Here is a 141765-nt window from a genome sequence, read left to right on the forward strand (position 1 = left end):
TGCTGCAACAGGAAATCTCTTCATTCTAAATGGAGGAACTGAATAGATAGTGCCCAGGAAAAGACCAAGTGAGTAAAGCGATGTGATAAATGGGCCAAAGTTGTATCCAACAATCAGAAGGCCAGTCACTGCAAAAAATATCACCAAGAACCATGCTGATTGAACTGAGAGATCCCCTGCAGCTATGGGTAAGTAGGGTTTATTTACCCTGCAAATTGGAGAAAAAAAAAGGTTATTTAAATTCTCAGCACTTTAAGTCACTAGTAAATCCCCCATAATAAAATCTTGAAATCTCAAATTTTCTTTAAGAAGCTATGCACTTGTACAGTTACCTACATGATCTACAAACCAAGACTGAAACTATAACACAGCTATACAATAAAAAAGCATTCTCAAAAATTCAAAAAGAACTTGTTACAGGTGCCTTTGTGGGCAAGACAAGAAGTCAAAAGCGCCAAAGATGGGAAGAAGATAAATCACTTTACTTTAGTAATATTAACATCTATGTGCCAACTACAAATATTTATTCTAAGGTTAGGAGCTCCCAGTGACGAGTTTCGTATAGGTTATTCTTGTGGTAGAATCACAATAAGAGGAAGGTTTCATCAAATGAAGCAGACTTTACCATGAATAGTCCAGTGACTTTATCCATAACCCATGACCTTAACAGAAAAAGAACATGTTCAATAATAAAAATCTATCCATGTTAGATGAAAAAGAACTGGGTGTTTTCTAAGTAATGATCCAGTCTAGATAACAGCCTCTCTTTCTGCTGAATATTACGGCACATAAATGTGCATTACAGTAGTTGTGTTACTTGGCACCTCAGATTTAAATTTCAAGGATGTTAAATAAGTCGCTACCTACACTTCCACTTGAGCTCTAAATTATTTTTACCAATACGTGATACATACTTGTCAATGCCAATATCATAGATCTGATTGATGCCAACTATATAACCATTTCCACATATTAGAGCTATAAGACCGGAGAATGCCTTCAGCACCAGGGACCACTTGATCAAATTTGAGTTCTCAATTAATGCTCTTCCCACCAAAGCACTGTCAACAGAATTGACAACAAATTTCACTTAAAGTAAACCTGAACACAATTATTTAACTAACCATATTAAATCATTGTTTCAGCCATAAATTCTTACGCTGATCCTAGGGCCGTTCCACGTATAGTATGGGGCCTTAAAAACCTCCAGCACGCATCTCTGAAAGACGAAATCTTGTTCAGCATTGGATCAGACCCAGCAGCACCAACTTGACTGCAAGCCTGGTATAAGCCACATTCACATCACAATAATGCCACATACCACATGTAGACTCATTGATTCTCACCAGGTCATAGTTAACATGAATAAATATGAAATAATTGTTTCATTAAGTATGGTACGGGGAGGGGTGAATTGCCAAACAGTCCTAACTGTATAGACCTTGTTAAATTGACAAGCTGTTTTGAGCTTGCAAGCTCAAGACTTGTACTATTGGATCACTAGCCAATCAAAAAGGGTTCTAAATCTTGTAAAAGAAAGCCATTAACAGCATCAACGGACTTGAAACAAAAATTCTCAGTCTGAATGAAATTAGACATAATATGGATGATGCTTTACCACTTGCTTTTTGTATACAAAAGCAAAAACTAAAAGATGTGTTTGAAACAAAAACAAACAAACAAACAAACAAACAAAGCATTTATTTCAAAAATAAAGATTTTTGAATTTCAATTTCAATCAATTATCAGTTTGCTTTGGATTCACATTTAACTGGAAAACCTATAGCAAGTTTATTCTCCAAGATAAATTGATAACTCCAAGAAGTTCAAGTCTTCAAAAAGAACCTAAATCCATATTAACATTCAAATTTTGGATTCTCAATTGCAGATTCGCAAGCATAACCTACAGAAACCCAAAAAACAAAAAGAAGTTGAACTAGGAGTTTGAGATAACAAGACATACCCGGATTGAATTACGCTTGAATTTCCTAGATGGAACATGTTTTGAGCAACTTGAATAATCGTAAAGCCCAACTGAAACACCATATTTGGAGCATTTCAAAGACAAATCAAAATGCTTGGCATTGAGCTTACTGGGTATTGCCTTGGGGTGACAAGATGAGGCCTTGCAATGAGGATTTACAGCTGAAATTCCAAGGAAAGAACAGTGGGAGAGTGAGAGCTCCATACAGTAGAACCCAAATAAAGAAAGCTGTAGAGACAGGGAAGAAAGGGGGGAAAAAAGTCTGGAGTTCGGACAACCAAGAATCAAATTTCTGGTCTTCAAAGGTTCATGATTTTGCAGTTGTGCCCTTTGTTAGTTTTCCACTTATTTTCTTTCCTAACCATCAAAGTTTTGTAATTTACACTTATCAGCAATAGATTATATAATTTTTGCAACCATATGCTTTCGAAATAGTTAAAAGGAAAAACTGCTCCTTCGGAGCAAAGTTACAGCTAGTAGTGCTTGAAGGTTTGCACCTCCTTTCCGTATTATTTTCAAATTTTGAGGCATATTATGCGAAAGTTCAATATAAATTGGTGCTCTGGGCATTGGCATGAAACGATGTGATGGACCTTCACTAAACTGAAATGAATATTATCTTCTGAAAAAAAAAAGTGAAATGTATTTTTTATAAATCAAAATATCTATTGCAGATAGCAGTAATTATTCTGTTTATCGCGAGTATTTTTCGAAGAAGTAAAGCCGACTATGAAATGTGCTTTGTGGAAACTAAAATGTTTATTATCTTTGATAGCTCATCGTCCTCGTAGAGATTGAAGGGATGAATTAAAAACTAAAAAGTAAATTATATCATTAGTCACTAAATTATGGGTAAGTTTTTGTTTTAGTTACTTAATTAAAAAAAGCTACAAGTTGGTTACTGAATTATTCGAAAGTTTTTATTTAAGTCATCGAATTGTTAAAAACTTAAAATAGATGTTATATTGCTCCCACTGACTGTTTGCATTAATCGAAAGTTCTTTTTTCCTTCTCTTATACAATTCATTTTTTTCAAGAAATAGCTTCGGACATAACGAATTTGCAAACCAAAATTTAAATAGCTTTTTTCCCCGATCTCCGACACCGATTGTCAAAACGACTTGGATATGTTCTTTTACCCATTGATGGGTATTGATCCACTATACCAATTATCAAATTATTGCTTAGCGCTAGCTAATGAAAGTTTAAAAAAAAAACTTAACAGCCCGGTGGCTTAAATAAAAGCTTTTGAATAATTTATTTACTTAAATTAAAACTTTCAAATAGCTTAGTAACCAAATTGTAACTTTTTTTAGTTAAGTGACAAAAACAAATAGTTTACCCAAAACTAAATTACTTCAAAAAAATTTGTATTCTTACCTTGTTGGCTTAATTCATGATTCGATTTTAAAGTATACTTGTTTTTTGCTATTAACGTTTTTTTATTCTTTAAGATAAATAATATTATATTCCAATAAATTATGCTTCAAAGCGCAAAACAAGTAGCTTCGCCATTTCACTTAGTATCTCTTCTAGAGTAACAACTCTTGTTTAAAATAGTTTAAATATTTAGGACAATACTTTAAATAGAACAACTCTAACAGCCTGGTTTTTTGTGATGTCGAAAAAAAGGGTTTTGGAATCCCATTTTCGTAAACTACCGAAACTGAGTCTGTAAATATTAAATATGAATATTTATGGAGTTGGTATAAAAAAGTATTTAAGTTTGGTCTAGTAATTTTGTCAATTAAATGATTAATTTAAGTTCAAGGACTAAATTACAAAAGACCATTCGCTAGAAGTTTGTAATTGATAAAAGACTTGAAGATTTAAATTGCAATTAACCAAATATCTAAAATGGTAAATAAACCATTTTCAAGAGGTGGTAGTGGACGATAAGGTTAAAATTTACTAAGCTTCATTAATGTTAAGTTTAGTTAATTAATTAAATTAACCTTAATACAAGTATATATATATATAAATGGATGGTGGAATGAAAAGAGAAATTCTTCTCTCCTCTTCAACAAGAACCATCCATCATAAGTGAAGGAAGAAAGCTCTTAAAGGTTCCAACTTCCGACTACCAATTAGGTATTGTAATTAAGGGTCTGTTTGATAGCCAGTAAAATATTTTCCGTAAAATGATTTACGGAAAATGTTTTACTTTTTCGTAAAATGATTTCTTGGAAAATATTTTACGGTGTTTGATTGAATCATGTAAAATATTTTTCATTGCATTTGGTGATTCACGAAAATATTTTACGAAAAAGTTGTTTTACATATATTAATATATATTAATAAATTTTATATTTTAAATTATTTTTACATATATTGCAATGATTTATTTATAATAATACTCAATTATTAAGCTACAATATTAATCGTTATAAATTGAAAAAAACTAATATCAAATAAATTATTTGTAATTGTGTTAAAAAACAAGTATTGAATAATTAAAAAAATAAGTTACTGGAAAATCGATAAATAGAAGCAATTTTCTACCGGAAATGAAGGAAGGAATGAAGGAGGCGATAAAGAGGAGAGCACGGAAAATGTCTTACGGAAATTAAAAGGGTAAGACATTTTCCCTAAAATGTAACTCATTTTCCCTTGTTTTGGAGTTCATTTTCCAAATGGAAAATGTTTTCCGCCAATCAAACGCTGGAAAAGTTGGAAATGATTTTTCGGAAAATCAATTCCGTCAATCAAACAGACCCTAAGTCTTTTTCTTGTAATTTTTATGTTTTTAAGGTCATGGGAGTTTGATTTAGCTAGCCCATGTATCAATTTGTAAAAATATTAAAGTTTTTGAAAGTTGTCATCGTTGATTTCTTAAAGAAATTGGTGTTAAATTGATAGATTTTAAGTTTAGATAATGAAAGAGGACTAGATTGTAAAATTTAATTATTAGTTTTGCACATAAATATTAAAGTGAATAAAATGTAAAAATTGTTGAGGAATTTTGGTATAAATAAATAGTAGAGGGTCTCTAAAGAGTGTAATTGAAGTCGATTTTTAAATTGAGTCTCAAATTTGAAAGATATTATTATTTCAATTCAGGAACCTGAATTGAATAAAATGAAAAAATTTTAAGGGTATTAAAATGAAAATTTACATGTTCGTTCATGTCATGGCATAATGTATAAACTTTTGGTATTGATAGATTAAATGGAATAATTGTATAGATCAAGAATTGGATCAAACTAGAGGTAATCGAGAAAAGTTAACATTGTCTATTAGTCCCTGAAGATTTAACTTATTTGATGTTTTGATCAGGTAAGTTCATATGAAATTTATTTATTTAGGTTGTTATGCATTTGATTTGAGTATAAGTGTTTGAGGATGAATTGATTGTGAATCGAAACTAAAGGTTATAATTAGGTTTTTATTATTCCCACCGCGTTGTAGCTGATGGATTTTCAGGAGGCATTTGGATATGTTGGAAAGGCTCAATTTGTATTGATATTATTCAAAATCATCCCCAATTTGTTTTCCTCCGTGTTTTTGGTAATTTACCTTCTAATTCCATTTTTATTTCTTTTGTCTATGGTAGCCCAGATAGAAGAAAACATATACTAATTTGGAATGATTTAAAAGTAGCCATGTCGAACAACTCTTCCCCTTGGGTTGTAATGGGCGATTTCAACGCAATTTTATTCCCAGAAGACAAAAAAGTAGTCATGCCACAGGAAAAAGATACAGGTTTTTTGGTAATTTTGTTGAAAGTTGTGATTTGTAGGATTTAAGATTTACAAGTCATTCATTTACCTGGCAAAGAGGTGGAACGTGTGAAAGACTTGATAGAGCTCTAGCAAACAATGCATGGGTGTCAACTTTTCCTCAATGTTTAGTTTCCTATCTCCCACAAATCAAATTCGATCACAGGCCCATCATTACAACTTTATGGCCATATGTCAGTTCTTTTAAAGACAAACCCTTTCGATTTTTAGCTGAGTGGACGAAGCATCCTAATTTTTCCACTTTTGTCAAAGATAGTTTTCCACTTTTGTTAAAGATAAGTGGAGTTACTTTGGTAATATGGTTGCTTCTCTTTTTGATTTTACCTCTCATGTTAAATATTGGAATAAGTTTGTTTATGGTTTCATAGGTACGTGCAAAAGACAGTTGATGAAATCCCTCTCCAGCATTCAATAAGCTTTAGAGCACTATCCTTCTAATCGTTTGTTTCAACTTAAGACAGACATCCAAGATGAACTAGAGAATATTCTAAGTCATGAGAAACTTCCTTGAAGGCAAAAAAGCTAGATGTGATTGGCTGCATTTAGGTGATCGTAACAATAAATTTTTCTATAACCATATGATCTAAATAAGAAACTTTAATCGCATTACAGCCTTACACCTTGGTAATGGGGAATGGAATTCTGATTAGAGTATTCTTAGAATTGAGGCAATGGTTTTTTTTTTGGAAAGCTTTATGGTGAAACTCTACAACCTATGCGAGGTATTCCTTTTAAAATCTTTCCACGGCTTGACCCTTCTGACATTATGTCTTTGGAGAAGTCAGTCTCAAATGAAGAAATCAAGAAGGCTTTTTTTATATGGCCCCGCTAAAAGCTCCAGGAAGTGATGGCTTTCATGCACTTTTCTTTCAGAATTAGTGGGGTACTCTTGGTAGCGTTGTTTGTCAATGGGTACAAGGGAATTTTACTAGCAATAACTATAACGCCCTGAATAATTTATGTCTGTTTTTGTGAAATTTAGCATAAATGAATATTTATTTCAGTGGTTAAGTGTTCTAGGTGTGTGTATGAAGTCTTGAGTTTAAGTCTCACATTTGGAAAATTATGGTTATTTTTTATCCTAGCTTTATCCTTGGTGAGTTGGGTTATATTTATCTTTAGTAAACTCATATTAGAATGAGCCTGCTAGTTTGAGTGGTAAGAAGTTAGCTTGTTGGAGGACCTATGTCCGATTCCTTGTGAGAGCGTGGATGATATTTTTGTTTCGGTTGTGAGATAGAGGTTGGGTGGAAGTGAAATTCTAAAGGAGTTGAGAGTTAGTGGGTTAGTGGGATTTAGTGGTTAGTGAGAGGTTAGGATATATATTATTTGATTTAATTTAATTTTGTTTTGTTTTGTTTTTTCAAAATTCTGATTCTCTCTCTTTTCTAAATATCTGACATTCGTTTTGCTTTCCTCCACTCTTCCCATATTCTGTCATTTTCTTTTTCAATCTGTACCCTCTTTTTGTTCATTGTATGCAATTCGAGATTTCAGTGTTTCGTGTGGTAAGGTAAGTGGGAGGTTTTCACTTGTAGATTGGTTCCGTTTTAGTAAGCTATTGGGTTCTCCTTTTCGCTTGTATTCTTAGTGTGGGTTGTCAGGGAAAGTAATTCTCTGTAACTGTTTTGTATAGGAGAAGGCGGTGAGACGGTGGTTTCACTCAATCGGGATAATCTGTACGCATGATCGAGTTTGATAATGGTAAGTGTACGTGTGTACTTCTAACATGAAAAATCAAGTTTTGACGAAAGCTTAAAATGGGGTTTGTCAGCGCCACACGGGTGTGCGGCTGGCCGTGTCTCGCTGACAAAGGTGTGGCCGTGTGCAAGATACGGCCATATGATAGTGTAAGTGTGGCCGTGTGGGCCACACGGGCTAGGCCAAGTTGGGCGTGTTGGCCTACACGGGCAAGGCCAATTTGGATGTGTGGGCCGCACGGGCATGTGGGCCCATAATTTTAAAATTTTCTCCTAAGGTCACACGGGTCATTCCGATCGACTGTGGGCCTACCGTAGGGTTGGTAAGGGCTAACCAAACCCTAAATTATATGATCTGGTATTCTAATAGGCTGCTCTGAGTAGGACATTGATATGTATGCCTGACTGTTCTGATTGAGTATATATGTTATCTGTATACGAGCATGTTAAGTATGATATTTCTGTATCTGTATTTTGTATCTATGATTGGGGTGAGAATTGGATATGTGGAGGAAGTGATCTATATGACGACTTTTCAGCTATATCTTCGTAGTTTGACTGCGCATTATCTGTCATGTGCCGTATTGACACTATATGGTGCATAGGGATGGGTGAGTGTTTTTAACCCCACATGGTGTGATGAGATGGTCGGAGATGATGTATAGAGGATGGGGGTAGGATTCTGAATATTTGTTCTGCTTATCTGATTTTGCTATCTGTATCTGTCATGGACTTAGGTCCGAATCTGTATCTGACTGTATATGAGATTTCTGTGTATATTACATGTTTACTTCTATTGGGTTACACACTGAGTTTACGATAACTCACATTATGTTCAAGTAATCCACACGCTTAGGCAGATCGGTGTGGCGGAGGCTCAGCAGTATCCACTCTATCGAGATCTGTTTTTATTTAGTAATAATGATTAGATTTTAAAATCGGGTTCTTCTTAAGAGCTTGTAATTTTTGGGACTCTCTGGTCTGGTTTATTTTAACTTTTGGATTTGGATTTTGATTTGCTACTTTTCCGCAACGTTAACAAAAACACTTTCTGCAAACAAACGGGTTTTTGAAAACACGAGCTTGGTTTTTATTTTAAATGATTTCCAAACTTCTGCTGCGAAATAAACGGTTATCTTTAAAGAACTTCATATCATGGTTTCAATAACGAATATGTTTTATAATACTTAGACGTTTTATCATATAACTGAACATGGTTTAATCAAAATATCGTCGATTTCAAATCCCTTCTTCGTAACACTTCCGAATTCGGTCATAACGTCTAGGTCGAGTTAGAGGTGTTAAAATAACATTAATCCAGAGCTGAATAATACCCTGCTGGTGCTCTTACCAAAAATGGATAATCCGGAGACGTTCACCCAATTTTATCCCATTAGCATCTACTTTATCTTATACAAGCTAGTAATGAAAGTGATTGCTAACCGTTTTAAATTAGTATTTCCTAACTTTATTTCACAGTAACATGCTGGTTTTATTGTTGGGCGTAATGTTTTCGATAACATCATCGTTCGAGAGGTCATACATTCTATGTAAAGTAAACGGAATGCTAAAAATTAAATGGCTATTAAGCTTGATCTGAAGAAATCGTATGATCGGTTAAGTTGGGATTTCATTTATGCTTTTTTACAGGCAGTTGGAATTCCTGAGTTTCTTCGGAAAGTGATTATATCAGTCATCTCTTTCTCCACAATGTAGATACTCTGGAATGATATTCCTACTAAAAAATTCAAGTCTGTCCGTGGAATTAGATAGGGGCGTACGTTATCGTCAGATCTCTTCATCTTTTGCATTGAGTGGTTAGGATACACTATACGCTTTCATATTGATGATGGAAAGTAGTGTCCAATCCACCTGCCTTAATCGAGTCCTAATTTATCTCACCTTTTTTCGTGGATGATTTAGAGCAAGCACGATTATTACAATATCTCTTGAAGCATTTTTGTGACTTTTCTAAGCATAATATCAGCACTCGAAAAAGCAACATCTTCTTTTCTAAGGGTATCAATAATGGCATGGGCAGCCAAATTAACCTTCTATTTGGGTTTCAGAAAGTCCAAAACCTTGGAACCTATTTAGGTGTTCCACTTCTTCATGATAGAGTTACTAATAGCACCCTAAATTTTATCGTGGAAAAGGTGTGTCGCAAATTGTAAAGCTGGACAGCTAGGAAGCTATCCATTGCTGGCGGAATCATTTTGGCCCAATCCATTCTCTTGTCCATCCTAAATTACTTCATGCAAACATTGATGATACCAAAAAGTATTTGTGATGAGATTGAAAGATTGGTTCACCAATTTATTTAGGGTTCTTCAGATGGGCATCCAAAATTCTTTTTAGTAGGATGGAGTTCCATCTATCAGCCTAAGTCTCGTGAAGGTTTTGGTTTTCGACATCTGCCTGATCGAAACGCCTCTTTTCTCATGAAGATTGGTTTCGATTTACTTTCTAAGGACAATGCCTTAAAGGTTAGAGTCATCAGAGCGAAATATGGCGTAAAGCATCATCTCCCAAACTCTATTTCAAGGACTCGATGTTCTCACATTTGGAAATCTCTTTCTAAGATATGGTCTCTCTTCCGTGAAAACTTAGTCTGGTCAATTGCGAATGGCACTAGTATTCTTTGTTGGAAGGGCTCTTGGATTCCGAAAACTGGTCCATTATTAACCTTATTTTGACACATTCTAATATTGATTCAGAATGCTCCCTTAAGGATTTGGTGATGTTTGATGGCACTTGGAATTTGGATGTTTTCCGTATTTGGCCCACTGAGAATGTTATTAAATGTATTGTGAGTATTCCACCTCCTCACCATGCCTCAAGCTTGGATAGGGTTGTTTGGACTTGTACGGCTTTAGGCACTTTCTCGATTTAAAGTGCCTTCTGGTCATTAAATGAGGTTTCCTGGGAACCAAAAGACGAATACTGGAAACACATATAGAAGTATCAAGGTCCACAAAGAGTTAGATTCTTCCTATGGTTAGCTTTTAAGCAAAGATTCCTTATTAATACTGAACAAGCTCGTAGGGGGATTGCTAACAATAGTTCTTACTCCCTTTGTGGGCATGACTATGAGGATATTATTTACGTCCTTCGGGATTGTCCAACATCAAAGGAAGTTTGGATGCAAGTGCTTCCATCTGACCAATATCACAAGTTCTTCTCGAAACCCTTGCAATCTTATTTATCTTCTAACATTTGTTCTTATTTGTTATTGCAGGGTCATGGCACTACTTGGTCGAATCTTTTCGGAATAATCATTTGGCGCATCTGGAAAAAACATGAATTTATTCATTTTCCAAAACATCATATGGACGACAATTGAAGTTGTCAAAGTCTCTTTTAGTTGGGCTCGACAATACGAAGCAACTCATAAAGATTTTCAAAACAGTAGTCACAAACTGAGCCCACGTCTGGCCTCTAACGAGTCACTTGTTCACTTATACATGGATGGAGTTGTGGCTATTTCATCTGGGAACGTGGCTACAGATGGAGTGGTTCGGGATCAGCAACGGAATTGGATTTTGGGTTTCAACTGTTACTTGGGACGATGCACGCCTTTTGAAGCTGAACTCTGGGGTATTCTAGATGGGGTACTCATACTACTCAGCAAAGGATACAAAAAAGAAAAAATCAAATCTGATAATTCTAAAGTTATCAAAGCCTTGTTTGATAATTGGTTGGAAGATTCGGGCATTACAGTACTCAGAAGGGTACGACGACTCTTGAAAACTGAAGGACAATGGTGGTTGAGGTACATACCTAGAGAAGATAACACAATTGCAGATCACTTGGCCAAATTGAATCTCATATGAAAATTAGATTTACAAATCTTCAATGCTATCCCTAATGAAATTTCAGATATGTTTCATTAGGACAAAGCAATGGCGTTTTTTATTTTCTTAACATGATGTAATAGTTTTGTTTTTTATCTCAAAAAAAAAAATGAAATCATAAATGAAATATAATAACTTTTCAATACTGAGTTAGTTCAAATTTACGAATCTACAAACTTTCAAAAAACAAACAAAAAAGTAGAAATCTACGAAGTTAGGAAACAACATTAAAAACATATAAACTTAAAAGAGGTATTTCAATACATAAATATTGGAATTAAGAGGTATGATCATACGACGAACAACAAAAAAGAATTACGATAATCCGACGGTTGCAGCATGCCAAATCAAGGCCGTACCATTAAGCAACCATGGACGTCACCTACACCCGCCCACACGTCTCTAAAGCCCTAAGTGGACCGTAATACCCCAAGTTACAAGCCCAAATCCCATTGAATATAATTGTCATTTCAAAAACTTGCCTATATAAACCCTAATTCTAGGGCTTTTTATCATTACCTTACTCTGAAATTCACAAGAAGCAGCCGCTACCGTGACGTTGGCCTCGTACTTAGCCAAATTTAAGGTCCGTTTTATCTATTCCGGTTCAGCTTTTTTGTAGTTTACTTTAGTTACATTTAAGGTCAGATCTATTGTTGTTTCGCTGTTTATAAATTTCTTTGGCATCTCTTTTTTTTTTCTTTGTTTATTTTGAAGCTGCTGTATGGAAGAACTAAGTTGTTTTTTATTAAGTTTAATCAGCAACAGATTATCTGTTTAGCCGTGCTGCCAATATGTGATGAAAGTGTATGAGTCTTAATGAACCGTTGCTGATTCTGCTGAAGCGTTTTTCTATCAAATTCGGTGAAATGAGTTTTCTAATTCATGATCAGTAATCTTTTTTTGAGGTCCCTTTCCAAGTGTTTCATTAAATATATTCAGCAGTAGTACTGTTTAATCTGTTTTTAAGAGTAGATCACTTGATTATCTTATGAAGCATGCTGTTAATTTGCAAAGTAGAAAGTGTATTGATCTTAATGAACCATTGCTGCTTTGCCGAAGCTTTTTTCTATAGAATTTGGCATAACGGGGTTAAATTGAATCTGCAATCGTCGTGTTAAATCTGTTTTGAAGAGTAGATTACTTGGTTATCTGTTGAAGTCTGCTGTTAATTTGCAAAACTGTAAGTGTAAGGATCTTCATGAACTTATGCTACTTTGCTGGTGCATTATCTATCTAATTTGGTGTAATGGGTTTTCAATTTTACGACAAATAATGTTGTCTTAAGGTACCCTGTTCAAGTTATTGATTTAATTTAATCAGCAATAGTCCTGTTCAATCGATTTTCAAGGTTAGTTTACTTAATTATCTGTTGAAAGTTTGCTGTTAAGTTGCGAAAATGTTAGTGTATTGATCATAATGAACCATTTCTGCTCTGCTGGAACATTTTTCTATCCAATTTGTTTAGATGGGGACTTCAAATATGCAATCAATAATTTTGTTTTAGCTATCCTTATCGAGCATGTTAGATTCAAACTTTTTTGAGCCATGATGTTAAAAACAATGCTGCATGATTGTTTGCAGTATGGATTCACAAATTAAGTTTGCTGTGGTGGTGAAAATTATGGGAAGGACGGGATCGAGAGGTCAAGTGACTCAAGTGAGAGTCAAGTTTTTGGATGATCAGAATCGTTTTATTATGAGGAACGTGAAGGGACCGGTCAGGGAGGGAGATATTCTCACCTTGCTCGAGTCTGAGAGGGAAGCTAGGAGGCTTCGTTGATCACTTCCTCTTATCTCCGTTTTGTTACGTTATTAATGTTTATGTTGCGCAAGTAGCTAGCTGTTTCTTATTTCTGAAAGGTATCCAAATTTTCAAATCTAGACTTGAATTTTGGGAGACTTTTTGTCTCACGCTACAGTATCGCTACAGTATCGCATCTCACCGTCACCGCTGTTTTTACACTAACCACAGTTAAACGCACTGCCCATTTAAACTCACCCTAAGTTGATTTTTGAGATTATAATTTTCATGACCCGTTAATTTCTGCTGTTTCAAAATGTTATTCATTTTTAAAAGTTGCTTGAACGTGACTGGAACCTTTTCCTTTTGTTACAAATTATGATACATTTTATTTTTTTAGCAATTTCATTATATGTTCTGATTATATCAATTTTTTATACAATATTTAAAACTACTTATAGTTCTCAATCCATAATTAGTAAGATAATACTTTTCAGTGTATTCAAACTCATGTTTAGTAATAATGTCCATACCAATCGATCAAGATTTAATCGGCAATTTGGATCCATTTTAAATAGTTTCATTACTTCCAATTAATTTCTTCGCTTTAATTTGATTATATGTTTGATTATTTGAAGGTAAGGAATATTTTCATTTTTGTTTTTTGATTGAGGATTCGTTTATCAGAGTAATTGGATTTAAGTGTAATTACTTGTAATTACACGAGAGTGACATGTTTAGTAACTATTATAATTGGTAAGTCCCACTGAATTGGATGTAATGGGAGCACTCTAATTACACTTTCCAATTCTTAGGAGGAGGGTAAGAATTTGAATAATTACGCCGATAATTACACTCAAATCCAATTTAAAAAGATATTTGTATGCAATTTATAAAATTGTATTATAAACATAAAATGAACGGATGCTTAGGATTGTTATGCTCAAACTTTTGTAAATTCTAAAAAGTATATTATAAAACTAAATTGTGTACTTTATAATGTAATAACAAGTAATTATATCATTTAAAACTTAAAAAGTTTGTAAAGTTATGACTAAAAAGTTTATTATAAAAATAATTTACATGTTATAAAAATATTATAATATATTTATTTATAAAAATATGAAAAAATACGAATATAATTTATTTATATATCCATGTTATATATTATAAAAATAATATACTTGTTTTAAAAATGTTATAGGTCATTTTGTCATGATTTATTTGTAAAAATTATTTTATAAAGTTATAACATAAACTTATATTATATAAAATATATTATGAAAGTTATTAAACAATTTATAAAACCTTATTATATATCATAAATTTTATATTATTTTTTACATAATTTATATGTTATAGATAATAATATAACCTAACATAAGTATTTTTTCAATTTATGTTTATAAATTTTTTTTATAATTAAAGCCATAGATTATTAGGATTGTGAATCAAAATATTATAAGATTGTGCTACCTAGTGCTGTCCAAATAGACCCTAATCAAATTTTTGCGTATTAGTGTTCATGTTCAATGTTGATGATTGTTTTTCCTAGCTATGTCATCTCCAATGATCAAATTTGTGTCTCCCCTTAATAATATAATATTACCATTACATTAAAGATTTGTTAATGATTTTTGCATTTTAATATGTTAGTTTTTTTACAGCTGTCATTATATTAGCACACCAAATGGCGGACTATAAATTGTGTGACATTTCAAGGTGAAAGAAAATCAAATCCAAGAATTAATATTATTATTGTTTTCATAAACTTTTATAATTTTAGTAAATTTAGAATTTGGTTCTTACATTTTATTTCTAAGAATTTAGTATTTACTTTTCAGATTTTAAATTTTAATTTAAATAATACAATTAAAACTATTTAGTTAAATTTGGGTTCATTGTAACATCATTTTTTAATTACAGGTTACTAAATTTTTTTCTTTCAAAATTACATACAAAAATTTTAATAATAAAATTAGCAACTATACTTAAATTTTGAAATCTAAAAAGTATAGAGGTTAGTTTTTGAAAATAAAAATACAGGAATTAAATTTTAAATTTGTGAGGAGTACAAAATTTAGGCATATTTTAACTTTTATTATTATATAGCAGAATCCATCACAAAATTGTGAAAAAATATATTCTATTACATTTCAAAAGAGCAATTATATTGTTAAAACTTTAGCCTTATTGAGCGATAGTGGTTAAATTTATTAAGTTATGTTATTTACATAATATGATGCGACAAATATATTATATTATGTGTAACGTCATGTCAACTTGTTATATTCACACGATACTAAAAAGACCTAGTTAATTGATTTAATAGTTATCATTTGTGTTAAGACTAAAATTTAAAATTCAACTGTTGGTTAGACCACCAATTTTCATTTCAAATTCATTGTCAATTTGATTGGTCCAAAAGAAGAAGAAAATTTCTAAAAAAAAAAGTAAAAATAGAAAAACTCAAAAAATCAGAATTTGTTTTAAAAGTTTTCAAACACAAATAAATAATAACATAACATCATTTGTACATTTCAAATTTAATTAAAAATAAAAAACGTGAACAATTAACCCTAAAAACTCATTAAGACATTTCAGTCCGAAATTAAAAATTAAAAATACATTAACAAAGTTAAGTACTTAACAACTAATTTAAAACATCATAATCCATAATCCAAACTTAAATAAATAAAATAGGTTAGATCTTCATTAACATTTCAATTGTCTTTATTACCTTATTGATAGTTGGTTCCACCACCACACATGAATGGCTTAGTCATTCATATAATTCCCTCTATTCGAGCCTCCCTCCTAGTGTCGAGATTGCTTCCAATATCCCCATTTTATTGACCCATTTCCTCTCCATCAGCATGGACCACACCAAGGACCAACTCGAGAGCCTTGTCTGTAATACCCCAAAAATTACTACAGTAAGAAAGTAAGATAATATTCTTGATATAGTAAAATAAAGAAATAAAGTGATAAAAAGGGTAATTTTGAGTTATGTCAACATTAAGAAGTAAATTATGACATATTAATTCAAGAAAGGACTAAATCACAAAAGTGAGAAAAGTTTTGTTGCCCAAGGGTAAATACTCAAAATTGGAGGGGTTAAAGTGAAAATAATAAAAGTTGAAGGACCAATAGTGCAAAAATTTTAAGGTTGGAATAATCTAGAAACTAAGGAAAATGGATGAATTAGGCCCAATTTGAATAGGTGAAGAATTATGAGGGACTAAATCATAATTTTACCAAATTAAGTAATGACTCAAGGATGGAATTTTAAAATATCATTAAGGGCAAAATGGTCATTTAGAAGAGAGAGAAATCTAGAAGATAATGATGATGTTGGAGATATTTTAGATTAATTAAATAAATAAATATTAGTTTATTAATATTTTAATTTAATTTTAAATGATATTTTATTATTTTATTATTTAGTATATATAAGTGGAAAGAAAGATGAAAAGGAACCAACCCACCATCTTTTCCATGCAATTCACGTTAGAAGAGAAGAGAAGAAAGAAAGTTTTGCTTTTTTTACAATTTGGTCCTTTCACCAAAAAATTCACCATTTTCACTTAGAAATCAAAAGAATTTCCGTAGCCATCAAGAGAGAAAGATAACAAGGAGACTATGGGGAGCTAGAATATCAAGTTGGATTCAAGAAATTGAAGCTGGAGGAGAGAGAAAATCAAGTTAAAGGTTGAAATCAATAGGACAAGGTAAGAACATTGAGATTTCAATATATTTTCTAAGTTTGATATTATTGAAATAGCATGGAAAAGATGTTATAGTAGAGTTTTCTTATATAAATTCTTATGTTCTTGATATATTAGTGAAGAAAAATAAGTGAAAGTGATGGGAAATATTATAGAGAAAGGGAATAAGGAAGTTATAAACTTAGTAATTAACATTTTGCACTAAAATAGTTTTGGACGGCAGTAGTAGGTTAACTTTGAAAAATCACCATAAATTGTGGAAATGAAATTAGAGGATGAAAAAAATATGGAATTAAAGCTTACTGAGTCTAGTTTCTCATGGAAGAAACGGTGTAAGTAATGGAATTGTAAATCATGAGATATAATAGATTTTGTGAGACAAAGTCAGAATGATTTTGGGTTCCCCTGTTTTGACTTTTGAAAATCATAAAAAATTGTAAAAAAATAATTATGGGTTATAATTTATATGTTTAAAATTCTTAAAGAGTCTATTTTCAATATAAACAAACGGGGATATCATCTGAATTCTGTACAAGGAGATAATTAAGTTTTAGTGAAGAAGGGTCGGAACTGTCAAATAGCAGAACAAAGGTGACTTTAAAGAATAAACTGTACTTATTGGATAAATCAAAATTATGAAAATTTTATGGTAAGAATATATGTGAGTCTAGTTTAAATGAAAATTAGCATATCCTAATTTGGAGTTCTGTATCTTAAGATAAAAATAATTTAGTGGCTATGACTCAAATGGACAGTTTTGAATAAATTTACAAGTAAATAGTAAAATCATAGATAATGTTACTTATAAGCATATTATATAAATTAAGGATGTGGAATGGAGAGGAGGAGGAGGAAAATATATATATGATTATTCAGCTAGCATGGATAATTTGCACGTTTTAGGCTCAGGGACTAAATTGAATAAAAGTAAAACTTTAAGGGTAAATTTGTAAAATGTCAAAAAGTGACCAAATTGAATGAAATGAATTGTTTTATTATTTAAATTAGTAAATTGAATGAAATATTAATTTAGATCAAGATTGGGTGGAAATTTGAGAAAATTAGAAAATTTCCAAAATGTCCCAATTTTAGTATTTTGAAATTTAGCTTTGGTAAGTTCGTATGAACTATATTCGTATAATTTTAGTTGAAGTGAATGCTATTTGGTAATGAATATTATATATATGTGTGTGTATTATTGGAATTGAATTATTATTGGTAATATGTACAATTATTTGATGCATTGAAATGATTATCGGAAGCTCGATTGAGTTGGAAACTTGTTGGAGATATATCACATTATCCATTGGTTCTATCGATAATTTTGAATGATTTGATTCTGGTTATAATGGCATGTACAAGTGAAATTGGTTAACGTCAGCTCATTAATGTTTTGATTTTGATTGATTATAAATATAAATTCTTGATGAAAAGAAAAGTCTGAAAATTAATTAGTAAACTCTGGTAATACTCTATAACCCTATTCTGGCGATAGATATGAGTTAGGGGTGTTACATTGTCAACTTAAAACAAAGCGTAAGGAATAAATGATATGGTATATAATTTTTTTTATGGTGAATTGGTGATAAGATACAGAGATGTACATAAAGTTGGAGATGTTTTGGAAGTGGAGTGGTTAACGGAGAAGGAGACAAAAATAGTTTAATTTTACGATTGAAATTTAAGTCATTAAAATGACATGAATTTAGTGTTCACGGGTTAGTTTATGGAATGGAAGTAAAAAAGATAAAATGACACGAAAAATAGTAAAAGAGTCAAAATAAGAATATTCCTATAATACAAGGGCCAAAAATGATATTAATTTTTTTTCCATACAAAATTCATGATGAACTTGAATCGGTTTAAATGGGTATATAAAGGATTGTAAAATAAAGTCTTTACGGAAAGAGCACTTGGGTGCTTAAAGGTCACACTGGAATCTGGATTAGGTCATGTCATTGGCAATCATCAAATTAAAATTTATTTATTTATTTACTTTCTGTTCTGTTATATATTTTTATGGTTAGCCCAAAATGTCGCAACGAAGAGCCCAAAACCCGAAGCCTAGTCACTGAAAGGAAACAACCCTAGTCAGAATCTCAGTATAAATGTGAAAGAAGACTAGGATTTTTTCATTTCCTCAACCCCGCTTCGTGCACGATTCTGAGATTTTGCCTCCCGCTCCCTCTCTACATCACAGGTCTCTTCACTTTGCTTCTCTCTCTCTCTTTTTCTTCTAAACCTCTGCTTATTATTATTATTATTTTTAAATTGAACTCTATGTTTTGTTTTAGTAGGAATGGCGACAGAAGTTGCAGCCCCCGCCACCACCGCACCCAAAGACCCAACCCAACCTCACCTTGAAGTAAAACTCTTCAACCGCTGGAGCTTCGAGGAAGTTCAGGTATTTCTTTTTTTCTTTCCCATCTTTGTTTATTTCTAATCGTGGATCTGCTCTGTCTTTCTTCTGTTTTTGTTATTTCTTGTGAAATATATCGTCTCAATTTTTTCCTGGATTATTTCGTTTGTGTCTTATTGGAGGTTATATAGGTTGAGCAGCAGAGATAGTTTTGGTGTTTTGAAGTACATTGTATCTAGGTGAATTAGAGAATTGTGTAAAAGGAATTTGAGTTCGTGCATCATGGCAAGTGACTATTCTTATGAAGGGGATGTTCAGTTGTGTGTTTTTGATGTGATCTTTTTCTACAACTTCCGGTTATGGTTTTGTCAATGTGTTTTAATTTGTGTATATGGATATGTCTTTTTTCCCATTTTCTTTTGCCCCTGGTTTGATGGTAGTTATTTGTTGCCTTTGCTGTTAAATATAATGCAGGATGACAATTTTGTTTTTTTTAATACTTCTCATGATTTCTTTAAATGCAACTTTTGTGGGTTAGATTTATCGTATATTTTCATTGACACTGTTGATTGGCAAGAATTATCTATTTATTATATGTGCTATTCTTGTTAACCTTATTCATTGACATGAATGATTTATCTGTTTTAGGTTGCTGATATCTCCTTGAGTGATTACATTGGTGTCCAAGCTTCGAAGCATGCTACCTATGTGCCACACACTGCTGGGAGGTACTCAGTTAAGCGTTTCAGGAAGGCTCAGTGCCCAATTGTTGAAAGGCTTACAAACTCACTTATGATGCATGGCCGAAACAATGGGAAGAAGCTTATGGCAGTCAGGATTGTGAAGCATGCCATGGAAATTATTTATCTCTTGACTGATCAGAACCCAATTCAAGTCATTGTTGATGCTATTATCAACAGGTAGCCTTTACAACATAAAGCTTAGTACATTTTCTTTCATTAGATTAAACTTTAACAAGCTTTGTTGCTTTTTTGTTTGATGTAACAGTGGGCCACGTGAAGATGCTACTCGAATTGGTTCTGCTGGTGTTGTCAGGCGTCAGGCTGTTGATATTTCTCCTCTTCGTCGTGTGAATCAGGCCATCTATCTTTTGACCACTGGTGCACGTGAGTCTGCATTCAGGAACATTAAAACAATTGCAGAGTGTTTGGCTGATGAGCTTATTAATGCTGCTAAGGGATCATCTAACAGGTAAGGGTGATTCTTCTGTATTGTCTCCTTGTTTCGCTTTGAAACAAGGAACTGCCTTTACACATGCTTTTGTCATTTTGGTTGTTATTGACAGTGGTGTTGTGTTGTGCAGCTATGCCATCAAGAAGAAGGATGAAATTGAGAGAGTTGCTAAAGCTAATCGTTGAGGAATTGGAAGAAGATTAAACACCATGGGAGTGGAGAATTTTGTTGTTTTAATCAGTACTTTATAAGCCGTTTTTGTATTCTGGACATGCTATGAATGTCTCGTTTTTTATTTGAGTAATTGACAAGTTATTTTTGGTTAAAAGGGAGTTTTCAGTAGATATTTTTCAAGAAATGGTCTTGCGTATTGATGTTATTTTTTGCATTGAATGAGAAATTCCTTTGGTTTTTTCCCTGTCAAAATTATAATGTAATTACAGGGCAATTTACCAATAAATTTTTTTTTAAAAAAATTTACCGAAATGAACTAATTATTTAATTATTTATCAGAATGGTCTATTTTTCGCGAAATTGCGTCTACGTCAGCGCGGTGTCAGGGTACGCGCCAGGAAATTGCGTTCATGTTAGCGCAAGTTGTTGACGTGGCAACAAATCGCGCCATCAAGGACGCGATTTGTTGCCACGTCAACAACTTACGCTGATGTGGATGCGATTTCGGCCCGCGCGTGAACAGTACCCAACGGTCCAAAAAAAAAGTATAAATACCCCCTTTTTATGTGTAATTTGTCTCTTTTTTTTTGTATTTTGCCCCAAATAATACATATTAATGTATTACTGTAATACGTAGCTCAAATTATGTATTGTAGTTAATATTCATAATATTGTAGCTCAAATTGTCAATCTGTCTATACTATTGTACTAATAATATATATTAATGTAATATTGAAGAGTTAATTGATTAACAAAATAAATGCAACAAGTACAAAAAGATTCAAATTTATTAGCAAGAAGATTCAAACCAAGGTACTAAGGGAAAAAAGCAAACATCTAAACCAATTAAACTAAACTAATTAATTGATATATTATAAAAACACTGTTATTATCTTAATTATATTACTTACGTTCTAATGATTTATCGGACCTATTCCATACACGTGTCAAATCAGAAAAAATAATACAACAATTCTGTAAAAAAAATTCCGGTGTTTACTTCAAATAAATAAAGAAAGTAATGATTTGAATGTTTTAAAATTCAATTTTAAACCGAAAAAATCAAAATTTAGAGGCAAAAAAGGATTTTTTTTCGACGAAAACTGCGGCAAACCGCTTTCAACAGTTTGTCAGTGCGTAGATCTCGAAAAGTTATTCGAAATAAAAAAATCGTCTCAATCGGACAATCGAGCCAAAAGTTATGGCCTTTCAAAGTTTTCCAAGCTAAAAAACATAAACTGTTCATGAATTATTGCTTCCACGTCAGCAAATCGCGCTTACGTGGACACGATTTGTTGCCACGTAAGTAATCGCGCTGACGTGGACACGATTTGCTGACACATCCCCTGACATCGCGCTGACGTGGACGCGGTTTCGAGGAAAATGACCCATTCCGGTAAATAATAAAATACCGGGCCTATTTCAATAAATTTTTAAAAAATAGGGCTTTTATGTGTAATTTGCCCGTAATTACATGGATGGTGTTAAATTTGTCTGATAGTTGGACTTTTGCCATCAGTTGATGATATTTTTAACTGTCAGCTTAGCTTCAATCAGAAATCAAACAAAAGTGAAGCCCTTTAGAATTTCAAAATCCTAACTCTGGTAAGTATTGCCACATTTTTATTCAACGAACATGAAGCGTTTTCCTATCAGTTACGTTGGATCAGAAAATCAACCAGAAATTTCTTTTTCCATCTCTCGTACAAAATCTTGAAGGCTTGCAAATAAGTTTAAAAGGCTTCTAATTGTGCTTCTCTGCAAATATTATTATAAGTGTTGTTTTATTATCCGTTGCTATGAAGTACGGGTCGACAATGCGATAAAAATGTATACCTATATCCTGCTAAACTATGCAATTATTCTAGTATGCCCCAACCCATGCATAATTGGATATTGGCAGACGAAGTTTCATAATTGGATAGAGAAAAGCTTTAGATAAGTTGAGCTATGAATTGATATGGACTGGTTGGATTGAAGGTTAAATTGATTTTTAATTTTAATGATATTTTAATTAAACCATTCAAATCGGTTAGACTTACAAACTGGTGGCATAATTGGTTTGACCAGCCGTCTAGTTCTGAAAATCTTGTCCTAAACTGCTTTTTGTTCCCCTCTTTCTAGACCAAGTAAATGTGAGCATTCCAAACAATTTTTAGAATTAGTGTTGATAGTCGTACAATATCAGTACTAGTCTGTACCACCGTTCCAGCCCTCAACCAATATCAAATAGTGTAAGTTTTGATTTGGATAAAATTTTAGTGTTTTTTAATTGTTTTGGCATGTTTCATCTCATTTTAATCAATATTGATGTGTATTAGTCCGTATCTGTTGATTAAATTTTTTTGATAATTTAAATTTAACTTTTGACATTTTTTTATCTTAATCATTTTATTCTTTTATAATTACATTTAAAATTAAACTATAATTATTAAATTAAGTTGTTGAATTCAATTAATAATTTTAAAATTTATATTTGCATATGCATGTAATTAAATATATTTGCACAAATATATATATATATTATAATTTATTAAGAAATTAAAAGTTAAACTAATATATATGTGAAAAATATTTATAGACACTGATAAGCTCGAAATGGTATATTGAAATATTTAAGTACCAAAAAAAATGATACGCTTATAAACCTAATATTAAATTCCTTAGTTATAAGTGCCATACCCTTAGGTCTTGTACAGGTCCATTGAAGCTCCTGCTGCCATGCCATAGCCCTTCTATGCATCTCGCATAGCTTGAGAGCGGCCTCCCAGAAAGTTGGTGTTCAAAGAATTGGTGGTTTATTTTCTCCAATTCTCCATTACAAACTTTACACTGTTAGTCTTCAAAATTAGCTTATCTTTTGTTGGAGTCTCCCAAGAATGGTCATCTAAGCAATAATGGAATGCTTGTGCACAGGAAACCAGATAAGTTTGTGCTAGGCCACTTTGTCTTTTTTCATCCTTACCTTGTTGCAAATTTTACTTACAGGGAGCTTTATGATGCTTGTACCTAAGCAATTTTGAAAAGGGAGTTACCCACTTCCCTAAGTTTGAAGATTTTCCTCCAGTTCCAGCTCATATAGGCTTTGGGAGTCATTTGCCAAAAATCATTGTCCTTAATAGTGCAAGCCTTCAACCAGACCATTCATAGTGAGCCTTCACCAGCAAGGAACTTTCTTATGAGCTGAATTATAAAAGCTAAGTTATTTTGAGGACCACTGAGCAATTTTTAGTTGAGTTCTCTCTAAAAATGGCCAAGCAATCTTTTTCTCAGTCTTCTAGTTACTAGGAGTCCCCCCCCCCCCAAGTGTGTGACATGGAGCTTCCCTGGATCTCTTCCAACAACTCACTTTGTATCACAGTACCAAATATCTCACATTTTAAAGCATTAAGGGCCTGGCCGGTTGAAAAGCACTTTTACATATAAAAGTGCTTTTGGGTGAAAAAGAATGAAGAACACACTTCATTTGGGGTCAGATTTCTAGCTTCTGGGAAGTGCTTTTCTGTAGATGAAAAAGCATAAATTTTCTGCTTCTCCAGCCAAGAAGTGCTTCTAAACTGCACTTTTACTTTTTTACCCAGTCACACAAACTGGTTCTTTAAATTCTTTAAATTGTAAATGCTATTGTAAAATTTTTAGTATTTATAATTGATATATAAATATTACCCCTTTTTAAAACTTCAATCCAAATATATGTAATATTTTAATTTGTTAGGTTTATGTTTTCTATGTTATGTTTACATATAATATGAGTTATATATTAAAATACATTTTAAAATAAAATAATACAAATGTGTTAAAAGCATTAATTAAAATAAAAATAAATTTTATAATAATACAATTGTGTCAATTTCTAATTAAAATATTTAATTATTATATTTAAATATTTAAATATAGTTTATATATTCTAATTAAATTTAATAAATAATTAATATTAATTACTTAGAAATATTTAAAATTAATATTATATATTAAAATATTAACAATAAGTTATAATAAATTTTTTATATTTTTGCTAAAATATCATAATATTAACTAATTTGAACATTATTTAAATACATATTTGTTACTTTATAATATCATGTCTAAAATGTACATTTTATTCTTCAAAAGCACTTTTTAACAACAATGCCAAACACTCAAAATTTTCAAAAGCACTTCTCAAAAACACTTTTCCACAGCACTTCTGAAAAGCACTTTTCAAAAGTAATGAAGAACTAGCCCTAAGATGATGGCTAAGAGAGCAAATAAAATTGGTATACAATACTTTGAACCCCAATCATCGAATCCAATGTTCTCTTGGAAAAAAATTAGGAAATTATCAATGAAGCACATATTGAGTCAAATGTATTTTGTGGCATTTTGGATGGAATTGAAAAATTCTAATAACAGCTGGAGCATTCAATAATTTGAAGCATGGACAGAATAAACAAGTAAGAAGATAGCGGATTCTATTGTCTGATCCCTTTAATTTTTCTAAAGTGAAAGCCAATCCTCCGTTAAAAGGAGATAGGAAATCTTGGATGGGTTATACAATTTTAGATCCACCTTCTGAATTGATCTGGCAACCCTATAGCTTTAATGTCTTTTTGGGTTACAAAAAGTACTTTTCAATAATAAAAAAAACAATGCAGAATATTTAACTTTTGGGGTTAAACGTGTTGTTAAAAAATTGATTTTTCAATCAAACACAAAAGTTGAATTTAGATGTTGTTAGGGTCAACACTATTTAGTGTTGAAGACTCTATGTTTAATCAGTCACTTGACTAGTTAAAAACCTGATTTATGATTTATGAAGGTGATTTATTGTGTATCATGCTTATGGTTAAAATTGGAGTTTTAAAGAGAAATTGAGATTGACTTCATTTGTTGTATAAGACTTGTGCTTATTATTTGCATTTATTTTGATAGATTTATGGGCTGTTTGTAAGGAGATTAATCCTATTTTATTTTGAATTATGAAAGATAATTCAAGAAGTTATATTCAATTAAAATGTAGAGTTTTACTTTATCAAAAGTATAATTAGAAGATGTGAATTTTAACCAATAAATATTAAAAGAATACATTGAAAGATAAATAAATATAAAAAATTACTTTAACTTTAAAATGATTTTCCAACAAAAAAAATATATATATATAACTTTTGCAAAATCAAATTTGTCTTCAAAACTATTGAAATAGTATTGCTTATTGCTCTAACAAGAGACAAAAATTTGGTTCTGACGGGTCTATAACTTTTAAATAAATTTTTACATTTTAGTAATTTTTATGATTATTTTTGCTTGTTGATTTGAGTATTATTCGACGGATAAATAATAGAACCGAAATTTTTATACATTCGGAGAAACTAAATAAATATCTTATTCCAAAGTCCAAACATCCCACTAAAGGAAACCCTCTCCTCTTCCAGTCAAGTAGGTTCCTTTTTTGTTTCACTGCCGCCCCCAACACAACCAGAGCCGCCCGCAGCTGCAAAAATGGAACCACAGCTCCCTACTATTAAAAACGTCTTCGTTAACGAAACTGATGATGACGACCCTCCAGCCCTTAGCTCTCAGGCACTAGCAGCCCTCAAAGAGTTCCTCGAAGAACAAAGGCAATCTCTTGCTAACCATGAAACAGCAGAAAATGGGGAGGGAACACTTGAACCCGAGAGTGAAGTGGCTTTAGTAACAGAAGATTGGAGGCTGAGCCAATTCTGGTACGACCCAGAAACAGCCCGGACCCTTTCCCAAGAAGTTCTTTCTCTTTGCAGCCATTCCAATTATAAAGTAGCTTGTATTGCTTGCCCAACTCTCTATGCCTATCTTAAGGTAATTTTATCAAAACCATATGCCCATTTTACTTCTAGTTTTGACAAGAATGTTCAGAAAATTATTATATAGTTCTGGAAATTGATTGAAGGTAATTGAGTTTGTTGATTAACTCTATATCATTTTCATCTCCGTTATTGGTATAATGGGGTTTTGGCGTTAAGGCCATATTGATCATCAGTAGAATTAGTTAGACTAGAAATGTATGTCTTTGAGTTGAAAGTCTAATTGTATGGTTGGAACTTGGAAGAACTGCAAGACAAGGGGACACTGAAAAGTTTCACAAAACAAAGTTGTAATAGTTTGTGTAATTTGTGTTACACAAGGTTTCGAGATTTGCAATAATTTGTGTGATTGAGTTATGGATGCCGTAGTAATTGTCTAATTACAGAGAACACTACAAAGGTTGTAATAATTTATCTATTTAGATAATCTTGTGTGTAATTGGAGCCAATGAAAAGCTTATTTTAGAAGGCTCACCCTAGAACTTCTCAACTCATTAAGACAAGTTTATCATATATTTTTCACCTGAGATGGTAAGGGTGAGAGTTGTTGTTCGAGGAGTCAAATAAAGGATACGCAATCTGGGAGATTGCTGTTTTGAATAATTTAATTAGAGAAAGAACTTGAATCCTTGAATTGAGGTATAGTGCCTCGTTAAGGATGAATGAGAAAATTTAACGGCCTGGGTATAAGTTTACATCATGGTTAAATGCATGATGTCGTTATACTTTTCACATTGAGTGCAGGATGGATTACTGAAATGGCCTTAAACATAATATAGTCTATGTCCTCTAACTATAGGATATACTTGATGTGGTTAAATGCAAACAATATGTACCATTTTACATAGCACATTTTGGATGACGGAACTAGTTTGGCCTGTTAATGTTATTTTCTGATTTTCTATTAAGGATTGACTAAGGCGGATAGACTCAGATTGACATAAGGAAGTGGTTTGGTTGATAAATCTTGTTTCATTTGAGATGTGTGGTTCATAACTTTTTTCTTTTGTATGACTTTCAGAAAATTGATCCTAATATCTCTGTGCAACTTTTGGAGTATGATAAGCGTTTTGAGCAATATGGAAGTGATTTTACATTTTATGATTACAACCAACCCGAAGACCTGCCATTGGAACTAAAGCATACTTACCAAGTTGTAATTGCCGATCCTCCTTATCTGGTGAGATAAAATATTTGTCAATTTCTTAATCTACTTATTGTTTCCTAAGCATCGGTTCAACTGCTATAAGGGGTTCATTCCTTTTGCTGGTACAAGAGAAGCTCTATTACGCTGTTACATTTTCATTTTTACCCTTAATTGTGGGTCTTGTCTCATAAGCAAAACCTTCTGCTTGCAACCAATCTTGCTGTAACCACTAAGGGAAGAACCTATTCTTCTTGTCTATTTAACGCTTTTTAAACTAGTTTTTTCAAGCAAATGTTTTGACATTCTGTTTCTTTGAATTGATTCCAGGTTTTTGAATATGAGGATGAACTTGCTTGTTTATCTTGATTACAGAGTATAAAACCCACTTGCCTATGCTTATTTATCTTGTGGCCATTAATATGAGATTTTCTTTCTGATGAAAACGAAATCAAAGACTTTTAATTAGTAAATACCAGAGATTCTCTACCAATTTACCTTGATATAAAGTTCCTCCTGTGATACGTTTTTAAGTCTGGGAAATCTGTAATCCTACTGATCTGCTTTACAGAGCTATTTTAAATATATTACCGTCGGAGAATGTGAAGATTTTGACATATTTCAATCACAAGATGGTAGGTAAACCACTATTTTGGTCTCATATGGAACATTTAGGGTTAGAGCATCAGTTTCTATTTTTCTCATAATCTCGATTGAGCAGATATTTTATATGGGCACCTGTTTCTTAACTTTGCCATGGCTGTACTGGTTTTCACTTGAGTTCATGTTTGGAGGAAATTTTTGACAGTACATTACATATGTTGTGCATGGTTGCAGAGCAAGGAGTGTTTAGAGAAAGTTACTCAAACAATATCTTTTCTTGCTCAACCACGAGAATCTCACTTGCTTTTGCTTACGGGTAAAGTTTTTACTTCCTTTCCAACTGAACATAACTTGCAATAAATGCTGTGAGTTAGTCATCTTTACTGCCGTATATGTATAACTCCAATATAGTGCAGAATATAAGTATGGATGTCAATGGTTGTTTTAGTGGCTTTTTTTTTTAGGAAAAGCTAAGAGAATGACTTGCAGGAGAGGTGCAAAGGCATAGGGCTGCAGAGCTTTTGGGTTTGCGTGCATGCAATTTTTGGCCACGACACTCAAGCAAACTTGGAAATGAGTTTCGGGTGTTCACAAACTATGACCCTGGGGAGAGATTAGGAGGATGGGAGCAAGAACAATAGGTGCCTTTTTCTTGCCATCGTTTGCTAGGAATATTTTCTCATGAATGAGCTTCATGCAACCTAATTTTTATCCATTATCAAGGCATTTCCAACACTTACCCTTGGAAAAATTAACCAGCTTTTCTGCTCATTTTCCCAGAGAAAACATGCTGATGAGCATTCTTTAAAACTCAGAACCTTGCACTGTCTTTGCCTGATGATTTGAGATTCAAGATCCAAATCTTATAATGGTGTACTTTGTGACCGCAGATTGATGTGCTAAGAAACAGAATATGCATATCCTACTTGTCTTCAATACAAGGACCAATACCATGGTTGTCAGCTTATGGGTTTTAACTTTGAATGTCCTCATTTTTCTTCTCTTTCTTTTGCAAGTCCCGTTTCTCTCACATTCGATCTAAATGATAAAGGAGTATGATTGGGTTGACAAATTTGATCCACCAAAAAGGGTGGGGGTGAAAGAAAATTTGTAAAATTTCAGTCCTCGGTCCAATTTCTTTAAACTGTGAATTGGAGAGAAACCGGGAAAGGGAAATGGATTTTTTATTTTTATTTATTTAACCATGGGAAAGTAACTGGAATTCAAACGTATTTTGGGAAATATAAGGAAGATGTAAAATGTCATTTTTGTTTTTAATTATTTTATGAAAATGTTATAATTAGAAAACTTTATTATAATGAATCATTTTCTTTTATATCATTTAATCAAACAAAATTTATTTATTTATTTTTATTACTAATTTTAACTGTTTAAATAAAATAATGTGTAATAAATTTCTTAGTCTTTCTCTTTTATATATATATTTTTACTTTTAATTCTAGTGTAATTCTTTTTTACTGAACCTAGATTATATTGAAGTTAAACATTGAATTAGTGTTTGACTCGTGACACCAATTTAATTAAAGCTCATAATTTAAGAAAACAGTAAATACTACCATGAAGTATGAGCATCTTTTATTTTTATATTTTAATAAAAATTATAAAAATCAATTTTAATTCAAATCATATCTATAATCTATATAAAAGTACGAGTTAAATTTTTTTAAATTAATGAGAATGCCTCTTATTATTTATTATACTGTTAGGTTGCACTAAAATAATAATTTATTAATATATTACTAATTACTATGTGATAATAAAAATTAAATAAATATGAGGAAAATTATCAGTATAATATTTAAGTTATAAATTAAAATAAATATAATTTGATAAATTAAGATAATAAAATTCGAACTCCATTTTTCTCTACAAATGATCATGTATATTATGAGATGGTAGTGAAGTTAATTTTGTAATTTTTGAATTGAATGAATAATGTTTTTTATATGCATGTTGTGAATAGTTTTTGTATATAAAGTAAAATATATTAAAATATTAACTTAGTTTAACTAATATTAAGTGAGTTAGATTGTAATGTTAGAACATAATTTATATTAATCTGTAATTTAAATTGTCCGTAATATGTAGGGTTAAATTGAACAAATGCCTCATTTTAGGATTATTATATCGTCTATAACATGACCGTTTATGGATTAATAATTCATTTGTGACATTAGTAATGTGACTTACCTAAAACTTAAGTGAAATGACCATGTGTGTATGATTTATGTATTCTAATATAATGAAAACATGGACTCTCAAAGTAGTGAATTGAAAGTTGATATGTTTGGTATATAATTTATGCATCACTCGACTTCGCTCATGATAGTGGAAATCATAGCTCGATAAAGAGTAAATGGTATTATATGATTATGGAAATGGAACATGTTATTTGATTTAGGACAAATGGTTTAATCATTAGTGGTATAGGTAATGATCAATTTTATTATGAAAGATACAATGGTTACTTTGAGACAAAAATTGATCAGATTTGGTGAGCAAATTTAACCTAAAGGGATCGTAGATATTCTACTAGGGTAACACATATGTCAATGCCATTGGAATAGAGTTTAATTTAAGTAATTTAAGAAATGGTATGTAACGAGGAGTTTAGTCATGATATTTTAATGGATTAACTTCATGACTAAATGCTTTATAATTATTAGATGAAGAGTCGGATTTAATTAGAAACTATTTTAACCATAATTATATGTTTCCAATCAACCCTTTGTTACTCCATTATTATTCTAAATGAATTGCTTAATAAGAACTTTGAATGAACAAACAAATGTAAAATAAATTGCATAAATTATTATTTGTAGTAAATGTATTTTCTCAAGAAGGCAATAGATGACTTAAATTATTTAATTAGATGAATAAATTAAATAATTAAGTCTTAAAACTAAGTTTTATGTTGTTATTGTAATTTAATTTCATTGTGATAATTAAATAAGTTTATTCATAAATTCTGTAGTAATCATAATGGAATCAGGATTGAGTTAGATAAATTATTTAATTAATAATTTAATATCGTAAGAATACTAGACCGGACATGGATGGACATCATGGACTAAACGATGATTGTCGGATTGGAAAGAAAGTGAATGTAAGAAAACGATGCAGCCGGACACATAAACAAAAAGCATCCAAACACGCCCTTAAGTCGGTTGGTTGAAAGTTACTAATACGGATTCGGATCAACCCAAAATCCAAACCCGAATTTCAGAAAAAATGAGGCAGGACTCGATCTCGTAACTCCAAAGCCTTCCTATTTGCTACCAGTTTTGGTAGTTTCAAGAAGCTTATTTTTGGCTTTATTTCTCAGACGAAGTCATCAGTCTCACAAAGGAAGAAATTTCAACTTGTTTTTTACGTCTAAACGAAAAAAACAATGCCTAACATTGTTTCAGAGGTAAGCTCAGATCCACATTTCTTCCATTTTTCTGTCTCTCTTTCTAGGGTTTTGTTTGTTTGTTTCTAAGGAAATGGAAGAAGCGGAAAAGAGCTTGGAAAAGCTTAATGAATCTGAGAAATTCTTGAAGTTCCATTGAATTCAGTTGACTGCGGTTAAATATACTAATTTCAGTTGAGGTTGCTGCTGTTTTGTTTTGCTCTTTCTTTCGCTGGAGAAACAGAACACGGGATTGAACTTTTAGTGATTGTTTGAAGTGATATTAATTCGGTGGATAATTAATTTAAGCAGATCTTTACAATTAGCTTCTTAGTCTTGTTTTCGTTGCTTGTTTCATTCATTTAAAAGAATTAAAACCGAAGAACGATATGTTGTGAATTAATTGGGTTCAAAATTAGGCGGTTGCTTTAGAATGCTGGATTTTTTTAACTACATTGATTTTGTTTGGTTTCTCTGATTAGCAATAGAGAGCGTAAGTTTGATTCCTTGTACGAGTTTGATGTGATTAGTAAAAAAAGAGTGAATTTTATTTTGATTATGATTTTGGTGCACAGGCAGGACTGCAAACTAGAGCTGGGCAATGGTGGGATAGTATTCCCTTCCTTACATCAGCCGTGGTTATTGTTTGCGGGGTTATTTACCTCATTTGCCTTTTGGTTGGATATGACTCCTTTTATGAAGTATGCTTCTTGCCAGAGGCTATTGTATCGCATTTTCAAGGTATGTTCTTTTAATGTAATCCATTTGTTGTGATAGATAAAAATATAGGATGGGTATTACATTAATGAGCTTCCCTGTTTTGTTGTGCTGAGAATTTTGATGTAATATTTACTTCCATTTTTTGTGGCGGTGCATATGAAACATCTTTGAGATGCAGTATCATTCTAATTTAAAATTCTATAATCAAGAGTAAATGTCTGGGAGCAATGTATTAGTTGATCTCTGAGAAATTTTATGAGTCCACTAGAAAGCTGTGCTTGCTGATTCCCTGACCATGATTTAGGCGAAGCTTGTCGTAGTTTCAGTGAAATTGGTGTTTAACACGCCTGGAGGACCTCTGTTAATTAGCATTCTTTTCAGCAGTCTTGTCTAGGCTGTATAGGCCTTGCGTTCCAGAATGTATGGCATTATAAAGAAATAGAGAGAAGAAGGCCAAGAGAATGAATATAATTCTTTATTTCTGAATTTTCTACAGAAACAGCCTTATTATAGTACATAGAGGAAGGGAATCCCCTAATATCCATAAACACGATATCCTATTTAATTCTTGATTCTATGAGATATGATATTATGGGATTTGGGAATCCCCTAATATCCATAATGCAACACCCCCCTCAAGCTGGGTTGTAGATGTTGTATAAGCTGAGCTTGGAATTGAGAATCTCGAATGTGTTTCTTGGAAGCACCTTTGTTAAGATATCAGCCACTTGAGTTGATGTAGGAATATAGAGTAATTTGATCCTCACTTTTTCTATTTTCTCCTTTATAAAATTATGATTGATCTCTATGTGCTTGGTCCTAACTCCTATCATGATGTACGGGATTCTTTGCAATTTTGATAGATGATTGATTGTCACAAAACATCTTCATGGGATTGCTGATTTCAACCTTTAATTCCCTTAGGACCCTTTCAAGCCATATTCCTTCACATATTCCATGTGCCATTGATCTAAATTCTGCCTCGACACTACTTCTGGATGCTATAGCTTGTTTCTTGCTTCACCAGGTGACTAGATTCCCCCAGGCAAAAGTACAATATCTAGAAGTTGGCCGTCAATCTTTTACTGAGCCTACCCAATCTGCATCAGTAAAAACTTCGATGTCTCGGCTGGTATTCCTCTTGAAGTAGAGGCCTTTTCCATGAATCATCTTTAAGGACCTTAGAATTCTATAGACTGCTTCCATGTGTTCTTCTTGCGGATCATTCATGAATTGGCTCACAGCACTAACTGAAAAAGCAATATCAGGTCTTGTGTGTGACACATATATCAAATTTCCAGCAAGCCTCTGATATATTCTTTTGTCAATTGGATTACTTTCATTAGACTTCAATTTTTGACTCGTATCCATTGGAGTAGTTGCCAATTTACATCTGAGCATTCCTGTTTCTTTTAACAGATCAAGTACGTACTTTCTTTGAGAAACAATGATTTCATTCTTTGAGTGTGCTACTTCCATCCCTAGAAAACACTAGAGCTTTCCAAAGTCCTTGATCTTGAATTACCAGATTTTCCTTTATCGTATCTCTTAAAATCATAAACACAATATCCTATTTAGTTCTTGATTCTATGAGATATGATATAACGGGATTTGGGAATCCCCTAATATCCATAATCGCAACAGATGCTAATTTTGGTCATTTTCTAGTTGGATTTACATTTAACTTGGTTCCCAAGCTGAGGTATTCATGTCAGCAATTTATTGACGAAAAGAATACATATCATTTGCATTTTTTCTCTTTTGCCGCTATATTTGATGCTTATCCTGTCCTCTGAAAAATGTTATAATTCTCAATTTATTCTTGTTGCAGTTTACCGGATATACACTTCCATTATTTTTCATGGTTCGCTGTTACATGTTTTGTTCAACATGTTGGCTTTGGTTCCTTTGGGCTCTGAACTGGAGAGAATCATGGGATCTATTCGAATGTTATACACAATAATTTTGCTAGCAACAAGCAATGCTATATTTCATCTCATCATTGCATTGGTGGTAGCCCATAATCCTTTCCATCCTTTTGAGCATCTCATGAATGAGTGTGCAATAGGCTTCTCTGGAATCTTATTTTCTATGATTGTTATAGAGACAAGTCTGAGCGGAGTTCAGTCTAGGAGGTTAGTTTCAGACACCATGGAACAATTGTTCCTGACTATTTTTGCTATTCTTTGATTCTTCTTTTTCATTTTTTAAATTTGTTTTAACCCTTTATTGGAAAATCATGTCGATTTTTCTGCCTACTATTAAGATATGTTAGTGTACATGCAAAGTATGTGCTAGTGGCAGATGCATGATAAGTAGTTTGTTCCTACATACTGAGAACCTTGCTGCATTTACATGCAATGCATGAACTATGTGCATGATACAGATGAATATTAAATATTTGTCTCTTGCATCTTCAGAATCTTGGTGCTAAGGTTTTGCTTGTTTGGTTCAATATAATGGTTGGTGGTTCTTTGACTGATTCATGACTTCCTTTTCCTTGCAGTGTGTTTGGTCTTTTCAATGTTCCTGCTAAATGGTAAATGCAGTTGCCTCTGTAGTGTTTGGCATCTCCTATTTCCTTTAATGTTCTGTGCTATCTAATATAACGCAATATTTGTTTCAGGTATGCATTCATCTTATTGGTAGTATTCCAGCTGCTTATGACAAATGTCTCGTTACTTGGACACCTCTGTGGCATTTTGTCTGGCTTTGCATGTATGTCATTTATTTTTGAAAATTCACCTTTCCATCATTATACTTTCTGCAAATCATGTGATAAATTTGGTTGAAGCTTGAAAAAATATGTTTGTCAACTTTTTCAGATACCTTTGGCTTATTCAACTTCCTTATTCCTGGACCATCCTTTTACACTGCCATTGAGTCCTCATCATGGCTTGTAAGTATTCTGATGAACTGGCTGATAATAATAGTAGATTTTTCTTTACTGTGCCTTTCCAGTTGCTTATCTGCATTAGCTTTTAGTCTGGTTAGGATCTCACTAATTGTATCTGACATCAACAATGTACTTTTCAACTCAATGTTGAATTACTGATAAGGAACTGTGAAATGTCAATTGTTGTTTATCCTTGTTAGATGATCTTCTGCAACACCAGTTAGATATTTACTTAAACATGATAATTGGAATATTTTCTTAGTTTTCAAAAGTGATTTTATGATTAATATGATATATGGCTGTGCAAACCTCTTCAGGCAAGCTGTGTGAGGCGGCCTAAATTTATTTTATGCAGTGGTGGAAACCCTTCAGCTTACATCCCCACTTATACTGCTCAAAATTCATCCTCCGGGTATATTTTTCTTACCTTAATCAAGCCTGCTTTCCTTCCTTCTTTTGGGATTGTTATCTGGTGAATTTTGTTAAACAGTGCACTATTTTCTGGAAACATTTGGAGAAACTTGTCTTCGTGGATGCCGCAGAGGGGGACAACAGCTCAGGTTTTGATTCAATCATATTTGGATGATTGTTTGTGTTTTTCTTTTTCTTGGCCAAGAACTTTGTGCTCTATATTATATTTTCATGTGGTGGCTGCTTCTAAGTTTTAACCCTTGCATTTTTTTTTTGCATAAATGTCTTTAAGTATGTTGTTTCGTGAATCATTTCATCGTGGAATGCAACTACGAAGAAAATGAAACAATGATATTCCCGAATTAGTTTTGTGCTTTATCTTGAACTGTGGCACTGGCACCCTTGAGCCTGTAGTTCCAAAAGCCTGGTCAAAGATAAATTAATGTGATCATTCTCAATACATGCAGCCAGCACAAGATGATCCCAGATTTCCTGGGAGAGGCAGAACTCTTGGTTCTGTTCAAAATACTGCTGTAAATTCAGATTCAAACTTACAAGCTAGGCTTTTGGATAATAGTAGACCCACCAGTCCATCAGATATTGCAGCAGCTGTTGCTGGGGAGAGGCTTTCAAATGAAAGGTATCAGGAAATGTTTTTCTCACTCATTTTGTTTTCATTTCAATTACTGTTCTCTAATTGTCTTAGTGATAAGGCCTTTTCCTTTCCTTTTGCTCTTTAGTTTGAAAGTTAGCCCATATCAATCTGGCTTATGTCATGCTCTGGTTTAGAAATCTTACCATCTCTTTCTGGAATTTTATATGGTTTAGTTGTAACTTTTAGGATCTTTTCGGGTCTCTTAATTGTCCCCAAACCCCCATCCCACCACAAGTGTATCACAAGTGAACTTTTTCCAACTCCATTTGGTTTGTATTTAATAGATGTTATGAAATCAGCAAACTGTGTTTTTGCTTAGGGCTCTGTATTTCAAACTTTAGGCCACTGTAGTTGAATTTAATCTAGTTTTTCAATTACTGTTACTTTTCTATATGATTGAAAAGACGTTACATTTTTCTTGTTCATCTTTCAGGCAGTTACAAGTGAATGATGCAGTTGCAGTTGGTGCAGGAGGTTATCCACTTCCTCAGGTTACTTTCTATTATTTAAGAATAGTATTTATTTCTGTGTAGAAATTTTTTTAAGGTTAATTAGGTCATTGATTGATAGTTTGGTTTTCATATCTTCTAGATGCCGCAGGTAGCTTCTGAGGAACAAATCCAGAAACTGTTATCAATGGGTTTTGAAAGGGTAACTGTTATATCCCTTTCATTTTGCATGTTTTACAACTGTAGTATAAGTCTATAAGATGTTTGTTTTATCTGACATATATGTCTTATAGGTTCCTTCTTTGAGGAACATAGTTTTGTGATTCAGTAATCATGTCATAGTTACATTGCCATGACACTTGCATATAAAAAAAATTAAGCTGGTGATTGCATGCTATGTTACTTATACTTGATTGTGAATGTTGGATATTGGTATTCATCTGACAGGATTATGTTCAAATTTTTCCAAGTTTTCCATGTATTTGGAATATCTTTAAATCGTATCTTCATATCTATGTCTGAATATGCATTGGGTATGTGTTAGACATGGGTGCTTCAATAAAATGAAGAGGCAGTGTAACATAAGTTAATGCACATTGGCACACACAAAACGCACTGTCATACCTGTGCACAAACTTCTGTTTCAACATGGAGAGTGACAAAAAAAATTGTATCGGGTTTGTTTCAGACACAAGTAGAAGTTGCAATAGCAGCTGCCGATGGAGATCTTAACGTGGCTGTAGAAATTCTTATGAGTCAGCAGGTATGCCCTTGACAGCTGTAATTCTTTAAGTCATCGGTATTTCTCGTTCTTATTTTTTGAGGATTATCGTGATTTTGTTACAGGGCTGATCTGCAAAAAATGTAAGGTCTTACGATTTTTAAACAACAAATATCCACTTGAGCTTGATTTCAAGCGGCTTAGTTCTTGCACCTTGTGTCCATATTGTAATTAGTGGTCATATCCACAGGAGCCAACAAAGAGCAAAGAAACATTATGAATTGGACTAATTGTACTAAACTTCTGTTTGAAGCTTTCTGCAATACATGACCTTGCTGAAATCATAGCCTGTCTTCTCAATTTTCCTTGATTTACTACGATACTCTTGTGTTCTTCTCAAAATTGATACGTTTTAGGCACTATAGCTTAAGCAACCACATATTTTCCTTTGTTTAAAAAGAATATAAAAGAGGTCACGATCTGTTGACACGGAGACGGATTCTAGATGTTGAGAGTCTGCGAGTGTTGATAAGATTTGCAAATTTGGGATCTGCTAAATTGATATAGTGTGATTGGTTGATTGAGTGAAAAAGTGTTGTTAAGGCATGATTTCTCTCCCCTGATTCTAAGAAGAATGCCACCAGTTGGAATCCAGATCCTCGAGATAGTTGACCTGATGCCACGCCAAATGAATGGAGAACTTTCACGAACCATGGGTGAAGGGGGAGGTGAAAACGTAAGTGGCAAAAATATATCCTTCCCATCGCTGGACACGTCACTTAGTTGATATTCATCTCTTCTGATGGAAACCCTATATTGATAATGGGAATCCTCAAGCCCTCTCGAGTAGAGAACCTGTCGCATTTCTTCCACCTTAGTGGTGCAGGAGGCGCAGTCGCTTATAGCAGGGATATCACCCCCTCTGTTTTACCCTTCCCCTTATAGATTTGCAAGCAGAAAACAAAGGAAAAGACAAACAAAGACGATCCAAAGGGTAACAGAGAACAAAGTAAAAGTTATCGCAAGACAAAAAAGCCTAACAAACTTCAAAAAATAGAGAAGAGAAATCTCGAGAAAGTACACTTGGAATGCAAAAAATATTCAAGAAACGCGAAAGCACAACACAACTCAAAATCCATAAGCTTCCTATTTCCTGGTATCACGAGCCTAAAGTCAAACGACATTTTTTTTCTTTTCTCTCGTAGGCATGGACAAGACTATTGTAGTCTCTCAATCTCTCTAACCCTCCTACGAAACAAATCAATCTTTTCCCACCCTATCTGTCAAACTGCATCCTCTCTTCCTCTCTTACCAACCCAAATTCAACCATCAACATGATGTATTACAACTACCGACTCTACTTTTGTGCAACAACTCCTTACAATAAATTCCTCTGCTCAAGCGCCGATCAAGTTTACCCCCTCCAATTATCAGGCATGGTATACATAATGGCAAAGCATTGGATATGATTTTACAGCATACGCCATAGTACCACCTTCCTCTATGCCAACTACTTTTTGGCTTCGCCAAGACCAACTAATTTGAGGTGCTTTGGTTGCTTCTCTTTCTCTCGAGGTTGTCTCTCATGTTCTATATGCAGACACTTCTTTTGCTGTTTGGACTAACACTCCAGAAAATTTGTTTATGTCCTTCTCGTGCTCGGATTCTTTCTTTGAAAGAGTCTTTGGCTACTACCAAAAAGAGATCTCAAAGCATGGAAGCCTACTTACAACATATAAAAAGTAGTCACTAGACTTAATATTGCAAGCGCTAATATCACAATGGATGATGCTGCTCTTCACGTTATTCATAATCTTCCACCAGAATACCGTTCCTATACAAATACTCTTCGAACAAGAGACACTATTGACTTTTCAAGAATTGCATGAGCTTTTATGTGATTATGAATATCTTCTCCAACGTGATGTTACCCCTTCTGTTCTGGTTACTGCCAACTTTGCCTGTCGTACCAACAATAATGGCAACCAGACTGATAACCGAGTGTCTCGTTCGTGTAATGGTTAAAACCAACGATCCAACTGCCCTTGACAAAACAATCATCATTCTACTCCTCAAGGGACCAATAATCGATTTATTTGTCAGCTTTGTGATAAACCTAGCCATACTATTAAACAATGTAGTAAGTTGCAAGCTGTGTTTCCATGGCTCACTGTTCCCCCTTCATCATCTTTTGGATCTATTGCTCCTCAAGCACATTTTTCTTCACCTACTTCTAGTGGTTCTTCGAATTGGTTAGTTGATTTGGTTGCTTCACATCACATAACTACAGACATTTAGAACTTATCTCTTCATTCTGATTATGAAGGTGGTGACGATCTTATGATTGATGATGGTAATAACTTGCAAGTAACTCATAGTGTTAAGCCTTTACATTTATCTAATGTTCTTTGTGTTCCTGCTATATGAAGTAAACTTCAATTTTTGTTTATCAATTGTGTTCTTCGAATTTTGTAACAGTTGAGTTCTCACCTTTCTCATTTGTTGTGAATGACTACTGCACGGGGGAGCATCTAGTAACTGAAAAACCTGAGGATGGTTTGTATAAATAACCCTTACACATTTCTAAGCTGCGTTCATCACCACTAGCATATTCTATCCAAACTTCTCAAATGTCACCTTGGCATTGTGGTCTCGGTCATCCCTCCACTCCAGTTATGCGTCTTGTTTTTAATTCTTTTGCAATTCTTGAAAGTGCAATAAAATGCATAAACTTCCATTTACTATATGTTCGATAAAAAGTTCCTTTCCTTTGGATCTTATTTATACTGATGTTTGGGGTCCGACTCATATTTCTTCAATTGATGATTTTCGTTATTATCTTATATTTGTTTACTATTACACTAAATACAATTTGGCTATATTCATTACAATATAAGTTTGAAGTTTCTGACATTTTTTCTAAGTTTAAAGCTATTGATGAAAGATACTTCTAAAAGTCTATTGTTTCTTTTTATTTAGATAATGGTGGAGAGTTTACTCATCTTCGTGATTATCTTTCTTCTAGTGGAACTTCTTACTTCCTTACTCCACCTTACACACTTGAACACAATGAGACTACTGAACGTCGTTGTCGTCGTCGTCATATTGTTGAAACTAGGCTTACTTTACTTCATATAGCTAAAATGCCTTCACAATTTTGGTCTCATGTGTCGAAACTATTTTTTTTGAAAAGGGGTCGACTTTTATTTTGAAAACAAAAACGAACATGGGAGTCGCCACAAATCTTTTTTATTTAGGTGTGATCGGATCACCTCATAATTTAATCATTTTAATAAAAGTTTAAATTTACTAAAACGATAATTTTTTGGTCTACAAAACCCAGAAAACTGGTTCGGGAGTCGGTTACACACGAGGAAGGATTAGCACCCTCGATACGCCCAAAATTGGTACCTAATTGATTACTTAATGTCTTAATGTCCAAAGTTGAAAATTTGAAAGGAAATTTAAAATACAATCCATTTTTATTAATGTTGTTTAAAAAAACACTTAAATAAATCGAAAAGAAAGTTAAAAGACCTACTCGTCTCGAGGTAACGAAATGTCACATCTCGTAAGTTAGGACATGACATTTGGAACCTTAGAGAATAAGCTTGCCTTTAATTTTTATTGAAATTTCGTATATTTTGAAATTTAAAAGGATATTTTGCTATCTAAGTTTAACGGGAAAATTGAAACCCCGTAAGTTAGGGTATAATTTCTCGAATCTCTAAAACGCGAAATATTGCCTCATTTTAAAACTTTTCCCTTTTTTGAATAATAGCAAGTAAAATACTTTAACGCGTTGTATTTATTTTATTTGTAATAAAACAGAACGATTTATTATGGGTATATAAAAATTGAACGCAACTTTTGAAGTGACGAAATGAGATGAAATGATAATATAGAACATGAAATAACGATTTATGAATAAAATGTTACATTAATGAATGATAATAATCTGAAAGCACGAAGAAACTAATTATAGTACACATGACGACAATAATCACATGACGACAATAATCACACAATGTATATCATTTGTAATACTAATATTAACAATCAAAGAAAACAAAACAAAATAATATGCAAAACAATTTAAAGTAAAAATAATTTAAAGTAAATAATTTATAAGAACAATTCAAAATAAATAATAAAAGGCTTCAAATAAACAGTATATAAAAACTTAAAATGAATAATAATAACAGTTTAAAATAAATAAATAAATAAACATACAACAGTTTTAAAATATATATATATATATATATATATATATAAGAATTTAAAAGATAATGTACATATAATGGTTTAAAATGAATCATATATAAAAAATTTAAATAAATAGTATGTAAAACAGTTTAAAATAAATGATAAATAAAAAAATTAAAACAAATAATAATAAAAGAGTTTTTTTTAATAAAAATAATAAACAAATAAATTAAATGGATTAGGAATGATACTGAAATCGAACCAGAATTCGGGGTTTAAATTGCAAATAAATAAAAATGGGTTGCTAGGGACTGAAATAGAACGCGCTTAAGGAATGGGGGACCGATTGGGAAATATTCCCAGCCCTCATGCGCAGCGTTTTAGCACGGACCAAAGTAAAACAAACAGAAAATTGTGCGGCCAAAATATAAAAACAACGAGGACCAGATTGCACTATGTTGCAAAAGCAGAAGGACTCCGCGCGCAAATAATCCATTCAAAGTGAAAACACGCGGATCTGCTTTGCGGGTTGAGTCGACGCCCGGGTCTGATGTAAAATGACGTCGTTTTGGCCACTGGTGCTTAAGCCCAAAATGGCGCCGTATTGTACCCCAATAAATAGCAAAAAAATAGAGAAAAAAAATTTCCAGCCTTCATTTTTCTAAAAAATGTAACAACCCAATTTTGACCCTAATCGGATATAGTGGTTTTGAAACCACGAATTCGAGTCAGAAAAATATTTTATATTATTTTTAGTGTTTATTATATGTTAAGTTATAAGTGTGAAAAATTCGTGTGGAAATTTTATCGTTTGAAGGTTCAATTTGATAAAAAAATGATTTAATCGCGTAAAATAAAAATTTAGAGGTTAAATTTTAAAAGCACTTATTTGTTGTTGTCTTTTTAAGTGGGAGGTCTAAAGATGTAATTAGACCAAAATATAGTTAGTGGATGACATATGACAACATTGTCCTTTACATATATGTTTTATATATTTATAATAAGGTTAATTAAGTAATTTAATAATTATAATGTATATATGTTAAAATAAACTGAGAAAAGATGATTTTTATCATCTTTGAAAGCCGAATGTCTAAGAGAACTCATGCATGGTTTCTTTTTGAATGTTTGGCACTTCTAAAGATAAATTAAGGCACGGGTTGGTTTCGGTTTTTGATCATTTTTACGTTTTTGAGATCGTTATTTCAAATACTATCCGACCCATGTTTGAATTTTTAATTTTGATGAATATTTTGAGTTGTGCCATTGATGAACATTTCTGTTATGTGATGTTTGATGATGAATAATGAAAGATACATTTTAGATTAATATGTTTTGTATTGGAAGTTTTGGTGAAATTGAGTAATTAGAGTTAAATTGTGAAATTAAATTTTTGAGGGATTAAAATGTGAAATAAATGAAATATGAGGATTTGTATGAACAATAGGTACATTCGGCCCTTAAGGAGTGTAGTCAAAATTTGTGTATTTTGTGTTTTGAGCAAAAAGGATTAAATTGTAAAAAGTGTGAAATGTTAGGGGAAAAATTGTAATTTTTGCATTTATATGTTCTTAGACTAAATTGAATGAAAATTTTTTTAAATGAGATTTATTTGAATATGTTTAGATCAAGAAAATAAGAAATCGGAATTAGATCGGGGGAAATCGAAAGTAGTTGAGTAGCCGATCTATTAGTCGACGACATCCGAGGTAAGTTATTAAGCATATATATAATTGTATCGTTTTAAAATCAGTTTAGTATCTAACTAATTATGCTGAATTGAATGATATATATATATATATATATATACATGAAGTGATAAAATTATTGAAATAAGATGTATTGAGTTGTTGACTTTCGACACTAAGTGTGCGAATTTAATTGTAAAGCACTAAGTGTGCGAGTTTAATTGTAAAGCACTAAGTGTGCGAGTTTAATGGCAAAGCACTAAATGTGCGAGTTTGATTAGTGAACACTAAGTGTGCGAACTTATTAAACATTTTCGAATAACTATTAGTATTGAGTACTTGTCTTATTGAGAAATCATGATTATTAAAATGAGTAAATACTTGTAATTCTTGAGTAATAACCATTATGGTTGTATTTTAAGGTTAAGCTTTGTAGGTATTAAACCTATGTGGTGATTGTATTTGGAATCATATATATATATAATATGATTCTTTATATTACATGATGAGGAAATGCATAATGTATTTGGTCTTGTGATTAAATTTGAAGAAATGTTTATGGTTATGTAATTATATTGATTTTAGTTAAATCATAGTAATAAGTGAATAATTATCTTATGATATGGTAAGCTAAAGGTAAGATGATTTAGTAGTATGAATTGGTTGAATATTATTTGAGATATCGGTTTAAATAGTGGAGTTTATTTGCTTATAACTTACTAAGCTAAATTAGCTTACAATGTGTTGGATAATTGTTTTGATGTATAGATTTTGGTGATTGCTACGTGTTCGGGGATCGTCAGCTAAGCTCGTCGCACTATCGATATTTTCTTTTGGTATTTTGCTAAATCGTTCTCAAATATATGACATGTATAGCATAGTTAAAATATTGATTTTGGAACCAATGTGTATATGTATTTAAAAGCCATGCGAAAATGGCTTATCTCTTTTGGTTTGAATTCGGCAGTAATGCATATGCTTTAATGGTCTAAAATTGGTATATATATGCTGCCCAATTTTGGTGAATAAATGCTGTCCAATTTTGTATATACATGCTGTCAAATTTTGTGTATAAGTGCTGTCCAAATTGCTACATATATGCTGCCCAATTTTGGTGAATAAATGCTGTCCAATTTTGTATATACATGCTGTCCAATTTTGTGTATAAGTGCTGTCCAAATTGCTACATATATGCTGCCCAATTTTGGTGAATAAATGCTGTCCAATTTTGTATATACATGCTGTCCAATTTTGTGTATAAGTGCTGTCCAAATTGCTACATATATGCTGCCCAATTTTGGTGAATAAATGCTGTCCAATTTTGTATATACATGCTGTCCAATTTTGTGTATAAGTGATGTCCAAATTGGTATATATATGCTGCCCAATTTTGGTGAATAAATGCTGTCCAATTTTGTATATACATGCTGTCCAATTTTGTGTATAAGTGCTGTCCAAATTGGTATATATGCTGCCCAATTTTGGTGAATAAATACTGTCCAATTTTGTATATACATGCTGTCAAATTTTGTGTATAAGTGCTGTCCAAACTGGTATATATATGCTGCCCAATTTTGGTGAATAAATGCTGTCCAATTTTGTATATACATGCTGTCCAATTTTGTGTATAAGTGCTGTCCAAATTGGTATATATGCTGCCCAATTTTGGTGAATAAATACTGTCCAATTTTGTATATACATGCTGTCCAATTTTGTGTATAAGTGCTGTCCAAATTGGTATATATATGCTGCCCAATTTTGGTGAATAAATGCTGTCCAATTTTGTATATACATGCTGTCAAATTTTGTGTATAAGTGCTGTCCAAATTGGTATATACATGCTGTTCAATTGCTGATGTATAAGAGCTGTCCAAACAGGGTAGTTTACCTATGTTTGTAATATGCAGTATAGTTAGAAAATCGAAATGAAATAAATGCTTGGATAAATGTTTGATTTATGATATTAAATTTTGATTAGGTAAATGATAATGATATGGATGAACTGTTGAAACATGGTTAGTATATGAAATTTAATTAAAGATGCATGTTTGATTTTAAATGGTTATGTGATAATAAATATATATATATATATATGTCTATATATAGAATGAAATTTTGTAGTTGAGTGAAAAAAAAAATTTTTGAGTCAGGTTTTGATCGGTAATGCCTCGTAACTCTAATCCGACGACGGACACGGATCGGGGTGTTACAGAAAATCTGAGAGTTCTCTCAGTCTCTCTTGGTCTCTCTCAGCCCACCCCTTGGTTGGCCATGGTCAGCGCCACTGCGCCGCCGTGGCCGGTGGCCGGCGTTGCGCAAAAGGGTGTTTATAACCCCCGTTTTAAAATAGGTTCGATGGCCAAGCCTTTTTAACCTAAAAAATCGAAGGAAGAGGACTCTCGACCCCTTTTGGATCCAGTCCCGACGACGGAGATGAGTCCTCTGACGGTGCGATCACGAGGCGCCTCCGATGAGCCTCTTTTTCCTTTTTTATTTTTAATATTTTCGTGTGTAAAAAAATAAAAATACCAAACGAAAATATATTCAAACAAGTATTTAAAACGAAAATAAAAAGTAGAGAATCACCTCTGAAGTATTGCTTTTTTGTTTTTTATTTTCTAATGTTCGTAAAAAAAATACAAAGATGAGATTTAGGCTTTTATAGCCGGATACAACTTTTAGTTTCTAATATTTGTCTATTTGCTATTTACTGCTACTGTTGCTCGCATACTTCTCTTTCGTTGCATTCAATTTTTTTGCAGGTGTCAGACGAGCGTGATAGTGGCGTGCGACGGTGGCAGCGCGCGTGAGCAGGCTGGCGGCACCGACATGGCATGCAGCTAGGGTTTCTGTCCGTCTTTTTTTGGCGGGAAATTAGTTTAGGTTTTGGGCCATTTGGGCTTTAGGGTTTTAATTTATTTGGGCTGTAATTGGGTTTGTAATTTAGGCTGGTAATTTGGACTTTTTTTATTTTTTTGGGTTTTATTTTTGTTTATTTTTAGGTTTGGGCCCGGGCAAATTGGTCCTATTACATTATGCATTTCTTGCAGCTACTTTTCTTTATCAATCAGATGCCAACTTTCATCTTAAATAATGATTCCCCGTATCCTTGTTTGAAACTCTATTCTAGAAAAAAGTTAGAACTCAAGTCTAGACCTTGTATCTTTTTAGAGTATGCTTTAAATCAAGTTGCTTACAAGTGGTTTGATCCGTCCACAAATAAAATTTATATTTCTCATTATGTTGATTTTGTAGAGAATATTTTTTCATATACAAATTTTGATCTTCATTCTACTCGTCCTTTTAAAGAGTCTTTTCATGAGTGTGTTTCTCACTATATTCTTTCTATAACATCCACTTCTTCAGTTTTATCTTAGGTGTAATATCCGATTTTGGCCTGGGTAAAAGGGCCCAAATTACAAACAGGCCTACAAGGGCCCAAATCAAAACAAAAAAGATAGAGGCCCAGCGTTTCCAGCACAAGGGAAACCCTATGCAGTTTTCCACATTCGCGCCGCAGCCGAAGTCCCCCCACGAGCCACATCCCCGATCGTACCTGCACAACAAGGAAAGAAGCAAGGTAGATATGGCAAGAAAATCTCGAAATCAAAACAAGCAGATATTGGAAGATTTCTTTCTATTTTATTTCTTTTCTTCTTGTTTCACGATTGCTATAAAAGCGATCTTAAAACACTGTAATAAGGGGCCCGAAAAAATCAATAAAAAGCTATTATTTCTACAGCATACAAAGTACCAGAAAAGTGAATATCGATCAAGAGATCAAAGGTTAATACTGTTTCGAGCAACCTTTTTTTTATTTTTTAGTATTATTATAAATAAATAATAATAATAAGAAAGAAATCACCTGTCTTTCAACTCCGATGCAGCGTTGAAGCGTTTGAGAGAGCCACGCGGAGGATCGGTGGTCGAAAACCGAAGGGTTTCCTCGGCGTTTTTGAGGTTTTCGCCGATATTCTGAAAAATCCAAGCCCAGATTTGGGTTTAGGGGGCTTCGAGGAGTCAAATAAGGGATTTCCCCTTTTTCGGCCACCGCAGACGGCGGTGCCGGAGCCGGATCGGCGGTCGATGCGGAGGCCGATGACTGACTGATGACCGAGCCCTGGCCGGAGGACAAGGAAGGGGAGAGCATTTTTGAAACCTTTTTGAAGTTTAAAAAAAAAAAAAAGGAATGAAAAATGAAAATTTTTAACTAAATTTTGGCTTATATAGCCTACTGAAAGTGGCACCGTTTGGAAGGGTGGGATCCGCGTGTCGACCCGACCCGGACCCAGGATCCGCGTGTTTTTATGCGGAGGGGTAAATTGCGCTTTTAGCCCCTCCGCCTTTTAATATCTTTACAATTAAGTTTTTTTATTTTTAAATTTACCCTTTTATTCATTTTAAAATTCAATTCGATCCTGATTGAACGACGCCGTTTAGGGAAGTAGGGAAAATTTCCCTTCCGGTCCCTCCATGTAATATATGCGTTCAATTTGGTCCTTCAGTCTCCATTTATTTGCAGATTTACCTCAGAATTTTTATTTACAGTTTAATTTAGTCATTCTTTTATATTTCTTAAAATTAATTAATTAATAATGTAATTTATATATACGCATATATATTTTTGTAATCTACATGCGTGTATATTTCTTTTATATATATGCATATATATATATATTTATATTCTAGAATATTCTATATATATATATGTGCACGTATTTAGCCATGTTTTATTTATTTTCAAAAATACTTAAATACATATTCCTATTTCTAACGCATATTCTATAATTTATATATATATATATATATTGTTTTCATAAATACATTATATATTTTGTTATTTAAATTCTATAAACCAAATTTTATATGTAAATCCATATTTTCAATATACGTATACACACTTTATTTTTATATTTATTTGTATTTTATTTACCTTCTAAAGGATGTTATTTATTATTATTTATTTTTGTTCATTTATTCGATATTTTGTATGTCATCATTTTCAAATTTTGCTTATTTACTGTTTACATTGTTTCTATGTCATTGTAATATTTATTATTGCATTGTATATTTAATGTAGCATCACATCATTTTTTACTCGATTTCAAACTTTTCAAAATTGAGATAATGCTTGTATTTAGGATTTTCAAGGAAATTGAGCCCTAAAGTATTGGGTTCCGATTTTCTTCGTTAAATCTAACAATCGAGCATTTCTCTTTAATCAAAATAATAATAAGAACTCATTATTGTGAATTCAACATGCTGTGTCCTAACGTATTGGATGTGATGCATTGATTTCTCGAAATGAAGATTTTTTCTAAAAAATAATAAAGGAAATATTCTGAGTTTGGGATTTTGGAGGAATTGTGCCCTAACGTATTGGGCCGCGATTTCTTAAATCTTGAATAAATGATATTCTTTTAAATTTTTATTACATGAGTATTTTGGCCTAATTCATTTTTGAGGAAATTAGAATGTCGTGCCCTAACGCATTGGGTGTGGCATTTTCTTTCTCTGAAATGATAAGGGTCTTAATACGTAACGTTTTTAAGTTTTTGCTAAGGATTATATTTTTCAAATTTTCGACATTAAGACATTAATTAATTAACTAGGTACCAATTTTGGGCGTTATGAGGGTGCTAATCATTCCTCATACGTAATCAACTCCCGGACCCGTTTTTTTAAAATTCGTAGACCAAAGTCATTTTTAGGTGACCCAATCACACCTTAATAAAAGATTGGTGGCGACTCCAAATTTTCATCGACACCTAATTTTTGTGTTTTTTCCAAAAATAAAAATGGTTTCGACATGAGGTATCTCATGCACAACAATTTGATGGGCTTTCAGCTACTAATGCTTCTTTTGGTACAATATCTTCATCAAATGACTTGGATAATCATCAAGTTTCAGTTTCAGGTGCACAATCCCCTACATTATATATTGTGCTTTAAGATAATTTACTGAGCCTTCATTTGACACTTCCATGTCTCTACCACCAAATTCACCTCCATCAATGTCACCAAAACGATCCTTAGCACAACCTTTTCATCCCATGATTACCCAAGCAAAGAACAAAATTAGAAAACCCATATCTCTTCTTTTCCTTAACACCATCAAGCCCCATCCTACACCACTTAACTTGATCCTCAAATCAATTCCATAAACCCGCAACCCAAACCAAGAGAAGTGGAACTACGAATAGTTACTGAAGCATTGAAAAGTGAGAAATAGCGTCTTGTTATGGTTGAGGAGATTAATGCATTCAAATCTCAAGGTACTTAGTCTCTTGTTCCTCGACAGATGTCTAATAATATTGTTGGTTCTAAATGATTTTTCAGGATCAAATATAATTCCAATCATACAGACAATAAATACAAGGCTTAACTTTTTGCTTAAGGGTTTAGTCAATGTCCTAGCATTGACTATATTAAAACTGATGCTCCGACGACTAAACATACAATTGTAAGAACTATTCTTCTTTAGAAATTTCTAATGATTGGTCCCTTTGTCAATTAGATGCTAATAATGCGTTCTTGCATAAGACCTTAACTAAAGATGTTTATATGTAACCTAAGGATTTTGTTGATAAAGAACACTCTACTCATTTTTACAAATTTCATAAGTCACTTTATGGTTTTAAACAAGCTACTCATGCTTTGTATTTAGAATTATGAGATTATCTCATATCATTAAAGTTTGCTGTTGTTACCTCTGATAGTTATCTCTTTATTTATTCAGCAAATGTTGTGACTATCTATGTGGTTCTTTATGTTGATGTCTTGATTGTTATGGGTAATAATTCTGATGCCTTAAATTAGTTTGTCATTACTCTTAGTCATCGATTTTCTATTAAGGATATTGGTGAGCTTCATTATTTTCTTAGAGTACAAGTTTCAAGACATAAAGATGGTTTATTTCTGTCTCAACTTAAATATATATTGAAGATATTATTAAGTCAATATGCAAGGAGCCAATCTTGTTACAACACCTTTAGCCACTAATAATAATTTATGTCTTGAAGATAGTGCTCATCTTGATAATCTTTAAGAGTATCGTACAATTCTTGGTTGTCTTCAATATCTTAAACTTATAAGACCGGACATTGCTTTCGCTGTGCATAAATTGGCTCAATTTTCTCACCGACCAATGTAAAAAACCATTGGGAAGTGGTTAAAAGAACCATCCGGTATCTTTGTGGTACTCTAGACCATGGTTTGTTTCTTCACCCATCTTCTTCTTTAGATCTCCATGCATCTTCAGATGTTGATTGAACAGGTAATAAGGATGATCGCACTTCTACTAGTGAAAACATTGTTTTTCTAGCTCTAAAAAGCAATGTTCTGTTGCTCGATCTTCGACAGAAGCTGAGTATAGTTCTTTAACATCCACTGCAGCTGAGTTGTGTTGGATTCAAAATCTACTTCAGAAACTCTATATTTTCTACTCTTCTCGACCAGTTATCTATTGTGATAATCTGGGGGTTACTTGATCTGTTTGCAAATCCCAAGTTTTATTCTCAAATGAAACATATTGGAGTCAGATAATCATTTTGTGCAAACCTTGGTCCAACAACAGAAGTACTCATCTTTCTACTAGGCAACAACTAGCTGACTCGCTTACCAAAGCAGTTCCACATTATAATTTTGAACAATTGAGAGTCAATATTGGTGTATCTGAAAAATCACAATCTTTTATCTGTTTCACTTAGGCCTCCTTTGGATCCCAATTTAGTATCAGTACAGTGCGTTTTTTACTGATTTCTGTGCAACCGCAGCACAAAACCTTCTTTGAATGGCCAACTTCCAGTGTAGTGGAAGGGAGTAGATCGCGCCACACCCCAAAATTTCCAGTGCTCCATTTATGCCCAATATTTCCACTGCTCCATTTATGTCCAATTGAAAATTGAAAATTACAAACGCAACTTACATGCTTTTTTGTCCCTTTTCATTTATTAATAAATTGAATAAAGAAAAGTAAAAAAAACTTTAATGGAAAAAATAGAAAACGTTGATGGCTAAAGAAAAAAAATATTTTATTATAAATTTATATTTTAATATTTTATTAAATAAATTAATAAATTCACATATTTTAATAATTTTAAAAAATTAAAATAATTTTAAAAAAATTCTATTATATATCAATTCTAATCTGATGTCCTTAATAGTCATTTTTTATTCTCACCTTACTGTTACAGCTGCATTTGAATCCAAATATACACTTCACCATTGTTTCTAATATCACTGCTACAGTATCTAATCTCACCGCAACCGCTGTTTTTAACCTCACCGGAGATAAACACACCGCCCATCTAAACTAAGCCTTAATTTTGTTTTTATTTTTTATTTTTATCTCTTACTATTTTGATTTGGTTAGAATAAGATTGTCTAACTTTTCTATTTTGAAATATCTAATATCATTGCAATACTAATAATATCTGATGAGTTTGTTCTCATTCATTATCTAAACGTTAAATATATAAAAAAGACGAAACTTCAAATACTATATAAGCATTTGAATGATAAACGACGCCACATTAAAAAAATTATGGCCATTAAAAGCGTTGCTTCGAAATTTTAAAAAGATTGTGCAACCCTTGTACCCTGAGTCTAAAAAAACTTCACTTTGACTAGGGGTAATTACTATACCCATTCACATTCATCAGGGTACAAATGTTTGATGGAAAATGCACATTGCAACACCATTAAAAATAATTATCTCATCTGATCCTAACTTCTCAAACTTACTAACCCCTGAAAACCATACTCACTAAACCTCAATAAAGTTATATCCCACCAGCATTCTGAATAGGGCTCGCACCAAGTCTTTCCCATCTCTAAATCTTTTGAAAATAAATTTCCCTTTTAAAAGGAAGGGGCAAGAAAAGACGAGAGCGAAATTCTACTCTAGCATCTCTTCAACTTTTTTCGGCAACCAGACCAAGCAACTTTACACCCCTATATATTATGAATCACTCTAAAAATAAGAAACTCTTTACATTTTACATAGTGTAAATTCTCGTTGTAATGTTTAAGATCTTAATGTTATAAAAAAATCAAAGTTTGATGTTATAAAACTCTCCAACGTATTTCCATTCATTCACACTAATTTAAAAAGAAAACAAATATAGGGTTTACAAAATAGGTGTCAAACTCGAGACAAACTTGTTTTGGTATAAAAAAGTTACACGACCTAAAACCGACGATGACATGAAGCAATAAAATTTAATTATTAAATCCAGGTTCAATGTCAACATTTTTAGTCCTTGCTTTTACTGGCCGGCCATCTCTTTCGGTGGCTTAACAATCAGGACTGGACATTTTGCGTAGTGTGCACAATAGTCACTTACACTTCCCAAGAATGCTCTGCAATCACCACAACAAAGCCACAAACATTTGTCGCTCAAATTAATTTTTCATAAGGGATGACAAAGACAACTTCATGGGTGCAGAGGAAAAGCAATTAAAATGCAAGTATGATTAAAAAGACCTTTGAATCCTGCCAAGGCCACGGTTGCCAACAATAAGGAGGTCAACTTTCATTTCCTCGCTAATTTCACATAACTTATCCTTAGGGTTTCCTTCAAGAATCAGAGTTTCTGCTTTCATCTGCAGCAATTAATACCATTTTCAGTTTTCAATATTATATAGAAAAGATAAATAATTAAAAGCTTGAATTGAATGACTAAGCTGTGTAGGAACATTGTTGATCTATTCTACGAGAACGTACGCATACCGACCTTGTTGTCACACATCTCTAGAGCACGGGAGAGTATACGAGCTGAAATTTGTTCTTGAGATTTCCTTACAGAATCCACCAGCGCAGTTGATGGATAAGCTGCATGCATCCATGCTTTATTAGTTAACTATTAGAAACAGATAAGTTCTTGATTGGACATTAATTAATTATTAAGTGGTGAAGAAATTATGTGTGTATAAGAAAGAAAGAAGAGAACCTGCGACTCCTGGTCCAGCAGGGAAGGCAGAAGGGCCGACCCCATAGTGCTTGGATGGTTGGTGTACATGAACCAGGGTTAGCAAATTACGTTCCCCACCAGCAGCACTGTTGATCGGCCCATTGAAAAGGTTATTCACCGTCCATTGGAGAGCATACAAACTCTCATCACTCTCATCAATACCCACTATAACTCTCATTTTCTTCAAAATCCTTTACAAAATTATGAACCAACTACAATTTTTTTCTTATTATTTATATATGTATATATGCCATTGGATGTGGTGTTTGAATCTTGATTGCACACTTGGAAACATGGGAGACGTGGAAGTTTAGGATGATGTTTACGAAAAGAGCTGGCTTCATTTAGTTGGAGCCAAAATCGCCAGTTTTGGGCTGGATGCAACATGCCGATCGGGGTGATTGTCTTGTCAGAGAAACAGCAGCCTAGCTTGTCTTGTCCTTAAGGGGTGGTCAATCAAATTTTTGATTACCCTCCCACTGCCCTACTAATCTGACCGCTTTCCTTTTGCGGCACCGATTCATAAATAACATATGTTCTGTAATTGCAAGTGTCGTAACGTACGGCAGACGGATTTTTGACTGCCACATACAAAACCTTAAATTAAGAAACAGCACCTTTTCTTATCTCTAGGCGGTAACTTATTAATCCTATACTATACTATATTAATTTTAAGTCAATTAAAATAACACTTGAAAGAGTAAAATGTAAAAATGGAGACACGAATTGTTTACTCTTTTTTACATACACGAGGTTTTTTATAAGAGTAATCATTATAAAAGATAATGATTTTATAAATTTTTATTAATAATTATTTAATTAAAATTAGATTAACAATCAAACCGAAAGTTGTCGCAATATCTATTAATATAACAAACCTATTTTATTTTATCGACTCTCAAATCCCAGAGGAACAGAAGAATCTTGGGCTCCATGATCAATAGGGTCATGTCTACCACTTCACCAAAGAGAGTGTCCCAAATCAAATGGAAGGCAATTATGAATGAACTGAAATTTTAAAAAATGGATCTAGTTTTTATAATTAAGTTTTATCATTTTAATTTACAAATTTTAATAATAGTGTATAATTAAGATATTTAAAACTCTTAATTCAAGATAAAAATCTAATGGTTTAAAAGATTTGATTAAGTTCATTTTCTAATAAAAATAAATTTAATTGTTGTACTCAACTTCAAGTTCAATTATCCATACTTTTGCTATAATTCAAATTAAGTTTTTTCAGTACTGATTAAAAAAAACTCGAGACTCGTGAACTAAATGAGTCATGAATTAGTTCATTTTCATTTGATAATTCGAGTTCAATTCAACAATTTTGAATGTTTCTGAATTGAACGCAAAGCTAGATGTTTCGTTTCTAGATGGTGTAATCATTTTGATGTTGCAGAAAAGGTAGATTAGCCTTTTGGTGGTGTCTACTTTGATCCAGTTTAGAGTATGGTAAACCGGTATAGTTCATGCGCCCATCAGGTTGGTTCTAGCTCACAGCACTCGATAAGAAATCCGCCCATCAATGGTCTCCACAATAAGATGATTCATGCGCACCAATAGCAGCAAGTAAGCTCGCCCTTTAGGCCCTGTATGCACCAATCAGAACTTGTCAACTCAGGTTTTAGATGTTAACCATTAACATGCTATGTTTGAGGTTTAGACAAAATGAACTGGCCATCTCTGGTTGAGGATATATTCGGATTGCAAATAATTAATCTAGGACATGCTTTGTTCTAACTTCTAACAACACAACTTGCCAGTGCAATAAGTGTTCCCCGATTAAACCAATGGAATATACTGATTATGTGGCTTCTAACTTTACATTTTTCTTGAAATATCTGTATCTGGCACATGCATCCAATGCATATTCGAATATGGGTATAAGTATATAATCCTCCCAAGACACGTATCTGGACATGATCCTCTTAAGACCCATCTAAGTATATGAAAATCTTGAAAAAGAAAATATATCATGCCAGACAGAAATCCATGTTCAATGTTACACCTAAAGCCGTAGGAATATAAGAAAATATAATCAAACTACAGACAAATAGTAGGATGCGGTGCATTACCTAAGCCCAGGGCTTCAATTTCATCTTGGTAGAAGTAATTATAACCTTTTGTTTTCTCTTTCTTGTTCAAACTTGAGTTGATCTTCTCCACAGCTGCAAGCAGATCCTGAAAGCCCCCCCCCCCCCAAAAAAAAAGTAAAAATAAAAATGAAGAAAGCATTTTGTATTAGATGATTATCATCCAAGAAGGCAGTGGTTATGCTTTCTTTAAAGAGAATTCGCAATTAAAAGAAAAAAAAACCAAGAATTCTGTGTTCAGCATATTTCATGTTATTAGCACCTATAAAGAGAAAGCTTTAAATCAGTTAATACCGCCATTCTAATGCCTTAGCTAAACCAGGTCAGGTTCACTGTTCACATACAAGAAGGAAACAATCTAAGCATCATACCAGGGACATGGCTCCATACATTCAGTTATAACCCAAAAGAAACAGAATTGTGCATTACTATGCAAATTGATTTTTGTTCTCAGCCCTGTCCCTCACCCCATAATACATTTGAATAGCACAATGTCAAGAAGCAATTGTTTCAATTCAACAACAGGTTGTAATTTGGTTTTTTTACTATCTTAATTCTGCTTTTACAATTTTCAAAATTTTTATCATGTCCTATTTAATGTGCAAAGAGTTCTTTGAAAACCTTCTCGCCAGTGTGGCTCAACCATAAGAGCACAACTCTAGCATAGCATTTTATGTTTAAAACATTAGTTAGAATAGAATCCTCAAAAACCAAAAGCATGAGCTGCATACCTCCCACGATGCTAAACTAGTCATATACGAAGGAAGACTTTCATAACCATCCTCGGATACTTGTAATATTGGCCTCTTAACTTCAACTTGATTTGGGTCCTTTTCCCCTTCTGCTATGTATCATGGTGTAAAATAAATAACACTGATTAGAGACTTCCATTGTTAGTCATAGACCCAATAATGGATTGTCAAGGGCAACTTAAAAGTGAACAAAAAGTCAGTAATCTCTACCTTTAGTTACTTCTATGGAGTCCGTAGCAGGCTTATTTGTAACCTTGATGTTGTTTGCTTTATCTCCATTATACCTGCAATTTTAGGTTCAGAGTTAGTTCTAAAGGAAAGAAAAAAAAGACCAGCAAAAGAGAGAGTGGCTTTTATACGATATAAAGAACTTTCAAGACTCCAAAAACTTACATATTTTCTCCAAAGGATAAATCAGAGTCATCAACCTTTTGATTAGCTGTGGAGACAAAGATGGCAATATAGAAGCTCATTCATCATCTAAAATGGTAATTAACTTTAAACCCCTTTCGAAAGGGTAAAAATCCAATCCATCTTCTATAGATTGAAACTGGGTTTTTAACTCTAAACCCCTCAAAAAAGTGTGAAAAATCAGTTCATCTTCCATAGACATAATAAAAAGTAATGGTTCAAACACTGCAATGAAAGGGGAAAACTAGGAAAGAGAAAAGTAAGTAAATTTTGCAAACCTTGAGATGCTAAAGTGGCAAGACAAACATCAGAGAGCCCGAAATTCTTTAGACTCATTGATTCATCAAGACTACAACAAATAACATCAAGGGAAAACACTGATTCCATTTTCATCAGTTCGTAATAATAAAGATTTTGCTAACCAGTGTGCAGTTAATAATAACAGTTCTAGATAACACGTAATAATTCAAGGATACAGTAAAGGATCCTCATCCAAGCTCTTAATTGCTGAATTTGTGACGGAGAAACATCTGTCATTTGAATCCAAAACCTCTTCTTCCTCTTCCTCATTTTCAATTTCAACTTCTAATTAAAATTAAAAAGTTAAAAAGTTGCAAATGATTTTCTTAAAGGAAAGTAAACAAAAATGTTCGTACGGGGGAGATAACCGAGAGGCTTGAGGTGATCTTCGAGATGGAGAAGATGAGTTTGGTTATTGTTGAAGATTTGATAACAGTGACCTAAGAGTTCCTCGAAGGAAACGGTGCCGAAGGACATGGAATCGAGAAGGTTGAGGTCGGCAGTGGCGGTTGAAACGCGGCGGTTTAGGCATTGGACGAACGTCGATGAAGCCGAATCTGAGTCCCGAAAAGTATTATCAAAATAAAAAAAGAACAATTTCGTTAATAGAAGGGGGGAAAAGTACTTCAGAAAAAAAAAAAAAGAGGGGTAAGTGGGTAACCAAGAGGGATGGGGCGGCGGTCGATGGATTGCTTAAGAGCGTCGCAGCTGCTTTGAAGGTGATTGCAGAATGAGCCGAGGCTTTTACTCAAATTTGTTATCAAATCTTCCATTTTCTTTTGAGATTGTCCCTCCCTGTGTTTTGAAGGTGACCGTAGAAAAGCCGAGGCTTTTACTCAGTTTTGGATTTAACTTAAAGCGCCAAGCACCCCATTTTCTTTTTTCAAATATTATTTGTCTATGCAAAACCGTTTCTTTCACTTTGGTCCTCGTTATTTTTTTTTTTGTCGTTCCTAATGTTATCAAACGATCACCGGTTCAACTTTTTGGACTGTAAACAATCGACTAAATATCTATCCAATCATTAATTATCATGGATTAGATGATGATATATTCAGTCTCCAACTATGGTTCTACGAGTTCACAAGTTTGTTGCTGTCCGCTAATCTAGTTGAAGAACCGAATTTTCGATATGAAATCTTCCGAAACCAAAATTTATTTATATTTATATTTGTTTTCAGAATCCAATAATGGTGTTATATGTACCATAAGCTGCAAAAAGCAATCCACACAAGAAAACGAAAACATCCAAGGCTTTCTGCCACAAACTCAAAGATGAACCTAACAATGTGAGGTGAAACGAGACTGGCAAAACAAAAGAGATCAATGCACATACACTACTCCCCACAAGCGACACAAAAACACCAAATCCCGGAACGAATGACGCCAACACTGCCAACACAATTACCAGAACTGCTCTGCCCATGTATATTCCCAACTTCTCTAATCTCGTTATCGAATCTTCAGCATCATTGTTGCGAAGCTTCTCAAACCAAATGTTCTTCTTCAACTTCCCTTCCACTATTTCACTAACTGGATGGACCATGATTGGGAATGTAAATGCTAACCCCAGGCACAAGCCAATCTGTTCCAAAGCACCACAAGTTCTGTATTATGAAATTGCAGCACCAAATAACGGGTTTGATTCAAAGCTCAGTTTTGGCACATAACCTTTAACACTCAAAAGAATATGTAGTCTAAATGTTATGCTATGTGTAAGATATTTGTTTAGCAGTAGATATGCAGTGATGGCACAATCCTTAAGGTGAATAAAATCTAAAACTCCATATGGTTTTTCGTTTTCGTTTTCGTTTGTTTTTTTTCAGTTCTCTGCTTTCTGCCTAGTCAGTCAATGGCTATAAAGATGATCTACTAAACCTTTTTTTTTTTTTAATATTATATCCTCTAGAATGAGATAATTGCATGCAAAAGACACCCGTAGTACAAATTCCAATGCCAGCAGCAACTAAAAACAATGGGGACAATGACAAAGAAGACAGATAAGCAGGGCAGATCATTATGTATGGCAACAGATGATAAGAACTACTTAAATGATTTTTGAAGATGGCCCCAAGGAATAAATTAAGCTTCTTGAATTGATGGTGGGGGCACGATAGAGCCTTTTACATTATAATGAAGTAACTGAGTATGAATACTTCAGGTATATTAGTTTAAACTTTGTGCCTAAAAACTAGATGTATGGTTAAAGATATCTTCAAATGTACCTGGACTGCAATGGCTGTCCAATCCTTGGGAAGATTCAGTGTTATGATATCTTTTGTTTCGTCACCATAAGCCATGTATCCAAAAATCCCAAACAAAATATACACAAGTGCGATCCATGTAAAAGACATCGCCAAAACCTTAGGAAATTTTCTCCTCTCTCTCATGGATTGTTCAAGGGCCAGTGTCATTCCGAACCCCTCGAAACAGTACACTGCCATCCCTCCTGCAAATGGCAACCCTCCCAAGTTATCAGTGAAGGCTTTCCTATCTCTAAATGAAAATTTTCCCCCAATAGCCTGTTGTAAGTCTTCTTTAACAACAAACGCCATCGCCCACAGATTGCTTACATCGGCGAAAATGCTGAAGGGTGCAAAAGCCGAGAGGGATCCGATCCATGACAATGCTATTTCAATAGGGACTAACAGGAATATGTAAGATGCAATTGTGAGGCCATGAAGTTTGAAAAGTGATGCAAGGTTTTGGCCAATAAATACCAAGTATGCCACGGATCCTCCACAGTGGGAGATGAATATGAGAAATTCTGTCAGGTATCGGCCTGGTTTTCCCATGCATCTGCAACCCAAATCACCATATGTTGTTGTTTCCTTTAATTCTTCTTCTGATGCTAATTTCTCCCTGCACTGAATCTGTGGATCAAAGTTAAAAGGCAATTTTTCAATTCAGAAAAAAGGAGGTCAACTATTGGTTAGGATTCTATATGAATCATGGCTGATTACGTTCAGGGTTCTATGCAAAGTCAGTTTTGAAACATATATAATATCAGTATCTCTAAAGTGAAAAAAACAAAACAGTATTAAGGAAAGAAAGAAATGAGTTGATACTAACAAGAAGAAGCATGCAGTAGAAAGTAGCCAAGCCAGTAATGACAACACCGATTGATCCAGCAAGCCAACCGGCGACTCGGAAAGCAAAAGGAAGGCCTAAAACGCCGGTTCCAACTATTGAAACTATAATGTTCCCGATGGTTTGAAGTTTAGATGCAGTTCCTTGTGTTGATGACGACGGTGATGGGTTGATCAAAGGGATTGTATCACATTTCTTCTCCCCCATTCTTTGTTCTTTGAATCTCTGTAGTTTGAAAGCGATTGCCTGGCTTCTATTGGGCTGTTTTCAGGATTCCTGGCAAAGACAAAAAGGTTAACACGGTTCAATGCCCAACCAGTCCCGTAGCACACTAGGGAGATCTAAGGCCACTCTGGCATGAACTGTTCAATGCCACGTTGCTGTTCTGAAGTTGCAAAGGACTTGCAGTTTCATATTGGCGATGTAACGATGAGATTCTTTTATGAATGGCTAATGAGACAAAAGTGGGTTTAGATCTATGACTTGAGGAATGTTAGTACCTTAAGATAAACAGATAGGCTAACTTTGTCAACAAAATCCATGATAGGATTTTGATTTTTTTTTTTTTGAAACTGATACACAGATTTTGATCAAACCGATTATGAAGGGAGGATATGAAAAGAAGGAAATTCAAAGAAAAAAAAGGTGATCTCTATTATATATATTCATTTTTTGCTGTAAGGTTTCCTAGTTAGGTATAAACGGGCATAATATCATGGTAGTAAGTACTCTGTCGGATACATATTATTTCAGTCCTCTATATCGATTTTATTTATTTGTACCTACCGTTTAATTTTTTAATTACATTTAAAATTAAATATAATTATTAGATTAACTTATTAAAATTAATCTATTTTTCAAATTTTCGTACCTACAATATAATGCTCTTGTCACAAATTGAGAAATTTGTTGGCCACTATTTAATTTTAAAACTTATATTGACATGTAAATATATTTAAATGAACCTAATTGAGATATATTTTCTTGTATATATAATATATAATTTGTTAATAAACCAAAATTAGACTATAAATATGTGTACAATTATTTATAAACTCGAAAAACATCAATATTGATACCAAAACAAAATGATACTTTTATCAGTATGGTACTGATTTCCTTACTTCATACATTCAAATATGTTATTTAGAAAATAGAAAAAAATTCTGAAAACCCTTCTCTTATAGTATTTTCTAATATAAAATTATTAAAATCTATGTTATTCTTGGAAAAATTTCTCTTATCATAAATATTAGAGTTGTGTGATCCGAATCTTTATTAAAATAAAATACAGTGATAAAACTAAGGGATCTGTGTAGGGCCTAAGGCCAAGGGCCGAAAAATAACATAGATGTTTTTTTAAAAAGCATGATGATTACTACACGATTGACTAAAAAGTTGGATAGTACCGTTAGTGTATCAGACGACATGGATGACACTGTAACATATATCCCATCTTGTAAAAAATTTGTCACCCATCCCATTTTTATAATTAATTAATTTTTAATATTATTTTTATAAAAAACCGTTTCTAAAATTATTTTAAAAAATTATTTTCAGTTTAAAAAACACAACTATAAATTAGATCTGAAATACCAAAAAAATATTTTATATTTAAAAAACAAACATTAGAGTGAAGCAATACAAACCTACACTTTCAGCTCCTTTTCAGAAGTGTTTCTCAAAAGCACTTCTGAAAAGTTAAAAATTTCAGCCAAAAATAGTTTGTTCTTTACAGCTTTTCTTTCAAAAGTGCTTTTGGAGTCAGAATTGCTTTTTTTAAGCAATGAAGAACTGGCCCTAATTCCAACAACCACTCCAGATTGTGAAATGGCCACTTCGGACTTATTTTGTACACTTGCAATGATGATAGTCCAAGCCACATTTTTAAAAGTTAAAACTTTTTATTCGACGAATTGTTGTATTTTAAAAGATTTAAATATAAGAGAAATGTTTGTTATCTTTTAAAATTTAAAATTAAATTTTTATGGTTCAGTTTTGGGATATTAATTTTTGTATTCTTTTTATTTAAAATTTTATTAATTTAATTTTTATTCTTTAAAATTATATATTTTTAAAATTAAAATTAACTCTTTTATTTTAAATAATTTTTCAAATTTGAATGTTTTAATTTTAATAAATTGGATGTGCCAAATTGCACATATTTTAATTGGTGCCATATCTCAATCAGTTTCCTTTTAAATGATTTGATAATTTAAATATTAAAGTGTGATAAAAAATTAGATAGCAAAATAAGAAAAATATATTTTTTAACAATCTTATTATACATTTTTTTATCATATTTACTTTTTTTTGACAGAAAAGTTCTGGTGAATTCGATTTTTTAATGGTTTAAATTATTGTTTGATTTTAAGATTTTCAATCAATTTAAATTTAACTGTGGAAAATACATAATTTTTAACGGAAATTTGAATTTTATCAAAGTTACGCAACTATGTTATTCTTCTCTTGATGTACTGTTTTTGGGTTTTGGATCTCTAATTTGATTGGTTCGTTTTCTATTTTTTGTTTAAATTCTGGGTTTATGGGGTTTTTAGAAAAATATTCCTGGGTTTTAAAAGAAAGATCCTGGCTTTTCTTGTTTATGGATGTCCTTATCTGATCTTGATTAGGTTAATTGAGTTAATTCTTGATATCTTCTATATTTGTTTTAACCAAAAATTAAAAATTATATAAATTTTAGTTAGTTTAAAAAAAAAATTCTATTAACAATTAAGATTTTATAAAAGGATCAGTTAATTTGATTAATGATAACTCAGGTCAGTTAACTTGGCTAATCAAGCTAAAAAGAGATATTAAATGTTATTAAAATTTGATTTTCCTTCCATCCAAACGAAATAACATTTAAAAGGTATGATTCTCAGGCTATATTAATAAGTGTAGCCCTTTCCAGTGTGATTCACTTGGGATTTTTCTCCCCCTCACAAATTTTGAGTAGGTTGGAAGATTTCTCTCAGAAAAAGAAAAAAAAAACCATGGAAAATGTCAAGGATACAATAGCAAACCTACCTAAAGATGATGGCTGGAACGCTGGGTATCCACTCTACCAATACCAAGGCTTTTGGTGCAGCCCTAACTTCATAGAAGATATAATATTGTCCCAAGAAGGCTTCAAAGCTGAACCAACTGATATCTTTGTGTGCAGTGCCCCCAAAAGTGGCACCACTTGGCTCAAGGCTCTCACCTTTGCCATCGTTACTCGAACCCGCTACGACACTTCCACCAGTCCTTTGCTCAGCAAGGTCTCTCACGACTGCATTCCCACGTTATCCAATTCCGGCAAGAAGCTAGATATCTGCGAGCCTGGACTTCCTCTAATTAGCACCCACACACCCTACCATGCCTTGCCAAAGTCTGTCCTCAACTCTGACTGCAAAGTTGTTTATATTTGTAGGGAGCCAAAGGATGCATTCGTTTCACTGTATCATTTTCTAGCCAAGCGAGCTCCCAACAAAGAATCACCTTTCCCTGGAGAAGGCTTTCGATCTTTTCTGTGAAGGCAAGTCTTTCTATGGACCCTATTTGGACCATGTTTTAGGGTTTTGGAAAGCAAGTCAGGAGAAACCACACAAGGTTCTGTTCCTCAAATATGAAGAAATGATGAAAGACACGGAGCCATATGTGAAGAAATTGGCAGAGTTCATGGGGTACCGGCCTATTTCACGGGAGGAAGGAGAAGCGGGAGCAGTGCAGGAAATAGTGAGGCTATGTAGTTTTGAGAATCCGAGCAACTTGGATGTAAACAAGACGGGGGTAAAGCAACAAAGAAAGGCCAAAGTTGAAAACAATTTCTACTTCAGGAAAGGCAAGGTTGGGGATTGGAAGAATTATCTAACAACTGAGATGGAGGAGCGTTTAGACAAGCTCATGGACCAAACTTTTGCTGGAACTGGTAATTAGAGTTAGGGCATCGGGTTAAGTCTGATTATAGCTTGCTTGCTGTTAGTTAATAAAGTTGAAGATTCCAATCTTCTTGAAATATGTGTTGTGTTTGTTTGCTTGCTTGCTCCATTTCCAACGTATTGTTGAAAATGAGAAGTTAGTTCCTTGTTTGGAACCAATCTGTGATTTTCAAGGCTGAATCAAATCTACTTTCTACTTATTACTACAAGCCAAACATGGCATTTTTTTTTTATGATATGTGAATAGTAAGAAGCTGGCTAACAATATTGGAAAGCCAGAAGCACCTATGAATTCTGATTAAATGCTCTTTATTATCGCACCTTTTTTTTCCATTTAATCTTATCATCCACACGCTTTTTTACATTTGTTTTTATGGTATTTTTTAAAATATAAAATAATATATCATGAGCAGAAAAAATCTGATTTTAAAAATATCTAGAGAAATATTGATTTTTAGAGAGAAAAGAAAACATGTCTATGGCACGTTTTCTAACTTTTCAACATATCAACTTTTGTATCAGATGATTAAATATTAGTGATTTTGTCTTTAAGCACCGAGTTTGACTCCCTCTCCTAATCATATTTTTATTTTTATTTTATGTTATTTTAAGCTTTGTTTTTATTTTTAATTACTAATTTTATTACATTAAATTTTTTAGTTAGGTTTGATTTCCTTTTAAGCATATTTCTATTTTTTATTCTACATCGTTTCAAGCTTTTTTAATCAATAAATCTATTGTCTTCAAGTTTTTTTATATTTTAATTAATCTTTTAATTAATAACTCTTTTATTTATAAAATAAAATAGTTATTTCCAAATATAATTATTTATGTAAATATAATTTTATGTCTGTAATATTTATTTTTTCAATCCATATCATGAGTGTAGTGAATTTTAGTATATTATATATTTTTGTATGTGTATTTAAAATATTTCACATTTAAACTTTATGATATTTGATATAATTAATTGAAATATTTCACATATAAAAATGTTTGAAATATCATACCTGTAATAGGCCCAATTTGCCCGGGCCCAAAAGCACAAACACAGATAAACCAAATAAAAAAAAACAATAAGTAGTCCATTTTACATGTCCATTTACAGACTTTAGGCCCAATACAAACTAACCCAATGTATAGCCTAACACCAGCCAAATTCTACCCTGACCCAATACAAAAGACCCAAGTCACCTAACCCTAATCCAAAACTCTAGCCCAGCCTAAAACCCAACTCAGCCCCAAACACCGAAAACCCTAACAGCAGCAGGAGCCTCCTGCGCCGCTGCCACGCACACCTCTCCCCATGCGTGTGGTGCCACGTCCGCTGCCTCCATACGCTAGCTGGCCTCCGTACCTGCAGGAGACGAACAAACAAGCAGAAAAGTAGACCACAACGGCAAAAGGAGCAGCAATTGACAGAAATAGGGGCAGTAAATATAAAAATTGTAAAAAAAATTATTTCTTTGTCTCTATTCGGCTATAAAAAAGGGGCCAATTGAATTTTGTAAGGGGGACGCATATTGAAATACAAAAGAAATTCAAAGAAAAAAGGGGAATACTCGTAAGGTAATTCAAAATCCTCTCTTCGCCTTTCTCTGTTTTTCTTTAGTTCTATTATTCATTTTTAGTGTAGAAATAAAAAAGAATAAGACTAGAAAGTGAGGAGTTCACCTGGAGGCCAGATCTTTGTTCTCTTCGTCGTAATCGGGGTCGAACGGAGGTTTGGAGTTGATGAACGACGATTCGGCGAGCAGCGCAAAGGGGAGAGTTTAGGTTTAGTTTTTAAGTGAGGGTGTTAGATTTTTTAGGTTTATTTAGGTTTTAAACACGGGACTAAAACGTCGTCGTTGGATGCTAGCGTAATAGCTTCAAAACGGCGTCGTTTGGTGACTAGATCCAGGCGGTGACCCGATCCGGGGTGGGATCTGCGCATACTGGGCTAATTGGTCTATTTGCTAAATAGGTCCTTGTGTGTTTACTGAAATTGCGTTTTAATTTTTTTAATTGTTTGTAATTTGTACGGCATATTTGATATCGTTTTCATTTAGATCCAAGCTTAAACGGTGTCGTTCGGTGCCGAGACCCGCGCAATGACCCGACTCGAGGGTAGGATCCGCGTACATGGGTTCTTCGGTTTATTTACGCAATAAGTCCTTTTTTTTCTTGTGTTGTTTCAATCTGATTTTGTTTATTTTTTTTAATTTGTACCGCACATCTGGCTTCGATTTCATTTTGATCCATTTTTAGACGGTGCCGTTTGCAATGCTCGATTGTAATTATTTTATTGCTCGCGTTTAATTGCTAGTTTAGTCCTTCAATGTTGAAACAGATTCCGATTTAATACAAATTTAGATTTCTTTTTAAATTCAACATCTTTAATTATAATTAACCCTACTTTAATATTATTTGTAATATTTAATTTTAATAGTATTTAAATTTTATTATTATAGTTTAAAATGTAATAAACCATTACTTTTCGTTTGTATTTTATATATATATACCAATACTTCGAATCAATCGTATATTAGTTTCATTTTTTTACATTATTATTTTAATTTTATTTAAAATTCGTTGATTATTATTTTCAATTTCAAAATGCCTTTTATGTTTAATTTTGATTTCGAAAGTTGTTTAAATAAATCAATTCTTATATTCATTGTTTTTAGCATTATTTTAATATTAGATAGATATTGTTCTCAAACTTATTATTAATACAAATTTTATAATAATAATAATACATTTATTAAATTGTTATCAATACGTTTTAAATTTATCAATATTATTTAAAAATACATATAATTTAAATTAGATTATTTTTAGTATATATACGTATATAGAGTATGTCATTAACTTCAGATTAGCCTTCTTACATAATTTTGTACATGAATGTTTTATTTCTTAAACTTTATTTATTTTATCCGTTTTATGGGTTGTTAAATTATTAATATGGATGTTTGCATGATATAATTGAGGTCAATATTTGTATTTGCCTATTATTTGTTTAATCGTTTCTAATTTAGGTTTAAATGGTTATTTATCTTTTACCTTACATGTATCATTATTCAATCATACCCCATTTGTAAGAGTCGAATTTTATTAAAGCACCATAATCATTTTATTTCATAGTCCTAAAAAGGAGCTTGGTATTCATAGGTTCTCAGAGAGAATCGTGCCCTAACTTACTGGGTTTCAATTCTTCTCGATGAATTTAGATAATTAAGTGCCCATTTTATTAAAACCTGCATGCAATTATTGAATAAAGTTCCTGAGCTTTCCAAATGTTTGATCCTAACTTATTGGATACGACATTTCGGTTTCGAAATAAAGGCAATGCCGGCTGTTTAAGAATTTTGAGAGATCAAACCCTAACTTACTGGGTTCAAATTTCTCGATTGACTTAAATAATCAAATCTCCTTTTTAAATTACATGGTTTTTCTAAAAAAGAACAAATTATATTTCAGAGATTGAATTGTTACACCCTAACTCACTGAGTGTGGCAATTTATCTCTGCAAAACAAGTATATCTTACTGCTCAACTGGGTTTATTCAAATTTGAAATTTAAAAGGATTGTATTTTTAAAATCTTTTCAAAATTACGACATTAAGACATCAAACAATTAATTCGGTACCGATTTTGGGCGTCACGAGGGTGCTAACCCTTCCTCGTGAGTAACCGACTCCCGAACCTGTTTTCTCAAATCTCGCATACCTAAAATTTATTTTTAATGGTGAACCGATCACACCTTAATAAAAGATCGGTGGCGACTCCCATTTTATTTTCAAAGTCAATCCCCGTTGTTTCTTTTAAAACAAAAGGTGGTTTCGACAATACCCACAATGTAGATGAAAAAACAAAGATATTTGAAATATATTATATATAAAAATAATAATGATATTTGAAATAATTATTTGATTTTATAATATTAGAAATCACCGTACCCACAATATAGATGGAGAATTTGACATATATATATTATATATAAAGAAAAATATATTAAAAATTAGTTGATGTTTTAAAAATAAAATATATTTAATATAATGATAAGTATCAATTTTATCAAAATATATTTTATTATATAATTTGTAATAATTATTTGATTTTATAAATAAAAAATTATTAATTAAGAATATGAATAAAAATTTAAAACTTGAAAACAATATATTTATTCATTAAAAATAAAAAATATAAATGAGTTTAAAGTAGGAATCAAACCTAGACTTAAAGATAAAATCACTATTATTTAACCATCTAACCAGAGTAACTAATGCGTTAAAAACAATAATTAAAAATAAAAACAAAGCTTGAAACAACGTGAAATAAAAATACAAATGTGAGAAGGAGAGGATTCAAACTCGCAACTCAATGACAAAACCATTAGCATTTAAACATTTGACCAAAGGAGTTGATATGTCAAAAAATTCAAAAAGCGTGTTTTGTAAGATACGCTTTCAATTGAGGTGGCTGAATGGCCCTGTAGGACGCGTTTTCATATTTTCTCTCTAAAATCAACATATTTCCCTAATCTTTCTTTAAAATTCGCATTTTCATTGGACATATATCATAACAGTAGATAAAAATAAATATAGTAGTTAATTGATAAATATAAAATATAATAAATTTTGGGCCCTAAGAAATGGGTCTGATCAATTTGGTTTGAAATTGGACCAAAATTGATGGACTTTGGACCTTAATCCAAACATCGAATCTAGGCCACGATTGATCCTTTGTCATTTGGGCCTCTGAAATCGAGTTTGGGCAAAGATGAAATTAGACCCTAAACGAAATATGTTTTAAAAGGTTTTAACCTCTCGGATCTGAAGGAATCATCAGGACACAATTTTCATTTCAAAACTGGCCATTAATTCAGTTTCCACCTTGAAACCAACATTTTAATTTTAAAACTAAAGCTAAACTAATAATTTAATTTAGTTATTTTAGCAAAATCAAAGCTCCATAAATTCAAAATTGAAAAGCGTAGACAAAATTAAAAGTGTCTACCATAATGAAATGAATTTTAGACGATTTGACACCAAATCTTATTTCTATACAAGAAACATTGCTTTCACATCAAAGAAAATAAAGAAAGAAAGAAAAGAGAAAGTTTAACAGCCAATGATAGGATCACTCTTTCATACACACACGGTGTTTCGACATACATGCAATGTTTCTAGTAATCTAATTTCAAGAAATACCACCCGGAAAATAAAGAAAAATCTAAATCCAAGATAGCTACATGACTAAATAACTTTAAAATTATGTTTTTAACATACTTATACATATCAAACAGAGTTGGCAGCCATAAATGCATTGATAAGTTGTAGAGTTTGAATTGCAGCATCAGAATATGGATAATAATTGAAATAACCATGTTCTTTGCCATGGAACTCGACGTACTCAATTTTCTTGCCCATGTCTTTTAGTCTGGTGGCGTAATCCTCAGCCCTGTCTTTCAACAACTCACTGCCGCCCACGATGACCAAGATAGGGTCAAGTTTCACTGCCTCCAGACTAGGGCTCCAGGGCCCAAATGGATTCACTAATGGGTGGTCTCTTGTCTCTCCTATGGGCATTGATAGCCTCCAAAACCTGCTTCTCATTTCAGTCAACATTAATATAATATGGTTTGTAGGTTGTAATTTTGTAACCCACATACATACATAATTTAAAGAGAAATACTTCAAGGAATATGGAGATAGATTTTTATTTTAAACTTTCACAGTCACATGAGATTGATAAAAGTTGAATTAATTTTTATAATTATCTTTTAAAGATAATATTGAGCAAGTATGTGATTTTAAAGCTGAGTCTCAAAAGCTATGATAACCCCTTTCCTTTATTCAACATTATGACTTCTTTTGAATCCATACATGATTTTTCATTGAACAGTAAAGAGCAATAAGATGGAGATTGCGGCTAATTGAAGAGCTTGTTGACAAAAATACAAAGGAAGAGAAGGAGGGAAGCATGCACAAAGGAGTCCAAATTGCGAACTTTCCAAAACATCACAACTACATAATCCTCCTACAGTTTTTGATAACTATCATCCCAGAAGAAAAGAATAAAGGTTCCTTTTGAAAGATTAGATTAGATAGCTATGGAAAAATCCCTTTTCAAAGATAAGGACAAAGAGAGATTTTGATGATTATCTGAAATGTTCTGGGGGAGTGCTGATCAGGATTTTAACCACTATCTCATTTTATTATTCTACACCTCTTTACCTCAAATCCAATTCTAAACCCTACCATGTATACAAATAAATTAAAATAAATGTCAATTTAACAAATTAAAATTCAATCATTTTATATTTTTAATTTTAAAATTCTAATCTAATCATTACTATCTTCGGTAGTTTCTGTTAAAATTTATCAAATTAATATATTTATTTTCTATCAATCATATCCTACGTAACATATCGGTAGTCTAACCAACAAACTAAATTAATAAATTTTGACGGACAAATTTAATAATTAGATTGAGATTCTTAAATAAAAAGCAAAAGGATTTAATTTTTAACTTTTTTTTTTAAGTACATGAAGAATCCTAAATTTTATTAAAGTATAGAGATGTGGAAGGATCACATGTTAAAAAGGTGATTGATAATTTGATATTTATGTGGTGTAGGTGAGATTGCCTTGCCTTTTTATTGATAAGAACCTCCACCATTTCTGCTTTTTTGGACAGCCGGCTTTGTTTCATACGAGATTTTAGGGTTTTTTTTTTTTTTTTCTGAAAATTGTAAATCTGTATGAGATGATTTGATTTGTCTTTTACTCTTTTTAACCTTCTAAATCAAGTTTGTTTGTTTATTTTTTATAATCCAAGTATTTTATAGTTTTATAATTATGTTTTGTAATAATATTATTTATAAAGTTTGAATATGGTTTTCCTTTTAAAATAAAGTATGTCTTATCATTACATTGATTCGACATGATATAATAGAAACTTCTTTAAATTACTTCAATACATATATTAGCCACAACATAAAAATAAATTAAGCCTAAATTTTGGAATAAGTGTCGGAAATAGCCCAGTTTTCTACTTTTTATTATTCAAATTGAACTGTTATATCCTTGGGATAAAATGAAATTCACTATGAAGGCTGGTAACCAACATATCCAATCCAACTTGCTTAAGACTTTAAGTGAGCATATATATGGTCATGATTCTCATTATTATTAACTAGACTTTAAATCACTATTCGTGGGATTCAACCTCACATAACATTTGTAAACCTGTCCCATTATATAAAATGATATTCAACTTAAGTTCTTAGCTTATTTATATTTTTGGAATTTAGTTGTTTTATTTTATTTATTTTTTAGATTTAAAATGTAAGTCTAATTTTAATACTGTTAAAATTTCTTTTTAAATTTAAGTTTGAAATAAATTACAATATTATCTTTTTGTTACACGCTATTTTCTATTTTAAACTGTGCGAACTTAATTAACAAAATAATTTTAATGGTTGGATTTTTAAATTTTACACCGATATAAATGAATTCTTCACAAAATAGTTATTGTTTTAGATTTCAACCTTGTTTGGCTTTTCAATAATGTTTGTATTAGTTGTAGTTGATAAATTATTTAAAATATTTTATTCTTATTAAATTTGATCTACTTATTGTAACAAGTAACTCCACCACATTATTAACCGAATAAATTAGATGATGATTAAAATTTTAATCAAATACTTATTTGATATTTATATTCCAATGATGTGATCCCCATTTTTATTTTCAATACGGTATAAAAAATGTAATAAAACCTTTAGAAAAATAAGTAAGAAAACTCAAATAAATGTCAATCTGTTCATAAGTGAAAAGGATTTTACCGATAACAAAACTTTGGCTTGTTGAAAGAGAAAAGAGGTGAATATTTGAAGAGGGAAAAACAAAACATTTATCAAGGTGCACGACACTCTTAAATCTCAATCGTTGCGGTCCAATCGACCCTATTAAAGGTTAGAGAACAATCGTAAAAGAGAATGCCAAAAGAATTAACTCAAGTCACTTTCAATGAATCATTATTTCATTTAATTAGTTATGCATAAGTTCTGTTTCATTCCCTATATATGTGGAATATTTAGATGAGATATTAAACAATGTATTCATAAAATAGTTCTTTGAACAACAATCATATATTCTTATGATTTTAATTATGGTTATATTTATAAAACGGTCGAGGTTAAACTTATATAATTCATTGGTCATATATAAATTTATGTAAGATAAATTATGAATGGAGTATAAATGATTAAATGAAAAATATGAGTAACTTCTATGTTGTTCACATATTGTTAGAATTGGGTAATTAAGGAACCATGACAAAGTACCTGTCAAGTACATCAAGATTCAACAAAGCTTCGCTAGGCCCCGACTCTGACCTTGTCCTCACCACCCCACCAAAAAATGGTGCCAACAGCACATAACCTCGTACGCGAACCGGAGCCAGCTCGGTCGAACCAGCACCCAACCTAACTGCCAAATGGTGTGCAATATTGCCACCTGACGAGTCACCCAAGACAAGAACCTGGTCAAAGTCAACCTCGCCACTGTTCAACCATGCATCACTAACCCCATTTTCTCTCAAAGCTTGACTTTGCAACCACCTCATGGCACTGGCTGCGTCATCCATTGCTGCCGGCAGCCTATGCTCCGGGGCCAACCTGTAGTCCGGCGCAATGACTACAGCGTTGAGTCCGGACGCGAAGCGTAGGCAAGAATTATGACAGGTAGGCCACGTACGAGAACCTAGACAAAAACCACCACCATGAATGAAAACGACGATGGGGAGCTTATGAGGACGACCGTTGGGTGGAAAATTAGAGGCTGATGCGGGCTTGTAAATTCGAAGATGAAGATTATGGGTTTTGTCAAACATGGCGTCTTTGAAGTCCACAGAGTTCTGATGGTGGATGACAGGCATGTTGAATTGTATGGTTTTGGATCTGAAAACGGTGCCATCACTCAACACTTGGAGGACTCCCAAGCAGTCTTCCACTATGTGAGGAAATGAACCCATGATTGTTTAAGTTATTGGGTGAAGATGGTTGGGAATGGGTGGGGTTTATATAGAAAGAGAAAGAGAGGGTTGAAAGTGGAGAAACTGTAGAGTGGAAAGGGGGTGATGGTGTAAATGCAATGGATGATAGTAATGGAGGGATGGTTCAACATCATGTGCTTCAATTTCGTTTTTTCTTTTAAAGTATGGACCATAGATAAGCTTGGCTGTCTCTTCTAATGTTTATTTGCAAGGGAATTTTGTCATTGCTTCTTTGTGTTCCTCTTTTTCGTGTTTTTTTTTTCATTAATTATATTTTATCACTTGATATATATGAATTAAATAAATAGAAATAATTTTTAATAATAAAAACATATCAATATAAAAAAATGATAAGCAAAATATTTTTTACATTTAATTAATTTAAAGCTAAAACTATTATTTTCAGTTTTACAAAACAAGTTTAATAAAAAAATTTATTATTTTTAATTTTCATATTTTATTTTTAAATATTTTTAAAACAGAAAAAAGCCCACACTTATGATTTTTCCAGTAAATCCCGCAAAGATTTCAATAATTTTTTCCTTTTAATTAGTTAGTTACTTTTAAATTTATTTAAATTAAATTAAATTAGAAAATATATCATATGCAAATAAGTTTATAATAACAATATCTTGTAACATTACGTTATAAGTGCCTAAAAGCCTCTCTTTTCATAATGATCCTTGTTATACTGCCCACAAAAAGAATGCTAAAGGCCCAAGAATTACATGACCCATGAGGTCCAAACCACAAAAGGCAGCTGGCAGCAAAATATCTCAAGAAAAAAAGATTTAAGGGTAAAAAAACAACTCTTACTAAAAATGAAAAAAAAATTAATTGAGCCCTTAAAAATATATATCGCCTTTAATGATAAAAAAAATAAGTAATCAGTTTTTCGTAATGTAACATTAGTTGCGGTTTCACTATAAAGGGCAATTATTTTAAAACAATTATAAATTTTTTAAAATAATTAATAAAATTACATCTGGAACAAACTATTTGTCTAGATTCATTCTAATTGAAAATTATAAAATATATAAATTTTAAAAATTACAAAAATATTATAAAGATATTAAAAATTAAAATTTAACAAAATCAAGTTATATATATATTTTTATTAATAATTTATATATATTCAAAATTTAAAAGTTGAAATTGAAAATTTTGAATTCAATTTTGTATTTATAAATTCGAATAATTTTGTATACAGATTTTTATATATGCAAAATTTGAATATAAAAATTATTAATTCAATTTTTAATTTGATTATATATTATTTATAAAATTATATATATATATATAATTTGAATTTTTCAAGTTTTTAATTTTTTATTAATAAAACTCCTAATTGAGTTGGTGTCACCTCAACAAGATCACTAACTTGGTTAGAAAGTTATGAGAATGACATTTCGTAATTAAAATAAGTAATATCATTTGAGGGTATTTTAATCTTTTCACTTTAAAAACACCAATAGAAATATTCATATAATGGGATGTGAACCCACGCCAATTGCATTAATAAAACCTTTAATTTATCCTAAACTAAATCTTTATTTTTATACATTTTAATTTTATTATACACACATTACCTTTATCAGTTGTATATATTAACAATGTATTTGATTGAGTTGATGTCACAAGTTAACTCGATACCCTTAAGATTAATGACAACACCATGATAAACAATTTAATCTAAATTTTCAATTTAATAACATACATATTTCATGTGTTATTATTAATTAGTTTTAAACCATACATTTTATTATTATTGTAAGTTATTTTAAACAAATATTTGTGTTCTAAATTTATAGTTTTCACACGCATACGCGTGTGATAGGACTTCTAGTAATTATTAATATTTTTTTATAATTGTTAAACTTTCTATAGTTTTGAACACATATAGAATAAATCTAGACAAATGGTTATCTAGATTCAAATGAACATGGACAACCATATGCCCAAGTTAATTCAAAATGTAATTTTATTAATTATTTTTAAATTATAGAACTCACTTTTTTCTTGTAGGATCTTTGATAAGGTAGGTTTAACTTTTAAGCCCAACTATTTTGTTTTTAGCCCATCTCGTTAACATAAATATGTAAACAATCGATATCGTTTGTAAAAATTAATAAGTGGATAATTGATATACATTTTAGCACTCTTTTCACACTTATTCTTAGCTTACCTAGAGTTAAAACAAATGTTTTAAGAGCTTTTTTTTTAAACCATGCATGCATTATAGTTTATAATTTAGTGCATTTCTTAGCTTTCTTTAATTTTTTAGTATTTAAGTCAGATATCGTATTATTAATTTATACTTATCTCATGGGTAAAAGGGCTCAAAAATATAGAAGTAACCTAAAACAATAGTAAGGGTTGCGACATGTAACCACTAAAGGTTGTGACCTTAAGCTTTGAACCATAATGCAAAGCTGAGATAGGCATTTGTGTCTCGACCACGACGTTAAAAATTGACTTGGAATAACTTATGCATAGTCCTGCCTCAATGTCACAACATAACTTTTAGTTGCATTGCGACCTTCAAGATTGTTTGAAAGGAAGCTCAATTATCCAAGTTGAGTCAGGAAGCGCATAGTTCATTGACAAGAGAAGACAGTTTGTCATTTGAAAGTTGTGATATTCTTTGTATAAGGTCACCACGCTGAATCGGATTTAGGATAATTACCAAAGAAAAATGTGGAGAAATTTGAGGAAAAATCATGAAGCTCATTGTGCAAGGTTGCGACCCTCTATTCAAACCTTAGTATAAAAGGGTTATTTTTCAACTATTGAGAGGAGAGAAGTCTGATAGATAGGATAGTCTTCTATTTTTGTTATTATTTTAGCATAGGGTTTTCTTTAGTTTAATACCCACTTTTCCTTTATTTTTGCAATAGTTGTAATTTCCATTTCAATACTTAACAAATTACAAGGCGTTCTCTTTATTTTAATTTTAAGCACTTTTCTTTTCTTTTTTATTTGCAATTAAGTACTCGAAGTAGTAAGAAAAATCTTGGATTCTACACTCGGATACCTAAATATTGGGATTTCTTCTCACCATTGAGCATCTCTAAATTCAATCTCTTCACTTTTATGGCACAAATGGTGATAATATTTGATGTTGTGGTATTGTTTGCATGGAATCCATGGATATCTCAATCTTTAAGAGACTAACAGTATGATGAAGTATGTGAATTAATTTCAACTTGTTTGGTTGATCATGCATGTCAAGTTTGTGTTAATTGGATATACTTAATCGCTTATGAGTGACAACTTATGTATGAACTTATTTAGGGAAGATTTATGAAAGTTGATACTTAGTAAAACCAGTAAATTAGTGCCTTGAGCATTAGATTTGAGAAATGATGTCTATCATGGTGATTGGTTTCGCATCGATTCAGGTCGTATCAGTTGAAATCGTTTAGTGCTAAAGTAGAAAAAATAATACTTTTTTCTTCATCGGTAAAAATTTCGGCCCGTATTAGTCGCATCAGCTTGTTCCGACCAATTCCGGTCACATAGGTTAGAATACGGTGCATAGGCCAGTGCATGAATAAAATTAAAAAAAAATATATAATTGCTATTATGCTAAAGACTTAATTGGAATGTACCGATCAATCACAAAAAACTACACTGGAAAGTTAAATTTAACATTTTAAACTTTAAAAATAAAAAATTTGGAACATACTTTCACATTTAAAATATAAAAACTAAATATAATATAAAAAAAACACGCACCCGATCATCAAAGAAAAAACCCCATTCACCCTTCAGCTTTTTAATTGTCAATTTTAGATTTATTAAATGATGAATTTTATTTATGGAATAATTTATACAATTGATGAATATTTTATATTTAAAATTTATTGAGTGTCATTTATTTTATATCTATAAATATTTTTATATACATTAATTAAATATATTTTTAAAAATATTAATAAATCCAAAATAATAAATAGAAATAGATTAATAACGTATGTACCAGTTCCAATAGAAAACGGTGTGTCCACCGATGTGATACCGGCTACCTTAACATATATGTTAGCCCAAGATTTATAACAGCGGAGAGTTAGATGTCAGCATTAAACTTAACGTGTACTGAGAGAGATCTAGAGTATAGGAGTAACACTATTGCATGTATATATCGAGGCCATAACCATTAGAGTCATATTAGCACGTAGGCACTAATTCGTATTTTTCACGTAGCTCTAGCGTTAAGATTCTGTTCAAAATTTGAGCTCAAATTCCTATTTTTAAGTTTCTATCTTTAATTATTTTACTCCTAATGAATATTTCAATGTAATATTATCTGAACAACAATTGTGCGCTTCAAAATATTTTTTAAAATTTATAGTACCGAAATTAACGCATCAGATTCTTTATGCTGGATTTAATGGAAATTTTGAATGGTTAGGGTTTTAAAAATATTACACCAAGCCTAGTATATCACAGAGAATTAATCAATGCATTGATTTTTTCTGTTTTATTTGATTTTCCTTTGTTATAAAACACTTGTATTTGGAAACTGATGCTGCTTGTATTGTGGTTTGTGACTATGAATGCGTAAGGGCAATCAAGAATTAGTGCCATTAGATTCGGGAAACTTTGGGCAGACCCACAAAAGCTATATATATTAAGACGTACGATGAGATTACCCAGGTAGGACCTCTGTATAACTTAGCACCATTTCCTATCAGCATCGAAGGGTGCCTCAAAATATTATGTTTCTGGCTTCGCAGATCACCTGGAGCACAAATCCAGCCCAATCCAGTACCCGCTACAAAGTAGACCTTAGCACACCCCATAGGTTATAGCATCGGTAGGGGTATACCATAAGATGCTACTGCACATGCAAAGCAAGGAGTAACTTGCTAAATCTACAAATAATAAAGCCATCTGAAAATGAAAATCTCAACATTTTCCATGAGCTAATTTATTGTTACACTGTTAGATTACAGAGTTTTCTAATTCCAAGGAACAAAGAACAAAGACACTGGGATGTAGCCAGGGATAGCTTATGAAAAGAAATGATGGATGACAGCAACATTACTGCTCACTGCTATCCAACCAGTCAGAACTGATTCTCTGGTAGGTGCAATGACGAAAAATAGCTTCAGCAAAATTTTAGCAGAACAGCCACTGAATAGCACGCATGCATTTAGCAACAGCAACTGATGGCCACTGCTTCTAGAAACAAACATGGGGAGGAATTAGCTTTCCTGGATTCATGATGTTGTTAGGATCTAGAGCTGTTTTGATTCGTTTCATCGTCTGCAAGGCCTCTATTCCAAGTTCCTTTTCCAGATACTGAAAACATAAACCAACATGTTAATAATTATGTTTTCATGAACATATACCCTTCAATTTACCGCTTTATTTAAACAAGTCCCTATAATTTTTGTACACCTGAATAAGCCTTCAGCCTTTGTAACTTGTACTTAGATAAGCCCTTGATTGACCTTTTTCACTTGTACCCAAATAAATTCCTAACTTCTAATTTATACTTAAATAAACCCTTAACATAAATTAACATGAAATAAGGAGTTACTTAGATACAAATCAAACGATAAGGGCTTATGTATAAGTAAAAGAAGTATAGGGGCTTATTTAAATAGTGTGATAAAGTTCAACGGTCGTTTTAATATTTTAGCCTAAATAATGTATACACGGTAAAAATTTGAACATTTATTATTGGTACTAAAAGATAACAATTCTTGGCCTGTGAATTGTGATGGTGACCTTGTTGAAGAAACCACCAAAAGGTGGCATCTTGGAAGTCCAAATCAAACCATATGAAATACAATGAAATAGAGAAATATACCTTCATTTTCCCAGTGCCAACACCGTGTTCGCCGGTGCATGTTCCTGCCCATTTATAAGCTCATTGAAATTAAGTTCAATATTAGAATTGCTTCAGCAATACCATAGTATGCTGTATGCATGAGCTAAAGTAATAGACTCTCTACTCTGTAAGCGAAAGATAATTCTGAAGCTAATAAAAGTATTCTAATTACCAGCATCAGTATATTATGAGCAGAATTAGCTTCAATACTTCATTATCTGAAATAAACTGACATAGTGCCAAGAAGAGAGTATGAACCTTCCATTGACAAAGCTGTATAAACCATAAATTGATTTAGCCTTTCAGCTTCTCTCCTATGCTCTTCTTCATTAGGATCAAAGAGAATGACTGTGTGAAAGTTCCCATCACCAGCATGGGCAATAACTGTACTGTAATTATGAAAAACAAAAGCATCTGTGCATTATCAGTATCGGGTCAAGTCAACACACAAATAACAAAAGCAAGTCCCAAATGGAAAACCAATAAGAATATAGTTTGAATATACCAAACCAGTGATGATGCATCCAGCTCTTGCTTGGACCTTGATATTAATTCTGCAAGGTTTGATAGGGGAACACAAACATCCTACATGAAGAAAAAACAGAATTTGGTAAAATGGCTCCTTCCAACCTTGGAAATCAGGCAATGATGATTAAATAATTTTAAATCAGATTACTTGACATCCATATATGCTAATTCTTGTATTCTAACTTACAGAAATCATTGCTTCAAAATTGGGCTCCATAGCAAAGCATGCCCATAGGGCTTCCTTCCTGATCTGCAGGAACCAACATATTAAAGATGAGTAATCAATGGCATCTTTATTTGGATAATGTAAATATATATAACTCAATATCTTATTTAAAGTAATCAAATTAATAATATATATACATGAAAGGAATTATCATCAAATATGGACATTGAGAGGAGAGGTATGATTTATGTTAATAAACCCAAGTACTGACTTATTAAACATAACATGAAAGTCCAGTCAGTCTTGAGACGTTTTAGGAATAATTTAGTACAAAGTTGTAAGTCCAGCCAGTCTTGAGACATTTTAGGATTATGTAAAGTCCCACCCTCCTAAACCCTAGGTTCCCCTTTCCCTCCTTTATAATTCCGGGTTCTATGAGCACAATAATATTATCCTTGGCATGCATTATTGCATCTGTATCCTGCCTTTCCCTCTGACATAAAAGCATATTCACTACTCCATAGCAACAATCTGAACAGGTAGTTTCCTACTCGTAAAACATTATGATCAGGAGAATGATAGAAACAGAAACTGCACAATCAGCTTCCCTTCTTAGGTGAATCCACCCACCTAGTAAAATGAATGTGGCTTGTGGACAAGTGCATAGTGCACTCAGCTGCTATTAACTAGATCAGGTCATTTTTCTACTTTCAATAAGACTCCCGGCCTTTTTCTTCAATATATGCCTAATGTCATACATACTCAGCCCTCAATCAACTTTAAATGTGCCAGTCAACTGGGTTCTATGAGAAAGAAGTCCTTCATCCTTCTTTTAAATATGAAACGTGATCAATACTTGCTCTTGTCAAATGGCATGGAATAACAAAAAGGGCAAGCTAAAACAGTCTCGCTTCTATTCTGGTTTGCTTCTAAGGACCTGTAAGTCTAATGGTTGTTCACCACAGTTCAAAAAATCACCAAAAATATTTCCATAAAAAGAATTACTGATAAGGACTCTTCAAGTTGTCTAACCAAGTTCTTGAACATCACTTAATACAAATCAAGTTTTATCTTTGACATAATCAATACCAAAATGACAGATAGATAAGCCTTATGAAGGAAAAGAGAACTTGAAAAACATACAAAAGAGGTATCAGCCAAAAAATATACAACTGAAGTGTCAAACAGTAAGCTATATTACCTTCCAAAGTTCTTTTTTAGCTTCAGGATCTTCTGCAAAAACAAAATCCGAGCCATTGTGCTCAGAAACAATTCTTTGAACAATTTGCGTTTGCTCATGGGAGTATGCCTCTAACAAAAAATAATAAATATTTTAGGATCCAGGACAAGTAACAAAGAAAAAGCTTAAATATGACAACTGACTCAAGCTCCAATTCAAACAAGCCACAGGCTTTGACTCTCTTCCGGCAAAATCAAAGTGCATGTAATCTGTTTTTGTTCTTCTATATTTCTTGCTATATGACTAACATCATGGATGTACTAAGATCTTTAAAAAAGAAAAATAAAGATCAACACTTAGGAAACCTTCCAGTTCAAATAATAAGACTAGAACCCAACATGCCAAATTCATAGTTAACTTGCTTTAAGGTTTTAATGAAGTAGCAAGGCCAAATTATTCTATCCAAAAGCTTAGCAATAGAAATTCTCCCCAACTTGACATTAAAGAAGAAATTTATGGAACAAATTCAAAAAAGAAAAAGGGAGCAATCCCGTAACTCACTGGTGCCAATAAATTCAAACATTAGAGTTGGAACTTCAGGCAAATTCTTCCCATTAGCAATATTGATAGCCCTTACTTGGACTTCATCCAATAATTCAACCCTTGACACCTAAAATACATGGAAACAAATTCTAAGAAACTGATTTAAAAGTGCATAAATTTTACAGGTATAACCTACCTGAATACCAGACAACATGGTGTCAATAGCAACATCTGCAGCAGCCTTAATTGTGGGGAAGTTGCACATTGCAACCTGCAATATTATAAAATCAGTCAAAATGCATAAAATTTAAGATCTAAAGTATAACACAAGAAGCAGTACACCCCCCTCCCCCCCAAAACCCAAAAAAGAAAACTTATAATAGTACAAAACCCAAAAAAAGTAAGAGTCAATAGGTTGTCTCTTTCTTCTACTTGCTTGCACCTAATTCTTAATTCAGAAGCTCACACTAAACTAGTAGTTCTGCGAAACTTGATTTTCTTCCTTATTCTGAACTCTCCAACCTTAAATCCTACAAATTTCCTGATGAACTATTTTGTTTCTTTCTTCTTGTTTGCACTTGTAACTTTTAAAACATCTATACCACTGACATAGTTTTCAGTTTCCAACCATTCATTTGTAACCAGATCCAACTGAATTAAACCAGTCTTTTCAAGGCCAACAGAAAACACCAACAAGACATAAAAGCTCAACAGTCAGATGCGTCCTTAATGGTTCCCTTGCAGAACAGACTTTAATGATTAAGTTGAGTACGTTAAAAGAGTCAATCATTGTACATTTTAAATCCCATCGAAGGAAACAAGTTTAAATTGCAAAAGAGATGCCTTCAAGCAGAAAAAGGTCAATTTACCACTGAATGCTCTGGAATTTTCTGAAGCCGTAGAGTGACTTCTGTTACCACGCCAAGGGTCCCCTCACTTCCAATCATCAGACGAGTCAAGTCATACCTAAGAAAAGCAAATCCAATGAGAATAAAATCATGCAAAAAAAGGGGATAAATAAACACAAAGTGCATAATTTGATTAAGAAAAAGGCATCATAACAAAATGCCGATAATCTTTTGCATGTCAAACTACTATATCACGCTAGCTTGACTCGAGCAGTAAAAACTTGGATTAAGAAAATTAAACTTGTTTCTTATTTAACAAAACCCAGCTCCAAGGACTCTTGTCATTTATGGCCATTGTATAGGTGTCAACACATGTCACTGAATCTGACACCAAATATGCATCTGGCACATTACCTAATTGATGCTAAAGAATAGGGTCTAGAAGGAATGATCAAAAGAAATTTGATAAAAGAAACATTTTCAAAGAAAAACATTTTATTGCTTTTTGTAAAATTAATAAAAGATTCTTATTTATAATGTGGTAATGCAGTATATATTTCTTATAAATATTTAATATCATGTATCAGTGTAGCCATATCTTACTCAGGGAAATGCTTTAAATGAACCATGAGTCCAAAAATTTGAGCAAACGAAGAATCACACACTTGGAGACACATCGAACATTGGGACCCTAGTCTAGGTAACATAAACTTAAGTCTTGAAGTCACTGACTATTTCTCTCTCACCCTAATACCCTAAACACATAGAGAAATTGAGCAACCTGAAAAAAAATTGAAGGAATGCCTAAAATATCCCAGGAACACAAAGAAAATTATCTTGGGCTCCAAAAGTTCCAAGTGCCTTTAACAAATGCAAATGACAGTGCTAGGTGATTCAAAGCAAAATGAAAGAGAGAGAGAGATGATTCAAAGACATAGGTGATAGGACAACATACCCAGCAGCACTCTTCCGAGCACGAGAAGCTGTCTTAACAATATCTCCATTAGCAAGGACCACCTGGAATGTACAATATATGAGAAATACCTCACTGATGAACAAGTTAATCCATCAAAAGAGTAATTGACAAACCTTGAGACTGATTACATTGTCACGCATAGTGCCATACCTACATGCTAAAAGCAAAATCATTAAATCCAATAAACAGTAAAACCATATAAGCATTATACACATTTAATGAAATAATATGTGCAACTAAGAGACCATCCACCTAATGCAATGTTAATGAATTTCAGTTCTTTTCCATAAAACACAATTATTAATGATTGTTTTATTAAAAAAAAAAAAGAAAAGAAATCAAAGCAGAAAAAAGATTGCACATTGAAATACATGTGTGACCATTCTTTACCAACACATGCATATATAAAACATATTTACCAATTTTAGAGAAGCATTCTTGATCTTGGCATTTGAAATCTCAAGAATTAGAAAAAAAGGACTTATATTTTTAAGGTAAATATCCTTCAGTTCAAGGATCCTCGAGTCCCTCTAGAATAAGGAATCTTCAAGGTGTTAATATTTTAAAATATCAATATTTCCATATCCTACAATCAAATTTCACCAAAGGATCACATTCATAGTGAACATTCATTTTTTTGCACTGTGCATGATTCTGAAAGATGATAACCAATTAAAGGGTACACATAGCCTTCATTGACAGTTTTCTTAAAATATTATTGCATCATGTTTGCACCTCAAAGAAAGGTTAATTTGAGACATTATTAGCAATATTCACCTTCTAGCCTTGGAATGCATCAGAACATGCAGGACAATAATGAAGTTTTCTTCAGGAAACCAATGGCATCTAACTTACCGAGCTAAGAAACTATCACAGGTTGCATTTTACAATGCAATGTCACGATATTGAAGTCTTCAACAGGTACCCTTAAAGCAAAGAAAGGTTAAATAACTACTGTTCTGCTGAAAAAGGTCACTAATGGCACTAGCTGACTCCTCAGTATGTGAGGCATTTAAACGTTTTTAATGTTTATTCTTTATCAAAAGGGACACAAAAGCCCGTAGAACATTGTTTAACCAATGGTGAACTAAAACATGGACTATATAGGCATTGAAGATATAAGTGCCCTAATTGCATAAAATGTTTTTAGTGAGGAATCAACGCCTATGCATTCTTTCAGAAGTTTAAACACAATCCTGAAGCCACTTCCAAACCCTTTTTGTCTATTTCAGGCTTAATCTACATGCACAACAGAGAGATACATTTTCCAGGAGAAATAACATCCATCATTTCATATCTGAATACACTTGTTTGGTACAAAATTGCTGAAATGAAAATCATACAAACCTCAGTAAGAGAGATTTCAGATGTAATTTTTCAACAGACCAAGGGGGCAACTAGGGAATGCAAAGAAAGACAGTAGTAGAGTAGCAACTACCTCACGGCTAAAGATCCAGAGCAGCGTGTTGCACACATGCCTCCTATTGTTGCACCAGGCCCTGAGTGTAACATGGTTTAAGATGATAATGTTACACTCAAGCCAATAAATAATATATAATATAATATATATATATATATATGGTGCTTTTATCAAGAAGTGTAGCTGAATGTTGCAATAAGTTATTTTTCATTAAGAAAATGATATGTTGCAAGGATAACTCTAACAAACTGACCTGGATCAAGGGGGAAAAATAAACCATAAGGCTCCAAGTATTCATTAAGTTCCATCCATCCAATTCCAGGCTCAACTACAACATCCATGTCCCGAATATGCAACGCCTTAACTCTCTACAAATTTAAAAAAATCACTCCTAGTATCACAAATTAAAAAACGAAATGGATAGAACTGCAAATTCATTTTACACGATGGAACATTGATGATTTTATCACAAAATTAATTGCAAATTCAAGTCAAATAATTGTCAAAAGAGTGTTATAATAAAGCTTCAGCTCAAATAATACAAAACAGATTTAGAATGAGTGCCACAATGACTAGATGCTAATAAAGCTCATGCCGCAGGACAAACTTCAGTTAGAAGCCATTACTAGGAAGCACATTAAACTGTATCAATAAAATGCATGGTATAAAATTAAAAAGAGTTTATTCCAATCTTTTTTTTTTTTTAATTTATCTAGGAAATATGATTAAATATACCTTCATTAACGTCATGTCGATGCAAACACCTCCATTAGGAGACAAAGTGTGCCCCTCAATAGATGTAGCTCCACCATATGGTACTATAGGGACCTGATTACAAGCATAAAAGAACAATTAAAATTTTATTCTTGCTCAAGAAGAACCAAGACATTTTTGTTGTACCCTGGCAAAGCTCATACTCTAGATGACACAGTGTCTGTCACCTGTACTAAGAACATTCTTGTCATTAACCAATGCATACCATTCAATTCAAAGAGAACCCCAAAAACATGACAAATTGTACTTAAAGTGGAAAAAGGAAAGAGAAATGCATTATTGATGAACTTATATACAAACAAAGAAACAAACCTTATGTTTATTACAAGATTTGACAATCTGGGAAACTTCCTCCTCAGACCTGTGAATATGAATTGTGAATAGAAGTTGAAAAAAAATACAGAAAATGTTGCACATATATGGTGAACAGTTCTCTAACTTCTGGAGTGACCCAGGTTTTTGTAAAAAAGCACCATGATCAATGCATTGCATCCTATCAATCTAAAAGGTTTGTTTTATCAAAGTCATTATTTCTCACTCAACAGTTACCAAACATATCTGAGAAATAACACCTGAATCTGGGAGTAGAGAATTGCTTTAGTTATAGCTTAAATCATGCTAATAAAATACAATGAGACTCTGCAAATGGTTTATCATAAAGTACTACTAGAAGCCGACCTATGTAAGAAGTTTCCAGTTTTGCTACATGTTCAAGTTCAACATAATCCTAGTAGTAGTTCCATGACATTACAAAACATCTTATTCAGATGTGACATGCATGTAAGGTGTATGATCAGAAGAGTTCATTCCAAATGAACAAGGTAAAGCCCGTGCCTGAATATGCATGTCAAATTCAAAGATCTTTCAAAATGATATCCAATGTTTAAAATATGCCAATTGCTTCAGGGTTTCTGAGACATACTAATCAATGCTGCATTTAACTGTTTTAGTATCATCGTTGCATTTTTTACTCAATTTCCAAAACAGCTCTGTAGCTTTACAAGTACATAATCCTTAATTAACAACTAATGCTGCAATTATCATGCCTACTTCAACTTCTGCAGTCCACAACTAATAATAATAAGAGGGACTCCCAAACCCATGAAATTATATTTATTAGGACTATTTAAGTTAACTCATTTTTAATCATTGATTTGCATAAAATCATTGTGTTCACAAAGAAAAGCAAACTGATGTCTTCTTTACAACAAAAAGGAAAAAAAAAAGTACCAAAAGCTGAACCCCAAAGATCAAGAATCAGACTCACCTAGGGAAAACAACCACATCAGGAATATTTACTGCTTTATGAAAGCTGTTCTGTGGCTTCCCATGGTAGAATCTTTCATCATAATCCAAAGTCATATTATCCTGTAAAGTAGCTTATTTCACCAACTGTTACATGAACAAGGAATTTAAATAACCAAAAAAAAAAAAAAGATTAAAAGAAGGTAAATCACTTGACATATAGCTTTCAGTTCATCAATAAGCTCTTGTGGAACTTCTTTATGAGTGCCCTTCACCACAAACTCTGTGCTTGCCTTCCCACCAATGGTCACTTTCCTTAAAAGCAAAATTTAAAAAAAAAAATTATTTGGGTGATTTCTTAGTTATCCAAGAAAAACAAAAGGGCATAAAAAAAGTTGAAATTTTTCTACTGAAACAACAGTTGAAACTCAAATTTCACTCAAGCAAAAATGACAAAAAAAAAAAACCAATGGAATATATTAAAGAAAACAAACCGAGAATCCAGATTAGAGGGTTCGCAGAGTGAAGGATGATTGTTGTGGGATTGAAAAGTAAGGGATCCAGCAGAAACAGCAAAAGCCAGAGGAAGCAAACAGCTGGACCATGAAAAAGCATGGCTATTGGTTTTCTCAGCAATGGTGGATGGTAAGTTCTTCTGACAAGTATTAAGCTGAGATTTGTAATGGTAAAACGAGTCCCGAAAAGCATTGGAAAAAGCTGATTTGTTCGAACAAGAACGCAAGCGAGCAAGCCAGAACGAAAAGCCCATGTTTGGAACTTGACAATCTGATAAGTTTTTCCTTTTTCCCGGAAAATAGATGTAATAACTTAAACAAGTGGCGAACTTCAATTTCCCCTTGATTTGGATTTATTGCAAGTATAAGCCCTTCAAATTCCTTTGGATATCCGGCGCACGGGCGCAGTATTCAATCTGTTAGTCTCACGCATGTATCTCATTTTAAACTAAACTCACCAAAGCTGTGAATATTCAAGCGACTTGCAAGAACTTATTTTTAAATGGGATATTGCAACAATGTATTTTTAGATGGCACATAGATAATTCTTGCTTGTCATATCTTATCACCGATGAAAAGTTATCTCAATATTATCATTTTAATGAAGAATGTACATTAAAAACTTTTGGACGAATTTATTAGGAGAATTACGATTTTCCCACTCTTTATTTAAGTTTAAGTTATATTGGATTGAGCCACTCTACCGAGAGTAAGATGATTTAAATAAAAATATAGGCTTAAAATTAAATTTAGATAAAAATATAATCTCATGCAATATTTTTAGGCTTGGGTTCGCTTGAATTTGATTAAATTTTTTATTGTTGTTATTATGTTAATGTTTTCTTGATGATACGTTGTTGTTTTGTTACTATTTTACTATTATGTTGCTACTATTTCACTATTATATTATTACTATTTTGTTATTTTGTTTAAATATATATAACTTTTGTTTTATTGTTACTTTTATTATTATTTTAGAGGCATTTACTTGCTAAATTGTAATTATATTAGTGTTATTTGAGTATAATTTTTTTAAATATATTTTCAATTTATTAAGAAACATTTGTTTTAATATTTTTAGTGCCCTTGATGTATTATATTTTTAAAAAGTATTTTTATATAAAAATAATCTAAAAATTTAATACAAGTGGGTCGAGCCGAGCTCAGGTTTAACATTTTTTATCTGCACTAAGCTTGAGTAAAATTTTAGGCCCATTTTTCAAATTATACTCGAGCTTACCAAACGGGTCTAAAATTTTACATCATCCAAACCTGACCCCTGATGCAATCCTCCCAAGTTACAGCCTTAAGCCTCCTTAAGAAGCTTTTTACCTACTTGTTTAAAATCACTAATGAGTTAAAAGCTTGAAAAGCTTAGCAAGTAAACATGGATTTCATATCTTACCTATATGCCAAGTCTTTTGTAAATCATGTTTAAAAAGTTAAAATATGCTTAAGTTTTTATAATCTTTATATATATATATAAATTTTAGTCCTCTATTTTTTCATATTTAAAAATGTAAATTCAACTGTTAATATTATTAAAATTCTTTTGTTAAATTTAAATTTATTAATGTCTACATGATTATTAAATGAATATTTTTATATCTTAAAAATCACACAAATTTAATAAAGAAATTTTAATGATATTAGCAATTAAATCTAAATTTAAAAACATGGAAAATAAATGAACTAAATTCTTAAAAGAAAGAACTAAATTCTAAATATACGAATAGTAGACGGACTTGAAGTATATTTTAACTTAAGAAATTGTGACTTTTATAGTATTAAAATTAATCAAAGTTAATTATTGTTTATTGAATGAACATAAAATACAACTAATAGCAAAATACTTAAAATGTAAATTATAGAATAATAAAATTATAATTCAGGTATATAATATAATTTGTTATTTGAATTCCATGGGTTAAATTAGGTTAAGAGATGGTTAGATATACCACTTCTTTAGTTAATTAAATTTCCTTTTTAATTAAATACCATAATGTTGTGATGAGTGTGTAGGAGATAAATTAACTTAATTTAGCTAAACAATTTTGATTAAATTATCCAAAATTAGCTCCACAATGTAACCTAAACAATCATTCAAGTTACCCGTAAACAACATCAACGGATTTAATCTCTACCGTCCATCTTTCACTTGTGTTGAAAATCTACCCATCCATCGCCTTTTCCTTTTTATCTTTCCAAGTAATGCTTACCTCATTTTCGCTTACGCTCGACACGGGGAGGAGGAAAAAAAAAACATCTTTAAATAAAAAGCAAAAAAGCTTAATTAAAAACAAATAAATTCTCCCCCACTCACAAAATATTGGGGGGTTTCCACTTTACCATCCTTTTATTTTTACAATTTTCTTTTCCCCCGCTCCTGATTTTCCTTCCCTCCAAACACTATTGCAAATGTTGCCATTTCTCCCTCTTGGAGGCATTGATTGGTGACGGGCGATTGAATTCTTTTTTTATTTTCTCTCAAAAGAGAAGTTTAATGGAATTAAAGATAAAAAGGGGTTGATTTTTCTGTCCCGGAGGCTAGCTTTCCCGGGAAATTTTGCCTCCTTTTTTTAAATACTCTCTCTCTCAGCTTCCACGGTTAGTTGCATTTTTTTTCCCATTCAGTCCTCTGTTTTCTAGAAAATTTATATTTCGGTATTATTTTCTTGAGAAATGCTTTGATTCGAATGATAAGAAAAATATGTTTCTTTTCCTCCAAAAAAGAAGATTTTTTATTTACGTATCATTCATTTATATTCTTCTTTATTGCAGGAACTTTTCTTTTTGATCCATCGATCCAAGAGGAATTTATGTAGTCGTGGATGGATTTAAAATGTAACGGAAGGAAAATTTCATTGGAGGATCTAAGATTCATGAGAGAGAGAGAGAGAGAACTTTTAATTTATTTTCATTGTTTTGTTTAGATTTTTTTTAAAAATTTGTTAGGAAATAATAAGATCGCTTGAACTTGATATATGGAGTCTGAAATATTTTCACCTCCAAGAGATTTGGTAAAATGTTGTGATTGCGCGTGTCCCACTTGTTCTTTGATTGGTAAACCTTCAAGTACTTGGTTTCGATCTGTGAAGCGAAAATATGATGAATTTGAGACTGGAGATCGGTTTTATGTTCCGGGATTTGATCTCTATTCAAATCCCAAAGTCCAAATTGAGAATGAATGTGCTGCTTTGCGGGAGACTGTTTGCAGCCAACAAGAAAAAATACAGGATTTGCATGCAGAATTGGAGAAGGAGAGAAATGCGTCATCCTCGGCGGCAACCGAGGCGATGTCGATGATATTGAAGTTGGAGAAGCAGAAGGCAGAGATCCAAATGGAGGCAAGCCAATTCAAGCGTTTCGCAGAGGAGAAAATGGCACACGATCAGGAGGAGATTCATGTCTTGGAGGATCTTTTGTACAAGAAAGACCAGTCTGTTCAATCTCTTACTTGTGAAGCCTTGGCTTACAAGCATAGGATGATGAGTTACGGGCTTACGGAGGCCGAGGCTGAAGGTGACAAGGATGGAGAGATTCGGAATCTGGGTATGGCTGAGGACTTTGATGCGCAAGTTGATCTTCCCGAATATGATTATCCACAACTCAAGTGCAATATGAATGAGAATCCTGGTGATGATGCTGAAGATGTTGAGAAATATGCATTCGGAGAGACCCCCCATGCTCGAGATCAGTTGAGGAATTTGGAACAAAGGATCTTCCAAGTTGAGAGGAGTTCTGGCGGCAGTCAGCTGGATGGGGGATGTTCCGGAACAAAGCATGTTTTCGAGAAGGTGATTGTCGGTCACTCTCCTAGGCGAACAAGACATTCGAGAAGGTTTTCGATCGATAGTTACAATTCCTTCTTGGCTAAAGAGACGGCTTCAGAGTTTACCATCGATTCTCCCAGGTTTCACATTGGTTCTCCCAGGTTTAATGCTAGCCACAAGAAGATGGAGTTCATTTCAAGGATGGATGAGATTTCCAGCTCCAAAAGAATGGATAATGCTTCTGAAGTTGAAGACGATACAAGTGACAGAGTTTATACGATTGATCCTGTCCATAATGGGGCCGTATATAATGAAACTCTTGACTCTAAACCTGGTGTTGGAATTACCGATGAGTATGCATCCACTCCAAGGGAGCAAATTAACCTGCCTGATGCCTGTGATCCTGATATCAAGAAGCTCTACACCAGGCTTCAGGCCCTTGAGGCTGACAGGGAATCAATGAGACAAGCATTGTTATCAATGCGAACTGACAAAGCACAGTTAGTTTTATTGAAAGAAATAGCTCAACATTTGTCCAAGGAAATGCCATCAAATAGACAAGATGTTGTGGCAAAGCCATCTATTCTTGGTAGCTTGCCATTCATGACAGTCTTCAAGGTAAAATCTTCGTTAAGCTAATATGCCTTTTCTGTATATATTTTCTAGCACCCATGGTGTATATATTTTTGCATCGTTTGATTTCATTTTGCTTTGAAATTTTACAATGTAATTTGGCTGCAATTCTCTTATCTTTCATCCTTTGTTGAATCAAAAAGTTTGCCAGCCATTTAATATCAACGCCGCTCTTTACTTGTTGGAAGCATCTTGAGCATGTGATCATGTTTCATCAATAGAGCAATACTATATGTTATCCATAAGCTAAACATCCTTGTATTTCCTTTGATGTATTTCCACATTGCCACTCAAACTTAATTGTGCATTGATCTTTTTTATTTTCCAGTGGATTTTATCCTTGATTGTCTGGAGGCGGAAAGGTCGCCGAAGCAAGTAAGGAGAATTTTTGTTATATGCATAGAGATGCTGGTGTAGAGAGAGAGCATGAACTTAGATACATAATTTTATATATCATGATCTGTTTGTTAAGAAGTGACATTCAAAAGTTTAGCATCATATTATAGCCTGGGTTTGATTCGTTTTTGTTTCATGTTTCTTCATCGATCATGATATAGGTGCCTGTATGGATTATCACCAAACAATGTTGGCTTGCTAATGCTATTAGACAAGGGCCCTCGACTGAGGCAGTGGCGATGCATTTCAAGCACGCAGGTGTGAAAAGCGTCCAGATGAAGACTAAAATAGTAACTGTGAATGCTCAATGAGTTTTGATCAAGCTATCATGTATAGGCTTTGCATCCATTTTTTTGTAATGGATTCCTTTGTGCAGAAGTTGGTATATTGTGCAGTGTTAATTTAATTATTTATATTCGTTTTTTTTTTCTTTCTTTTTGGGGTGGGATACATTTTGGTGGCGTATCAGCAAAACAGGGATGCTTGCGAGCATACTCTCTCATAAATTTGTTGGATTTCAGGTTGAGGTATGCGTCTATTGTGGATATCCTCGTGTATATTTCAGATTCTTGTATGCTTCTTATTTAAGTAATGAAGTGTTTATAGTTTTCAAAATCAAGCAATGCTCAGTTCATCAGAGTTGTTGGTTAAGTTGCTGTATCTATCATCAAAATCATGATTTAGTAATGTACCATATATGTATCAACTCCATTAAGTTGGTGGGAAGCACATGTGCCTTCTCTTATCCATAATGTTCAAAACTTGGTCCAATTTGCTTCATTTTTGAATTTAATATATTATCAATATTCTCATTCCAACTTGCCTCAACTATGAACTTGTCTAAGCTCAATGTTTCGGACTTTTCAACCCTTTTGTACAACGTGCATCATGAGATTTACAAGATTTTACATTTCTAGAATACACTCATTCTTCAAAATTTAGAAATTTGTAGCTGAAGTAGACATTCGTTACAGTTTATGTTTGCCTTTGCAAATCTCTTCCTTTTGCTCTTTCTTTCATTGAATCATCAGAACTAGTTGAGATCCAATTTTTCAACTTTTAATTAAATTAACCAAGCAATTAATTATTTTTAAAAATCCATACTATCTTTCAACTATTCATCAACATAATATTTTGATTAATAAAGTAGCAAAATCATCTTAATTAAATTAAATGGCTAATATGAATACATCTATTTTTATTAATTTACTCAATCAAGAAGGCAAAAACAAAACAAATTAATCGAAAAAAATCATGTATTGAGTGTTTTAGTTTTTAATCAAAGAAACTTAATTTATTAATTCAATCAAGCAATTAATTCATAGAAGGAAAAATACATACACAGGAAAGAAGAAAAGTGTTATATACATATATATGGTATAATATCACTTCAGTTAAATAGAAAAAAATTCAAAAGTAATTATAGCCAGCTAAAGTGATAGTTTGTTGTTGCTGTTATATTTGCCTACCCTTTCACCTCTTGTTGCATTTGTTTATGAGAATTCAAGCTATTAAAATGATAAAAACATATAATTTAATTCTCACCCCAAAAATATTTCTGATTTTGCCCTGTTAACACCTTGTTCCATTAAGGATTTTTCAGTTCTACCTATTAGTAGTCTAATATCTTCAAATGTTAGTACAAGCTTCCAACTATCTCCTGTCTTCTTGTTTACAATATTGGTCTATTTTTAGCTTTGTTATGAAATTTTGCTTGAAATATCCCACATCCTTCAAATATAAAGATTCTTACAAATAATTATTGAATTCTCCATTGAATCTTTTATTAGTTTCGCTGTTATTGTTATCATGGTAATCAATATACTCTCATAAGTTTGAAAATAGAATGACAAAATAACCTCTCCCAAAGGTTGATTTACAAAGATTTAAACTCACGATCCAATATCTAAAATAATGAAGGAAAATAAATAAGTGAAAAATGAGAATAACAAAGTAAAGATTGGATTTTTGCATATGCTTTATAAACTCATTTATTGTCTTCATATGAGTGTCATTGATGTCATAATATTATTATACTTCTATAAGACACTTGCCAACCTCTTGATCTTACTTGTGGAGTCTAAAAACTTCATTGACATTGTACCAAATATTATTCCATCAATATATTATATCATAATATATTTTATATAATTATTAAATTTAAGGATTAGTATTTGGTATATTGATAGTGTACTTTTTATGTCACAAGTAGCCTTAAAATTTTGTCATGTGTAAATTTTTTAAAATATTTATTTTTTGTATACATATATAATGATTGCACCAAAAACACTTTATATTCATAATTAAAATTTATTTTAATTAATAATTTAACATAAATATACATTATTAACTACTTTTAATGTTAATAAATTATTAACATAATATATAATATTTATAAATACATTTTCATAAATTAAGTAATTATCATTGATTAAATTTTATTTTATTTCAAATATTCTATTTAATTATAAAATCGAAAATTTGAGTATTTGGATCAGATTTATCGAACTTGAACTCAGATGAACATGGGCATTCTCAATCTGAAATTTCAGCTAAGCAAGTTTTAGATATGAAGCAAGCTGAAACTCAGACGAACTGGAATAGATATGAAGCAAGTTTTAGAGTGGTAGCTATATCTCTTTTCCTATGGGTGGGCTTCCTAAATTAGGATTGAAATCCTTCTTGAGGAAGGTTATGGATTTCCCGAGCCCATTTCGGATTTTACTATTGAGCTTTTTTCAGTAGTTGAATTGGATTTTAGAGGCCATTCATCCGGCTCTTAATTTATATCTGGATACAATTTTGATCGTACAATCTGAGATCCCTGTTGTGATTTCAATTATCTTTCCCGCCGATGCTGCTTGTCAAAATTGTCTTCACTTATCACTTCATTGTATATGTACTACTCTCCCATCCTTAGCAACATTAAATGAACCATGGAGATATACATGAATCGGAATGCGTAAAATTTCTTGATGTTGAATTCGTTTCCCCTGCAATGCGAGCTAAGATTATGTAGCAATCTTCAATCATTGTGGCCCCAGATTTGTTGACCTTAAATTCACTCATCGCTGGGATTCATTTGCCCTCAGCTGGAAAACATACAAGGTTAAGCATCAGATGTCATGTCATGTAATGTAATGTATGTTTTAACCATTTATGTCATGTTTGATTCCAAATCCATCCCCTGTCTGCTACTCGATGCTCTGGTGATGAGTCATGTCAACTCAATCGCAGGGTACGTCACGTCCCTTACCATATGCATGTACCATACAGGCACAAATGGTATGGATGTCATGTAATTTTTTTCTGGTGAGATTGTCTTGTTGTGACAATGGACTGCACATGGCCAAGGGGGAAACCCATATTTCTGCACCAATTCAATGGCGTGTGTAGCAGGTTTTCCTGGCATTCAATAAAATTGATATGCCAAAAGTGAACCACTTGTTTTATTTTACTTTTTATCATCCATGGAAATTGGCAAAACTAACTGAAAATTTTAGTAGATGATTTAGGGTTAAACCCATTAAAACAATATAAAATTTGTTTTTAGAAGGGTTGAATAAATAGATTGAAGTCAACTCAAAACAGCAAGAAGATGAAGATATATATGATAAAGAAAAGAATGATAATGACAACTTGTTGATTTCTTACCTCACAAGGTCCATGAAAACACAAAGAGACAACAAGATAAAAGGGTTTTCATCTTTTTATCTTAAAATCAAAAAGACCCAAGTCAGAAATAGGGCTTTCAAGTAGAACAATCATGAACATCTCCTAATTACCATTTTCCATGCAATTAATTCACCAAAGGCCATCAAAGCACATGACACCTAACCTAACACACAGTCCTTTTCATTTCATCTAAACTAGAAAACTTTCTAAGACCCTCCATCAGACACAAAAATAAAAACTATTTAAAAAACAAAAAACAAAATTTCAGCTCTCATTTTCAAGCTTTTATGGGACTAATGGGGAGGAAAGAAAAGGTGGGGAGGAGTTAATTAGTTCCCGGCCATTTTTGACACTTAGTACTCATCATCATCACCAATTGTCAAATATCAATTTCAGCTTTTGCATGTAAATGGACGATCTTGTTCCTTTTTCCTTCTTTTTTTCATTTAGTTTTAAAATATAATTAAATGATAATATGGTAGAAAACAGAAAGGAAACAGGTTGAGTTGGATCCAAGCTCAACTTCACCTTTTTCGTCATTTCTCCCTCCTCATATGGCACATCATTGCTAGGCTAAGGGGACACCATGCAGATAACGCCAACTACTCCTATTCTTTTTTTGAAAAGGTAAAAACTTTATATTTGTTATTGTAATCAATACAATAGGTCGATGGTCGGCAGTCTTTTCTCTATTTATGCCATCATTTAGCATTAACATATTTATATACTTATATCTATTTATGGTATCTAAATTAACCTCTATTTTATTTTAGAAATTTATATTATGTTCATATAAAAAATTAAAATAACCCATAAATAAATCTTTTTACTTATACTTTTATTAATAAAAATAGTTTGGTTAAATATGCTGTTAGTCTATGTATTTAGATAAAATTCGATATTAGTGTCTATACTTAAAAGTTAAATTTTCTTTTTTATGTTTAAAATTTTAGTCAAATCATTAATATAATTTAATATTTTATATTAAAATCTATTAACTGGACATATTGATTAGACTGTTCTCGTATAACATGACTTGGTTGACGTAAAATAAATATGCTAAATTTAATACTTTTGGTAAAATAAATACCAATAATACTAATGATCAGATAAAAAAGAAAAAACAAGTGATGAAATAGACCAAATAACTCATTTTGATCAAATAATCATATGTAAATCTCAAATTCTACAAAAGAAAAAAATCTACAAAAATACATGCTAACAATATATTTTGATCAAATAATCATATATATATATATATATATATATATTAAAGTACTAGAAGGTATCAGACCCCAATGTTGAGCTAAACATCCTAATTTAATGTCACGTGAAGCGTCTTGGTGAAATATCCTAGAATTTAAATTTGCATCCTAAAATTATATTTGCAATGTGGATTGTAATAAAAATTAATATTTTAAAATTATAATCAAAATTATTATTTTGAAAAAATTAAAATAGATCAAATAACTCATAAATTTCAAAGCATATTAAAAAACTCAAGTTTTCTGTGGAATATCCCAAAAAAAAACTTCGCAACAAATATTCCAGTATTTCTTAAACGAATTATCCTAAATTATATAATAAAATCAAAATAAGATATTTCAGTATTTCGAAAATTATAAACAAAATTGTTTTTAAAAATAGATAAACCACTCAAAATATATATAAAAAAATCATACTTTCTGGTATTTAAGCTAATTTTTAAATACATCCACCAAATTTTTATTTTTATTTTTTGTTTTTCATTAGATAAAACCCAAAAATTTTCACCAACTGATAATTCACTGATTTCTGGTTTGATTTTGATGTATTAATTTAGAAACATCGAAATATGTAAATTTTAAAAATGAAAAAGAAGAAGATAAATGTCTATATAAAATTTACCATCACAAATTTCTAAATTTAATTACATAATTATTTGATAAAAAATATGGATTGGATTAAAGGGATTAGTCATCTTAAATTAAAATTCATTTCTTGTCACAAATATTCACTTATAGCATACTATATCTTAATAGATTGGCGTAAACTTTCTACCACACGTGCATTCCCAAAATGATTATGTTTTTCTAAAATTAAATTTTGTTGTTCAACATCTTGGACTAACCATCCCTTTGAAGGTATGGTTAAAAGATAATCAATTCCTAATGAAATGGATATAGCAGTGGCTTGCTAGAAACTCAGAGTTTTTACTTGATCTAGAATGTGTGATGTATATACCATTTTAAAGTGGTCTATTAATATGCTAATAAGCCGTTTAATGACAGTTCCATCTATCACTTTATCGTGAAATCCTAGATTGGCCCGTTCTACCATAAATACCCGTTTATTCTATTGAGTGGATTTTGTGGTTTGAACTTGTAGCAAACGATTATCTGATAAAAAATTTAACTATTGCTTTATACAAGTTAAAAAAAAACCTTTGTATCATTTAAATTAGTAGAAATATTTTTTTGTTCGTTTACAATGTAATTAATTAAAACTAAAATGGGGTGCAAGCATGTCTCAATCTAAATAACCTAAACTGTTATATTAATTAATGAAAGGTATAAATAACCTAAATTGTTATATTAATTAATGAAAGGTATAATAATTTATTTGACCCTTTAAATTATTATCATTTTAGTTTTCTATTTAATTTTTACCTCTTTTAATTTTTAAATTTTTATTATTTGTCAAATCACTTAAAATGTATAGAAAAATTAACATTTGTTTATTTTGTTGATGTGGCATACACGTGTATGCCATGTTAGCAATTAATTAATTTTTAAAATTTAAAATTTCATATTACTTATGTTAAGTATGACTCTATTTTCAGTCAAATTTGAAAAATAATCTTTTAGTTAAACTCTGTTTATTTATTTCAGTCAAACACTGATTAGTTTAGATTATTTTATTATTATTTGACATATGAATTTAGCCTATAAATAGGCTCTTTTACAACCTTAGAAAATACACCCATTAGATTAGAACTCATAACACATTCAGAGAATTTCGTGTTTACGTTTTTCGGGTTCTTTGTTTTTCGGGTTTAGTTTTATTTCCATCTTTTGTACTCTTCTTTCTTTTGCCATTATAGTAAAATTATCTTTGCCCGTGGTTTTTTATCCTCTTTGGAGGGGTTTTTCCATGTTAAATTTGTGTGTTCATCTTCCGCTATTTTTACTTGTTTGTTGCTTAATCGGGATGATCCCTAACAAGTAGTATCAGAGCTAGTTCAATTTTCATAGATCAGCCCATTCAGATATGGCAACAACAAGATTTGAAATTGAGAAGTTCGATGGTGAGACAAATTTCAATCTGTGGCAAGTTCGGATGATGGCAATTCTAGTTCAATCCGGTTTGAAAAAGGTTGTTACCGGGAAAAAGCCTGAGAATCTAAATAAAACAGAATGTGAAGAGCTTGATGAAAAGGCCTTGTCTGTAATCCAGTTGTGCCTCGCGAATACGGTATTGCAGGAGGTATTGATGGAGAAGACCTCATCCGCATTGTGGAAAAGGTTAGAAACTCTTTATGCGACTAAGTCTTTGGCTAACCGTTTAGTATTGAAACAACGTCTATTTACGTTTCGCATGAACGAAGGTGAGCTTCTTAGAGATCACATCAGTCAATTCATTACTCTTTTAAATGATTTAAAGAACGTTGAGGTTCATATTGATGATGAAGATCAAGCTATGCTATTATTGTGCTCTTTACCCCCTTCATACAAGTCTTTCAGGGAGACCCTGATTTATGGCAGAGACAAAATCTCATTCGAAGATGTGAAGGGTCATTTGTTAAGTAGAGACAAACTCGACAATGAGCTTCATTTGGATAGCAAGGCAGATGGGCAAGCTTCCGTTTTGGTAGCATCAAAGAAACGAGACAAAAGGTGTCGCTATTGTAAAAAGTTAGGTCATGTCAAAGCAGATTGTTATAAACTGTGAAATAAAAGAGCTGCTGAGAGTAACGAGGAAGATGTAGCTGATGCTAATTTGGCCAATGAAAGCGGTGATGATTTCTTGTTAGTGTCAACAAGCGATAACTCCAAGCTCACGTCCGAGTGGATCCTAGATTCGGGATGTTCTTTCCACATGTGTCCCAATAGAGAATGGTTCTCTACATACAGTTCGGTTGAAGGTGGAGTTGTGCGCATGAGAAACGATTCATCTAGTATGGTAATTGGTATTGGTACTGTTAAAATTAGGATACACGATGGGACGATTAGGACACTCTCAGATGTCAGGTATGTACCTGATTTACGAAAGAATCTCATCTCCTTGAGTATTTTAGACTTGAAAGGATGCAGAATCAACATCAAGTCAAGCAGCATTAAAGTATCTCGTGGAGCTCTCGTTTTGTTAAAAGGTAAAAGAACTAGCAGTCTTTATATTCTGAAAGGTTCTACAGTGACCGGTGAAATTGGATGTCCCTCATCTGTTACAGAGTCGAAGTCAACTCGTTTGGAGCGGAGGCAACTTGGTCATTGGAGGGAAAAATGTATGACTGTTTCGTTGAAGAGAGGTTCTCTTTTGGATGCAGGTTTTGAAAAGTTAGGGCACTGTGTTCGTGAAAATCAGACCCGGGTTAGTTTTGATTTGGCAGTGTACAAGTCGAAGGCTAGAAGTCTTCCAGTTTCTAAGCACAGATTCGACTCAGTTAATTCCCTGCATAGTTCAAGATAGGCTCGTGGCGGGCTTTGGCAAAGATGACGTTGTAGAAATATGAGTCAATGTGGAGATTTGTTAAGTATGACTCCTATTTTCAGTCAAATTTGAAAAATAATCTTTTAGTTAAACTCTGTTTATTTATTTCAGTCAAACACTGATTAGTTTAGATTATTTTATTATTATTTGACATATGAATTTAGTCTATAAATAGGCTCTTTTACAACCTTAGAAAATACACCCATTAGATTAGAACTCATAACACATTCAGAGAATTTTGTGTTTACGTTTTGAGGGTTCTTTGTTTTTCGGGTTTTCGGGGTTTAGTTTTATCTCCATCTTTTGTACTCTTCATTCTTTTGCCATTATAGTAAAATTATATTTGCCCGTGGTTTTTTATCCTCTTTAGAGGGGTTTTTCCACGTTAAATTTGTGTGTTCATCTTCTCAATTTCTTCCGCTATTTTTACTTGTTTGTTGCTTAATCAGGACGATCCCTAACAACTTATGATTAAAGATGTGGTAAAAAATATTATATAACAAATATGTTTATTGAAACTTCATGTAAAAAATAAAAGTAAATTATACAAATGATCACTTAATTATTAGCGCATTTTGTTTTGATCATTCAAATATAATTTTTTATTTAGACAAGAACGTTAATATTCCTTTCTGTTTTGGTCACTCACTCTTAAAATAATGACATAACTTTTTTTAATTTGTATAATAACATATTTAACCCTCAATACTTACATATTATATCAAATTGATCCTAATTTTACATAATTCAAAAATTTAACCTTTAAAAATCAATAAATTTAATCCTCAAACACATATAATTAAATGATTAGATGCCAAAAACTTAAAATGTAGAATCAACATAATTTAAGGAAAAGAGGAAACTTATGAACATAAAAAAAAAAAAAACCTTGGCAATTAAATTAAATATGTAAATACCGTTTGAGATTTTGTAATTTGTTGGCAAAGCGGGTAGGGGAGGCCGAGGCTCCATTCAGTCAAATGCTGCAGAATTTTTTAGCTGCTCGAGTTGAAGAAATGAACAAAATAAAAAACACACTAGCCGAGCTCTCTGTTTCAGCAACCAGAAGGTCTCAACAATTGAATGAGTAAAAAAGGAAAATTGAAGAGAAATTTTTAGCACTGGCGAAGAGAAATAACGAGACGACGTTTTTAGCAAGGCCGGTGACGGAGGCGATGTTGGATGGGGAGGGATAACAGAGCGGCGATAACTTCTAATTGTTTTTATTTATAATTTATTATAAAATTATAAAATTTTGAAGTTTTATATATTTTTTTAAAATAGTATTATATTTTGTACTTTTTCATAATATAATAATAATTTGATTATATTTATATTTAAATATATGTGTTTAAGCACCAAATTGATAAAAATTATAAACATGAAAGGTTAAATTCATTGAATTGTTTAGAGTTAGGACCAAATTGTTAGAATGTGTAAGTGTTAATGATTAAATATGTTATTATTTTAATTGAGAAAAGGTCACGTTATCACTTCCGTCAATAATTTAACAAAAGGTGACAAAAAATAAACAATTAAAACGTTAGTGTCTAAATTAAAATTTTATGATTAGATGACAAAAAGAAACACGCTAACAATTGGATGGCCATTTCTATAAATATAATTTTAGTTGAAATAGCTAAACTAAAAGTTTAAGATTTATTATTCCCATTTAAATCTCATAATTTTTATTAATTTATAAAAACATTAAATCATCCTTATAATAAAGAAAAACTTATTATAAAATAATATTTTAAAGTAATTTTTGATTAAATTAGTGTCCGATTGATTTATGATACCCCTCGACAAGAATATGAGTATAAATAGATAAATAATTTTTAATAATTTTTTAATTGAGTTGATATTTGATCACGAAGATAATAAAAAAAACTTATTAAGTCTACACTTAAAAAATGAATTAATAAAATGACGTGGCGGATGGTTCCTTATCACCAAATATGTCCTTTTGGGGCCACTTTTCTTTTGTCCATATCAATTCCGACCAAGTGCCAACTATATTAGCCACTCATCTTCCCTTTGCAAAGTCACGTTCTTTGCATTTACGATCCTACCCTTCACTAACCTATCAAATTATATTTGGTTAAATTTATTTTTAGTCCTTGTACTATGCTTAAGTTGTAGATTTAATCTTTATACTCTAATTGGTTATGTTTAATCCTTGGACATTTTGAATTTTGAAATGTCACTCATGTCCCACACAGGAACTATTAAATCTATTAAGTTAAATCATGCTATTTACAAAAGTTTGTGGCTAACATATTATCAATTTTGTAATGCTATGTCAACTTAATATTTCTACATAATACTAACAAAAAATCATGTCACATTAGCTAATTGATTTAACGGCTATTGGATTAAAATTTCAAAATTCAAAAGTATAGAGATTAAAATGATCACATTGGAGAACATTAAGTAGATCTACAAGTTATACATAGTATGAGACTAATACTAGAATTTGACCTAATACATTTAATTGCTATTATTGAGATTAGAACTAAAATCTGAAATGTGCCAAGACTAAATTTGATTAAATTAGAGTACAAAATTAAATATACAACTTACATATAATACAAGGACAAATAGCAAATTTTGATGGATTATACTTTCCATATCCATGTATAAATATATGTTGTTTTCTTTAAGGAGATTAGTTAATATGTAGCTTTTTAAAGGTAGGTTTTTGAAAGAATTTATATATAAATGATTAAAAGACAAATAATTTCATAACAATATTATTTTTTTAAAAAAAATTAGACATTTTTTAATTGAGTATATAGATTAAAAAGTATGGGTATCACGTGGGATAGTTGAAGAGGTACTGTAGAGGTTGAGACTGATGCTAGGTACTCTGTTGTTGGTTAGAGTTGAGAAGTAGTTTTCAAGTGGTTTGAGTAGGTTGTTGAGTTTGTCTTTGGGTCGAAGAGAGTTTTGAGTTTTAGTTTGTAGCATTTCCTGGGACAACGGTGGAAGAATGAATTGTGGTGGTTCAATCCATACTCACTACACCAATTGTTGATATAAGGTTTCAACAGGTGAGATTGTAAGCAGGAGAAGGTGGTGGATATAGAATGGTTGGTTCACCTATGAAAGGTAGAGAGCCGAAGTAAGAGGTTTAGGAAGGAAAGAAAGGAGAAGACAAAAAAGAGAATATATACAACCTACTCAAACCACTTGAAAACTACGTGACATTACCAAACAAGAATGTGCCTTCTTGTTTGATATAGAATGGTTGGTTCACCAATTTCGTACAATCCTATTCTCTCTCATGCCTTGAGGTATATACAGGAGGGTGCCTTCTTGTTTGGTAATGTCACGTAGTCGACAATATGAAGGGTAGGCTTGCTCATGCGGTCGACCATGTGGCAACGCTGTTTCAGATTAGTTGTCATCATATGTGATACTTTGTGGTCCTACTACAACATTCTCTATGCTGAGATTCTACGAAATTGTTGCGTCTCTGTGGTTCCATGGAAGGATTGTAGCAAATCGTTTATAAGGTAACTTAGGTAGGGCTCACGGGAGATCGGTCATGAACAATCCTTAATAAAGGGTCCTTGATAGGCCATCTCATGTTCTATCACATGTCATTGTCGGAGTATGAGTACAACAAAAATAAATAAATAAATAAAAGATGAAAAAATATGAATTTAAAATTATTTGATTGGATGACAAAAATGACCAATTTGTGAAGTTTTGATGATTAAAGATGATGATAAGGCTTAAAATACAAGTCAAGTAAGAAGGTGTCATCGCCATCATATCATATATGGAAGAAATTGGCAAAACTAGTTTTAGTTGACGCAGAAAAAGAAAAAGAAATATCGAAAATAGAAAAGAAATAAAAAACAGCTTTTGTACAAAGCTCCAAAAGTAATAAAGACTTGGCTTCCCTAATAAAGAGGTAATGTAGTCAATAATTAAACCATCGCAGACATCAAACAAACAATTGCAAGTCCTCGTCTTTGTCTGGATGTACCCCTTCTTCATTAGGCGGCACTTACCTCTTTTATTCGTCCGCTTCCACTCGGATTGTAATTTGGATTTTTCTTTTAAAAACCCTTCTTTTCTTGTTTCTCCATGATTTTGGATTAATTGTCAATGAGGAGCATGCCTTGATTTTGAGCGATTAGTTTGGTGTGATTGTGTGTAATATATTTAGATTTTATTATCATATATTCAAATTTATTATGATTTAAAGTTAAGGGAGATCGGCGGGCAAGTATTAATAATTCATTTTAAGTCTTTTAATCATTCGAATAAATGTAAATTTATAATTTTAATCTCTTTTAAAATTAATTATATAATCTAAGCCATTTTAGATTAATTTTTTAGTTTTGGCTCCTCACAATTCTAAAATTGTATCTCGTCCTCAAAACAAAATTTTTGACTTTGTCCTGTTTGATATGTGCTTTGTAATGATTAATTTTGCTTGAAATAATTTAGATGTATTATCTTTGTATTTTTCAATTAATACTTGTAGCCCTTTCAAAAACTATTTTTATATAATTATATTTAAAATTTAAATAAATTTGTATTATTTAAAATGATTGGATCATGTCGGTTAACATTTATAAAAAATTTATAGGCTCTGTAATAGATGTAGGAGCAGTCCTACCACTCAAATAATAATAAAATAATTAATTAAGGTTTAACTCCGTTACATTTCAAAACTTAAATTTGTTACTTAAATAAGGGCTCAAACCCAAAGTTAGTAAACACAGTCCATGATCTAACTAAGTTAAACTTTCTTCCTATTGTTTTAGACAATATAAATTATTAAAACGATGATCGATTGATTCATTAATCGCTAACTAAGCTAATAAACCCATACGGATTATATTGTTTGCTACTCTTAGTTAGGAATCTCCTCTCAGTCTCATCCTAAAATATACCACCTAAACTCTCATTTTAGTCTCACCTAGGTATATAGCTCTCCTCTTGGTCTCACTATTCAATACCATTATATCGAACTATCTAATGATAAACTCTCCTTTCAGTCTTGTTTATCTAAATTTTCCACTAGAGACGTCAATTCTAGTGTATTAAGCATTTGACATAAAAGAACAACCAAATAATCAAGCATAGACATTAACTTAGTTTAATAATCAATTCATCAATTAACCAACAACCAATATCATCACATAATAAAGCTTAACACCCAAATAGACATTTCATTGAACAATTGATATGCACAATAAAAGGATAAGGGTAAGAAATGTTCATTTAGATGTGGAACCAATGACACCCAAAAGCTTGATCCATCTTCTTTTACAAAAAGTCTTTAACAAGAAAAAGAAATAAAACAACAAAAGCAAAATATACTCTAAAAAAAAGGAAAACCTAATCTAAAAATGAAAAGAAAAGAAAACATAACCTAACACTACGGAAACTAAAGAGAAATTGTTCAGCCAACAAAATCTGAAATCAAAAGCTTGTAAAGTGGTATTTATTCATAGCCTTCTAACATTTAACCTAACATTGACCATGATGCCCTTAAATGAAAACAAAGACTTAAGACTGTTTAGATACAAAATTACCCCTGTAGCGTTCACTCGTTAGGCAACCGTATCACGGTACCCAGGCTCTGGTATCGTGATACCCATGACAGTCTTGAATTAGGGGGTCTTGGGGTGTCCTGGTATCGTGATACCCATGCTTGGTATCACGATACCGGTGGAGTGACCTCACTTCTCTTCATGTCAACATTGTCAAGGGTATCACGACTTCCATGCTTCAATATCGCGATACCCCCTTCTAGATGATGTTTTCTTCAAGTTTGGGCCATTATCAATTCCCTACACCGCTCAATCATATTATTAGGTTTCCCATGGCACAATTGGCCAATTTGGATCTCAAAAGAGCACAAAACTCACAAAAATAATTTATTAACAACAAAAACTAAAAATCGAAAAAAGTAAATAAAAGACACCTAAATTGCTTGAGAATAAGTTATTAAAGTAAACAAAAACTACAATTTGTAAACTAAAAATTGAAAAAAGTAAGCAAAAACTACAATTTGTTTTCTCCATGCGTAGGTTCAGGTATTCCTCGAAGCCCTAGAACTTGAAGTCAGCATCTAGACGACCATTTTCGACTAAAAAAAGTTAGTAAAGTACCCTTTCAATTGTAAATGGCATGTACCTAAGGTTTAAGTTGGTTTTGTATCGAAAATGGTCAACTTGAAACTTAGTTGCTTAATGTTATTTTGAAGTTTTGGATTTGGCATGTTTTGCCTCTTATGCTATTGTAATAGTGTTTTTTAGTTGTAAATGAGATTATATAGGTTAATACAGGTATGTTAAACTTGTTTCAAAATGGTCCTTTTTGAAAACAATGAGTCACGTCGCGATGTGGAATCTCTGAAATCGTGATGAGAAACAACAAAACTTTAAGTGGTGACACTATTACTTGAGGTCATGACGAGCACCAAATAGAGAGTCATGTTGCGACGAGGAAACCTTAACATCGCGACGTCAACCCAAGAATTTTAAATTGTTACAATTTGGTCCTAATTCGACCTTAGGTTAGCAATAGAGCTTTCGTAAGCTCGTATAAGACTCGAAAATAAACACAAAATGATTTATACTCATGTTTAACTTATATTGGGATGTTTTATGTTATAAATTAAACTATGAATTGATCGTAGTTGCTCCGATAACGAATGTAACACATTGTAACTCGGACTTGACGATCAAATCGGGTATGAAGTATTATACCAATCGTCCCAAACCATCCACCCAAAAATCACCTAAACAAATTTCATCTCATCTTTTTCATTTCATAAACTAATTTATTTTATTTTTTATTATCTATAAATTAGAAACCTAAAAACGTCTCAAGTTTTAATTATTAAAATATTCAAACTTATGTTTTCATTTTCTTGTTTATTAAGATTTCCTTATTGTATTAAATGCTTGCAATCACTCCAAATATGTCGTGTTTGAGTTGTGGCAAAGTCAATTGTCAACGTATCATGATGTTCTATTGATGCTAAGGCTAAAACTTTTATTATATTAATGAAGCTTGTCCTTCATCATCTACAATGAGTGTTTATTATTTTTTCTCTAATTTATATAATTCCATTCATTGAAAGTTAACATCAAACTAATATATATATATTTTTAAAAAAGAAAATTTCCATATAAAAAGAGCTGCCAGATATACACGTGTACGATAAAAATACAACACCCAATGGGGAGTGATGGATACTACTAGACCCGTACGTATCTTATATTATTAATTAATCAAAGTGAAGAAGTTATTATCACAAAATTATTGGATTATATGGCTGTATTTGTAAAGTTGGAAAAGTTCAAGGGTGTTTCCGTAATTTAAATCTTCCTCTTCTTTAATTGCACCTTATAAGTACTAATGGTATGCTGAGAGGGTCGTTGCAGTTGAAGCACATCAAAGCTCCAAACAAAAGGCAAAAACTGTTGTTTTTTTTTCTTCCCTTCAGCTATTCGCTCTTCCTCTGGTTTACCCCGAAAAAGGTAAATCTTAATATTAATTTCATGAAAAATTCAAAACTAAATTATCATCATTTTTCATTGGAAGAACTCTGTGCTTTCCCAAAGCATGTTCCTGTTCCAATGAAGGTGTTTTTCTCTATGGATTTTTCTCATCAAACAAACAAAAGACTTGGGTTTTTTTTTGGCCTCAACATGATAATGAGCTAGAAAACCAACATTATAAATTTGCAAAAAATAGTTAAATTAAAGAAATAATTTCGTACCAATATTAAGTTTTTCTTTTACGTAATTCTTGGAATTTGTCATATGTTAGTTATCAGTTCATGTGGCAACCCATCCTTGCCATACACTTCCTCCTTTCCATCATCTGCATTTTTTTTTTTTGGTGAAAAGCATCAAGAAGAAGTTAAAACTTAGTGTTATGCTCTTGCAGTTGTTTTCTGTATGGAGAAATCGATGAATTCAACAACTTTAGCTCGAACAAAATCGGAGCAACTGGTGATTGAGACGCAGGCGGCGGCGACGCAGACGTCCAAGTCACCAACGATGCAAAATGAAGATGCACCGATAACATCGGAAAGCATGGGAACTCTGTCGCGGAAGTCAAGCCAGCGGATGGTGGTGGGTGCATCGCCGGGGCGGAGCAGCGGCGGTAACAAGAATAACTCCCACATTAGGAAGGCTAGAAGTGCTCAGGTGAAGCTGGACGTGGAAGAGTTGAGCAACGGGGCTGCTCTCAGCCGCGCCTCTAGCGCTAGCTTGGGCTTATCTTTTTCCTTCACTGGCTTCACCGTCCCACCTGATGAAATCACTGATTCCAAACCCTTCAGCGACGACGATATTCGTAAGTGTATATTTATATTCTTTTATATTATAAACGATGTCACTGAGTTAAATATACACAAACTCATTTAAATAATTAAAATTTTATTTTTTAAATAAAGTAAAAATGGTGTTACTCACAACTCTTCATATATTTTAATTAATTATTTAAAAAAAAATTGGATGCTTAAATAACCTTAACATGTATTAAAAAAATTATGAAGCATCACATCAAACTCCTCATCTATGGGAGATATATGGTTTGATAGTAGACCGTAGGTCAAGTCTAGAATGTGTGTTATTTTAATTACATGGAACAAAAAATAAATTTGAAATTCAATATAAATATAAACATTTATTTCAGTATTTTTAACCATAAATAAATGTTTAATTAAATGATTGAATAAATAAAATTATTTGATTGCACAAATTTTATCAAATCCAAAATCAAAATAAACAAAGTGTGGGGTCATCATGTAGAAAGAATTGTTGTGGATAACATCACACTAATTAATAATTTGATGGTACAAATTGGACCCATGCTTGTAGTTGTACAACTTGCTTCTTTGACAGGGAAGGATCTCTTTGGTTTCTCCAATTTCGCCTACACTCACTCACATAAATGCCACTTCCACATGTACATACAGTTTTAGACTTTTTGGTTCCAATGTTGTGACTAACTGATTGAAATTGGACCAAAATATATACACTGAAAATGAATCATTATGAAAGATTACGCGTATTTGATTAAAAAAGAGATGCATTTTTATTTTATATTGTTTTTTTTTTTAAATTTCCCATATTATTAATCATTGTCCAAAAAAAAAATATATTTCTCCACCGTTTTCTATTTTATCCCCTCTCTCCACCTTTTTAATCTTTATTGCAAAATCTTCTTCGACAATGAGCACATTTAGCAATGACAATGGTGAGATATTTCATCAATAAATATACTTTTTACGTTTTGTTATTTGGTACCTCATTTAGATATCTTAGTTGAGCTGTACTTTATTGACTATGGTGTAGGTATATGGTAAGGAAACTGTAATAAAAATGTTAGGGTAATCTCATAAACATAACTGCAATAGCAGAGGTTTCAAGTATTCAGTCGATATTAGATGTTAAACGACGAATCACCAAGCAAAGCCATTTTCACATATAAGATCTCTTAAGCCTCAAGTAAATTTTCATTGCAGCTGAAGACATTGAAGCTGGCACCTGTAAGCCGAAATTTCAGACAGAACCTACTTTACCAATATATCTAAAGGTAACACTTTCTGAACATGCAGGATCTTTTCCCCCTGCATTTATTCCTCTTTTAATCTGCACCAGCATCTTCGGATCTTGAAACAAGAACATGGAGGATTGTATCTGAAGTTTAACATGCATAAAACCAAAGTTACATGGAAATGGATACGGAGATATGACCCTCCAGATGCACCCGTATCCGAAGTTCAAGTACCAAAGAAGGGTAATTATTCCGAGGATATTCCGATGAATACCAATGAATTTAATTAATGAAGGTTTACTTGTTTTCCTGAAATCTGCAGTTCAGTGATGTGACTTACAAGGTGATCACCAAAGGAATGACAACTTCTGAAGAGAGGGATATATTGAATGGAATCACCGGTGCTGTAAGTCCTGGGGAAGTTCTGGCACTTATGGGACCTTCAGGAAGTGGGAAGACCACACTTCTTAATCTGCTTGGTGGCAGGTTAATTCAGTCCACTGTAGGTGGTTCAGTCACATACAATGATCAACCCTACTCCAAATTCCTCAAAAGCAAGTAGGACTCTCAAACTTTGCTCACTCTTCATCAACTGCACTTTGTGTTGATTTCTTAAGTTCCATTCAAAGTAAATTTAATTCCCTGTTGAACCTACTTCACCTTTCTGCTCATCATCTGTGATGAAAAACATGCGTATGTGGCAGGATCGGATTCGTGACTCAAGACGATGTCCTGTTTCCTCACCTTACAGTGAAAGAAACATTGACCTATACAGCCCGGTTGCGACTGTCCAAGGCTTTATCGAGACAGCAGAAGGAAAAGCGAGCCATAGATGTCATATATGAGTTAGGCTTGGAGAGGTAAATCACTCTCTTATTCACTCTGCTACTGCTATTGAATCTCTGACCAAGTATAAACATATAAGTCTAAATTAACTTGTTCTTGCAAATGATGTGCATATATAGATGTCAAGACACCATGATAGGCGGCTCATTCGTCCGTGGAGTGTCCGGTGGAGAAAGGAAAAGAGTTTGTATTGGCAACGAGATCATAATCAACCCTTCCCTTCTCTTTCTTGATGAACCAACCTCTGGTTTGGATTCCACCACCGCTTTAAGGACAGTTCAAACATTACAAAACATAGCCGAGGTTTGACATCTCCATATGCAACATCTGAAGCCAATGTTGTAGTTTCAAAAACTGAAAGCGTGTGTGTGTATTTTCTTGAATCTAAATGACTTCAGAGTTCTCATTGCAGGCCGGGAAGACTGTGATAACAACAATCCACCAGCCATCAAGTAGACTGTTCCACAAATTCGACAAGTTGGTTCTTCTAGGGAAAGGCAGTTCGCTTTACTTCGGGAGAGCTTCGGAAGCAATGGCTTATTTCTCATCTATAGGTTGTTCCCCTCTCATTGCCATGAATCCAGCAGAGTTCCTGCTTGACCTTGCAAATGGGAACATAAATGACATATCTGTGCCATCGGAATTAGAGGACAAAGTACAAATGGGGAATTCTGAAACTGAAACAAGAAACGAGAAGCCACCACCGGCAGTCGTTCATGAGGTAAAGTTTTCTATGGCTCAAAACACTATGAATATAAAATCTTTATCCAAAATCCTCCAAACCCTTATCAGTCTGCTGAAAGGCAAGGTAAATAGACAGCATTTTGAAGGAGCAGACATAGCTAATTTCTCAAAAGGCATCAAAACTGTAATCAGCCTAATAACGTTTTCATTTGGAAGTAGTATCTTGTCGAGGCCTACGAGTCGAGAGTTGCAGAAAATGAGAAGAAGAAGCTTATGACTCCTCTTCCCTTGGATGATGAAATTAAGTTAAAAGTGTTTTCTTCGAAACGGGAATGGGGGGCAAGCTGGTGGCAACAATATTGCATCTTATTCTGCAGAGGGATCAAAGAACGAAGGCATGATTATTTTAGCTGGTTGAGAATCACCCAAGTTCTTTCTACAGCAATCATCTTGGGATTACTGTGGTGGCAGTCTGATAGTAAAAGCACCAGAGGCCGTCAAGATCAGGTAAACTCATCATAGCAAACTACGTAATAGTCGCTTTTTTAATTGGTGCTGCATGAACCAACAGCTAGGTTCCACTATAATAGTTGTTTCTTAACTGCTGGGGATGAGGAGGAGCAAAGGAAGAAAACAGAGAGCGCAGAACAATGAAGCAAGATGCAAGAAATATTTTTACTTGCTCACAAATTTGCAGCAAGGGAGCTTATGGCTGATAGCTCATTTTGCTCATTCATTCAACTAGAAAAAACAATACATTTATAGCCAAATACATCACCAAATACTACCTACTACCACTAATCATACTTTGAAACAAGTAAAACTTAACTTGCACACAAGCTGATTATGTCAATCAGCACCTAAAAACATCAAAACAATACCAACTTAGTTCATTTTCAACTAAGTAGCTTAACAAAGTAACTAAACAACCTTGCTGTTACAGCAAGCATACGTGCTGCAGCATGTTTACAAGCTGCATGCACTTAACGAAAAATATAACTGCAGCATGGTTGGTCAATTTTCAACATTAACTTATCATCACAAAAAATTTGCTGGAATGAGCATATCATGGAACCTTGCAGGCGGGGTTATTGTTCTTCATTGCTGTCTTCTGGGGATTCTTTCCTGTCTTTACCGCAATCTTCACTTTTCCTCAAGAGAGAGCCATGCTTAGTAAAGAAAGAGCAGCTGACATGTACAGATTGAGCGCATATTTTTTAGCGAGGACTACAAGCGACCTTCCACTTGATCTAATATTACCAGTACTTTTCCTTCTGGTAGTCTACTTTATGGCTGGCCTGAGACTGAGTGCCGGCCGCTTTTTCCTCAGCATGCTTACGGTTTTTCTCTGCATCATTGCCGCCCAGGTATGTGCATTTGCAACCACCAGTTAAAAGCATACCAATAACAATTCAAGACTGAGTGTAAAACCATGGCATGGGTGCTTTGACAGGGTCTTGGACTAGCCATTGGTGCCACACTAATGGACTTAAAGAGGGCTACAACTTTGGCTTCAGTAACTGTGATGACCTTCATGCTGGCTGGTGGCTATTTTGTGAAGGTAGGCATTAGGCAACCAAATATTACTCAGAAGTTCAAAACTGCATAAAAAATACTAGCTTTCATATTATCAATGCAATGAGTTTACTTTGGATAAGCTGCGTGATTACAAGCTTTAAGAGCAGAAATATTAACTCGTCGTCATCATCTTCTTTAATTTTGCAGAAAGTTCCAGTGTTCATATCCTGGATCCGCTATATGTCTTTCAACTATCATATTTACAAGCTTCTTCTCAAAGTACAGTACCAAGACATTACGCCTCCAGTAAACGGGATAAAAACAGACAATGGCTTATGGGAAGTGGGTGCTCTGGTAGCAATGATCTTTGGCTACCGTGTCTTAGCATACCTGTCTTTGCGGAGGATGCAACTTCACCGTGGAGCTTAATGATACAGTGATTTCGACGAGTGTCTGATGAAAAAAGCTTCTCGTTGCCACTATGCCGAGGCCGTAAGGATAATTCTGAAAAGCTTGGGCATTATCAGAGAGAAGTGTTATAAAAGAGGATCAAGAATCAGCAGCACCTTGGGATTTTACCTTAAGAGTTGGTCAATGCTCTCATATAACAAGGGATAGTTTTGATGAGAATTTCACATAGTATAAGCAAAGCAAGCATGAAGATTTTAGTATCAGGAGAATCCTAGTCCTAACATATGCTTTTGAATTAAGGATAAAATAACTTTAACTTCATGGAGTTCTTATTCTTAGTCATACACTGAAAGGCAGCCTTTCGATTTGTAAGTAACCATTATTTACCAATTATCTTTGGAATTTGGTAACCAGTTTATCAACAGAGATAGAAAGCTGCAAGATGAATGTTAGTATTGAGGCTCTTATCTCTATCTCATGCATCATTTTTCTGCGTAAAATAATGTATCAAAAAGATGGTTTCGCAGCTCATAGAAAAGGGTTTCATTGGGTTATGATTGGTTGCCTCTGTGTGACATATGTGAAGCTAAGCTTATCAGTTTTGATGAAGAAAACGCCGGGTTTAGGTTGTCTAAACATTTATAGGATGGTCAGTGTTTGCCATCCAACCCAATGTTACCTCAAACACGGTTCAGTCTGGAACAATAAACAAACATCAGAACGTAATTCATTATTTTTATAAAACGTAATTTGGAACAAATATCCTCTGCCCCTCCACTTATATTTTGACACGTGCACTAACTTTTTTTTACTCATAACTTCTAAGCCTGCTGCCCGATTCCCCACATATTGGCGTCACTGTAAAACTGATATTTCTTCCTCCTTTCCCCCTGGTTTCTCTTCATATTTCTCAATTGTTTCCTCCATATTCCGAAACCAGATGCGATTCTGCTAAAATTAACTTGTTATATAAATCCATTGTTCATGGTTGCTCACTCATACAATCCAAGTTTACATCTCAATGTCGACCTTTTCAGCTTTGATTTTAGTTGAAAACTTCAAATTAAGTCGATAACGATGGAGGCGCTGGACATCATTAAGAAGAAGGAGGCTTTGAAACCAAAAATAAGGAGTTTGAAAGCGAGGATCCAATGAATAAAAGAAAATATGGGAAAGATAAGGGAAGATCAAAGGAATATAAGAGAAAGTTTTGGAGATATTATAAGCCAATGACAATGTCAGTAATATCCAAGGATGTAGTATTACAGTCAGTTTTCCTTCATAAATTTGTCTTTTCTCACTGTTTGTCTCCATTTGCTGCAACAAAAAATGGTTTTCAAATTGGAATGGAAGATAGTTCAACTTAACACACTAACAAATCAACTTAAAATCCAACCAGAGACATTAAAATATGGAGTTGTTGTTAATAACTACAAGGTTAAAGAAAATCTGACGGTAGTCAATACCAGGTTGTTGTACATAGTCTTTCACCATTAACTTGGCTTATCGTGCTTCACTTTGTACACCCATTTCACGCTAATAGCTTCTTTGTCATTTGACTTTTTAACCAACACCCATATTTTGTTCTTTTCAATTTGCTAATTTTCTTCCAAGCATCCTCTTTGATTGCTTCGTCAAAGTTTTCTAGTTATATTACACAATAGTTACATCACTTAAAAACTCCTCATTTTTCTTGGAGTGGAGCTAGGTGGTGAAGACGGAAAACTTGGTGTAGAATAGGTTGGTTGCTCATCAACATTTATTGGATGCATAATCATAGTAGGAACGGTTTTCTCCTTGACCTTTCCTTCTAGCCAATTACAATTATCATTCTCGACAATGATCATCTTCTTAGTTTCAAGCTGTAAAGTTTATAGCACTTTGACATAGAACTATAGCCAATGAAAACACACTTCTCACTGGTTTCTTCAAACCTCCTCTTTCAATATCATAATTTTGCATGCTGGTTGTAATTATTGTGACTACTGACTCATATTCCGATGGAAGACCATGTAAGATTGCATAAATGTGTTCTGTTTCAGATACCTTCTCCCACAAACAACTAGGTTATCACAAATTACCTTGATTTGTCTAAGATAATCCCTCATTGTCTGGTCTCTCTTCTTTTGAGCTGCAAAGTTCATTTAAGATTCATAATTTTTGTTGTAGACTTGGCAAATTGTAACTTTTGTATAACATTCCAAATTGAAGTAGTTGAATCACAACTTACAAGATCTGTCAAAATTTCTAAACTAACAATAGACAACAACCAAGAACATGAAGAACTATCTTGTTAACCACAAATTCTGTAGGAATGACATCTGTACCTTTCAAACTCTTAACTGTAAACAACACTTGTTGTTTCCATAAAGGAAAATTACTTTCATCAAATTGAATATTCATTTTCTTGTTATTAAAATTCTTATCAGCTGATTATTGATGTTCATTACTGTTAGTCATGGCTATACAAAGAATCTTTCTTTCTACGGCACAACAAAACCATGAATGCAAACGAATTTGTAGCTCTGATGCCATATTACAATATTGTATTTATGAGTAATTGATTAAGGAAGAAGAAATATATTTGATGTTTACAAAATCTGATTAATAGACTTCATTAAGTAAACTTAAGTTGTTTAACAATTAACTGATCTTTTAAGTTGTTTAATCAGCTCAGCTTAGGTTATGCAACTCAGCTAAGTTACTTGTATACTCTTAACAGTTTGAGGATGCGCCTAATCATATCCACCCTTCAGAAAATGCAAGATTATGGATAATTTAAGATTTGTGTAAAATAATATTATTTTAAAATTTTCAGTAAAAAATTATTTTAGCTCTCTATTTAATTTATCTTTTTAGCCCTTAAATTTGCATTGCTTATCAAATCATCTTACAATAGATGAAAAAGTTAATGTCTTTTAGCTTTAATGACATGACATACACGTGGATGTTACATCGTAATTAATTAATTTTAAATTTTAAAAATTAATTAATTGCCAACCTATCCATTTGAGGTGATTTGACTAATAATTTAAATTTAAGGATTAACAGAAACGATTATAAAGTTAAAAGGTAAAAACTCATTACACCATTAATGTTTGGGCGACTTAAAAGAAAATAAATTATGTTATATACATGTCTTTTATGAAAGGTCATATACACGTGAAGCAATAAAAAAATTGTTTATTGAAATTTATAAATCTTATTAAATTATAAAATGGGTTTGGACGTAGGTAAAAATGTGTGGAAAAAGAAATAAAGCCAAAAAGGTCGTAACGTAACTAAAATAAAAATCATCGCCTTTTAGTTTGTAAACGTGTATGGAATTTGGGGAAAAACCAAAATATGAAATGTGAAGTTGGTTACCTTAAATATTCTGCTGTAAACTCGTTGTTTTGGCATGTCTTTTTAGAATTTATATAATTCAAAATAAATATGGAGAAATGAATGGAATTTCAACGGTTTTCCTTGAAAGGAAAATAATATAATAAGCAAACAAGTCATTCTTCATCGTTATTTTTAATGTCTTTTGCGTCCAAAACAAGTTGTCTCTTCTCAACTCCAATTCTATAAAAACTCCAAAACAACGTTATAGGGTTGCAGAAATGGAAGCAGCAGGGTTGGTGGCAGTGCTTGCAGTTTCAGGAAGTGTAGTTTTCATTGCACACCAACTCCATAAACGTCTCCTCTCAGATTTCATGAGGAAGGTTGAATTTGAATTGTGTGGTAAACATTTCTACATTTACACCACTTTTATCTTTTTTTACAGTGCGTTGCATTCTGGGTCTCGTTTTCTTTTGTACATGTGTGTGTGTTTGTTTCAGGAAGCGGAAAATATGAACAAAAGAAAAGGGTTGGGTTTGCAGACGATGTGATGAGGGAGCCATCATCCAATAACAAAGAACCAAAGCTGCAGGGAAATAAAGCAGCTGGTGAAGATGATCATCAGGCTCAGGCTCAGGCTCAGCAGCTCCTGGAAATGTCAAATTCCATGCCCCTCAACCGGCAGGTTTTGTACAAAGGAATTCTTCAATATAAAACACGTCATGTTTGAAACTTCCTTTAGGAGATCAAATCAGGAGTTAGTACAACTTCTTCTTTATTGTTGAGTCAAGTAGGAGATGAAGTTTTGATTTTAGCAGCAGGGGAAGTTCTCTTTCCATCTAAACATTCTCTTTTTCTTTTTTCTTTGGTTTGTTCAGTTTTCATGCTTAAATTATCTTTGAATTATTCAATTTTTTTCATCTCTAAGAAAAAAGGGCACCCTCTGGAAATGGACAATGATTGAAACTCTAACTCTCTTGTTTCTTTGACTAAAACTGCTTTTTGCCAATAACAGAACTGCTTCTTTCTGTAGGCATTTAATTGAAGTTTTCCATTTACTTTTAAGGTATACATCCACAAGTAAACATTTGCTGCTTTAAGTCTTCTTGACGTAAGGAAGAATTACCTACTATTTTTTTCGTTGACGAACAAATATACATCTAATTTAGGTTTGATATTATTTTAAGGTGACTGCTACAATGGAAACTCTTCTCATCACAACCATACAAACTAAATTAATTACATCTAAATTTGTTTTTAGTTGGACCAAATACTTTAATGGCATTAGACACCTACACATTTTTGGGTTTGTCCTATAGTTAAATTAGTTACTCAATATTATTAACTATTTCAATTACAATGCATTCATAATTTTAAGAACACTATTCTAAAAAATTATTTTATCAATACGACTTCAAATGGGTGTCTTTTTTTTAAATCACATTAATATTTTTAACACTAACTTTTTACATCATTACCGGTAAGTTTTAAAAAATGACAAATCAGTTAATTTAGCCGAAAAAATTTAACTATGGTAACAGTTAGACTTAAATTTTAAATTGAAAAGTATAGGGCTAAATTCTGAAAATAAAAATAGGAGATTAAGTTTCAAATGTATGAAGTGTATAGGAACTTAAAAGACATTTTAATCTATAATTTGGCATAGACAAATAATTAACTCAATGAAAGCATAGGTTCATACTAGTTAGTATAAGGTTGTATTTGTTTCACTGAAAATAACTTCCAAAAATAGATTGATTTTCTAAAAAAATTGATATTTTCTAGTGTTTGGATGATTCTGTAAAACATTTTTTGTTGTTTGGCAAAATTTTCTAAAATCATTTTCTAAAAGTTGTTCTTAGTGACACAAATACAATATAAATATATTTGTTACCAAATATTGTAATAGCATTTCCTTTTGATAACCGGAATTTATTTTATAATAACTAATATCATAAATTAACTTAATAATAAACAATGCCTAATTAAAATTTAATTTAAATTACATATATGAGAGTGGATAGTGGGACATTAGAGTTGGAAAAGATAAATGAAGTTAAGCATGATCTAAACAAATACTCATATTTATATAATTAAAATATTCATATTTTATACAGTAAAACATTTAGTACTGAATATTTATAAATTGTAATATATATTTATTATTAAAATATTAATATAAATATTATTAAATAATATATTTAAAATATTATTTAAAATTTAAAATCATTACTGTTAAAATTTATTATTAAAATAAAATTGTAATATTTAAATAATTTATTAAAAACAATTAATTATATTATTAAATATTTATTTTAATAATATTAAAAATTATAATATTTTATATTAATATTTAAATATTTTAAAAATAAAACTATATTTGATTCAAGTTAATTTTATTTAAAAAATAAAATTATTCATAAACGAGCATTTTTTGAAAAATGACTTGAGTTTTCTTCATAAGATACATTTAACATGAAAGGTGAGAGTAATTAAATTATTTTTAAAAAATAAAATTGTAATATTTAAAGGGTAAATCATTTTTTTAAAACTTATTTTCTATTACATGTCAGTTATTTTGATTGACCCAATTAATTTTCATGAAAGAAACATAAAATAAAAAATAAAAGAGAAACAAAACACAAACTTAATTACAATTAATATAACGTGAAAGATGAGAGTAATTAATTTATTAATTTATTATTATTTACAGTTTTATGCCTTAGCCATGATGGAATCTGTAGGTTTTCTTTTTTTTGAAGTATAAAAATGAGATAAAATTCGAATAATAAATACATTTAAAGCAACTCGAACTCAGGTCACACTTAAAATAGTGAATACCTCGATCATCAGACCATCACATGAGTTCAGAATCTATAATTTTTAAAGAAGAAAAATAACAAAAATCTTAAAGATTCTTCCTAATCCAACAAGTGGTGAATTAGGATTCTAAAATTTAATTTTATGTTATTGACATTAATTACTAATTAATTATTTAAATTTATTTCAATATGAAAATTAAAGAAAAAGACATTAAATGTCCACCTCTTGATCGCAAAAGGCAATATATAATTCACATGAAAAGGCACCCAAAAAGAAATATGAAAAAGATATGAGCCACCAATGTTATGGATATTGTTACCAAAAACAAATATTTGTTTAGTTATTTATGGCATCTTTTGATAGTTTTATGCAATTTTATGAGATTTCGTGCAGTAAATTGGATATAATTTAGAAAGACTTTCTATTAAATAACTCAAAAAAAAATTAGTGTCATTATCTTTACTTATTTACAAAATATGCAATTGAGTGGTTTAATACATAAATATTTCTACATTATTTATTTCATATTATGTGGTCTAATTAGGGGTGAGCAAAATTCGATTCGACTCGAAAAAATCGAAAAAAAATTCGAATTTCGAGTTAAACGAATCGAGTTATTCGAGTTAATCGAGTTATTTACATCACATAAATCGAAATAACCATTATTTCATCTTCAATATATATCGTATTTTACCTATTTAATCAAGCCAAATCTCAATACCATTTCATCACACAAATTAGACCATAATTCATACTTACAAATTAAGCTAATACAATACCGAAAATCACTATCATTAGCATCATTAATAAACCACAACCACAACCATAACACATCCATCACCCATATCATGCTTACCAAAATAAAATAATTATAAACCATATATATATCATTACGTCTTACCAAATTCATATACTAAGCATACCCCACACCTTTACTATGACCAAAATTACTTAAACCTCGGATCATTTGCATTAGATCAAGCCATTTTCGCATGGCTAAATATATATACAACAACTAAATTAAAACTAGCCTATACATGCCACATAAACAAAAACTCAAAGCCTTAATTTACCAAAGCGATAATCGAATAGTGTGATGACAACTCCAACGACTTCCAACCCGAGCAAGTCTTTGGAACTCTAAAAAAAAGTATAGGAAAAAAAACACACATAGTAAGCTATTACAGCTTAGTAAGTCATGAGCAATTAAATAACTTAACAACATTTAATTAGTTACAACAAAATCAAATAATGTTTTCAATATTCATATCCATTTCCATAATCGAAAAATACATTTATCAAACACATACTATACATCAAATCCATATTTAACCGAATACACATAAGTTTAACATTTGGCGAATATATATATAATGTCATTCACATGTGCAACTCTCATTTTAACCTTATTATTAAATATCTATTTTGACCGAATATAAACTACATTATCAACTCATTTTAACCAAATTAAATTATACTAGCATAATCGCATTTAACCTCGAGCTTAACGTTTCATATAAAACATGTGTTTTCTTAAATAAATCTTATCTTAACCGAATGTACATGTATATATATTCAAAGTGTCATTCAATTCAAAGACATAATATCATTATATATCCAAATATATATTTACACACATATACATATAATTTTGAACCAAAATATAACATCATATGCATATACATAACACATGGCCGAATATACTTCACCAATGTACATATGTTCACATTAGTAACTTATATAATTTATATCACATACCAACTGGCCAACTTACCGTATTTTTAAATAGGTAGTCAAGTAACTCATACCTGATCGTTTTAGCTCGTTTTACACCTTTAATCACAACTTATCATTGCTCGCTGAACCATTCGGAATTTAATAGGATACTCGAATAATCACATATATCGAACAATGCCAACGTCCCAGACGTGGTCTTACATGCAATCTCATATCGATGCCACTGTCCCAGACAGGGTCTTACACGAATCAAATACGATGCCAATGTCCTAGACATGGTCTTACACGTAATCATATATATCGATGCCATCGTCCCAGACGTGGTCTTACACGAGAACACATATCGGAAATCCTATGTCATGACATATGTATCCTAGCTATTCCTAAGGTTCGTACGGGCCTTTCGGACGTCGTAACTCTGTCGAAACGAATTCATAAACATAGCTTCCAAGCTTATTTTCATTTGATTAACACATGTATAATTTCACATATTTCCTTTCAGCATATAAAATTCATATTTAATTAAAATAAACAATATATATAGATGCTTATAGACTTACCTCGGATATCGACGGGTATATAAAACAACTATTCAATTACTATTTTTTCCCCCGATCCAAGTCTGATTTCCTTTGTTCTTGATCTATACAATTTCAAATTAAGCTCATTTAAACACAATTTCATTCAATTTAATCCAAAAACACATCAATGAGAAAATTACTATTTTACCCCTAACATTTTATACTTTTTACAATTTAGTCCAATTTGCATAAAACACAAAACATACAAAATTTACACATACCAAGCTTTGGCCAAATATTCATTATGCCCATACAAGCTCACAAAATTCATTTATTTTACATTTTAGTCCCTCAATTTATTATTTTTGCAATTTAGCCCTAATTACTCAAATTCATCAAAATTTCCAATACAAAACATACTAACCCAAAACATATCTTCAATAATTCATCATCAAACATCACAAAACACAATTATTCATCAATGGCATAACTCAAAATATTCATCAAAATCAAAAATTGCAGCATGGGTCGGGTAGTATTCGAAGCAACGATCTCAAAAACATAAAAATCATCAAAAACTAAAACCGAAACATACCTTAATTTGCTTGAACAAGGGCCGAATACCTAGCTTGGTTTTCTTATTTTCTTTCTCTTTTCATTCAGCACAAATATAATGAAAATAGCCACTTTCTTATGTTTTGTTTTTATTAGAATAACATTATAATATATAAATTATTATTATAACCTTTATAAATAATATAAAAACTATATATTATAAACACAATGTTGTCCACTATCTTTTCAATGGTCAAATTGCAACATAAAACCCCCATATTTAAAGAACAACCACTATTCGGCCCTTTTAGAAATAACCACTAAATTTTTATTTTACGCGATTTAATCCTTTTATTTAATCGGACACTCAAACGACAAAATTAAAGCACAAAATTTTCACACAAGTAAATTCATACATAATAAACACAGAAAATAATTTTAAAATATTTTTCTAACTCAGATTCGTGGTCCCGAAACCACCGTTCCGATTAGGATCAAAATCGGGCTGTTACAGCTCTTATGAGTTTCTCGTTATATAGCCCATTTAAGCTTCCTGATAGGCTCTTTGTGAGCTTCTCGATATGCTCTTTATGAGTTTCCTGTTATATGGCTTGAGAGAGGATTTCCCGATTATGTGCTTTAAAGAGCACTCCTGAATATGAATTGACGGATTTCTGATTTGTACACTTCGAGTGTACTACCTGTGTATCCATCGATGTTTTCAATGTTTTCAATGATTCAACGAGCAAAATCCTAACATGAGAAAATATGAACATGAAATGAATTAATACAAGTATCTGCTTGAAATACATGAAAATGATTATATATGATATATAGAAATACGAGATGATAATATATGAACATGGAATTTGTTTGATGAATATGTTCATCTATGATTATAGATTTGTACACCTTGAGTGTATTACCCGTGTGACACTGACATTTCAAATGATTTAATGGGCAAAGTTTCGACATGAAATAATATGAACTCGAGACAAATTATTATGAAAATGTACTTGAAATACAATGATATGATTTGTATATGTTATATGAATACATGATGTGGAAAGTATATGTACATGGAAATCTAATTATTGTTGAGCCCATACATGTTTCTTGATATTTATATGAAATATGTGACTAACAAGGGTGATGAGGATATGTGTTAGGGCTCCTAATCAAGTTGATTGAGTGTGCCTTATATGTTTATATTGAATTTAAATGAGTGGTAAGTTAATTACCATGTTATACGAACTTACTAAGCATTCCATGCTTACTCTATTTTATTTTCCCCTGTTCTATAGTAATTCGGAAGCTCGTTGGATTGGAAGCTTGGCGGAGATCATTCACACTATCCATCAGCCCATTTCGATATATATATGGTAAATCAATTATGGTTATAATGGCATGTATAGGTTAATTAGCCAATATTGGCATATAAATGTTTTAATTGTAACTAGCCATTGGAATGGCTTGTGATGGATATGTTGGTATGTTTTGGAATGGTTGATTGATAGAAATTATATTGGCATATTGATGATTGAATTAAGTTAGCATATTCGATAAGATATGCATATATGTTAACTTGGTAATTTAAGTAAGTGTGTATACTTGATTATATGAGGTATTATATCATGTATAGGACTTGATTTTGAGTTAGGTTAAATGACCTATAATAGCTTGTGAATGTGTTAAAGTGTTGGTGTAGGAGGATGACAAAATAGGGTTAGAAATATGGCTTGGAAAATAGCCTATTTTCGTCTACACGGGCAAAGACACGAGTGTGTGTCTCAGACGTGTGTGACACACGGCCTAGCACATGGGCGTCTGACCTAGCCGTATTTCCCCTGCATCTTTAAAATTTCAAAACAGAATGCCCAAGTATTTACACACGGGCGTGTGTCTTGGCCGTGTGACCCAAGTCAAAGAGTTACACAGCCTAGGACACGGGCATGTCCCTTGGGCCTGACCACATAGGCGCGTGTCCCCTAACCTAAGCAAAATATTGATATTTTTTGAAAAATTCTCTAAGTACACGGTTTAGTCCCGACTCGTTTCTAATGCATGTTTTGGACCTGAAGGGTTCATATAAGGGACTTTATGTTTGATTTCTGACATGAATACTATATAAAATAAAATATCTGTTTACTTGATCAGTATATTCTAGTAATGCTTCGTAACCCTGTTTCGGCTACGGATACGGGTAATGGGTGTTACACAACTATAATACCCCAAAAATTACTACAGTAAGAAAGTAAGATATTATCATTGATATATTAAAGTAAGAAAATAAAGTGACAAAAAGGAAAATTTTGAGTTATGTCAATATTGGAAAGTATATTATGATATATCAATTCAAGAAATGATTAAATTGCAAAAGTAAGAAAAGTTTTGTGGCCCAAGAGTAAATACTTAAAATTTTATGGGTTAAAGCGTAAATATGAAAATTTTGAAGGGCCAATAGTTCAAATATTTTAAGGGTGGAATGATCTAGAAACAAAGAAAAATGGATGAATTAGGATCAAATTGAATAGGTGAAGAATTATGAGGGACTAAAATCACAATTTTACCAAATTAAGTGGTAACTCAAGGATGGAATTTTAAAAGATCATAAAGGTCAAAATGGTCAATTAGAAAGAGAGAGAACTCTAGAATGCAATGATGATATTAGATATATTTTGATGATATTTTATAATTATTTAATTAGATAAATATTATTTTATTAATATTTTAAATATATATTTTATTATTATTTTATTTAGTATTTAAGGAAAGAAAGATGAAGAATTATCTTCATCTTTCCATGCACCCACGTGAGAAGAGAAGAGAAGAAAGAAAAAATTTTTCTTTACAATTTGGTGCTTTTACAAAAAATTCACCATTTTCACTTAGAAATTAAAAGAATTTCCATAGCTACCAAGAGAGTAAAATAATAAGGAGACTGTGGGGAGCTAGAACATCAAGTTAGATTCAAGAAATAGAAGCTGAAGGAGAGAGAAAATCAAGTTAAATATTGAAATCAATAGAACAAGGTAAGAACATTAAGATTTTAATATGTTTTTAAGTTTGATATTATTGAAAAAGCATGAAAATGATGTTAAAGTAGAGTTTTCTTATATAAGGTTCTATGTTCTTGATATGTTAGTGAAGGGAAATAAGAGGAAGTGATGGAAATATTGTAGAGAAAGGAAAGGAGGGTGTTATAAACTTGGTTATCAACATTTTGCACTAAAACAGTTTTTGGACAGTAGCAGTAGCCTGAATTTGAAAATTCACCAAAAATTATAGAAATTGAATTAGAGGTTAATTAAAGTATTAAATTAAATCTTATTGAGTCTAGTTTTACATATAATAAACGGTGTAAGCAAAAGAGTTTCATATTATGAGATATATGAATTTTTGTGAGACAAGGTCAAATTGATTTCGGGTTCCCCTGTTCTGACTTTGGAAAATCATAAAAAATTGTAAAAAAATAATTATGGGTTTAAATTTATATTTTTAAATTCTTAATGAGTCTATTTTCAAGATAAATAAACGGAGACATCATCCAAACCTCGTACTAAGAGATAATTTAGCGGAACATGGATAAATTTGAAGATTTTACTATACTTATTGGCTAAATTATAAATTTTGAAATTTTATGGTAGAAATATATTTGAGTATAGTTTAAAAAATATCAAGCGGATCTTAATTTAGAATTTTTAGCTCAAGATATAAATAATTTAGTGACTATGACTCAAGTAGACAACTTTGATATGAACATATAAGTAATAGTGGAATTATAGATAATGTTACATATAAGCATGTTATATACATTAAGGATGTGGAATGGACAGGAGGAGGAAAATATATATGAATATTCAACTAGCATGGGTTTACATTAAAATGGCTAATTTGCATGTTTTAGGCTCAGGGACTAAATTGAATAAAAGTAAAACTTTAGGGGTAATTTTGTAAAAATGTCAAAAAACCAAATTGTAGGAAATTATAGATAATGTTACATATAAGCATGTTATATACATTAAGGATGTGGAATGGCCAGGAGGAGGAAAATATATATGAATATTCAGCTAGCATGGGTTTACATTAAAAATGGCTAATTTGCATGTTTTAGGCCCAGGGACTAAATTGAATAAAAGTAAAACTTTAGGGGTAATTTTGTAAAAATGTCAAAAAACCAAATTGCAGGAAATGAATTTTTTTATTGTCTAAATTAATAGATTGAATGAAATTATTAATTTAGATCAAGATCAGGTGGAAAATCGAGAAATATAGAAAATTACCAATATACCCCTAAATCTTGGTATTTCTGCAATTTAGCCAGGTAAGTTCATGTAACTAAATTGTGTATATTTATATGTTTTAATTGAATGTTGTATATGTGAAATGTATAAATGCCTTATGTATGAAACAAATCACATGTTCGATTATGCCCGATAAATAATAAGTCCCGTTTGAATAATGAAATTCGATGGATACAGGATTTCCCGTATTGGTTGTGGTCCTATACATGTTGCGGACACACCATATCCCGAAAGAGTGTCCTGTTATAAGCCCTCTCGAGCTTTCCGTTACATCCTGGTCGGTATTGATCCTGCATGTGTTGCGGACTAGAGGTGTCCATGGGTCGGGTCGGGCCCAGAAAAAATTTCAGCCTGCCTCCTTGGCCTGGGCCTGGCCCAAAATATGGGCCTGGAATTTTGTCTAGGCCCAGCCCGAGAATAAAATCCTAAGCCCGAGCTCGTCCCGGCCCGACCCATTTTTTAATAAACACCAAAAAATAATCTTAAAAATAAAAAAATAAAAAAAAGTATTTTAAAAATATTTTAAAATTAAAAAATAAAAAAATTTAATTTTTATTAAATTCGGGCTGGGCCGGGCCTGGCATGGGCCAAAAAAGTGGTGCCCGAGGCCCGGCCCGTTTTCTAAACAGGCCTTATTTTTTTGCCCAAACCCATATTTCGGGCGGGCCATCCGGCAGGGCCGGGCTGCCTGGCCCATGGACACCTCTATTGCGGACATACCACAGCTCTTTGTGAGCGTCCTGTTATATGATCGGTATTGATCCTGCATATATTGCGGACATACCGCAGCTCTTTATGAGCGTCCTGATATATGGCTATTCATGAGCTTCCCGATATGGCTCGCTTTAACTTCCCGATTTATGGCTATCTGGAGCTTCATGTTAATGGCTCTTCAGAGCTACCCGTTATTGGCTCGCATGAGCTTCCTTATTATGGCTCTTATGAGCTTCCTGTTATACAGCCCGGATAAGCTTCCCGTTAATGGCTCTCCGGAGCTTCTGTTATATAGCTCGAGAGAGGGCTTCCCGATTATGTGCTCTAAGGAGCACTCCCGAATATGAACTGACGATTTATAGTTTGTACACTTCAAGTGTACTACCTGTGTATTCATCAATATTTCTAATAAATTCAACGGCCAAAGTTCTTATATAAGATAACATGAGTTTGAAATGAACTATTACCAGTATATACCTGAAATACATGGAAATGATATTTACTTGATATATTGAAACATTACATGGAAAATACATGTATATGAAACATGCCTAAGAATTATGTATATTCATGATTATGAACTATTACCGGAATAAATATGCACGAAATTCATGAAAATGATGGTACATGAAATATTGATACAATGAAATGAATGATATATGTTTATGAAGAAACGGCAAGAGAATGATATGTATCATGTCATGTAAATATGTGATTATCTTTGATATGTTGATACAAGGAAATTATGTTGTGACGAGTAATAAACTCAAGTGTGACATGTCGAGAAAATAAGTTTATCAATGTTAAATTTATATGTAATATGTGCAAGTATGCTAACCAGTGTTGTAGTTTGATGCTTAGGCAAGTGCCAAGCTATTGGTTGAATGGTAATATGTTTATTTATACGATGCATTGAAATGATAAGTATTTAAGTGAAAATATGCTAGTGCTCATGAAAGAGTGGTACGGTTTAAATTATGCAATTTCTTATGAAATGACTTACCATGTGATCAATTCGAAAAAGGATTTGGTTAAATGCACTAGCTTGTGGCCATGGTTGAATGATATGTTTATGACTTGTGTGTCATGCATATCGAATAAGTGTGGAAAGTAAAGAAATGCAAATGAAATTAAAGAAATTTGGAAGAGTTAAAGTTATATAAAATCCTACTATGCTTGGGATAATATGTATATGTGATACTATGGATTTATTTACCTTGTGAATTGATGAATGTAACTTCATGAGTATCGTGGTATCAATATTGGGTTATTCTTGATACGTATAGATTTCATATTTGAAATGAATTAATATGATTAAAGTTTATATGAGCTTACTAAGCATTTGTTGCTTACGTAGTTGTTTTCCAGTACTTTTCAGTTGATACGTATAGATTTCATATTTGAAATGAATTAATATGATTAAAGTTTATATGAGCTTACTAAGCATTTGTTGCTTACGTAGTTGTTTTCCTTTACTTTTCAGATTATCGAAAGCTCGATCGGGTTGGTATTTTGTCGGAGTTATATCACACTATCTATCAGTACTTTTAAATGTTTTGATTTGGTTATAATGGCATGTATAGGTATTCTAGTTAATGTTGGCCTATATGAGTTTTGTTAATATTAGCCACTTATTTGGCTTGTGTTTTGGCACATATTGGTTTGGTCCATATTTGTCTTAAATGTTTGATGTGTGGTTTGGTTTATGGTTGTATGGTGAAAGGTAAAATATTAGATAAAAGTGCATTTACATACATGTGTTTTGGGATGCAATGAATTGATCATGAATCGGTACCATGATATTTAAGGTATATATATAACTAAATATATTAGTATTTGAATTACATTTTGGCATCACATGGTAAGTTTTGGTAGGTAAGTGACTTAGTTAGAAATAATGCAAATTAGCTTGGTAAACTTTAGGTAATATGCATATAAGTTAGTTATACATATGAATATATTGAAAATATGAATATACATGTTATTGTAACACCCCTAACCCGTATCCATCTCCAGAATAGGGTTATAGAGCATTACCGGAGTTTACAAATTAATTTACAAACATTTCATTTCATCAAGCATTCATATTTATAACCAATCAAAATCAAAACATTAATGAGCTAACGTTGGCCAATTTAACTTATACATGCCATTATAACCAGAATCAAATCATCCAAAATTACCAATAGAACCAATGGATAGTGTGATATATCTCCGATAAGCTTCCAACCCAATCGAGCTTCCGATAATCATTTCAATGCATCTAATAATTATACATATTACCAATAATAATTCAATTCCAATATTAAAACACATATTTATATAATATTCATCACCAAATAACATTCACTTTAATTAAAATTATACAAAATATAGTTCATACGAACTTACCAGGCTAAATTGCAAAAATACCAAAATTCAGGGACATTTTGGTAAATTTCTATTTTCCTCAAATTTCCACCCAATATTGATCTAAATTAATATTTTATTCAATTTATTAATTTAAATAATAAAACAAATCATTTCATGCAATTTGGTCACTTTTTGACATTTTTACAAATTTACCCTTAAAATGTTATTTTTATTCAATTTAGTCACTTGAACCTAAAACATGCAAATTAATCATTTTAATGACAACTCATGCTAGTTGAATAATCATATATTTTTCTCCCACTCCTCTCCATTTCCACATCCTTAATATATATAACATGCTTATATATAACATTATCTATAATTTCACAATTTATTTATATGTTCATTCAAAGCTGTCCACTTGAGGCATATTCACTAAATTATTTATATCTTGAGCTACGGAACTCTGAATTAAGATCCTCTAAATTTATATGAAACTAGACTCACATATCTTCTTACCATAAAATTTTCAGAATTTATGGTTTAGCCAATAAGTGCAGTTTATTCTTTAAAGTCATCCATGTTCTGCAGTCTGACAGTTTCGACCCTTCTTCACTAAAAATAAATTATATCCTCATACGGGATTCAAATGATGTTACTGTTTGTTTCTATTGAAAATAAACTCATTAAGGATTTAAAAATATAAATTTAAGCTCCTAATTATTTTTCTAAAATTTTTGATGATTTTACAAAATCAAAATAGGGAACCCAAATTCATTCTGACATTGTCTCACAAAATTTATTATATCTCATGATTTACAATTGCATTACTTACACAGTTTATTCTATGAGAAACTAGACTGAATAAGATTTAATTTCATATTTTTTCATCATCTAATTTGATCTACACAATTTATGGTAATTTTCAAAGTTAACCTACTACTGCTATCCAAAACTGTTTTAGTTCAAGATGTTGATTACTAAGTTTATAACTCCCTTATTCCCTTTCTCTATAATATTTCTCATCACTTTCACTTATTTCCTTCATTAATATATCAAGAACATAAGACCTTATATAAGAAAACTCTACTATAACATCATTTTTATGCTTTTTCAATAATATCAAGCTTAAAAATATATTAAAATCTTGATGTTCTTACCTTGTCCTATTAGTTTCAACCCTTAACTTGATTTTCTCTCTCCTCCAACTTCTCTTTCTTGAATCTAACTTGATATTCTATCTCCCCATAGTCTCCTTGTTATCTTTCTCTCTTGATGGATATGGAAATTCTTTTGATTTCTAGGTGAAAATGGTAAATTTTTGGTAGAAGGACCAATTTATAAAGAAAGCAAAACTTTCTTTCTTTCTCTCTTCTTCTCACATTGGTGCATGGGGAAAAATGGTGGGATGGTGATTCTTCATCTTCCTTTTCTTATATATATACTAAATAAAATTAATAAAATAATAAAATATTATTTAAAAATCAAATTAAAATATTAATAAACTAATATTTAATTAATTAATCTAAAATATCTCCAACATCATCATTGCCTTCTAGATTTCTCTCTCTTCTAACTGAACATTTTGCCCTTCATAATCTTTAAAAATTCCATCCTTAATTTATCACTTAATTTGGTAAAATTACAATTTAGTCCCTCAAAATTCTTCACCTTTTCAATTTGGTCCTAATTCATCCATTTTCCTTGGTTTCTAGATTATTATACCCTTAAAATATTTGCACCATTGGTCCTTCAACTTTTTCATATTTACACTTTACCCCTTCAAATTTTAAGTATTTACTTTTAATCAACAAAACTTTTCTCACTTTTGCGATTTAATCCTTTCTTGAATTAATATATCATAATATACTTCTCAATGTTGCCATAACTCAAAATTTCCTTTTGTCACTTTATTTCCTTATTTTACTATATTAAAGATACCTATTTTCTTACTGTAGTAATTTTCGGGGTATTACAGTAGTAATTTTCGGGATATTACAATTATAATCTGATATCTGAGGTGCCTAAAAGCATATTGATTGTAAGTGACAATATTATATGTTTAAAGCTTGATTTTGACTTGTTTTTGATGTCTAATTATGGTTTGTAGATATGCACAAAGTTGATTGTAGGTTGACATAAAATTGGGTGAGAAATATGGCTTGTAAAATGACTTATTTTCGTCCATACGAGCGTGTGTCTCAACCCTGTGTGACACACGACCAGGTGACATGGCTGCGTGTCCCCTGTATCCTTTAATTTGCATTAGTCAGTATGCTTAAATTTTTTTCACACGACCTAGCACACGAGTGTGTGGCTTGACCGTATGACCCCTACACCTTAATATTACAAGTCAATATGCTCATACGGCCTAGTACACGAGCATGTGGTTCAGCCGTGTGATCCAAGCCAATAAACCCATAATTTTGGACACGATCTGAAACACAGGTGTGTCCCATGACCGTGTGAGCCACACGGCTTGACCACACATGCATGTGACCCCTGCAGTGTTGAAAATATTAAATGTTTTTGAAAAAAATTTTGAGTTTCTGATTTAGTCCTAATTTGTTTTTTATGCGTAATTTGAGCCTCGAAGGCTCATATAAGGGACAATATGTGTGATTTTGATTGGTTCTTGACATGAATGATATATGATATGAAATGTTTACATTTTCTGTCTATTTGATTTATAAATTCCGGTAATGCTCCGTACCCCTGTTTCGATGACAAATTAAGGTTAGGGGTGTTACATTTATTGGTATAAAAAACAACATTATAAACTTTGCTTTTATACATACACATATAATCATATGAAAATGGGTAAGTTTATACGTTTTAATCCTCAACACATATAAACATATGTACACCTATTACATGCCACTGATAACCGGTCAAAATGATGAAAGTAATAATACCCGTGTGAACTCTGTAAAGGATTAGGATACATATGGCAAGCCATTAAGCTCTAATATAAAAACGATCAAGGGTTTACATGGTTATTTGAGATCCAACATTTGTTGCAGATTCTCGATTCATAAATGTCAGCTTGTGTGAGCAATTCTAATCATTGTCAGCTTATGTGAGCACTATGGTCCTGTGTATCCGACTTTTTAGATTACTAAGGTTCCCTCGATCAAGAAAATGGTAACTAAATGGAAATGAAATGGTTGAAATGATTGAATATGAATGGAATTATATGTGCATGCAAATTGAGTATGATTTGGTTAGTATATGATATAAGATAAATTGTTACATATCTATATGATTGTGTTATAAGTTCATGATATGTAAATGAACTAACCTATAGGATGCATTTTTTGAATTGCATATGAAAGTATAAGGATGTCAAACGATTGCAATGTTTTATTCTAATGTGTTTTAATAGCTTAATTTTTGAAATTTCAAGGTAAGATAAGTAAATTTCATATGGACTTACTAAGCATTCGATATGCTTACTCTATTCCCTTCTTTTTTCCTTTTAGATTGCTGACTTGCGGAGCATGTCTATCAGATCGTCAAGAAGCTCAAACTGTCTCGTTATTGATTCTGTAGTCTTTCAATCGTTTTCAAACTTGATTTTATGGCATAAACATAGGCATTTGTTTTGGTTAACTTTGTATAATGACATAGCTTGAAATCTATGCTAGGTATGATTGCAATATAGTAAAGCTTGCTAATATGATATGCTTTTGGTTAAGTGGAATGAGTTGTGTGAATGGTATGCTGAGTATGAAATGGTATATTTAAATGATTATATTGAATGATCAAGTGTATGATTGATTAGGTTGAATTTGATTAAGTTAGATTGTAATGTTTTTTAGGCCAATTTGATGTTATATTGGATTTATTGATTGATTGGGAAATAGTTAGATACAATGCTTGGATTGTGTTTTGGTATGATTTCATGCAAGTAAGGTTGTGCAATTATGCACCAAACTTAAAGTTGGATAGGTGGACATGAAATATATACCAAATGGCCTAATTTGTACCAAAAATAGAGTCCATATCGCGACATCGAGCAATAGTCGTCGCGATGAACTCTAGACTTCAAGCCACGGTGTGATGAGGAACCCTATCGTCACGATGAGGCTAAGTCAATATGTCACATTGCGATGAGGAACTCCCTCACATCGCGACGTTAGCCCGAAATTTTAAAACTTTTACAAATTTATCCTTGTTCGATCTCGGGCTAATTTTAGAGCATACATAGGCTTGTATAAGACCCGGGAAAAGGTGAATATCATGTTTATGGTTTGAAATTTTTATGTTTGTATGTATTATGATGTAATTTGAATGTTAAATATTTATAGTTGCTCCAACAATGGATGTGACATCATGTAGCTCAGACCCGACGATCAAGTCGGGCAAGGAGTGCTACAGTGTCGTTCCTTCTATGAAGATCGTTCTAATGGAGAAACAAATCATTGAAGATTGGATAAAATGTGATCATGCAAGTTGGATCCCCTACTTTATGGAGATTGGACCGAATGACTTGATGGAAAATCTTAAAGATCTCTTATTTATCTTAGACTTTATTAGGATATTTGTAGTCCTATTTTGAAGGCTATTTTATTGGGGATTTGTACTGTAATTGATTCATATGTTGGCAAGCCTTAAAACACACACACACACACACACACACACACACACACACACACACACACACACATATATGAGGCTTATGTATGTTGGAAATATGAAAATTTTAACACTTAACCTATTCATTGGGAGCTTGTTTTGGTGGGTGCATTTTGTAAGTAAAACAAGAGAGTCATTAGGTTTTACAAGCTAAGTTTTCAAGGGGAAAACTTAGTGGAAAGTAATCTAGATCTTAAATACAAGTGTGATGCTACTACACTAGTGAGTGGTAGGCTTAAATCATTACTTGTATGTGGTTGAAGATGGTAGATTGACTCTCTAGCTAAGGTCTCATAGACTTAGGTGATTATTGAACCGCGTAACCAAATGTTTTGTGATACTATTCTTTAGTTGTTATATGCCTCAGTTACGACCAATGTAGTCGGTTCCGCACCGATTCTAGCTAGCGTGCACCATTCCAATAGTAAATCAGTGCAACCAACTCTCTTTTCAACACCAGATAAAATTTTGGTTTGTATCAGTCGCACCAGCCCGTTTCACCCAATTTCAATTGTCCAACAATCATAGAAAAAGCAATGTGAGGGTGATAAGTGAAGGTGTTATAAGAGAATTTATACTAATTTATAACTAATAAGGTTTTGGTATTATTAATCAAGGTGGAAGCCTGAATGATTTTTATTTTGTTTTTCGCGAAAATAATATATTTGTAATTATATTATAATTGTGAATGTATTATGATTATGATAATTAAGCTTTAGGAAAAAGTAAAGTAATTAGTATTCCATCAAAAAATTATAGTATTTTATATGTTTATATTTTTTAGCTTAAATTTTATTATTAGTCCTTATACTTTATGAAAGTTGTAGATTTAATCTTTATACTTTAATTTGATTAATTTTAATCTTAATACTTTTTGAATTAATTACTACACTAATTTGTAGTTAACATATGCGAAACCATAAATTATTTCTATTTGGTTTTTCGTCAAGTATGTATATTATATTTAAGATAATTAAGCCTTCAGAAAAAGAGTATAGTAATTTGTAGGGGTGAGCATTCGATCAAATCGAATCGAATCGAATAAAAAATTTTCGAGTTAATCGAGTTTTCGAATCTCATTTTATCATCCTAACTTTATTTGAAGTTTTCTCGAATCGAGTCGAGTGAGATGGAATTCGAATCGAATCGAATCGAATATATTTGTTCGAGTTAAATTTTAAAAAATAATTTTGGGTACTTGTATCCACTGTCACCCATCGTAATGAAATTTGTCCACCTTAATCAATTTTTTTATTAACTTTCATCACCTCATAATTTATTTATTAATTTTTATATCTTGGTTAGCTTCTTTGCTTGCTTAGTTGTTTCAATTATCTTGATTCTTGTCACTATGTATTTTGGAATTAAAAATATATTAAATGTAAAAATATGATTTTTAATAAAAGTTATTTGAAAAATAAAATGTGAAATTGATACCAATATAAAATTTTAACACGAATATTTTATGGCATAATTAATAATTTAATTTTAATATAAATATTCAATATGACTAAACAATTCAATAATATAGATAATATAAAATGTGAAATTTAATTTAATAATATAAATAGTAGATATAAATAAAATTATTACCATTTATGTTTAGTGATTTTTTTGGATAATTTTGATTTTTTTATTTGAGAGTAAAGGGTGATAAGTAAAAGTTTAGGGGAAAATAAAAGTTTTGGAATTTAATAATATAAATAGTAGATATAAATAAAATTATTACTATTTATGTTTAGTGATTTTTTTTTGGATAATTTTGATTTTTTATTTGAGAGTAAAGGGTGAGAAGTAAAAGTTTAGGGGGAAAATAAAAAGTTTTGGGGAATAAAAGTTTGAGAAAAAGTAAATAGGAGGAGTAAAATTTTGGAGGGAAAATATTAAAAAAAATTGGAGGGGGGAGGGTTTGGGATAGATGAGAGGTGGGATGGGAAGGGAATAAAAGTTTTAGGGAAAAAGTGGGAGGTAGTAAAAATTTTGGGGGAAAATAAAAGGTTTTGAGGGTTTTTGGGAGTAAAATTTTGAGAAAAAGTAAATGGGAGAGTAAAATTTTGGTGGGAAATGGATTTTGGGTAGATTGGGGGGTTGGGAGGGGAGGGGAGTAAAAGTTTTGGGGGGAAAGTGGGAAGGAGTAAAAGTTTTGAGGGAAAAGTAAAAAGGTTTGGGAGTTTGGGGTAAAAATGTAAAATATTATAGTTTGATATTCGAATTATTCGAGTTATTCAAATTCGAAAACTCAACTCGATTCGAACTCGAAATTTGAAAAAAAAAATTCGAGTTGATTCGAATAAGTCGATTCGTTTAACTCGAAATTTAATTTTTTTTTCAATTTTTTCGAGTCGAATTGAGTTTTGCTTACCCCTAGTAATTTGTATCCATCAAAAAAAATTATAGCTTTTTGTATGTTTGTATTATTATTTTTTAAAGTTAAATTTTACTATTAGTTTATGTATTTTTCGAAGTTGTGAATTTAGTTATTTTATTTTATTTTAATTTGATCAAATTTAATCTTAGTATTTTTGAATTAATCAATTTTAATTCTTATACTTTTGAATTTTTAAATTTTAATCCTAATCTAAATAGTAGCAAAATTAAGATGATATATATTCTAAATTTGTATATATTAATATAATAATTTTATATTGTATTTTAATTGTTGTCATTTTTGTTTAGAAAAGAACTAAAACTAACTGTGGTAATAGGATTATGAAAATGTAAAATTATGGGTGGAATGTTGGGTATGCTATATTACATTCTTTAGTTCATTCGAGTGAAATTTAAGATTTTGATGTTTGGTTAACAAGATGTAAGATTAACAATAAACATATAATATTGAAATAAATTTATAAATAATAATTATAATAATTCATGAAAAATAGTTGTTTGATCAACTATGATTTATAAATCATAAAAGTAAACCTAATTAAGAGATTAATATGAAATGTAATAATTATTGTGGAGTTATGCCTTACATTTTCAGACCAAACAATGTGTGATGTCGGGACGAATCGCAACGAGAAAGTATTCTTCATCCCAACAAACAACCGACGTCATGACAAGAAGAGAGCCTTTATCCCAATGACGTGATGTCCCTTCGTCCCGACGACGCAAATGCCACGTCACGACAATGCGACATGTTTCTTAGGCTTCTCGATTTTCTTCTCTCAGCTAAACTCTGTTTTAGGTTCCCACTTAACTCTGATTAACCCAGGGATATTCTAGTCATATATGCTACGAATTTCAGCCAATAAATGGGTCTTAGTTACTCTATGTTTCATATAACAAAAATATTTAGATTGAGAGAATTTTGTTCTTTGTTTTGTACGGTTTCTATTTTAGGGTTTCGGGTTTTTTATTCTCTCCATCTTGTGTATTCTCCTTTTATTATAGTGAAATCTCCTTTTCTCCGTGGATTTTTATCTTCTTTTGAAGAGTTTTTTCACAAAAATTTGCATGTTCGATCTTTTTGTTTTTACTTTATTTACTTGTCCATTGTATACACGAATTATTTCCCTACGATTATAATTTTTAAAGTACGACTTCTATTATCTAAAGAGAGAATTTTGTTTTTAATTAGATTTAAAATTTATTTGAAAAAAGAAAAAATAATTAAAATAATAAAACAAAAGGTAAATTGAGTTAAAATTCTAAATTCCACCCATTATCTCAAATAATTTAAAGAATGGATGGTATTGAGATTACACTTTATATTTTGACGTATTGACAATATTTGATAATATACAATTACGGGTAGTGAGAATATTTCAAATCTAAACAAAAACAACTTTAATCGAAATATGATATTACAATACGTAATATTACATAGATCATCCCTATATTAAGTTGGGCACTTAGTCCATATACTTTTATTTAGTTATTTTTAGTCTTTGTTGTTTTCCAATTTTAAACATTTGGTTTTCACCGAATGATTACTATTAAATTTATTTAGTTAAGTTTTGTTATTTTTAGAATCTAATGTAGTAAATATATTATTATATGTATAATATCATGTCAGTTTCTTATTTTCACACATCACTTACTAAAATTCAGTTAATAGATTAATAATTTTGATTTATATCAAAACTAAAATTTTAAAATTCAAACAATATATAAACTTAAAGTAATTCAAATAAATCTAATAATTAAACTTAACCACTACCACATAAATTAATATTAAAATTTTAAATTTCAAAAAATATATCTCATAAACGAATTTAACCTCCAAACAATAATGTTACTCCTACTTGTACTATTTGGTTGTATACGTGTCAATACAGTGAAAGTTTTGGCATCATTTTTCACTCATTCAGTCATACACCTTTGGGTGAAGCTATTGCTTGTACCAAACGCGGATAGGGGCGTGAAGTAGCCATTCGATGTGATAGGTTTCTATAAGACAAGTATGATGGAATCTGGGCCCCACTTAGGATAGCCTAGAAGAATATAGATGTCTTTGTTTCATCATTGAGTTTTCCTTACGCGCTTCGTTAATCCACGGTCTTGATTATATGCAAATAGTACCAATGCTGCGGCCACCCCATGTTTTTTGTGGACCCTTGTCGAAAATAGAAGCCAAATTATTTGAATTTTTTTTTATTTTCAGTAGTTTTGTTTATTCTACTTTTTATTTTACAATTTAAATTTAATTATTAACACTATTAAAAGTATTTTGTTAAATTTATTGGTGCAACATTTTAAAATTTTAAAAATATTCATTTAATAGCCATGTAACAAAAAATAGGTCATAACTAATTCAAATTTAATAAAAAATTAACAATGTTAATAATTAAATTTTATTTTTAACATAAAAACTAAAGAGACTAAATTCCTTAAAATTAAATAGAGAGATTAAGTTCAAATGTATGAAAATTACAAAAACTAAATTTCAAGTATGTTTAACCAATAAAATATACAATATTCTCTTCTTCTTCTTTTTTTTGGTGAAGAAAAAACCATAAAAGTTTAATTTAGATTTACAATATCAAAAGTACCACTAGCCATATCTTTATCAATGGCTTCACTTAAACTCGTTGAGAGATTTGTCATCACGTTAACACCTTTGCATTAGTAGGAACCATCTTGGCAATCTTGCCTGTGACAAAATTAAACTCCTTAGGGATGTGTCTTACCACCCCAAAGGTCTTTATTATGTAATAGTTGTTGAACATGCCTAACTAGAGTTGAACTCAAACATTATGGATTCCTCCCTTGAATTGCTTGGACTATCTCAGAACTATTCGTCTGAATCAACACTCTGTCCATGCCATGCTTTTGTAAAAGAATCAACCCATCCAAAATACCCCAAAACTTAGTATCAAAGACAAAACAAACCCCCAAATAATATTTGAAGCCCAAAATCCGATTACCTAAATGATTCCGCGTGTAACAAAAAACAAAACAAAACTTAGACCACCTTGTGAGAGGCAATTAAAATATTAAACAATCAATGGAGTCAAGGTCCACATAAACGTGAGAGAGGCTATTAGGATATTAAATAGACATCGACGCCTATGAAAGTTTAGATCAAGGTAGTTAGTACCGTATCAATGGACGTATTTTTTTTGTCTTGTAATGCTTCATATCGGTATTGTAACACCCCTTACCCGTATTCGATGCCGGAATAGGGTACGAGGTATTATCAGAACACACACACTTATAACCATATTAAATCGAGTTGTAAAATTTCATCTAAGCTAAAACTTTTAAATTGTTATTCTTAATTCGCTAATTAGGGTTTACATAGCCCAATATACTCACAATCTTTCATTTCCTCGTCGTATGAATTTAAAAATTTCCATTTACTTATTGAATTCATCACGAATACCTGAATTGATCTGTATCATTACATATTCCCATGTCGTCACATTTTCCTATTTAACTATTGTAATATATCAATTATTCAATATCTTATAAGCTAAGTGTCACATATACTTTATCCATTCATCTCCCATACAACTATCAATATTAGCTATAAAGATAGAACAAATTTTCTCGTTCGATGTTAAATCAAAACATATTACTTCATTACCAACTACCCTTACTAAATATACACCTTAAATTAGTCCAAGTGTTTAACTATTCACCCATGACATAAATATATTTTATCTATTATTGCAGAATATAAATGTGCTACCCAAATCACAATTCACCTCACATAGTAACTAAGTTAATTTTATCATTTGTCAAATAAATTACAAAACAAAATATATAACAAAATATAGATACATTTTAAACCTCACCAATAAACAAATTCTTATGGCATTAAATAATTATCACGCATCAAAGACAAACATATTTGATATTTCCATCACATAAACCGGATTAATCAGTGCAACCTCAATGATGTAATCATCCTTTTAACTTACCTAACCAAGCCAAATTATACCATCATCTCACACATAGAATGACCCACCCATCATACTTCTCAATTATGTCACTTAATAGACCAAATATACCTAACCTTTATCATCATGATCAACCCACAACCAAAATACATCCATATATCTAAATTACCACACACACATATATATACCATACACACATACTATAAAACTTTATTTTCCCCATGAGCTTAAACCATGACCAATAATGCACAAATATAAGTATCATTTCTATTTCATCGTTTATCAATTATAATCGAACATATGACCAATTATAGACAAATTATTCATATATTCTCCAATTTTCCTCCTCCTCCTCTCCATTCCACATCCTTAATGTGTATAATACATTTAAGCAACATTTTCCATACTATCACTATTTTCCTGTATGTAAATTCAAGATGTCTATCTGAGTCAGAGTCACTAATTTATTTATATCTCGAGCTACAGAGCTCAAAATTAAGATCCGTAAATTTTTCCTGAAACTAAACTCACATATCTTCTTACCATAAAATTTTCAGAATTTTTGGTGTATCCAATAAGTACAGTTTATTCTTTAAAGTTTCCCCTGTTGCACTGCTCGACAGTTCTGACCTCTCTTCACTAAAAATTGATTATCTCATTGTACAGAAATCAAATGGTATTCCTGTTTATTTCTCATGAAAATAGACTCATGTAGGATTCTAAAAATATAAGTTTTAACCCATAATTAATTTTGTACAATTTTTAATGATTTTCCAAAGTCAGAACAGGGGATTCCGAAATTATTCTGACTCTTTCTCACAAAATTTATTATATCTCATGATTTACAATTCCATTGCTTACACCGTTTCTTCTATGAGAAACTAGACTCGATAAGCTTTAATTTCATATATTACTCATCTTCTAATTCAATTCCCACGATTTTTGGTGATTTTTCAAAGTTGGCACACTGCTGCTGCCCAAAACTGTTTTAGTGCAACATTTTGATTACCATTTTGACCCTAAACTTTTAACACATGACAATTTCATCCCTAGGCTCAGAAAATGAAATTCTTGCAATTTAATCCTTGATCCAAGCCTAATAATTCTCATACATATTAATAACAGCCCATGGATACCATGAAATTTCAAAATTTTCCCACAGTTTCAATACTTTTCAACTTAATCCCTAAAACATATTTTCATCCAAAATTCTTTAATAAAACACCTTTAAACATTCATTAACATATCAATTTCATCATCAAATAACAAAAATCATATGAACTTATCAATGGTATCTTTCTAAACTTTCAACAAAATGAGAAACTAGTAGAATACTAGGTTGGACCTAATTGTAAAAGTCTAAAATTATAAAAATTTTAATGAAAAAGTAAGAATTTCACTTACTTGAAGCTAAAATATGGAAGATCAGCTCTAAACCCTCTTCCATG

General features: G+C 32.0%; 14 protein-coding genes, 1 long non-coding RNA gene and 1 pseudogene across 34 annotated transcripts in view; 8 read left to right on the forward strand and 8 right to left on the reverse strand.

Moving 5' to 3' along the window:
• The window catches only part of LOC105799584 (homogentisate solanesyltransferase, chloroplastic), a 5673-nt gene extending 3226 nt beyond the window's left edge, over positions 1-2447 (reverse strand). The window contains exons 1-4 of one of the 2 annotated variants that reach the window (XR_001135616.2): positions 1964-2447; positions 1160-1281; positions 915-1061; positions 1-208 (exon numbers count right to left, since the gene is read on the reverse strand). The exon at positions 1-208 is cut by the window's left edge and continues 18 nt beyond it. Coding sequence is in view for 1 of the 2 variants with exons in the window: in XM_012630220.2 (XP_012485674.1) it covers positions 1-208; positions 915-1061; positions 1160-1281; positions 1964-2188 (702 nt within the window). In the remaining variant the exon portion in view is untranslated. The remainder of the gene's footprint in view (positions 209-914; positions 1062-1159; positions 1282-1963) is intronic. The other variant, XM_012630220.2, reaches the window with a different exon arrangement.
• Positions 2448-11718: 9271 nt separating this feature from the next.
• LOC105799586 (40S ribosomal protein S28) lies at positions 11719-13279 on the forward strand. 3 transcript variants are annotated; one of them, XM_052620606.1, is made up of 3 exons: positions 11821-11864; positions 11996-12085; positions 12863-13279. In XM_052620606.1, the coding sequence occupies exons 2-3, from the start codon at positions 12078-12080 to the stop codon at positions 13059-13061; spliced, it is 207 nt and encodes a 68-aa protein (XP_052476566.1). In that variant the 5' UTR covers positions 11821-11864; positions 11996-12077; the 3' UTR covers positions 13062-13279. The 3 variants fall into 3 exon arrangements, with proteins under 3 accessions (XP_012485676.1, XP_052476566.1, XP_052476565.1); XM_012630222.2 differs by lacking the exon at positions 11996-12085 and having other exon boundaries at positions 11719-11864; XM_052620605.1 differs by lacking the exon at positions 11821-11864 and having other exon boundaries at positions 12045-12186.
• Positions 13280-18784: 5505 nt separating this feature from the next.
• LOC105797697 (40S ribosomal protein S5) lies at positions 18785-20661 on the forward strand. 2 transcript variants are annotated; one of them, XM_052620473.1, is made up of 5 exons: positions 18785-18950; positions 19048-19154; positions 19758-20029; positions 20118-20321; positions 20434-20661. In XM_052620473.1, exons 2-5 carry the CDS (start codon positions 19050-19052, stop codon positions 20486-20488), a joined length of 636 nt encoding a protein of 211 aa, XP_052476433.1. In that variant the 5' UTR covers positions 18785-18950; positions 19048-19049; the 3' UTR covers positions 20489-20661. The 2 variants fall into 2 exon arrangements, with proteins under 2 accessions (XP_052476433.1, XP_052476435.1); XM_052620475.1 differs by having other exon boundaries at positions 18796-18950; positions 19045-19154.
• A 5171-nt stretch (positions 20662-25832) lies between these two features.
• Positions 25833-29020, forward strand: LOC105799587 (uncharacterized). Of its 11 annotated transcripts, none has more exons than XR_008188796.1 (6): positions 25833-26291; positions 27318-27476; positions 28012-28075; positions 28278-28359; positions 28533-28684; positions 28934-29020. XR_008188796.1 is itself a non-coding variant. In XM_012630226.2 (5 exons), the coding sequence occupies exons 1-5, from the start codon at positions 25956-25958 to the stop codon at positions 28549-28551; spliced, it is 660 nt and encodes a 219-aa protein (XP_012485680.1). In that variant the 5' UTR covers positions 25834-25955; the 3' UTR covers positions 28552-29020. The 11 variants fall into 11 exon arrangements, 4 of the variants coding, with proteins under 4 accessions (XP_012485680.1, XP_012485679.1, XP_052476972.1 ...); XR_008188800.1 differs by lacking the exon at positions 28934-29020 and adding an exon at positions 27547-27816 and having other exon boundaries at positions 28012-28079; XR_008188795.1 differs by having other exon boundaries at positions 25834-26291; positions 28824-29020.
• Positions 29021-31274: 2254 nt separating this feature from the next.
• LOC105799588 (rhomboid-like protein 15) lies at positions 31275-37648 on the forward strand. Of its 2 annotated transcripts, none has more exons than XM_012630228.2 (13): positions 31275-31476; positions 32031-32196; positions 34007-34310; positions 34682-34714; positions 34802-34893; positions 35001-35074; positions 35389-35483; positions 35562-35631; positions 35950-36122; positions 36571-36628; positions 36738-36788; positions 37275-37349; positions 37433-37648. In XM_012630228.2, the coding sequence occupies exons 1-13, from the start codon at positions 31456-31458 to the stop codon at positions 37436-37438; spliced, it is 1218 nt and encodes a 405-aa protein (XP_012485682.1). In that variant the 5' UTR covers positions 31275-31455; the 3' UTR covers positions 37439-37648. The 2 variants fall into 2 exon arrangements, with proteins under 2 accessions (XP_012485682.1, XP_012485681.1); XM_012630227.2 differs by having other exon boundaries at positions 31277-31476; positions 36729-36788.
• An 8822-nt stretch (positions 37649-46470) lies between these two features.
• LOC105797937 (uncharacterized) lies at positions 46471-47361 on the reverse strand. The gene is made up of 2 exons (XM_012627803.2): positions 47067-47361; positions 46471-46757 (listed from the first exon to the last, which is right to left on the reverse strand). Exons 1-2 carry the CDS (start codon positions 47349-47351, stop codon positions 46575-46577), a joined length of 468 nt encoding a protein of 155 aa, XP_012483257.1. The 5' UTR covers positions 47352-47361; the 3' UTR covers positions 46471-46574.
• A 4859-nt stretch (positions 47362-52220) lies between these two features.
• LOC105797938 (uncharacterized) lies at positions 52221-53373 on the reverse strand. Its single transcript, XM_012627805.2, has 4 exons — positions 53155-53373; positions 52939-53036; positions 52689-52807; positions 52221-52564 (listed from the first exon to the last, which is right to left on the reverse strand). Exons 1-4 carry the CDS (start codon positions 53351-53353, stop codon positions 52471-52473), a joined length of 510 nt encoding a protein of 169 aa, XP_012483259.1. The 5' UTR covers positions 53354-53373; the 3' UTR covers positions 52221-52470.
• Positions 53374-54454: 1081 nt separating this feature from the next.
• LOC105799591 (uncharacterized) lies at positions 54455-57646 on the reverse strand. 3 transcript variants are annotated; one of them, XM_012630234.2, is made up of 9 exons: positions 57399-57646; positions 57094-57294; positions 56914-57019; positions 56716-56786; positions 56420-56465; positions 56237-56310; positions 56006-56118; positions 55257-55362; positions 54455-54770 (listed from the first exon to the last, which is right to left on the reverse strand). In XM_012630234.2, exons 1-9 carry the CDS (start codon positions 57508-57510, stop codon positions 54676-54678), a joined length of 924 nt encoding a protein of 307 aa, XP_012485688.1. In that variant the 5' UTR covers positions 57511-57646; the 3' UTR covers positions 54455-54675. The 3 variants fall into 3 exon arrangements, with proteins under 3 accessions (XP_012485688.1, XP_012485685.1, XP_012485686.1); XM_012630231.2 differs by having other exon boundaries at positions 56914-57022; positions 57399-57640; XM_012630232.2 differs by having other exon boundaries at positions 56006-56115; positions 56914-57022; positions 57399-57619.
• Positions 57647-57861: 215 nt separating this feature from the next.
• LOC105799590 (amino acid transporter ANT1) lies at positions 57862-63000 on the reverse strand. Its single transcript, XM_012630229.2, has 4 exons — positions 62858-63000; positions 59810-60103; positions 58963-59610; positions 57862-58322 (listed from the first exon to the last, which is right to left on the reverse strand). Exons 2-4 carry the CDS (start codon positions 60032-60034, stop codon positions 57915-57917), a joined length of 1281 nt encoding a protein of 426 aa, XP_012485683.1. The 5' UTR covers positions 60035-60103; positions 62858-63000; the 3' UTR covers positions 57862-57914.
• Positions 62174-63959, forward strand: LOC105799592 (flavonol sulfotransferase-like; annotated as a pseudogene).
• A 776-nt stretch (positions 63960-64735) lies between these two features.
• LOC105799593 (uncharacterized) lies at positions 64736-65677 on the reverse strand. The gene is made up of 2 exons (XR_001135618.2): positions 65425-65677; positions 64736-65107 (listed from the first exon to the last, which is right to left on the reverse strand). It is a non-coding gene; the product is annotated as an uncharacterized LOC105799593 (long non-coding RNA).
• Positions 65678-68777: 3100 nt separating this feature from the next.
• Positions 68778-72861, reverse strand: LOC105799594 (probable carboxylesterase 15). Its single transcript, XM_012630235.2, has 2 exons — positions 72088-72861; positions 68778-69341 (listed from the first exon to the last, which is right to left on the reverse strand). Exons 1-2 carry the CDS (start codon positions 72774-72776, stop codon positions 69035-69037), a joined length of 996 nt encoding a protein of 331 aa, XP_012485689.1. The 5' UTR covers positions 72777-72861; the 3' UTR covers positions 68778-69034.
• A 4833-nt stretch (positions 72862-77694) lies between these two features.
• Positions 77695-87354, reverse strand: LOC105799596 (D-lactate dehydrogenase [cytochrome], mitochondrial). 2 transcript variants are annotated; one of them, XM_052620745.1, is made up of 18 exons: positions 86814-87350; positions 86532-86634; positions 86342-86442; positions 85387-85435; positions 85036-85128; positions 84554-84668; positions 84319-84379; positions 82994-83030; positions 82860-82921; positions 81926-82022; positions 81253-81327; positions 81075-81183; positions 80535-80644; positions 79355-79417; positions 79145-79224; positions 78898-79028; positions 78619-78662; positions 77695-78104 (listed from the first exon to the last, which is right to left on the reverse strand). In XM_052620745.1, exons 1-18 carry the CDS (start codon positions 87086-87088, stop codon positions 77985-77987), a joined length of 1725 nt encoding a protein of 574 aa, XP_052476705.1. In that variant the 5' UTR covers positions 87089-87350; the 3' UTR covers positions 77695-77984. The 2 variants fall into 2 exon arrangements, 1 of the variants encoding a protein (XP_052476705.1); XR_008188695.1 differs by having other exon boundaries at positions 78000-78104; positions 78812-79028; positions 86814-87354.
• A 1809-nt stretch (positions 87355-89163) lies between these two features.
• Positions 89164-92255, forward strand: LOC105799595 (myosin-binding protein 7). Its single transcript, XM_012630236.2, has 4 exons — positions 89164-89441; positions 89616-91225; positions 91569-91615; positions 91798-92255. The coding sequence occupies exons 2-4, from the start codon at positions 89819-89821 to the stop codon at positions 91898-91900; spliced, it is 1557 nt and encodes a 518-aa protein (XP_012485690.1). The 5' UTR covers positions 89164-89441; positions 89616-89818; the 3' UTR covers positions 91901-92255.
• A 15158-nt stretch (positions 92256-107413) lies between these two features.
• Positions 107414-113457, forward strand: LOC105799597 (ABC transporter G family member 22). Of its 2 annotated transcripts, XM_012630239.2 has the most exons (11): positions 107414-107514; positions 107927-108337; positions 109512-109582; positions 109866-110101; positions 110248-110403; positions 110509-110692; positions 110802-111110; positions 111293-111580; positions 112156-112440; positions 112527-112634; positions 112799-113457. In XM_012630239.2, exons 2-11 carry the CDS (start codon positions 107938-107940, stop codon positions 113018-113020), a joined length of 2259 nt encoding a protein of 752 aa, XP_012485693.1. In that variant the 5' UTR covers positions 107414-107514; positions 107927-107937; the 3' UTR covers positions 113021-113457. The 2 variants fall into 2 exon arrangements, with proteins under 2 accessions (XP_012485693.1, XP_012485695.1); XM_012630241.2 differs by lacking the exons at positions 107414-107514; positions 107927-108337; positions 109512-109582 and adding an exon at positions 109605-109786.
• Positions 113458-116446: 2989 nt separating this feature from the next.
• Positions 116447-117298, forward strand: LOC105797939 (uncharacterized). Its single transcript, XM_012627806.2, has 2 exons — positions 116447-116728; positions 116827-117298. Exons 1-2 carry the CDS (start codon positions 116608-116610, stop codon positions 117054-117056), a joined length of 351 nt encoding a protein of 116 aa, XP_012483260.1. The 5' UTR covers positions 116447-116607; the 3' UTR covers positions 117057-117298.
• Positions 117299-141765: the final 24467 nt, after the last annotated feature.

This window comes from Gossypium raimondii, chromosome 9 (assembly GCF_025698545.1).
Source record: "Gossypium raimondii isolate GPD5lz chromosome 9, ASM2569854v1, whole genome shotgun sequence".
NCBI lineage: Eukaryota > Viridiplantae > Streptophyta > Magnoliopsida > Malvales > Malvaceae > Gossypium > Gossypium raimondii.

What these genes read in the sequence shown, in the direction of transcription:
- LOC105799597 (XM_012630239.2), top strand. Translation starts at nt 107,938, where the DNA reads ATGGAGAAATCGATGAATTCAACAACTTTAGCTCGAACAAAATCGGAG. An exon ending in CTTTACCAATATATCTAAAG is followed by an intron (nt 109,583 to 109,865) that starts GTAACACTTTCT and finishes TGAAATCTGCAG; the next exon opens with TTCAGTGATGTGACTTACAA. An exon ending in CATTACAAAACATAGCCGAG is followed by an intron (nt 110,693 to 110,801) that starts GTTTGACATCTC and finishes TTCTCATTGCAG; the next exon opens with GCCGGGAAGACTGTGATAAC.
- LOC105799586 (XM_052620605.1), top strand. Translation starts at nt 12,164, where the DNA reads ATGATCAGTAATCTTTTTTTGAG. An exon ending in ATCAGTAATCTTTTTTTGAG is followed by an intron (nt 12,187 to 12,862) that starts GTCCCTTTCCAA and finishes GATTGTTTGCAG; the next exon opens with TATGGATTCACAAATTAAGT.
- LOC105799591 (XM_012630231.2), bottom strand. Translation starts at nt 57,510, where the DNA reads ATGGAAGATTTGATAACAAATTTGAGTAAAAGCCTCGGCTCATTCTGC. An exon ending in TTATCCTTTGGAGAAAATAT is followed by an intron (nt 56,311 to 56,419) that starts GTAAGTTTTTGG and finishes CTAAAATTGCAG; the next exon opens with GTATAATGGAGATAAAGCAA. An exon ending in CTAGTTTAGCATCGTGGGAG is followed by an intron (nt 55,363 to 56,005) that starts GTATGCAGCTCA and finishes GGGGGCTTTCAG; the next exon opens with GATCTGCTTGCAGCTGTGGA.
- LOC105799590 (XM_012630229.2), bottom strand. Translation starts at nt 60,034, where the DNA reads ATGGGGGAGAAGAAATGTGATACAATCCCTTTGATCAACCCATCACCG. An exon ending in TCTACTGCATGCTTCTTCTT is followed by an intron (nt 59,611 to 59,809) that starts GTTAGTATCAAC and finishes TTTGATCCACAG; the next exon opens with ATTCAGTGCAGGGAGAAATT. An exon ending in GGACAGCCATTGCAGTCCAG is followed by an intron (nt 58,323 to 58,962) that starts GTACATTTGAAG and finishes GCTTTGGAACAG; the next exon opens with ATTGGCTTGTGCCTGGGGTT.
- LOC105797939 (XM_012627806.2), top strand. Translation starts at nt 116,608, where the DNA reads ATGGAAGCAGCAGGGTTGGTGGCAGTGCTTGCAGTTTCAGGAAGTGTA. An exon ending in GGTTGAATTTGAATTGTGTG is followed by an intron (nt 116,729 to 116,826) that starts GTAAACATTTCT and finishes TGTTTGTTTCAG; the next exon opens with GAAGCGGAAAATATGAACAA.
- LOC105797937 (XM_012627803.2), bottom strand. Translation starts at nt 47,351, where the DNA reads ATGCTCTCCCCTTCCTTGTCCTCCGGCCAGGGCTCGGTCATCAGTCAG. An exon ending in GCATCGGAGTTGAAAGACAG is followed by an intron (nt 46,758 to 47,066) that starts GTGATTTCTTTC and finishes CTTGTTGTGCAG; the next exon opens with GTACGATCGGGGATGTGGCT.
- LOC105797938 (XM_012627805.2), bottom strand. Translation starts at nt 53,353, where the DNA reads ATGAGAGTTATAGTGGGTATTGATGAGAGTGATGAGAGTTTGTATGCT. An exon ending in TAGAGATGTGTGACAACAAG is followed by an intron (nt 52,808 to 52,938) that starts GTCGGTATGCGT and finishes TAATTGCTGCAG; the next exon opens with ATGAAAGCAGAAACTCTGAT. An exon ending in GGCCTTGGCAGGATTCAAAG is followed by an intron (nt 52,565 to 52,688) that starts GTCTTTTTAATC and finishes TGGTGATTGCAG; the next exon opens with AGCATTCTTGGGAAGTGTAA.
- LOC105799596 (XM_052620745.1), bottom strand. Translation starts at nt 87,088, where the DNA reads ATGGGCTTTTCGTTCTGGCTTGCTCGCTTGCGTTCTTGTTCGAACAAA. An exon ending in AATCTTGTAATAAACATAAG is followed by an intron (nt 85,129 to 85,386) that starts GTTTGTTTCTTT and finishes GCTTGTAATCAG; the next exon opens with GTCCCTATAGTACCATATGG. An exon ending in CTAAAAAAGAACTTTGGAAG is followed by an intron (nt 79,418 to 80,534) that starts GTAATATAGCTT and finishes TGGTTCCTGCAG; the next exon opens with ATCAGGAAGGAAGCCCTATG.
- LOC105797697 (XM_052620473.1), top strand. Translation starts at nt 19,050, where the DNA reads ATGGCGACAGAAGTTGCAGCCCCCGCCACCACCGCACCCAAAGACCCA. An exon ending in GTTGATGCTATTATCAACAG is followed by an intron (nt 20,030 to 20,117) that starts GTAGCCTTTACA and finishes TTGATGTAACAG; the next exon opens with TGGGCCACGTGAAGATGCTA. An exon ending in GCTAAGGGATCATCTAACAG is followed by an intron (nt 20,322 to 20,433) that starts GTAAGGGTGATT and finishes TGTGTTGTGCAG; the next exon opens with CTATGCCATCAAGAAGAAGG.
- LOC105799594 (XM_012630235.2), bottom strand. Translation starts at nt 72,776, where the DNA reads ATGGGTTCATTTCCTCACATAGTGGAAGACTGCTTGGGAGTCCTCCAA. An exon ending in AATCTTGATGTACTTGACAG is followed by an intron (nt 69,342 to 72,087) that starts GTACTTTGTCAT and finishes AATGAGAAGCAG; the next exon opens with GTTTTGGAGGCTATCAATGC.
- LOC105799588 (XM_012630227.2), top strand. Translation starts at nt 31,456, where the DNA reads ATGCCTAACATTGTTTCAGAG. An exon ending in TATTGTATCGCATTTTCAAG is followed by an intron (nt 32,197 to 34,006) that starts GTATGTTCTTTT and finishes TTCTTGTTGCAG; the next exon opens with TTTACCGGATATACACTTCC. An exon ending in CATTTTGTCTGGCTTTGCAT is followed by an intron (nt 34,894 to 35,000) that starts GTATGTCATTTA and finishes CAACTTTTTCAG; the next exon opens with ATACCTTTGGCTTATTCAAC.
- LOC105799595 (XM_012630236.2), top strand. Translation starts at nt 89,819, where the DNA reads ATGGAGTCTGAAATATTTTCACCTCCAAGAGATTTGGTAAAATGTTGT. An exon ending in CATTCATGACAGTCTTCAAG is followed by an intron (nt 91,226 to 91,568) that starts GTAAAATCTTCG and finishes TTTATTTTCCAG; the next exon opens with TGGATTTTATCCTTGATTGT. An exon ending in CGGAAAGGTCGCCGAAGCAA is followed by an intron (nt 91,616 to 91,797) that starts GTAAGGAGAATT and finishes ATCATGATATAG; the next exon opens with GTGCCTGTATGGATTATCAC.
- LOC105799587 (XM_012630225.2), top strand. Translation starts at nt 25,956, where the DNA reads ATGGAACCACAGCTCCCTACTATTAAAAACGTCTTCGTTAACGAAACT. An exon ending in CTCTCTATGCCTATCTTAAG is followed by an intron (nt 26,292 to 27,317) that starts GTAATTTTATCA and finishes TATGACTTTCAG; the next exon opens with AAAATTGATCCTAATATCTC. An exon ending in TTGCCGATCCTCCTTATCTG is followed by an intron (nt 27,477 to 28,277) that starts GTGAGATAAAAT and finishes GCATGGTTGCAG; the next exon opens with AGCAAGGAGTGTTTAGAGAA.